We start from the raw sequence: 103,106 nt of genomic DNA, 5'->3' as shown, positions 1-103,106 counted from the left end.
GATATGTACAGCAAATATAGCATTTAGGGGTGTGTGTGTGTTAGCTGAAGGGTGCGGGGTGGAAATCATGACCTCTCTCCGGCCTTTAAAATCTTCTTGACTCCAAACAGGTAATCCCCATAGGTTCTGCGCCCCTATAGGGCCTTCATCGCTCCTGCACGATGTTGATACAATTCCACGATGGCGTGCTGAACAAAGTGTATTTATTTCTGTTGTACCTTTTTCTTTTTGTAAATTTGAATAAAAAAGGCAATGTTTCAAAGAGATGAGTCAGACCTGCTCTGTGCTCCCTTTTTGCAGAGAGTCTCTCAACTTTCAGCCTAATCAGACTTCTGCTTCATGCCTCCTGTTTGTGTGTGCGTGTGCGAGAGGGAGAAAGACACAAAGAGAGAGGGAGAGGGAGCAATTGAGAGAAGAGGTGTGCGTCGCATACAAATGGGTTGCGCACCTTGTGTGCATGTGTCTGGTTGTGTAAATGTGTGCGAGTCGGTGGGTGTGCCGTGTCAAATTGGCCCCTTGAAATCTCTGACAAAAACCACAGAGACGGCGTGTGTGTGTGTGAGAGAGACGGTGTGTATGTGTGTGTTTGTGTGCGCTCTGACTGCAGGATGCAGGAACACCTTGTCTGGTCTGATCCGGCCCCGACGGGGGGATGCGAGGTCAGTAATAGAGGACAGACGGAGAGTTCTGCAGAGCAATCACGTTTTTTAGACGGAGGGGGAGCGTCCTCTGTTTGTTCGCCTCCAAGAAATGGACATTTTGAACTCCAGAGCGGCAGCAAACAGAGCAGATCTGACAGCCGCGACCGAATAATAAGGGGCCTTTCACTGAGCCTCGCAGCGCTCCCATGTTCCGCAGGGTTCACCCCGGCTGCATGATGGATCGGGGAGATGTGCGCCATTTCTGTGCGATTGAATAGCTGGTTAAAAAGATTTATTACAATAATCAAATACGAAGGAGGGGATTATTTCTACATGATGGTTTAGAGAATGATCGCGTTAGCCGGGTCTCCGCTTGATTACAATGATAATACCCGCCTCAAGTCAGAGGAGAGAGGAGGAGAGCGAGAACAATATTAGCAGTTAATATGCAAGTCTGTTGCATTACATAAAACTCTATTTGTGATTGTGTTATAGCTGATTCTGCAGAGTGCTGAAAAGAGAAGAAAAAAAACCCTCTGCCATCTCGGTGGCTAAGCAGTCCCATAATGATGAGATTTATGGCGTTAAAGTGCGTTCCAACAACCTGCCTGAACAACATAGCTCAGCTGAAGATGACGTGAAATCAGTTGCAGGCAAAGCAGAACTTTGACTTACACACACACTCCACCCTCCCAACACACACACACACGCTGATAAAACAAACTGAATTCGTATCAACTTGTAACAAACACAGCAGCACTATAGATTTATAGAGCGTCCCATATGTAAGTTTATCAGTCCGCCTCGAGCATCAACACTGCAATGCAGCACTCTAGGTGAGATACGCTGTCAGGACGCTGTCAATAATTACAGCATGCATAATTGATCATAGTATAATGGCAGAGCTGGAGATGAAATGGACTCTGTTAAGCAAAGCAGTACAGCTGGGATTGGGTAACTAACACCGTGCCATGGAGCTGCACACTACCGTGCTCCGTGTGCTGCAGGATTGCATCACAGAACACACTAGTTATGTGTGTGTTGTGCTGCGTGTGTGTGTGTGTGAAGGCAAGTACATGGAGATTCCTCATTCTGTTTGATCCTTACTGACACGCAGAATCCCTCCGGCTATACGGCACAGGGTGTGCATGTGTGTGTTTCTGGGTATGTGTGTGTGTGTGTGTGTGCGTGTGCATGCAGTCTGTATCTGCAGTGAGTTGATTACAGCCTCTGATGGTTGCTGTGTAAACAAATAAACATTTATGAAATGTGGTGGAATTTTCAGCGGCCGTGGAGCTGCGAGGCGAGTGGAACCCGCGGATGTGCCGGGCTTCCTGCCCCACAGTTAAACGTCTACCAAGCGTCTAAGTAGCTTTTAACTCCATCTGTCCCTGTGGTTTCCTAACACCCCCCCCCCCTCTTCCCCTCTCTCCCTCCACCCCTCCTCCATTTCTCTTCTTCTTCATCTCTTGTCTCGTTCCCCCTCTCTCTCTCGCTCTCGCGCGCTCCCCCGCTCGTGCGTGGCGCTCGGGATGCTCTCCGAGTTCACTGGCTCATTTGAAGTGGAAAATTAAATCTTCATTAACAATCTTAATTAGAGTTCGATCTCCCCATAGCCAGCCGACAGGGAAATCCATAGTGCAACAGGGGGAGACCTGGAGCGGGAGTTGGTTTCGGCGGGGTGGGGTAGGATTAGAGGGTAATTAGTGAATAGGAACTTCAGGGTAAATTACACAAGAGGTATTTACACTTCAGAGGCAGGGGGGAAAGCAGGATGGAGGAGGGCAGATCATGAAAGCGCGCCGGATAATGGCGGACACTGAAGTGAGCTTCCAGCATGTGTGAGATGGAGGGGGGGGGGGGGGGGAATTGTTTGCAACATGGGCTACCCTTTCCCCTCGCTCTGGAGGGAGAGCAAGGCATTATTACTCCGAAATCTTTATTGGAATTGCTTCTTGTCTTGCTTTTCGGTGACATGGTGTTAGCCGAGGCGACATAATCCCTTATCATGCTTCCATAAGCGTAGAGCATTTGCCTAATACCAGACAGTAATCATTCAAAGACACTGCTAAGCATGCAGCCCGATGCTCCCCTCTCATCCACATTTACATACGACTGCACTGTATTTAGCCAATGTGTGCGGGCTTTAGGCGCTTTAAATACAAGCAATTACGCCGTGACAGTAGGAACATATGCCTACTGTACTTAAAGTTGATCTGCATGCCTTGGAAGCAGGAAAGGGGGCAATGTCTTCCAACGCTGCAGTTCTATTGTAGCTAGCAATCCTATCAGAAACCATCAAAATCCCTCTGCAGGTCTCTTAGGTTTGTGGATGCGATGAGGAGTCCGAGAGATGTTTGCCTGAAAGCAAACTAGGGGGGTGAAACTAAAGCAAGGCCTAATCTTGCGATGGGAAGCCAGCGAAAGCGTGGCTTCCCGTGAGATAATATTTGTTACCGGAAAATATATAGATTATTTGTTTACCTGTGTCCGGCTGCTGTCACCGCTGAATGGGACATAAATAAATGTGGCTGTGGAATATTTCTAAATGGTGGGGGCGAGCCGATAGTGTCGGGGGCCTTCTTTTTATTTATCTGCTCGGCGCGGTTGCCTGGGAGCTGAGCTGGTCGGCTGCTCCGAGCAGGGTGATCATATCTGTGGTAATGTTGTTGTGCCGGGTGAAGACTCGGGATGGAAGTCTGTGTGTGTGTGTGTGAGAGAGAGAGAGTGAGATAGAGAGAGAGAGAGAGAGAGAAAGAGAGAGAGACAGAGAGACTATTTACACAGCTGATCATCAGAGGGAACAAAAAAAGGCAGAAAAAGACAACATAATAAGCAATTACTCGCACGCACACACACACACACACACACAGTGAGGGAAGTATCTTCATTAGGCCTCAGTGTCAGATTGGTTAATTGTCCAATGGAGTGAGTAGAATCATAAGTGGAGAGGCATATTGCGCCTCGGGTGAAATGTGCATGGGGTTTTATTCTCATCAGCTGGGTCCCTCATTGTCTTACATAGATCATGGAGAAGTGCTAATGGCTGAGGGCGGCGGAAGAAATATGTTTGGTCTAGTTTCATCGGAGCATCCATTCGCTGAAGGGCAGCAGCGGCTCAAACACCCCACACAGCCATAGAGCCATCCTTATAATCTGGCCAATTTTTTTATGTGCAGTACATCTGGGCTCTTGTCAAATAAACCTTATCTTTACTTCTTAACCATTTTAGTTTGACATATATATCGTTTTTGTCGACATTAAACGAATTCATAATCAATTCATGAGATTGGAGGCTCTTCCATAGCTGCCATGCATCACCAACTCGGCTCCTGAACTTCATTCACTCGCCAGTTACAAAGGTGAACCGGCTCTGACCTGCCATGCTCCAGGCAGCAGCCATAGCCGCATTGAATTTACGTCCAAACCACGTTGAAGCACACAGGCCCAGTCAACCGTATGCTTTGGTATTTGCTGCCACCTGCTGGGAAGATTGATTCTTTTATTTTGTACCTGCTTATTCGTATTCAAGAGGCTGCAGCAGACCCTCAGCATGCATTAGGGCAGGGGAGGCAGGGGCAATTTACAGTCTCTGATTCATCCCACTTGCATGTCTTTGAACTGTGGGAGGAAAACCCACACGGACTCGGCACAGAAAGGCCCCGGGGGGCGAGGAGTCGAACCCGGGTCGCTGTGAGGCAACGGCGGCAACAACCACTCCCTAACTCTGCAGATTCCTTTGCACATGTACATTAATTCTGTGCGTTTGAATAGCTGGTTAAAAAGATTTATTGCCATAATCAAATCAAATACGAAGGAGGGGATTATTTCTACATGATGGTTTAAGGAATGATCGCGTTAGCCGGGTCTCCGCTTGATTACAATGATAATACCCGCCTCAAGGCAGGAGAGAGAGAGGAGGAGAGAGAGAACAATATTAGCAGTTAATATGCATGTCTGATGTATTGCATAAAAATTATTTGCGAATGCGTTGCAGCTGATTCCGCACAACAATCTTTACCATCTCGGCGTCCGTGCGTCGCCGTAATAATGAGATTTATCGACTTAAAGCGCCCTCCACCTGAGCAGCGCAGTTCAGCTAAAGATGATGTGGAAGCTGTCATGGAAGCGGAGAGGTTGTCAGCCGCCTTTGGCAATGGGAAACTCACCAAAGGTATTTTATTTTTATGCATGATGCCTGTATGGCAGCTCTAATAAGATTATCCAAGTTTTATTGGCTTTCTGTGAAGTCTCCAAGGTACAGCTGGAGGGTTGATGAGCATCGTCTACCCAGAAAGGAAAAGCGTGAATAGAGCCATGTCACGGCTTATCAAAAAACCCAGTGTGAGTGTATGATAATTTGTTTTCTGCCGTGTAGCCTACGTGTTTCCTGATCTGCTCCATTTTGCCTTATGTATTCAGCATTACCTTTGCAAACTGGCCCCTTAAGTCAGAGAGGTCAGAGGTGTGTCAACTTCGCTCGAGTCCCAAGTCAGTCCCAAGTCTAAATGTAGAACAGCAAGTCAAGTTCAAGTCAAGTCCATGTCATTAATGTCAAGTCCCAAGTCTAAATGTAGAACACCAAGTCAAGTTCAAGTCAAGTCCATGTCATTAAGGTCAAGTCTCAAGTCTAAATGTAGAACAGCAAGTCAATTCAGAAGAGTCCAGTATCAATTAAATATCTTAAAGAAAACTAAATATCTAGGACTTTTCAATGCAATATGGTTTTAATAGGATAAAAACTTGGTAAGAGCATCATGAGTTTGATTTCTATAATCAGTTTCAACTTCAATACAGTCAATCGTTCCATACAAATTCAGAAAACAGAATTTAAATTCAGTCGTCTGCTGGAACAAATCTCATCACTTTCAATCTAAGTCATTTACACAAACACAAGATCTCAAGTCAAGACTTTAGAAACCTTTTCAAGTCATCAAAGTACAAGTCAGAGTCAAGTCCCAAGTCACCAGAACCCAAGTCAAGTCAAGTCTCAAGTCTTCTCTTCATGCATCAAGTCAAGACTCAGGCAACTAACATTGTGACTCGAGTCCAAGTCATGTGACTCGAGTCTCCACCTCTGGTCAATGGTGATGATGGCATTTCCCTTTCTGTCCCCTCATAGAAACATTGTCTGTTGTGGATCTGATCAAACGTAAACCAGAATCACTGGAAGTCACAGGTGTGTTTTGCCTAAAATCTTAAAGCTTTCAAGATCTAAGTGCTTCTGCTTCGCACCATAACTCACCTTCAATAAAGCTGCAGTGTAGTGAAGCAAGACCATGGACTGCTACAACATTAACTATATAGGGAGCTTTGGCAGAACTGAATAGCATTTTCGAACGTTCAGCTTTCATCTAGAAAATAAACATATTGACTAGGAAAAGCATTATCAAATGATCAAGCCAATGTATTTGTATGTTGTGTATGATATCCAATAATAATAAGAGATATGGACCCTGGTCAGAGTAATGGAATCACAGCATATTCTTGCTTACTTTTTCTTGCACAGTATAGTCTTTCTTACTTTTTCTCCGAAACCTCCCCACTGTTCATTCCCTTTCATCCCGTGTCCATCAATCTCCTCCAAATCTCTCCCTGCCTCCCTTTTTTTTTCCTTTTCTTTCGCCCCTGGCTTTAGCCATCCTCTCAAACAACTACCCTGATTCTACATTCAGTGCCAAATTTAAAATGTAACATGAACTGGGGCGAGCTGACAGACTAGCATGTTGCTAGACATTTTGGGTAAATTTCTGTGATGTTTCCTCAGGCGCTTTGCAACATGATACAGAAAAATCTCCTCGCACCACTGTCGGATTTCTGTTTCTATCTTTGCTGCTGAAGGTTACGACTAAAACTGGAAACTTTGTGTGCGCTGACATTTTTGCTGACACGCACTGCAGGTAGAAGTTCAGTTTAGTAGAAATTATCGACTGTATGAGGACAGAGTTTGTCTTTTATCTAATTTTATTTGCCCTGCTGAGATTTTTAAGGATGTTTTCCTACTGTACTTGAACTCTCTTTCCAGCAAAACGTTTTCCATTCTCCACACTGGGCTCCAATCCACATTGAGCAGCGACAAGAGGTCAAGAGAAACTCCTGTAAGCAGGATCTTTCTGCTCTTAAGCAGAAAGCTCAAGACAGAGAGAACATGCTGCATTTGCTCTCGGGATGACAATCGGATATATTTTTACTCCATTATACACTCAGTAGGATTTAGAAACCAGCTGCGTTGAATCCCTTTTTTCTGATTAACGCCATCAGTCCCCCGCTGATGCGGCGGCGGAAAATATGGACCACAGCTGCTTTTTTGATAGCTGCCGCAAAGGATGGGCAAACAGAGCTGTCAATAAAATTAAGGAGCGAGGAGGAGAAGGTTCTGAATGGGCCGCTGAGAGAGTAGCGGCCCAATCAGAACGAGGAGATGGGACACAGATAAAGAAAAGAGACGCGGAGCGCGGAGTGACTCGTTCATAATGAGGGCCATGATAAATCTTTTGATAAGGCTACATGAAAATGCACGCTTTCAAAGCGGGTTGTTCTCAAAGTGGCGGAGAGGGAATACTTAGGGACCCTTGGGAGGGTTCCAGATGGTCCCCCGAAAAAGGAAGAATCATTTAAATGTGCTTTATTTTAATTCCCTAATTAGCTGAATGAGAGAATTGGTATATTGATGAACTCATGCGACCATTATTTAACCATTTATAGACAGAATATTACCATTCTGTCTTAATTATATGCTTGATAGCGCTATTAATAAGAGATAAGACTATTTTTGAGTTATGATGGGATAAGAAATTTGCCGAAAGCTTATTTTTTGTCTGCAAGTGCTGCTCTTCAGGAATGTGTGTACTGTAAATGCATAATTAATATGTGAAAATGTCCTGGGTTAGTTAGTGCTTCAGATCCTAGCTGCTCATTTAAAACCTCATTTAAAGGTGTTACATCTTACATTTTTAAACATCAATATGTCAGTGTCAAATAAATTGTTATGCCTTTGTTATAATGTAAACAAATGAGACCATGGTGGAGACGATTCTGTTTCTCTTCCTGTTTTGTGCCATAAAGCAACTTGTTTGTTAACGGTAAATATCTCCAAATGAATGTGGTAATGATTTACTGAGGTTGCAAAGCTGCACGTAACGCCTTTAAATGACTGTGCTTGGCTGACAGCCTGTTTCCTTGAGGATTCTTTTCTTTCCGCCCACTCACCAGCATCACCTTTGCTGAAGAGTTGACTCCTTTCTCATTTTTCATTGAAAAGATAAGGAGTTAACCAAGAATCAGCACTTCTCACTACTAGCTATGGGTGACAAATGATCATTCAGTTCAAGAAAACAAGCTGCTAATTCTAGACGATCATGTGGCCTTACTACCTATCATTAATACATGACATTAATAATCTCAGTTATGCATGAATGTATCTTTCATGCAGAGTCAGGCTTAATTTAGAGGATGTATTTTTGTTCATTATGGCTGCCAGTGGGGCGATCTTGTTTACTCTTGCTATTGTAATACAGCGATGACACATTTTGCATGCTATGTATTCCTCACCAGAGGACACCAACATGAATTGCCTGACTTGGCAGACATCCACAATGACTATTAATTAATACACTACCCTGTCTAATGATTACTAGAATTAAGTAGCCGATTCCTGCCAGAATGAGGGATTGGGCCTACACAGACACGCACGCACGTATACACACACACACACACACACACACACACACACACACACACACCAGTGGGAGATAATTAGTCTATTTCTATATTTTCATAGATGTTTCAAGGATAAAACTAATTAACCCGAATCTTTAAATAAAATATAAAAAATGTTTTGGATGACTGCTGGAAGAAGTTGCTGAATTAGTATCAGAAGCAGAAGTGAGACCTTGAGAAAGGTAAACTTTGGTTTGTTCTGAAAAAGGTTTTATTTAAGAGTTGTCAGGTTTTGTCTTTTATTCGCATAGTAAAGACATGAATTATATTTCTCACGTCTGCGTTGTTGTTTTTCTCCCTGCAAATGTCAAGGACTTGGAATAAAGGGAGGGCAAAGAATATTTGTTGCTTCTGCCAAGCATGAGAGAACATTTTCTTCTCTGTTGTTTTCGCTGAGTGTTGATTTGGTTTCAAGCATACGATTGATTGGTGACTTCATGTACAACCTGCGCTCTCATTGCTACATATCTAAGCTTTAATTATTTTTAAATAAGCTCCATCTCATCTCTCTCTGTTTGTTGTGTTGCTGTGTAGACTAGTGAAGGAGTGATATATCCTGTACCAACTACATACCTTGCTCTAACATTCTTACTTTCATCCTCAGATGCTAGCCACTTGACCTTTGACCCCACACTGCTCACCTCAAAGTCTAAGTGGCAGAGGCTGCACTGCAAAAAATATCTCTCTCAATAAATCATTTCATCCTGTATTTAGTCTTAACAGGTGACAAAACTGCTAGTGAGGTGAGAAAATATCACTTTGTAGTGCATCTCACCTTATTTCAAGAATTTTCTTGACCCAAGCAAAACGATCTTGAATAAGGCGGATCGCTCCATTTGGTTCAAGCTAATGTGATTTCAAGACAATTCTGGAATGAAGTTGAGCTCCACTAGACACCAATGGAATTTGTCTCACCCCACCGGCAGATTTTTACACTCATTTTAAGCAAACGAAGAGATTAAGACTGAATATGAGATTAATTGACCTGCTGAGATGGATATACTTTGCAGAATGACCGCTCTGCTAATGCTCTCCAGCTCTCTCCCTTTCAACCAGACTGTTTTGATTACCAGCCTCGAGTGCTGTGTGTCAAGAAATCCGCCGCGGACTCTGCTACTTCTGGGAAATGGAACTGCCCGAAGGCCCGAGCGTGGCAGGTCTGCATCGCCGGTATCCCCGGGAAGGAAAACAGCGTCTTTGATCATTTTCACTATAACAAAACTCTCGCAGTTTTGATTTCCCACCTGGGGATTTCTATCATCCCCTCTGCAATCCATCATATCAAATCAAGTTGCCAATATCGCCTTGTCATCATGGTAATCCACATGTATCAGACCTGACAGGACAATCGGCGTATTCATGCCTGATACAGTACTTTATTGATCCCTGTAGCCAAATCCCCTTTCTACACCCCCCCACCCCCCACCCCCCCACCCCACCCCCACCCCCTCTTGTGGACTAACCTATTGGCGCTGCCACTTTCTTTCTATTTCATCCTGTCTCAAACGGCCGCACGTGGACACATACACACTCTGCGGCCCTCCCAGGCTTTGTAATGGTCAGCAGCCGCTGCATCCATCTTGGTTGTCTCATATCTTCAAAGCCTCGCTGCAAGGCGCGGGGCCTTGGATTGCAGCTGCGTGTGAATTATTAACACAGCAGAAGCAAATCCAGAATTTAATTTGAGATCAAGCCCGGATCCAAGTTTGGCTCGGGATCACTTGCAAGAATAAGTGCATATTTCTGCTGGTGCTATGCCTGTTCTTTACACTGATCCAGTCAATAGTAACCATACTGTCAATATAACCTAGAATCTCTATGAACCAAAAACTTTGTAACAGTGAATGATAGGCCTAGGCAATTGGATTATAATAAGATGAGTGGGATAGTACTGTAATTATGAGGGATTGTAATTGTCCACATCTTTTTGCCTGTAGTTTCTAATTGAACATACAAATCTTCCACACACCTGAAAGTTAGTCTTGACAGGTTCGCAGGATTAATGAGAAGCAAAAAACGGTGCCACATAATTTATTTAATATGTAAGTGTAGACGGTGTTTCAGAGGTTTTTTAATTCTCATATCATTTCTAATTAATGTGCCCATGTCCCAAAAATCTGTCTCCGTGAAGCGTTCATTGTAGTCCCACAGCATCTGCGAGCGTTTGCCTTCATTATTCAGCGTTACAGGTTCATTACAATGAAGGTCAGCGGCAGAGCTTTTGACAGAGCGGAAACGATTTAATACCTCAGACCTCTATTTGTCTGGCATCGTTTTCCAATACCGAGGTTCTTGTTACCATTTTGTGCTGATCATCACTCCCATTGACTCACTCTACTGTACACACACTTGCAAATATAAAGCAACCTCAAACACCTCTGAATCCTTTTAAAATGATCACATTCCATTTATGCAGCTTTGGAGGAACGGCCGGCTCTCGGGTTTTCAGATACAAAGTGATGCCACTGAGGTAAAAAACAGTGATAGTTCCTTAAAGCAGAATTCATAAAGCTATAAAATCTTCCATTGGTAAATGATAAAAAGTTGTGAGCAGGAACACTTCCGTGATAGACTGCAGAAATTAAGACTCGTATCAAAAGACACACTCTGGAGCTGCTCTATTGAGTGAAATAAAATAGATGGTTTTGTTTTGGCGTTTACACACACAAGTTGAATTTGGAATTCAGAATGCATGAGCCTATCCATGAACAATCACACCGTACTATGTTCTATTCATTTTCAATTAAGTGGGGTAATGTGTTACCAGAGGACATACAAGCTGTGGTTCTGTTCACATATACAAAACCAGACTCCTTTTCCCCAGATTATAGGAAAAACATGTAGACCTGTCCGGGGTGTCTTGATGCCTTCCACCCAATGCATGCTGGGATAGGCTCCGGTCCCCTGTGACCCTGAGAAGGAATAAACGGGCAAAGAATAGAAATGAATAAATGAATGAATTATTCAGACCTACGCCTGAACAAGTTGTTACTACATGGTGTTTTGCTGCTACCTAGAGGAAATTAACTGAATCTCGACATATAATAACCATTTGTTTGCAATAATGGGGGACAAGGACAGGTTGGAACACAATGCCCATGCAGTTGTATATCTCCCTGCAAACATAAAACAAACCTCTATACATACCGATTTGTCATAATCCGGCACAGAATGCGCATATAATTGACCACAGTGTTCAGCTCCTTTAAATGGGCTGAATCAAACCTGTGTGTTCTCTGCAAGACAGATGCAAGATGCAGTTATATTGTCAGGAGGTTCACTGCAACTTACAGTTTACTAAGTGAGCTGCGTACTTCATAAATAACTTCACTGATTTTGAAAATTGACAAACAAGTACTAGATGTAGGCCAACACTTTTGGACACTGCATGCTTTGTATTAACTTAAGATGGGACAATATGTTCATCTGACGATATGAGTTAATATGTGATATGAGGTTCATGATTTGATACAACTACGATATGATGTAATATATAAAAGTTCAATGGCAACAAAGTCTGACTGTGCAAAATTAGGTTTATTTCTGAGCTATAAATGCAATGGCATTGACTTGCTAGAATGCAAACAAGTGTAAATAATATAATTTAGATGGAGCTAATATCACCATTCATTTTTTTGCCCCACGATACATATTGTCACATTTTTGTATTGCGATATATTGAATTTCGATATACTGTATATTGTCCCATCCCTAGTATTAACCCACTGTAAGCTGGATGTAAAGGGTGGCGTTCATGCTAATGAGGACTGCTGCTACCACAGGTCACAAACCCCATGTGTACTGCTCTTACCAGCATAACAAATGCCCACACTTCCAACTGAGCGAACTGAAAACCATGCTGTTTAATTAAACGGAGATCTTCAGCTCGTGCCCTCAGCAACTGTAAGCTAACTCCTCTGTCAGTGTTGCGATTTCCCCTCCCTTGTAAAAACACAACGCTTGGATACATCTATTGACTTACCGATTTGTTTTAAGCCATTATAATCACTGTGTATCTTGCTCTATTCATTTCTCATCATGCAGTTGCCAAGGACATGGATTGTGTGCCAAAGACCAGGAAATAATGAATCATTCTTGCGCTGTAACTTAAAGCTGAGTGCAAAGTAAACTTATAGTGTTTTTTTCATGTGTTTTTTTGAAATTAAACAAAATCATGGTTGGTTACAAAATGGGTTACTTGTAGGCCTTTTTCGAAATGATACCTGAAAATTACAATGCCCTAATACCCTTATGAGGCCATGAAAACAGTAATGCAGTCAATGCATTATCTCTCTCTCTCTTTCTCTCTCTCTCTCTCTCTCTATCTCTCTCTCTCTCTCACTCTCTCTCTCTCTCTCTCTCTCTCACCTTTGACTCAATCATGGCCTAAGCCGAACTGGAAATGAAACAGTTAACCCAAGAGTCCATCATCCCAAGACTGGACTTTGCACTGGGAGGAGGGCGGCTAACACTTAACATGGGTATCCCCAAAAATATCTTCACTTGGTACTTTCAGCTCAAAGTGTCATATTTTCAAGACTTCTACCACAATGAGGACATGGTAGAGAAATGGACGCTCGGTATCCAGGGTAACACCGGGGTCAGGGGGTTTGCAGACTATCCCATTAGCCTGCTCTCCTCCTGCGTTCTCCAGGGTCCTGACTGGACTGATTTGAAAACATTCCAAAAGTGAAAACCGGTATATCAATATGCCTACAATATAGAATAACGCATCCATTATGCTGCTTAAAAGGATCTTTTTCTCAGAGACATTTAGAGGTGATTTAATTTCAGTGTCGCAGTCAGGCAGTTGACCAAGTAGTGGAAAGTTGGAGGCTCTGCTCTTTTATGTTTTGTATATTTGCCTAAAGCTTCTTAGCGCTAAAAGAAATAAAAGATTTGTCGCTGCTTTTCACTCATTTTACTGCGGTTTATACTGTGGTGCAGCCGTAGGACAATATCCCAAACTTAATCTGCCGCCGGTGTGTATTTCAGCTCAATTCAAGAAACTGTAGTTGCAGACAAACTTCAGGCCTGGCTAATCTCAAAATAGACAACGCGGTCAATGGCGATACTTAATCCATACGGGAGACCGGTTTTATAAAAAGCTATTTTAGGTTAAGTGTTTTCCAAATGATTCTTGTGTTTGGTTTTGTGTGTTTAGTGTGGGGTTTCGTTCCCTCGCCTATTCTGGCATCGTTTCAATTCTCAGTTTTAAGACCCTACAGACCTACAAGACTCCATAGATGTCTTGGAAAGGAGAGTAAAAGCCTTTACCTAGCATTTGTGCCCCGATCAATACTCTTTTCACTTTTTTTTGGGGGGGGGGGGGGGCTCTGTGACGTCAACAGATCAATGGGGCTCAGGTACCTTGATTTAGCAGTCTGGTGAAAAGTCCACCTGTGAAATACAAAGTTAGAGAGTTCACGCTGTCTCACTCTCAAACGTGACCTTTTCTCTCTCTTCCGCGCTCCTCGCCTTAGTTCAGCGACTTATCTATCTCGCAGACTCTTTCCTCGAGGTGTCAAAACAAGCCGAGGAAAACGGATCTCAGACAAATGAGCCTTGTAACAGTGGGGACCCTTGCAAAGCGTAGCGTGTCGCCTCTGGTGGAGTGCAGCGCACGCAGGCAGTCAAGCTGTCTAAATCTGGGCAGCTGTTTCCAACGCGCTCTTCATCTGCATGCAGGCTCATTTAGCAACTGGCTGCTGCGGGCTCTCTTTTCTGAGGCGGAATCATCGCTGTGAAGGTCACCCACTTTTGGGCCCGTGGGCGAGCCCGTCAAGAGTTGTTGGGGGTTCGGCTATGGTGTGCATTTGTTAAAACCCTGGGGTGATGGTATAGTTTTGGAAACCCCATTTACCTATGCCAGAGTTATCACTGCTATCCGGCTTGATATGTGCAAAAATACAGCAACAGTATTTCTTCTGCTGATGTGAGAACACAAGCCACTGCTCTGGGGATAGATGTTTGCTGTGATCCGCCAGGTGAGGGCAGTGTATCATCAGCTCTGCTGCTCCGCGATGACGCCCGACCACTGTGTGTGTGTGTGTGTGTGACTCTAGCACATTCTGTGGAGCGAGGAAAAAACCAAGGCCAGGCGAGGGCGAATAAAGGGGAACAGAATGAAAGCATCCTTTGAAGAAAACATTTTGACTTCTTACTGACGTCAGGATGAGCAGCAGCAAGACGGCGCGTGATAACACTGTGTTATCCGCTGGCTGTTATGGAATGGATGCGGTTGCCAGTGAATCATACTGTGTTATTCTTCCTCTCTCTCTCTCTCTCTCTCTCTCTCTCTCTCTCTCTCTGAGGACCAAGTGTTTCTGTGATATGTGGTTGTCTCACTCCTCTATGCACAGATGTTATGTTGGCTTGTGTAACGCGGTCTGCCAAATGGCTACAATTTGTGAAAAGGCGAGCACAAACACAGATTGGCCATTTCCTTTTAAAAAAAACATGCAAATGAGTTTTGTCTGCTCTGCCGGTGGAGCACTTTGGAGGAGCAATGCCTTTTTAAAACCTTTTATCCCTGTTGTCTTATGTAAGCATATTCATGCACATACCTAGACAGACAAGTAATTGAGGGCGTATTGAGTATCCCTACTCCTGTCTATGAGATGCTGCATTGATGAATAAGTAATGGATCATCCTTTCAAGTGCATCTTTGAACGGTGCCGAGGTTTTTAACCCCATGAAACCTGGAGACAATAGCCGGTTATTGTCCTGCACACTCTAAACCACTCTAATCACTCCTCCTTTCTCCTTCACACACACACACACACACACACACACACACGCACACTCTCACTCCCCCCACTGGGTTCTCTTTCACCAGTGTGAAGTATCAGTGAGACCCAGACACAAAGGTCTCTCACACACATGCGCAAACACACACAGAAGCATGTACGCATATGGCAGACACCCCACTTTTATGATGTGGCTATGGGGGCCCCTCAAGGGCCAATGTTTGGAGATGACACCAGAGACAGCTGCGCCCTGCACACATGTATATGAGCACACCCACACACACACAAAACCCGCCCCTTCATATGAATCTATGTGCGCACATCTGCTTTATTATTAATCGGAGGATGGGGCTAAAAGGGTTAAACAATTCAGATGAATTTATAAATCTAATTTGGGCTGCAGCTTTGGAAAAGCATTGAATTGGGTTGCATAAGAGATGACATTGACAAGTAGCAGCCATTCAGATAGGTGGGCGAATCATACATCATTGTTACTTACAGCTCCAGCTTGAACCTGGCCTCCCAGTCCTCCATCCCAAATCCTATCACAGCCGTGAGTGGTGCTCCCGCAGCATGGAGAAGAAGTGCTGTGAATGAAACTGCTTGATATATTGTTCCATCACCCTCAATGTCCTCACATCATTACAGAAATATTGCTGTGAAAAGCCGTTTTTCATCTGGCAAATCAACTTTGTAATCTGACACAACAAAGCCATTCTCTTTATTGTGTGCACATATTTTAATCTTTCTCCAAACATGAGACGCAATGAGTCTATCATGAAAGTCCTCCTAATTATAAAATCCCAGACCTCTTTGATAATACTGAAGATTCCCTCTGGAAGAAGGCTTGTGATGTAGTGCTAAATAAAAAGGTGGGTAAACCATGAGCTCCAGTCGGTGATCACTGCAAGCTAAACAAATATGAACAAAAATCAATTTCAGAAAAGCATTCATTTATGCTTTTTCTCCCCTTAAAAGACCCTATGCAGTTAGTCTACAAAAGTGGATAAACTCTTTTCCACAAATAAAGTTGAGTTTAGGTGGGAACAAATCACTAGCACACTGATTTTTACTTATTTAATGATTTTTTTATTTGATTTTGTGACTTCTATGGGTCTATTAACTGGTCCTGTCTGACTGATTATTGCATTCATTGCTGTACATGCATTCATTATGTACCAGATATCCTGTTTGGTTTCCATGCTGATCCAGGTGCACCAAAGGAATCCTATTGGGGATTGAAACAAACTCCAAGCAAACCTCGGTGGATATAGCAAGACACGACTGAGCCTTGAACAGCATAATGAAAATGCATTAAAATGTCATCCTGTTCTATGTGGGCTAATGTGTGGCATCACTTGCGTCTGTATGACTTGCAACACTGGCACTTGCGCAACCTCTAACCCCCTCCTCCTCCCTTACAATCCACCCACCTATCTCTCTCTCTCTCTCTCTCTCTCTCTCTCTCTCTCTCTCTCTCTCTCTCTCTCTCTCTCTCTCTCTCTCTCTCTCTCTCCCCTCTCTCTCTCTCCAATGTGCGTATGAGCGCTGAAGTCGCAGGCGCTCCTCGGGTTGCCAGTGCGCACCACGCATCGCATAGCATCGCGTTTCATTGCATTGGCCGCTGCTGCTGCTGCTGCGCCCGGATCACCAGCGGGCGCGGAGGAAAGGAAAGGAGAGGAGGCGAAAGAGTGCGCAGCGAGGATCTGAGGGACAACTGAGAGGAGAGGGAAGAAGGAGGAGGAAAAGGAGGAAAAGAAAGGAGGAGAAGGGGCCGACGGGAGGAGCGCACCATGGCCTCGAAGGAGAGCACGGCGGCGGGGTTCGTCAGCGTCAGCAGGGAAATCACAGGTAAACTCAAACCCGAGTTTCTTGGGGGGGGGGGGGGGGGTGTTTAGGATATTTCTGTTACCTGACATTCACGCCACCTGCGAAGGGAGCCGGGAAAGGACAGGATAGGAGAGCTGGACGCGTGGAAACATGGCAGGTTATTGGGTTAGTTTGTGTGTTTTTTGTTTTTTTTACTCAGTTACTCTTTAAATCTATGCGTGTGCCTTTGATTTGAGAGGAGTTCTCGCCGCAGGCAAGCGCAGGAGAGATGTCTCCCAAGGCAAGAAAAAAAAAAAAGATGTGTAACGGCTGAGGAAGCCCTCGCTAGTGAAGATGTTAATCTCATCGATCCCGAAGCGGAGTGTTCACTTCTTCGATTGATTTGGCATAAAGCCTTGAAATTGCCCCGAAATTTATCGCGCACGCGGGTGCTGTGGTTTCTACAGTGCTGCCCGCGTGCCGGAGAGTTATTTTTATGTGTTTACTGTGTTAAAAGCGTGACTGTGCGGAGTGATATGATGCGCGCGCGCGAATGTGTGTATGTGCGCGCGTGCGTTCTGGCTTTGATGTGGATCCTACGACTTTCCCCCCCTCTCTCGATCTCGCTCTTTCTCTGTGTGTGTGTGTGTGTGTGTGTGTGTGTGTGTGTGCGTGGGAGTTATTGTGCGTATGTGAGTGCTGCTTTGCGTGCAGCAGGCGTGGGCTTAACGACACACACACACGCACACAGACTGACCCCTCTCTGCTGGAGGGATTGGACACCGCTGCTCAGTCCACACACACACACACATGCTGGACAACACCCATCAAGGTGTTAACGAAGGGGTGCCTCTCACTGCTAATTATGTTGACGCGGGTGAATAAATCCCCATGCTGTTTATCAGGGTGAGCAGCTCCACCTGGCCAAGCCCCGTCTGTCTGTCTGGCCCGGTGATAAGAGCCAGCATTAGGCCATCACACCTGCCTCGGAGGGGTGTGTGGGGGGTGGTGTGTGTGAGTGAACAGATCCATCAAACAGTCAGGGGATAGGGGAGGGAATTGAGGGGGGAGCTGACCCATCCTCTCCCTCTCCCTCTCCTCCTTCCTCCCTCGCTCGACCCCTTAGGGAGCAGATGCCGAGGTCAGAGCAGCAGGGACCGAAGGGGCCCTCTCTGCAGAGTGTGTTAAAGGGTTTAAGCGATTGGGTCTTACCCGAGCTTAACGGCGATAACTCTCTGTTTGTCTTTGGCTGATCCCTCCTTCGATCTGTGTGTCTCCCTCCCCTCCCTCGTTCCCCTCGCGTCTGCCGGCCGCTCGCTCAGGTGCGAGAGCCGAGTTCACGGTTGATGCCGGATGTGGAAAGTGAGAAATTATGAAAGAAATGCATGCATGGGTGACCCCGTGTTGGGACGTGGGCTCGCTTACATGCGTGTTTGTGCGATACAGGTTAATGTTATGTCAATGTGGAAGACGGCAGGCTCTGGACCCTGTGGTCGCCTCCATTGAGATGAGCCAGGCTACTTCTTCCTTTTCTCTGAAGCTAAAAATAGCACCGTTATGATTCCTCCTCAGCTGGTGGTTGTGTGTGTGTAGCTGTGTGTCTGTGTATCTTTGTGTATTTGTAGCTGTCTGTCTCTGTCTGTCTAGATGCCCCCGAGTGTCTGCCTGTGGCGGTTTTTCATCCTGTGTGTGTGTGTGTCTGGATGACTTCCTATTTTACCCCTTTTTCTCCTCTGCGTTTCTCCCCCCAGAGAGCATCAGAAAGGTGATGGACAAGCAGGCCATCAAGTTTGTGCGAGCCGTCAAACAGGACGCCAGGAGCGGCAAATCGGACGACAGGATTCTGGTGAGAGACATCCCCCCCCTCCCTCCATCCCACCCCACCCCCCATCACGCGCCCCTAAGACGTACAGCTGCGGCACCGGGTTACTAGAAAGAGATATTCGCCGTTTCGAGGGAGTTGTGTACCACATGGAATGGAACTGATCCCGTGGAGATAAACTGGAAATCGATGGAACTTAATTGTGACAAATTGAAAGGGGCGATCAGATGTCCGGTTGTCCTGAAACGCACCACACACACACACACACACACACACACACACACACACACACACACACACTGAAAAACAGGCTTAAGACAGATGCTGCCTATAAGCAGAGCAAAGTGGACACCGTGCCATGGCCTACTGAGTCCATCCTCAGACTTTATTAGATGTGGCAGGATGGCCTTAATGCCCCAGGCAAGGGCTTGGTGTGTGTGTATGTGTGTGTGTGTGTGTGTGTGTGTGTGTGTGTGCCTGGCCTGGTGTATGTGCAGGGGCATCTACATTTATGATTTTTGAGTAAGCTTGAGTGTGTGTGTGTGTGCCAGAGGGTGTGTAGGCAGCCTGTGAGGTGTCCCAGCAGCTTGCGTGAGCCAAGGCCACTGCTGTTATTGAGACATTGTCAATTAGTCAGCCACATTACTGACTAATCACTCACACACACACACACACACACACACACACACACAGGCACTATATGCGAGCATGACCTCATTTTCTCTCTTGTTTATTGTATATTTTGACCGCCGTCGAAGAAGAAGAAAAAAAAAAAGCTGACGAGCGAATCAAACTGTTTTATCAGTACGACTCTCGCCGTTTTTTCGCCTCTCTCGGATTATCGCTCTCGCGTCTCGTCGTCTCTTCCCCTTCTTTGCCCTCCACCTCCCCCCTTCCTATCTCCATCATTACCACACTCCCCCTCCCTCCCTCCCTCTCTCTATTTTTGTCGTCTCCTCTCTTTGTTTCCTTCCTCCCTCCCTCCTTATCTGTCCATCTCGATTATTCTCCTCCCCATCATCACCCTTCCCCCCCGCCGCCGTCTCTCTCTCTCTCTCTCTCTCCCCCTCTCTCTCTCTCCCTCTCTCTCTCTCCTCTCATCATCCTGCCCTTCCCTCCTCCCGTCTTTACTCGAACCTGTAAAAGGGTATTGAGCTCCACTTTCCATCAGATGCAATTCAATTAGGTCTCTCCCTTACGAGAGTTTTTTTTTTACTATCCAAATGGGCCTTGGCTGCCGCCGCCGCTCCAAATTCTTTCAGGGGCGAGATGGATATGAGCATTCATTCTAGCTCGTTGTCAAGGTCTCCCTTCTAAAAGGCAATCTTTTCACTCTAATGGATAAATTCATTTGGACGGATAAAGGGTGAATAGATGAGGAAGTTTGTAAATAGATTGGGATGTTCTGAGCTCGCGGGTACGGTACATACACAAACAACACGCACACACACTCATGAATCACAATGGCACGCATGGTTGTGTAGTAAAGTAGTACATTTCGGGACCACCTTTCTAATACTAAGTTGACATTCAGTCCTTTACAAAAAGAAACTATTTTTAAGCTTGAGAGGGCTTAAAAAAATCCTCCTTTACCCTTTCTCCTCCCTTTCATCTGTATCTCCCCTTCATATGTTTGGAGTGGATTTAGCAGGTGAAATCGTTGCTTTCATCTGGATTCAATTGGTCCGTCTGGTTCGGAGAGGGAGAGAGAGAGAGCGAGAGAGAGAGAGAGGGAAGGCGTTCCTGATATTTTATACATCAAGTGTATAGCGGCTGTTATGTTTACGCAGTCTATCGAGTCTTTGTTTTCCCCGTCTCCTACTCTCTCTCTGCCCCCTTTCCCCCTCTGGAGACTGCTGGTATCCAGCTGTCTGTGTGTGTTGACTGTACCAGCCATCATGCTGTGACACACACACACACACACGCACACACACACGTTATTGACCCCACCCCTCTGTCTCCGACAGACACGGGGAGCGCTCAGCATGACATCCGAACGGCACCTAAGGCGATGTGTTGAGGAGCATCAACTTGCATGCTTCCATCATAGCACACACACACACACACACTCAAACTGGAAAGTACACACTTTGACATGGACAGGGGGCATGCACGCAAACACGCAAGCTCGAATGCACCAAGATTCACATGCACGCACATACACACACACACACGCACACCCATTATTAGATCAGCCTATTTGAAGATTAGAGGCAACTCCAAAACAAAAGCATCTTCAAAGAGAGATGGAGGGAGGAGAGGGAGGAGAGGCAGGCTGGGGGGGAGGAGTGGGTGGGTGCCTCACCAGAGGAAAAGAGGAGAACTGGGAGACCCAACAGCGGAGGAAGGGCCGAGGGTGAAGGGAGGAAGGGAGGAGGAGGAGGAAGAAAACCTTGGATGTGTTGTGATGCCCCAATTGGCGCTCTGGCTCTTCCGCCACTTATTTACCCCGATCGGTCGCTCCATTTCATCCTCCGCTGCTTCCGTGGGTTCCCTCGCTCCTATCTAATAATGGGCCCATTACTGGCTGAGATTGCCGCTGGTTGACAGTGCTAAGCACACTCGGACGGGTCGAGACGCACCGCCGCTTACTTCCACTTACATTCCGCCGATTCCACGGAGCAGCGCCCCACTCATGAGATTAGGGCTGGGCTTTGAGGTTGCGGTTGCGTGACCCTGCGGTGTGTGTGTGTGTGTGTGTCTTGGTTTAGGGGATGTTTACAACTGGGTTTGTCGTTGTTGTTAATTGGTGGAGTTATGGATAATGATTTTCAGCAGTCACTGTTAAGTTGCTTCAGGCAAAAGGCACAAAAGGCATGGGCCAGTCAGTTATTCTGCATTCCACAAATCACCTGTAGAAGTACAATCAACTGTGTTCAATACAAATGCACTGCAAAGACTGTTAGGGCATTTTCTATTAACCTTTTTTTATTATAATGTCTCAATAAACAATACTTGAAATTTGTCAAATGTTGCCGTGATTATAGGTGACAAATGAAATATAAATGAATTAAAGTCATGTCGAGCTTGCTTTGGTTCCAAAAGCTGCTTCATGTTTGCGTCTCATCAGCATCACTCTCATGCTGATCTCTTTCCTTACCTTTACCCTTTGTTATCCACTTTAGTTGTCTCTGCTTGTTATGTCTTAATTATGTTGCTTGTGTTTCATTTTTTCTTTCCATTGTTTGTTTTGAGGTGAGATGTTTTCGTAAGCCCCTTGGGTTTTTTTTTAAATTTCACCTGCACAAATTAGCAATTTGCATCTCTTCTGCCTACGCATTTTTAATCACTGTATTTCACTTCACCTCACTGTGTTTCTAACTTCTCTATCACTATGCAGAAAAATGAAAGTAGAACATTATACCTCACGTATAGAATTGCTTCTTTTCTACAGTACTCTATAGTCCAATGTCGACTGTTTGGTTGACTTTATGCTTGACTGACTTGTCCAGACCCTGAGTTTATTCAGTGGCTGCAAATCCCAGCCTTCTGATTCAGAATACTCAAGCTACAAAGGCTCTTTTTAATGTTAGCATTGAAACTCTGTGCCTCTGTACTGTAAGCTGGAATCCATCCTTGAGCTCAAATCCCATTGAATTGCATTGCTTGTAGACTGTCAGTTTACTTCAAAGGAAGGTACAGAGAGTGATGACGGGTCACCGACTTGAATCAGTTTGCAGCTGCTTCCTGGTTGGCTCTGTGTCCATAGTTGCTATACATTCTTGGAGACGTATTTCATTTACACTTTGTTGTTAAGGGAGAAAATCCACGCACATACACTGTTATATATCACCGATCTGTGATGTTCAATGCATTCCAGCAGTCGTGTGGTGATGAAGTGTTGTGATTTACTTTTATGGTGTACCCACTTTTCCCTCATCATTCTTAGTCTACTTCTACTTCAGTTAGTGATTTCCTACATTTCCCAGAATGCCCTTTGACAGTCCCCAGAGAACATGCCTGAACTAGCTATAGTGATAGCATAGTAAGAGCAGAGAGCAAGTTTTTCCAGTTGAGAAAAAGTGAGAGTCATGCATGCCCCTTACTCAAAACACAACATGTCTTGTCGCTGCATTGCATTCTGGGCTATAAGGCTAGTGTCAGTGGAGAAATTGGTCTCTCTCCTCTTCTACGATGGATTTCTCCCTGTGTGATTGCTGAACGTGGTGCAAAATGGCGGCTCTAGAAAGAAGCCCTTCCTCTTTGATTCTAAAGGAACTGAAACCAAGACCTAGCATTTACTGTTGAAGTTTTAGATAGCTGAAACATTTTCTGCTCTTGTAGCTGTGCTAGAAAAATCGAAACTTGACGTCACGCCATCTACATTTGGCAAAATACTCCTCCAAAGAACAAAATGGGCCCAGAAATGCTAGGTACGTTGCCAATAGCTGTGTGTTTTTTAAGAATTCTTTTGGCATTTATGCCTTTTATTGGACAGTACACAGTGGAGACAGACAGAAAAGATTTTTTTTTTTTTTTAACAGTGTTTAAGTGTTTTAGGGTGGATTTATCCATAATGTGGCCGCATGTGTCTCTGACCACCTTCGGACTTTGTTTGGCTGAACGAATCTTCAGTGTCTTGGGTGAATTTCACACCTGTTTTTTTTTAGCGTTTTTGCTCTTTAGCAAAAACTCTTTAGCTAAGTTTGGCTAAAGTTTAGCCAAGTTTAGCTAGCTTGCGAACTACTCATTTTGGATTGACAGCGGTAAACAAAGCCCAAAGTGTGAGACATTATACTACTGAATTATATAATAAAATTGTGCATTCTAAATGGGGAAACCGGGCCTTGCTTTTTCAGCTCAGATGACACTTTATCACACGGGAGAGAATCCAGCAGAGCGCTGGACTGTGAAAGGAAAGCTGAGGACAAAGCAGGACAGCGGAGAGAGTCCATGCTAGGGGCAGGAGTGGAGTCGGCCTGTCGGGAACCGTATTTTTTTGTCACAACCCCCCGCCCCCCCCCCCCCCCGCCATAGTATTCTTTGTGTAATATGGTTGGTTATTGGTGAACATTACCTCTGCGCCATGCGCCATTTCTTTTCACGGCTTTCCCTGCGAGGTAACCGTGCGGCGCGGGTTCATTTTTCTCGGCAAGGATTCCGGATTTACCGTCTGATTGTGCGAGGCGGCAAGGCGAGAGATCTGCGCTGGAATTAGGATCACAGGCTTATGATTATCATAACAAGTGTAGGCCCCATGCTAGTAGCCCATGGCAGAGAGAGAGAGAGAGAGTGTAAGAAGTGTGACTGCTGACCTTCTCGCTTCCCCCATGGGTGAGAGAGAGAGAGAGAAAGAAAGAGAGAGAGAGAGATAAAAAGTGTGTGTGTGTGTGTTGGCAGGGCTGGAAGGCTACTCAAAGTATCTCTGCTTCCATCTCTTCATCCTATTCATTTCCTTTCTCTCCTTTGCTCTCATTGTCTTGATCCCCCCGTCTCTCACTCTCCCTCTCTCTCTCTCTATCTCTCTCCCTCCATCCCTTTCGCCCTCTCTCTCTCTCCCTCACTCACTCAGTGCCTTCTCCTCCATCCTACTTTTCTCAGTCTCACTTTCTTTATTTTCTCTCCCGCTTCTCGCCCCATCCCTCTCTCCCTTTCACTATCCAATCCCGTAATTTCTCCTCCCTTGTAGTCTCTCTATCTCTGTCTCTTGCTCCATCTACACCCCTGCAACCCTTGCTCTCTCTCTCTCTCTCTCTCTCTCTCTCTCTCTCTCTCTCCTCCCCCTCTCTCTGTCTCGCTCTCTTTTTAAGAGGTATTTCAGGTTCTATGGCACACGCCTGCCATCTCTTTGATTTAGAAGTGCTGGGCTCTCTTTTTACGAGGGGATCTGGAACAAGATGTGATTTTGAGCTTTGCATTTCTTTCCTCTCATTTGGCTTCTCCTCTCGTATGCCTCTCTCTCTCTCTCTCCCCCCCGCCCACCCCCACTCTAAAGTCTACTTATAAAGCAGGACCTGGGGCATCAGTGCTTTCAAACCCCCTGTCTCTCTTACACACATACACACACATAATGTCAGATTGACTGATGGCATGGTTGTGTTCTTATGACTCCGAGTTCACTTGAGTGACGGTAGTCAACTGTGTGTGCATGTATATGAGAGAGAGAGAGAGGGAGAGAAAGATGAGGGGGTTGTGTGTGTGTGTGTGTGTGTGTGTGTGTGTGTGTGTGTACTCCAAAGCCAGCTTAGTAAGCCATTGTGCATCATTATATGTGTATGTGTGTGTTTTGAGAGAAAAAGGAGTGTGGGTTGGGTACGTACTGTACTATAGTGTGCTGGACTTATGCACTTATGCAAATGTGTTTATCTGCGTGTATCGGAATGTTTCTGGTTTTTGAGCTATGTGTGTACAGTGTGTGTGTGTGTGTGTGTGTGTGTGTTTTAAAATGCCCTTGTGGCAGAGCCAGAGATGCCACGGGCGGCCAAGTCTGGCACTGATCCTTGGCTTGTTCCCTCAGAGGCATCGCTGCAACACACACACATGCACACACACACACACACACACACACGACCCAGAGACACGCTTTGATTTGCGCCATCTCGTTTGAAGTGCAAGACCCAGAGCCTGACAGCTTATGATTAATATAAGCCCCCGCCTTCTGCCCTCTCTGCTTGCGCGCGCACACAAACACACACTACTTTCATCGGGGAGAGGGATACATTCGCGCGGGTTGTTTTCGGGTGCACGCGCTCGCACACACACACACACACACACTCTCCCCGTATGACACACACTCCCACCCTGCCCTCGCAGTCTGGTTTGGGCAGGCTGGCTCTTTGAACTAGTGCTTCTGCCGCTGTGCCATCACAGCAAGGGCACCTCTGTACCCCCCCATCCCGTCATCCTCCCCTCCCCGTCTCTTAAGACTTCCCTCAAGTCTCTTCCTCTCTTTCTATCTCTCTCTACATCCTCCTCATCTCTTCGGAGATTGTCACCTGCCTCGTCCTTGGCCGGGGCCGGGTCAAAATGTCGCCCATCTCATCTCGCCGGATCATCTTCGCCCGCCCCTCCCGGGCTCGGCGATCCGGCCGGAATCGGCGGAAGTCGTCTCCTTATTTCCCGGGCGGGAAATGGAATCTTTAACGCGCGGCTTTTCAGGATTTCCGATTGATCCTGGGAAGAGAGGGGCGCGAGACGGAAGGGAATGTCTTGGGAGGTGCGAGGGAAAGGGATGGATGATGGATTACGGTTGGTTGGGATTTGAAATTGGAGCCTTCTGATTGGCTGGTGGACCGTTTTCAGGGTGGGTTGCCCTTAGCTTTGCCCGGATGTAGGCTGAAATCGAGCCTAATAAATGAAATTGTTGAATAATTTACCTTGCATAAAGGGCACCGGTTGAGAGATTTGTCTCTAACTTGCCGCATCAGAAACAGCCTCTGTTGTTACTTCCCAGCAAAAAATCCTAGATGTCTCGCTTCCAGACAGCTCAATTATCCGGTATCTTTCTTATATTGTATCAAATATCCCTCAGTTTTTTTTTTCTTATCTTCACTGCTGCACGTACCCCCATCCAAGTCGAGGCAAAAAATAACTGTCTGGAGTATTGATTGTCTCTAATGATATCTCAGTAGGCTGTAAATGATATATAAAGAGAGGAGAAGCCCCACGTCAGACGGCCTGCATTATTGATGCCTGTGTTTACATGATGATTCCCTCTGTCAGATCGCCGGGCTTTTTGAAGGGAGAAGATGCCTCTGTCTTTCATTTTCTCCCTCTCTCTCTCTGTATCTCTGCCTCAAGGTCCCATCACGCTTTCCCCCCCTCCCCGCTCTTCTCGGATTTTTATATAACAGAGTTTTCAAACTTGTCAAGGGACTGCGATGGGACTAACAATCTTCTCCGACACAAAGGCCTTTGCGAAAGGCCCCCTTCCACAGGGCAGAGTGCTGGGGAGTGGGGTGGGGTGGGGGGCGTTATGTATCTGTCCGCCTCCTCCTTTCTTGTCCCTCGTTCTCATTCCTCTCCCTCCCGTCTCTCGTCTCCTCGCAGTGGGAGTCTGTTGTGGACGTCTCTTTAGTTTAGATGCGGGCCTGATCCGCGAAAGGCCGGCCTTGGCTGGACTCGGCGTAGGACGGCAGGAGAGGGGAATCTGAGGACTTTATTAACAGGGGGGGGAAATCGGGTGTCTCCGTCCGCCCTGCCGCCTCCTCTGTCTCCTTCTCTGTGTCTCTCTCTCTCTCTCGCTCTCTGTATGTTTCTTTTTCTTTCTTCCTCCCTCCACCACTCAGCGGGGCGCCATTAGCCATTCAGCACAGAGAGGCCTTGAGGAATTGAAAGCGACAGAGCAGAAAAAGAATAGAAAAACTGCGAGAGGGGGGAAAGAAGAAAGACAGGGGAGTTGTGAGAGAGGTGGTGGAAGAGGGGGAGGAGGAGCGGGAGGGATGGAGGGAGGTGTTAAGGCTGGGAGGGGAGGGGAGGGGATGAGGGGGACAGCCAGACAGGGCACTGTGGCACACACAGGGAGGTGGCAATGAGATGGAGGGATTAAGGGAGAAGATGGAAAAAACGAGCAGATTTCCATGGCGATGGAGAGAGAAATCGGCGGAATGACAGGAGGCAAGAGAGGGGAATTTGTGGACAAGAGAGGAATGGGATTTTGAAAAAAAAAGAGGAAAGTGTAGCTAAGACTTAGCGGGAGGGAGAGGTGGAGGCGCGGAGGTGGAGAGAGGGAGGGAAAGAGATGCAGAGTGCGTGGACAGGGTATGCTAATTAAGGATTTTTGAATTATGAATGAGATTAATTACATGGGCCGACGCAAATATATTCACGTTTTTTCTCTCTCTCTCTCCTGCTCTACCCGGGCCACTTTTAAATGGTAATCCTTTTTCTTTTGGCAAAAGTACACCTTTTTCTCACTCTTCTTCTTCCTCCTCTCCTTCCTTCCTCCTCCTCCAGCTCCTTATCTTACCATTAATTTCCCCCCCTGACACAATGAGGAATCCGTTGAATAAGTGCTACTTAGTGATGAACCGCAAGTTCCATCAACACAACTTAGCGCAATAAATTGTACTGTCATATGACTTGCCATCTCACCGTTAAATTTATTTCTCGCACACACGCGCGCGCGCTCGCACACTCACACACCCGCATACCCCCCATCGTCATTAGCTTGCTAATGTCTAGAGTGCTTAGCATGAGTTACGAGGCATTTGAATGAACTGCAGCGATGATTTGCTCTCTTTATGGGGGTGTTTGTGCTGTGCTATTTTTCGCCGCGATTTGCATTTTGCATTTCCTGCTCTGTGACAGAAAAATGAATGTGTTCTCCCCCCCAGGTCCTGGCAACATGGAGACTGTATCTCTTCGCTGTCAAAGTGCCCACCAAGGTAAATGTCTCTCTCTCTCTCTCTCTCTCTCTCTCTCTCTCTCTCTCTCTCTCTCTCTCTCTCTCTCTCTCTCTCTCTCTCTCTCTCTCTCTCTCTCTCTCTCTCTCTCTCTCTCTCTCTCTCTCTCTCTCTCTCTCTCTCTCTCTCTCTCTCTCTCTCTCTCTCTCTCTCTCTCTCTCTCAGCGGATTTTTTTCAACGGCTTTCACTTGCCAGCTCTGATCTCATGGTAATTCGAAAGAAATCTGAAAAAAGTAGCGGCGCTTTGCAGAGCAGGAGGAGAATGATGGTAATGATGATGGTTATGGTGATGATGATGTTTATAATGAAAACGATGATTGTAACGAAGTCAATGAGGTGGCGGGGGAGATCTTTAGACTGGATTTGCGGTTGAGATGATGATGATGTAAGAGAAGAAGAGTCGTCAGAGCGGAGAGTCGACCACGGTGACGTTTGTCCACTCTGTTTTCAGGTGGAGGTCACTTTCAACTTCCTGGAGATCCGAGCGATGAACACCTATCCAGAACACCAGGTAGGACACTGGAGACTGACCTTTGCTTGCTGTTTGGACCTGCTTTTAGTTCAATGTGTTTTCCAAATCTCTTTCAGTTTACATATCAGTATAAAACATTACTAATGAGCATAGCTGGTTCACTCTATAGGTTGAATAGGCAAATGCCTAGGGACTCACGCATCCTTTAATGTATTTTTTCTACCAATCAAAAGCACTGATTCTGGGAAGGCCCCACCCCCAGCAAGAGATGGGTCTTATTGGCTGAGGCCCCCTTGAAAGTCTTCATTTCACCTTTGTATCTGTTTCATTTTTTTTTATATTCATGTGCTGTATCTTATAACAGGTAACAAACATACAGCGCTTTAAATACTACATTTTTACTCAGCCTTTATTGCTTGATGGTGGGTAGTCTCAAAAGGGGGGGCCTCCACAGAAAATTTTGCCCAGGGCCTCCAGCAGTGTAGATCCGGCCCTGCAAATGAGAGACAGCGCAAGGAAAATTAATCTTGTGTGGAAACCATGTCATGCCCATGTGCCGCAGGTTGTCATCGACACAGACAAGACCACCTACTCCCTGAGACTGCAGACCCAGGACCAGCTGGATCACATGGTCAGCCACATCAACTACGCCCTCTCCCGCGTCTTCAACAACTCCATATATGCGTAAGCGAGCGTCCGCGCCTCGAGCGGCGAAACTCGTGTGTTTGTGTGTTGTGTTGCATGAGCCGAGGAGCCAAGACGAGTTGGCCGACGTTAACAGCACTCGACAGTGCGTTGGCACGTCGGCAGCCTCACTTTCTCCTCAGCGGCCAATTACATCCCTGCGTTGCGGCGTGCTACCATCCCACCCATGTCTGTGTCACCGCAGACTTAACACCTAGCAATCATTAGGATTAAGTCGGCCCACCGACAGCGAGTGGGCCGCGCGCTTGCCGTTACCCCGAAGGCATGGCCTCGGCTCGCTTTTATTTTTAAAGCAGTTTTTTTATAACGGCGAGAGCGACGTCTGGCAGCACACGCCGTCACTGGCGGAGCTGAGCCGTCGACTCGGGCTGCCAGTCAAAAAGCCATTCTTACAAATCCTAGAGTGGGAAGTGCAGAGGACGCACAGCGAGGTAAAGCCTAGATGGGGCCCGAGTTAAAGCCCCGGAAACGTTTTGTTCATTTAGAAAGCGAATGCACAGGTGAGCAAGGGAGAGTGTATTCCCCCCCCCTCTCCCCTCTTTCTCCCTCTCCCTCTCTCGGGTCCTATCTACAATGGCTAAGAGCAGCGGGATCGACTGCGCCCCGGCTATTGACCTGAGCGAGGCTATCTGCACACTCTATCATCTTTCAGAATGGCTCTTTTCCATTAGGGCCACGGCAGATGATTGCTTCTAGTGAGAACATTAAAGAGAATAAAGAGGGAGAGAGGGGATGAGAGGGAGGGAGCGGCATGGGTCTGATTGTGCGGCCTTGTAACCGATTGGTGCCAGTGTAGCGAGGCACGTACTTGCAGATAGTATCATGATAACACACACACACACACATATATACACACACACACGCGCGCTCCGGGGACGGATGATGAGTGTTGAGATGAGGTGCGGATTAAGGTCGCGGATGTGGTTAGGTGTTGTGTGTGATTTGTTGGCAAATGGGATTAAGGATACTGTGTGTTGAATGCAATACTAGTGGTGTAATCTCATCAAAAGTAAAGCAGGTATAGCCCAGTGGTTCTGTATGTATTTGCTTTATGATTCCAGTCTCTCCTCTTTTCTCCTCACTGCTACTTTTTTTGTCAAACAGAATACTAACAAAAAAATGGAAGCAAAGATAACAAACAGTAAGTCAAGGAATATATGCTTGTTTGTATGTAAATGGAGTAGGAGGGTATGTGGCTTCAAACGGCAATCCCAGGGATCCAATTTTACACTTGAATTTTACGCGTTTATTTATGCAATAACAAAGCTATGTCAGAGGCATTTTTGACATTGCAGGTTTTCAATTTTCCTCCTTAATACTGCACGGAGAGGCTTTAATATATGCAGTGGGAAACATTTCTGCTACAAATTAGCATCTTGCCGCTGCAAATGAGGCAGCGTTATCCTTTTAAAAAATATTGTGCAACCATGTTTCATTTATTAGACCCAGGCTATATGAGTTTTGGCCCAGAATTTCAGCATCTGTATAGCTTTTTACACCTTTTCTAAAGCCTTATTTAACTCTCTCTCTCTCTCTCTCTCTCTCTCTCTCTCTCTCTCTCTCTCTCCCCCTCTCTCTCAGTCCTCCTATCTGTCGAGCGGAGGGAGAGCTGTCCGATGGAAGTCAGAAGTTTTCGCCCAACTCTGAGTCTTCTTCGCTAGAGACCCAGAAAACCTGCGGTGAGTCAGCTTCCTTTTTGTTGTACGTGTACACACACACACACACACACACACACACACACACACATGAACACACACACACACCTCTGAGTCCATCCGCTTGCTGGACTCACTGACTCACACCGAATTATTTTGGAGGCTCATCCTTAAGTAGGTCAGAAGACCAAAGTTGTTGGATGCGCCCCCTTTTCTCCTCGTAATCCCATTAATCTACAAGGAGAGCTTTCATGGTGCAATACTTTCATCTCACCTCAATATTCACAGCTAATCTCTCTCTCTCTCTCTCCTCTCTGTCTCTCTTTCTCTCTCTCTCTGTCTCTCTTCCTGACTTCCTCTTTCATCTTCGGCCCCGCTCCCTTTCTCCTCTCCTTTTCCTTCATCCTCGACCCTGCTTTATTCTATTCGTACCTTTTCTGATCTGTTCTGGTCCGGTTTGGTCGTGTCTGTTCTCTTTTCTCTTCTCTCCTCTCAGGTGGTTTTTCGGAGACCTATGCGGCTCTGTGCGACTACAATGGGATCGGCTGCAAAGAAGAAGTGCAGTGGGTGAGAAAAGAGTGCACATGCCGTACAATATCACCTACCTTTATGTGCAATATGCTCCATTTACTGCAGGAAACCAAGTTTGCCATGCCTTTATTAGACTTTAACTCGCCCTCCTCCCTCGCACCGTTGTAAAAAATGACATCTCTTTCTCCGTTACTGTCCTTTATCACTCTCTGCCTGTCTGTTCCTGTTTGTTGCTTTTCCCCCCTCTCATCTCTTCTCTCTGGCTTTCTCTCTCTCTCTCTCTCCGTCTCTCTCTTCCAGGATGTTGACACTATCTACCACTCTCAGGACAACAGGGAGTTCAACCTATTGGATTTCAGCCATCTTGACAGCAGGTGACACACTTTACTGCCATTTTAACTACGCCGGCGCTCGTTAGCAGCGTGTCCCGGCAACACAATTAAACTTCTGCTCGACTCGCGCTGCTACGCCGGTATCGTTTTTCGGGAAGACTTTTCCCTCTTCCCGTCCCACGTCGAGATGTTTTGCGCGTCCCAGACGGCGCGTCCCGTCCGCTGTCAGTCCTCGTCTAATCCGACATTAAGGGAGTCTGTCTCTCCAACAGGACAAATCATGTGTGTATCTCTCTCTCTCTGTTTTCTGTCCGTGTTCAGCTCATTTCAAGTTTGGGAAGGAAGATGAAGGGGGATGATATGCTTGTCGGAGGCAGAATGCAGAGCGCGGAAGCAGCTGCGCCGTCCCACATGACTCCTCCTCTGCCTTCCCTGCTGGCGTCTTTAAGTCGACTTCCCCTCTTCCCGTCTGCTTCCCCGCACATATCGGGGAAGGCTGGCGATCATAAAGAGATTTGACACCCGACACGGGAACGGGGAAGTCGTCCTCGCTTACTTTTCTCGAGTTTGAGGAATGTTTTGTCCTGAGAAAACCCAAAGCGCGTTGGATCCTTTCTACTTTCTCTGAGACAGCGACGACGCCCCGAGCGGAGTGGATAAGCTCCCAGTTAAAAATGGATGGCCCCATCATAGCTGGCTTACATAGACTTGAAGCCTGGCTGTGCCGGTGAATCATATATTCATGCGCTCAAGCATGATGTTTTAGTCTCGCAGCGTTTGTAAGAGCCTGGTGGAAATGTCTTTTACCTCATAAATAGATGAATGTTTTTGATACTGAGAGAATGGCCGAATCACCTTGCCACTATGTTTATTGTATCAGTCTCCTCTCTATTGTTTCTCCCACACTTCATTATTTACTATGAGATAAATGGACAGGATTTGGATGCCGTTTTAAAAAACTCTCTCTTCAACTCCTTGCATACTTTCCTCAGTCCTTTGAGACTCTGCCTCTTCTCTTCTAATAAGATTTTGTGAAACAGGTGTGGAGAGCGGAAGCAAGGGATTGAGGAAAATATGGAAGGATCAACAGAACAAAGGCGAACAAAGGAAAGGATACAAGGGATTGAGCGAAGAATGCGCTGAGGAGAAGGTGCGAATCGGCGAGGAGAGGATCTAAAAGCGGGCCTTCCCATGACGGCGTGCCAGAAGCCGTTCGCGTCGCATCGCTCTCCCCCTCCTTGTTCTTGTTGTCTTTGCACATTTCCATCCCCTCCGTCTCCGTGCGGGTCGGAGGGCCCCGTCGTCTACCGTTACCGCGAGCGACAGGGCCCCGCTTTTTCTGCTGACTGCCGTCCGTCCGAGCGCCGCACCATTCATTCCTCCCGACTGAAAGCGGACACCTCTCCGTTTCTCTCCCTCTCTCGTTCTCCTCTTCTCCGGTTCCTGTATTCTCTCTCTCTCCTTTTTTTCCCCCTATTTCCTCTCGTTCTGTCTCTCGGTTTCTGTGAATCAGCTCGAACCCCCCCCCCCCCCCGCACACACACACACACACACACACACACGCACAGTCTGTCTCTGTTCCTCCTCTCTGCCTTGAAGAAATAGCCACAGCAGAGGGAATTTTGTGTGTGTATGAGTGAGACAGAGAGTGAGTGAGTCAGACTGTTTGGTCATGCACGTGTGTATGTATGTGTGTGTGTGTGTGTGTGTGTGTGTGTGAATGAAATTCAAGAGATTTTGTGCCTGCATATATTTGTGTTTGTTAGCAAGCGGGAGAGAAACCGTTATGCTTTAGTGCCCCAAAGAAGCCAGCAGACAGCTACTGTGGCAGACAGTCACTCCGCTACACACACACACACACACACACACACTAACAACACTATAGTCAGGATGCAATGCCCAACTTTCCTCCAACTTCCTATCTGTTGTCTGGTAAAGCAGCAGTGCAGCTCCACAGCTCACTGCTACCATCTGCCTTACCTGTCACTGTTACAGGACCTGAGTCATGTTCCGAAACAAGTTAGTCTCACGTTGATTTATTACAATACACTGGTGTCCTTTCCAAAAACACATTTCAGATCATTAAAGAGGTTTGTGTGTTTTGCTGTGCATGACGGCTTGCATGGTCAGTCAGTTGTACCAGTTGCACCACCCTTACAATACAAAAGGGAGTCAATTTGGAAAGGATGATTAGTGTGTGCACTGTACTATGCATCCTTAGTTAGCATCACACACACACAAACACATGCTTTTCTTACTGTACTTTTCTTACTATACATTGACTTCATTCATTCTTAACCCCTAACCCTAACTTTACCCCTCTATACCACATGACTAACCTTAACCCTTACACTAATTTAACCTAATCTTAATTCTAACATCCTAATCTTAAACCAACCTTAACTTTAAAGCGGTGGCCACAGAAAACAGACAGTTATTGTCGGATAGATTTCTGTCAACATGGTGGGCAGGGCAGAAGTGCAGGAAGGCTTTGCTCATAACGGAGCTATTTCATAAAAAAAAGAAGAAACAGAGACTCTACAGTATAAATTAAGTAAGAAACTGACCTGGAAAACCTCCAGTCATCCCAATGTTATACCAGGCTTTCTCCATTTTATCCGTGTTCTGGAGTGTCATCAGTCCTAACCTAATCCTATCATATTTGTATTCCCTGTATAGTGACACTATTTATTCATATTCGTATTTGGTACTTGGTCAAACACTAAATTCAGCTTACTACTGAGCCTTTGTAAAAAGCCCCACTTGTACTGGATATACTGTATTTCAGGAATCTCTTCTTCTTTACTTCTTATATTTAAATTCTTATATTTAAATTCAATTTGTAACGCTTGATTGCTGCTTGTCTACTAGTCAAATTCCTAGTATGTGAAAATGTACCTGGCGAAAATAAATCTGATTCTGATCCTGATTTTAACCTTAACCCTAAACCCAAGTCCTAACCCTAAACTAAACTAACTTAAAGAAGTGAGAAGCAGCCCAAAATGTCCTCCCTCTGAGGGTCTAACGACTCGAACTGCTTCTCACAAGAATAGAAGTACAAGAACACACACATGCACACACACACACTCGCACACACTGGATGACTGCATCAGCCAACATAGAGGTCAATTACATGTCCTGCTGTCAAAACATGAATCAACAGTGCTGATGATGCATCTTGACATGTGCATCCACACAGGCATGCACGTATGCACTCACACACACACACACACACACACACACACACACACACACACACACTTAGTCAGATGCCTTAGTCAGAATGGAGTGGTCTGATGGCTGGCATGGTAGTATAGTGGAAAAGGAACACAGCCTGTAGCCATTCTACTCCACTGAGATATACTGTAATGTCCTGGCTACTGCAGTCACTGGCAACAGGAGCTCTCTCTCTCTCTCTCTCTTTCTCTCGCTGTGTGTTTTTCTCTGTCTCTCTATTCCCCGTTTCTTTCTTTCTCTCTCTCTCCCTCTCTTTCCCTCCCCGTGTCTCTTATTCTCTTTCTCATTCTCTCTGCCTGCCCGCTCGCCGTGTTGCAGCTTGTTTGTCAGATGATGTATAGCAGGTAGAGCCGCACCGTGGCTTTAGTTGGACCTCGGAGGATTCTAAAACTCTCCTCCTCTCTTTCTCTCTCTTCCTCTCTCACACACAAACACACACACACACACACACACACACAGGATCGTCGGTGGGTCCTGTATCTGTGTGTGTAGCAGTGTTTGAGGGCTGTAGCTGGGATCAAACTGTGGCTTTATTGAATAATCCACTGACCCGGCCATCGATCCTCTCTCCTGTCTTTCTCTCTCTCTCTCTTTCTCCCTCCCTCGCTCCCCTCCCCACACACACACACACGCCCCTCTCTCCGGCAGGGGCCAGGCTACAGTATCAGTCATCTTTTTTGAAGGCAGGGCCCTGCCCATAGTGTTCTCTCTGTCACAATGATGAACTGCTTTTGCCGAAACAGGGGAAGGAGAGGGAGAAAAAAAAAAAAAGTTTTGTCGACCATAATGTGAATTTATGGATCAATGACATCGAATGGTTTTGGAGCAGATGGAGTTTGCTAATTCAAGGAGTTGACTTTTATCTCTCTTGTGTGTGTGTGTGTGTGTGTGTGTGTGTGTGTGGGTGTGTGTGTTGCAGGGACTTGGCGGTGATCGTGGCGTCCATGGCGTACAACACATGGTTCACCAAGCTGTACTGCAAAGACATGCGCATAGTAACTATCCCTCTCTCTCTTCTTCTTCTTTCCTTTTAACCAAACCTGACTTAAGAAGCTATTGGGCTTATCAGGGCAGCACTCACTTACATAAGCCTACCTGCCACTCTCTCAGTTCTCTCTGACCCACTTTTAGTTTCTTTCCCCCCCTCTTTCTTTCCGTCTCTGCCGTTACCTGAATGCATCATTTTTTTATTTTATTGGCTCGGGGATTTGTTTATCCGCTCCTTTTGGCGTGCTCGAGTCCAATATTTTCACAAAAAAATGGTGATTCTGGGATTGGTTAGCGCTTTTCTGGGTCAAGCGGAATTGATTTGCAATTGATTTGGAGCAGTGCGGCATGTACATGGAGCATATCAGCCTCCTGGAATGTCATTTAATCGCTGCTGCCCGTCCTGCAATGAACACCCAGGCGTCGAGTTCTTATTAGTTCTGATAACGCCGGGTGTGTGACGGAGGCTAAACTCGCCCAAACCCATTTTATTCACATTTCATCTGCAACGTACACTACCAGTCAAAAGTTTGGACGCACCTGACTGAATGCAATGTTTTTCATTCTCTTAAAGCCATTTTGATCTAAAGGCTTATGCTTAAATGCTTGAAATTAGTTTTTTTTTAGACAAATATAAATAGTGAAGTTGATGCCTATGTATGAATTTCTTTCCAAAGCCTTTGCCTTTCCATCAAGGCAAAGGGCGGCTACTTTAAAGAATCTAAAATATCAGATAGTTTTGATTTGTTTAAGTTTTTTGGTCGCTGCATAATTCCATTTGCGTTATTTCATAGTTTTGATGTCTTTACTGTTATTCTAAAATGTGAAAAACTAGTAAAATGATGAAGAAAAATGTGTGTCCAAACTTTTGACTGGTAGTGTAGTTTTTATATATTTGTCTATGTAAGACGATGGCAATCTTTATTATATAAATTTATAATAAGGTCTTTTCAAGAAAATAAAACAGATTAATATGATTCGAAAGATATTAAGGTCATTATTTTACTTTTATTTTAAATAATTCATTCCAGTAACTTATGAAGTAATACATTGTTTTGGGTATATTGGTTGACGATTGCCCTTGAATTCATATAGTGAATCCCATCAGGCTGCCATGCTTTATGCACATGAGGGCTGATTCATAAAACGCAGCAGTCATAAAAGTGCATTCATCGTGCAAAAAATCTGCAGGCCATTAATCAGAAGTGATTCAGAAATTTACCATAGCAGCGATTACTCTGAGTCATATTACTATTGCCCTATTGTGAGAGGTGGCACAGATCCACGGCAGCTGGGAGTTAGGAGCCTTTGCTTTTTCCCAGCCAGTGTGGGATTTGAACCTAGCGTCTGTGTCCCTGTGTCGTCCCCCAGGGTTCGGAGGTGGTGGACCAGGTTCTGCACACCGTCAGCAAGTCCAACAGTCTGGAGGAGCTCACTCTGGAGAACGCCGGACTCAAATCGTAGGTTTTCTCGCCCCTGTCTCGTCGCCATCGTCGGCCTCTCTGCCTGTCGCCTCTCTCTGTTTGATCTCATCTCCTCCTGTCTGGTCTCTGCATGTCCTCACCTCTCCACCTCTCCACCGCTCTCCCTCGTCTCCTCTTGTCGTTTCCGCTCCTCCTCTCCTCTCCTCTCCTCTCCTCTCCTCTCCTCCCACCGCCCCTCTCTCTTTTCCCCTCCTCTGCTCTTTTGACCTTTTCCTCCTCTGGCTCTCCTCCCCCCTCCACTCTTTCATCTCCTGCCACCCCCCCTCCTCCCATCTGCCTGCGGCAAGCTTACTTTTTTTTTCCCCCATTGAGACATTAATGAAAGTTTGGATTTCTCCTCGCAAGACTTTTCACCTTTATATGCATGGCTAGTATCATTACGCAGAGCAGTTTCCTTATTTAGTATTAATTGATATGAATTCCCTGCCTGGGGGCATAATGGTTTACTGTAGCAAAATGACCCAGGATGGGAGGAATGAATTACCTTTATTCTTCTTATGTAACTGAGTAACTTTTTGTGTACTTGTACTTTTTTGAGTGTTTTTCTTTAGTGTGTTTTATACCTTCCCTGCATTTTATTATGGAGTACAATTTTTGCACGTTCTCCATAAGCATTGCATCACAAACTGGCCGGTCATAATCATGGTGAATGAACCGTGTCGTTTCATGCTTCGCTTCGTTAATGCACTTTATTTTGTTGACGGTTGTTTTCCAATTAAAAAATCAAAATCTAGTTTTAACTCTCTGTCCTTTTTGCATTGCCTGGGAAAGATATATTCATATTCTCCTAACAATATTCTCCTATGTGAAAAAGAGAACATTTTGAATCAACTACCTTTTTAATTTTATTCAAATAGATTTTGCTGAGAGAGAAAGGAAATGGAAAAACTCCAGTACATTCTAGGAGGGAAAAAAAGGAGTGTGCCACTACTGCAGCCAAATATGTCTTAGCCTGCCATAGTCTGACTGGAGAACCAATGACAATGTAAAAATAGACAAAAAAACTGTGTGACCAACACACGTTTGAGGATGCAAAATATGTGTATTTAGCTAAATTGGCTGATAATTAATTATTTATTAATTTTATTTACTAATTTTGTGACTTCAATTGCATTTTATGTATTATTCATTGTCATGTGGTCAAGTTTGATTACTGTCATGAGAATTTAAATTGTATTGCTTATTGTTGCAAAAGTACTTTGAATATACCTTGAATTCAGTTGAAATGAATTGAATTCAATTGAAAGGCGCAACACTCTCGTCGTCAAAAAATAGAAATCCATTTAGGTATAAAAACATGACATTTTGCTCCCTCGACCTTCATCAGAAAAGCAGATTTGTACAGCTCTAATCTTACCTCTAATAAACTAAAATATCTGCAGAGTAACTTCTACTGAGTGGGATATTTGGATTCTCTCTCCACTCCTGGAAGTTACGTGAGGGCGTCGCGGCGCTGCGATACATACAGAACACTCCCTCCTTCATCTGCTTTTGGAGTCTGTGAGAGTTGGTTTGAATGTTTCTTTTTCTTTGAACTCTTGTTATTTGCTTCTTCTTCTTCTTCTTCTTCTTTTTTTTCTTGTTGTTGCTCGTCTCCAGGGACTTTCCCCAGAAGATGGCGTCGGCCCTGTCGGAGAACCCGGCCTCTGTGATTCACTCTCTCAACCTGGCGCACAACACGCTCGACAACCAAGGTACAAGCCGGACTCCGCGAACTCCTCCCTCTCCCTCCCTCTGTTCTCTCTCTCTCTCTCTCTCTCTCTCTCTCCTTGTTCTCTCTCGTCTTTACTGTGTCAACGCTTTTTTGTTGACTCTCAAAGAATTCCGAATCAATCTCCCTCCACGCAGAACTTCTTATTTTCTGTTTCTCTGTGGTTCATTCTCTCATCTATCTTTGATGCCGCATGTCTGTCGATGAGTGTTATCTACTGCTCTTTCTCTGTAGCGGTGCTTTAGCTTCATATACGTCTCTTTTTTTGTCTGTCTTTTTCTGGAGCCCGCACCTCCCCGCACAAATACTAGCTCTCTCAGTCTCTCGCACAAACACACACACACACACACACACACACATAGAGCAACACACATTCACTCTTTCTGTTTCTCCCCTCCTGTCACCATCAAGTTTTTGCAACCCTTACCTGTCTCTGCATCAGTCACCGTTTTGCATTGCAATCACTGTATACATTTCTGTGAGGTGTGTGTGTGTGTGTGTGTGCGTGTGTGTGTGTGTGTGTGTACAAGCCAGGGTCACGGTTTGCATGCATGCCACTATCGCTCATTAGCTGGTTTCTGTCCTCCTGTCTGACACGTGTCACTTCCACTCGCATCAACAAATACTTTTTGGTCACACAGGCCACACTGTGTGTGTGTGTGTGTGTGTGTGTGTGTGTGTGTGCACGCATATGTGTACAATGTGTGGGTGTAAGAGCGTGTGTCTTAAAACAGCAATTAAAAATGATAGGGCATTCTTTATTGTGATTACAGCCACAAAAGTGATGCAGCCTTAAGTACCATTGGCATCACCATAATGGCCATAATCACAATGAAAAATGCCCTTGAGCGTTATGCCTTTTAGAAAACAGCATGTGCATGTGTGTTTTTTTTAAGTTCCCTTCAAAGTTAAAGTTGTCTGCATACACAAGACTAAAAACACAGAATAAAGCCAGGAAGATGAATAACTAGCTCCCTGGTTACCACAAGAATTGGCATAACAATAAATTCCCTTTTTGAGTTTGTCGCATTACCAGCGTGGTTGGAATGTGATATCGGCCAATCAGATGGCTTAGCTGGAACTGCTCGTTATATAATTTGGCTTGGCATATGGTATTCATATGGGTATGTTGTTGCTCTGCGCATGTGGGGGAAGGTGAGAGTGTATATTGGCTTGGTATATGCTGTAGTATACTTGTGGGTATGAGTGTGTGTGTGTGTGTGTGTGGGAGGGGGTGTATTGAGAGATGGTGCATTTCAGCTTGATGTTAGTTATTTTTGTGGCTGTGTGTGGGCTGTTTGTTGTTCTCTGAATGCCCTGCTCATAAGTCTGCTTGAGTGGTTGGGTGCGTGTGTGTGTGTGTTCTTAATTAAATGAACTTCTTCTCTTCTCTTCTCTTCTCTTCTCTTCTCCCCTCACCTCCCCACCAGGAGTCTCCAACCTGATCCAGCAAGTGTGTCGTCTCAACAAGGGCCTGCGCCTCCTCAATCTCTCCAAGACCTCGCTCTCCTCCAAGGGTAAGAGTTACTCCCTTGAGACACAGCAACCCCTAGTGGTCGATGAGACACACACACACACACACACACACAAACAGAATAATTGCAAAAACGAATGTCCACATAAGTTTGCACTAATTCAGCTCCGTGCCTCTGGAGCTGGTAGGGATTTGGTGTCTTGCTCAAGGACACTTCAGCCAGCAGGACAGATGCTTGCTAATGAGTTTGAACCCAAGTCCTGCAGTTGAAGGACAGTCTTTCTAAACACTAGGCACTAGTAGTACACATTAGTGAAACACAATCCTTAGCACATATAGGCTACCGATAGATTCTTACACACGCACACACACACACACACACATACAGATAAACAGACCCAGGCATGCACAACACATCTACCAAATAGTATTCAGGTCAGAATTCTGAGTAGTTTATCTGTTTTTTTTTCTAAAATCCTATGCAGGCCAATGCCTGCATCCCAATTCTATTGCTTTTATCCCGGACAATGCAACTATCCAGCATTACAGCAGATTCAGAAGGATAATAGTGATGTGGGAGTAAATCCATACATCTATAATCTGATATTTTACAGTATTTTTTGGTGTTTTGTTCCGGTTGATTTTAGTTAGCTCTGAGTTGCGGAAGTGTATTGTGGGTAGACTGTGACCTAACCATACAATATACTGAAAGATGAGTATGGCTCTATATGCTGCAGAGAAAGTGCTGGACACCCCATCAGCGTATGTTATGAATGGAAAAGCACATCAGGTGTGATTTTTTTTTAATTTTTTATTTTTTATAAAGGCAATGGGTTGACATAGTGATTCAGGGGGAATGCAGTGGTGGTGCTGACCTTGGATGGTGGTTGCTGTTATGACTTTGCAGTGGCAGAGCGTTTTTTGTTGAATATTTATAGATCTCTCTCTCTCTCTGTCTCTCCTCCTGTCTCTCCTCCTGTCTCTCTCTCTCTCCTCTTGTCTCTCAAACACCTACACATATGCCGACACAAGCACATGTGCACATGCTTACACACACACACACACCAACACCTAGATTCGATCAGACATGCAAATATGCAAATGCACTCTCTCCGTCTCTCTCTTTCTCTGTCACACACACGCGCTCGCTCACATCCCTGCCCCGACACACACACTTGCTGCACACTTTGCCAATGTCAAACTTATACACACGCGCACACACGTGCACGCACAGGATGGCTTGTGAAAGTCATCAGGCAGCAGCGGCAGCGGCGGCAGCATCAAACAGCTCCGGTGCTGATAGATAGAAAGATGGAGGGGGATTAGACACCCTGTCCCCTCTACCCCTCATTTCCCTCCTAATCGCTACAAATTAGGGATGAGGAGCTTAGCGCCTCGCCGGTCTCAGAGCGGCACATCGCCGGCTACTTCCACACACACTTTCCTAGGGCAACAGCAGAAACTCACATCCCGTAAATGTTAGCGGTGCGGCTGATATATCGCAGGGCGAATGGCACGCGGGGTAACGATTGTCGCACACAGTAGTACAATTCTTTATCCGCGGCTCCGGCTGGATATTTCTCCCGTGTTGTTGGTGTGTCTATATTTAATCCGCGACACGCTGCGCTTTGCATCTGCGTTGCGGGGTGAAGATTTTAATGAGGAGTTCCATCGGGCCTGTGGGTGTAATTGTGCTGTGATCTGATTTGAGGCAATGGCTTTTTTGGCTTTCAGGGGTAGACTCCGAGATGCCGGGACGGAAAACAAAAAGGGGCGGCTGGCTTCCTCCGAAAGCTCTTTTTCTGCAGCCACATAAGCTCACAAATCCCCCTTTTCAGTTATTTATTTATTTTTTTGCTCACCTGCTTTCTGTCATGTTTTGTATTCAGTGGCTGCTAATGATAAGTCTCGTACACTGCATTAAAATGGCTAAGCCCGTCGAAGTGATTGAGTTATAGGATGATTAAATGACTCAGAACTTGTTTACTGTCTCGTTCTCTCTCCTCCACCTCTTTCTCCAACCCCCCCCCACCTTCCATTTGTCTCTTCCCCTTCATCCATTATGTCCTCCATCCCTCCATCCGTCCTTCCCTCTCCCCTCTAGGTGTGGTTTCTCTGTCCCAGGCGTTGTGTTCGAGCGACGACTACTCCAACTCCCTGCTCCATCTGGACCTCAGTAAGAACCCCGGGGTTCTGTCTGGAGAGGACGCTACGGTCAGGACACACACACACACACACGCTTTCTGAGATATACACTCGTGTATGAACCTGCCGCACACACATTTTCTGAGAGGCACAGACAAACCGTAACATGCTCAGACACCCAAGCGGTGCAATTTACCTCCTCTCTTTCTTATTTACTCCCTCCTTCACTCTTGATTTGTTTTTCCTCCGCAGAACCTGTACCTGTTCCTCGCCCAGCCCAACTGCCTGGTGCATTTGGACCTGTCTGGGACAGACTGCACCGTGGACTCGGTGTGTACTCGCTGTCTACGCTTCTCTGTCTCTGTCAGCATCCACCCACTGCTGTCTGATCTGATCTGTAGGATGGGATTGAGTCCAAGTAACAAAAAGTACCAGCGTCCTGAATGCCGAACAAAAATGCTCAATGTGAAAACACACGTGAATCCAGAGCACATGTGCTTTTTGGACACATGTTGGTTTTTCTTATTGTACATTATATTCACATTGTATTCTGACATCACATGTGGCGATTCTTACCTCAGACGTGAACATTTAAATTCATAGGTGAAGTGTTTTTTTCCCCACTTTTTTCACATGACAGTATTTGTTTCACATGTGTAAACCTGATTTCACATGCAAAGAGATAGGTGAAAATGTCATTTTCACAAGGGAAATGGGAAATTTCACACGTTCAGTTACGAAAATTAATATGTCCAAAAAACACATGTTCTTTAAATTCACATTCAATTTCACATGTGACTTTTTAGTAAGGGGCTCTCACCATACTGAACCAAGAAGTACATATGTGACATTACCCCAAGTGACTAACAGTCTTTCTTCTTACTTATGTGCACAATTTCATGAACTATGGTAAAAGCTCTTAGAAGGCACAGGGCAACACAACAATATAAATATATCCTATAATGTAAATTATCTAAATGAGACAGTGTAGAGTGAATGGCACACAGGAGTGTTTGCTGCATGCAGTTGCACACATATTTGTGCATCGCTCCGGGTAAATCTTTTCCTGTGTTCCTGTGTCTATATTTAGCGTGTCCGCCAGTGTGACAAAAGAGCGTCTTGTCACGTTAGCAGATGTGCAAACCGTTGAAAGGATGCGGCTCCCTCTCTGACAATGTCTGACGACGAGACTCGGATGTGTCTGCCCCTGCTGGCCGCTGCTGAGATGGCAGCTGCCAGGGTTTCACTGTGAATATGCAAGAGACACATTAAACATGGAATTACCTGGGAAGAATGGGCACAAATAATGAAAGTAACAGTGCTGAGAGTTAAATTGCCTAATGATTACACTGCACAGACAAACCTCAGTGTAGCTTCTATTGTGATACATTTGTTTTTTTTGCCTTGATGACCCTAAAATGTCTTGCATGGGATATAGGAGTTTGAAAAGAGTGCATCTCTTAGATAATTTTCAAGCCATTTTGTTTATTTGGTTAGAATATATTTAGGGAATTGAGCGGTGGACGCATTCAATATTTTTGGAGGCTATTTGTCACTGTTGTATTGCCGTATTACCGCACAGTAGGAACACAGCAGACTCAATAGAACAGACACAAATGATCTGTTTTCACAGCATGATAATAATAAAGCGCTACTTTGTTGATCCCCTTGGGGAAAGTCTCTTTTTACTCGTCCAGCAGCCAATATTCGCTGCTCCAGAGCGCTTACAGCAACATTTTAAGTACCCGATTCAGTGACACTGGCGATACGGCGCTCTGCTCCTGCTTAACCACAGCGCAGAGCTGCGATGGGGTTTTGCTAATGCCTCCCCTCGCCGGGTAACTGCTCTCTCCGGCACATTTCACTCCGGTCGAGCAGTTTGAAACACCTAGGAGCTTATTAGGGAGCTTGTAAAGCAGTCGGCCCGCACGCCGCTCCACCGTAAATCTGTTTCAGGGAGGAACAGTCCGCCCTGTAAAACTAAAAGCACCTCCGCACCCCCCCCCCCCCCCCTCCACCCTCCACTCCTCGCTAACGTCTGCCATGAATATTGCATTGAATTTTAGTGCACGAACGGAGGCCATCGCGTCTATTCTTCTTTATTTGCGACTTCTCCGACTTTCTCTCGGAAACCCCTTCGAGATGAAAAGAGTACAGTCTTTTGATGGCTGGCTCATGTCCTGTTTTGCCAGTTGTAATGTATCCTTCGGAGAGCAACTATCTCGGGGAGAATCTATCTTTTTTTTTTTTGTTAGATTGAATTATTAATAAATTCCTGTTTTAATCTGCACCAACGTACTAACGATGGTGAATATTGATTAGTCAATTTGCATGATGGATCACGCTGCCAGTGAAAAATGGATTTGTCCGGTAGTTTCACCTCTTGCAAGAGATGAGATGGTACTTAAAGTCTGGCAAGAAATTAGGTTGTGATGGCAGTCATATTGGCCCAGAGCTTATTCGTTCTTCCTACAAACACACACTTTTAACCTTTATTTTGAGGAGAATTGTTTCAGAGGATTCTTTGCATTATTTTTTGTACTTTTTATATCCAGAGACCCTTCGTTTGAAAGGGAGCGATCACTTCACAAGAGGAAAGTTTGATGCACTATGCACTTTGATGCTTGATAGCTGTATGGCTGGATTGAAATGCTGCATGATTATATTGATAATACAGGCAGGGAAGTTGTGGGTGACACAGCACACTTCGTCTTCCGCACAGTTTCCGAGTGGCCGATATTTCACTTTTTTTGAGTATGAAACTTGACATTTGATGAATATTCATTATAATAAACTGCTGAAGAACTCTAAGTAATTACATTTTTTTCCCTGCGTTGGCTTCAGCTTGACTTTGATTCAGTGCAGTACAATTACAGTTCTTATTGCCCATTTGGTCCTGCCATCAGGAATTAGTAGACTCCGCTGACAGATGATTTTCCATACATACATCTTTTACTGAATGAATAAAGGATTGGTAGCGGCACGGAAGCTCGGAAGCTGCTGGAGCCGGGGGGCATCGGGTGCCTTGCTCAAGTGCACACAGCAGTAATGCAGAAAAATTGTTAGTGTTTGTTTTAACCTGCAGAGAGCACCATATGGGAGAGCTACTTTCAAAGACTTGGCTGTGGTTGTCTAAACTTAATAGCAGCCATTGTATCGCCCTATGCAGATCCCCACCATATGGCACCAAAGCAGTAAAACAAATCCTAAAGAAACAATAAAACAAATTGCAAAAACTGTTTTGCCCAGCAATCAGTTCACATGCTGGACATCCCTGGAATTGAACCTGCAACCTTCTATCTACTATCTTCCTAGTCCATTCTTCTATTCTATTCTAGTCTATTGCCGCCCCTCTGTGCCAGACACTGCTAGAGCTTCTAAGGAATTTCTGTCCCGCCATACATAACGCTAATCCCCTTACGGGCATGATATATTAAGGGACATTTTTATTTAAGAAGCTTCGGCCAAGAAAGAAATGGCGTCATTTTTTAGGCTGTTCAAAATTGCATTTGTGTCAGCTGCGCTCCGCGCTATAACCATTTATGCAACGTTCAAGAGCCAAAATAACTGTTACACAACACGATCGCGCGCGGCGTCGTGAACATAACACTAACCCATTTGTCTCTCCCTCTGTCTCCCCGCCAGTTGTTCGGGGCCTTGCTGCGAGGCTGCTGCGCCGACCTCTCCTACCTGAACCTGTCCAAGAACTCCTTCTCTCACAGGTGGGCCGTAAATCCCCCTTGTAAAGGCTGTTTTTATAAAAGCGCACCGACACATTTGTTTTCCTCTTCTGACTCAGCCAAACGGCTCTGGAGGAATTCCAGTCAGGAGGCGAGGCGTGGAGCAGAGCGGAGCATCATCATTTATTTTCTCCCATAGATTAGTGTTTAGCCCCGGACCTCACTGACGGAATTAGCGTGCGCGCCCGACTCGCCCCCTCATTTGTTCTGGCTCGCCGTGTGTGTGTGTGTGAGAGAGAGAGTGTGTGTTTGTGTCTTTGCATGTGCAGATGTCTGTGTTTGCTAACAGGTTTCATGTCTGTCAAGCGCTCGCGTGCGTGCCCACAAGTCTTTTCATGCACCTGTTTGTTTGTGTACTATTGAGTGTGTGTGCATGTGCAGAAGTGCGTGTGTGTGTGCACTGGAGTGTGTGTGTGTGTGTGTTTACCTAGCTCGCAGGCAGAAGCAGCTCCCGCTCTCATCATGCCACATCCCCTAGGAGCCCAGGAGCTTCCCTGCTCAGCACATTACATTACAGCATTACGGAGGAAAAAAAGTTGGTGAAAAATGAGACTAATTTTAGAAGGGAATTATTGTTCCAATCCCCAGGCTCCCGCGCCAGCATTTTCTCTCTCTCTCTCTCGCTCTCTCGCTCTCTCTCTCGCTCTCTCTCTGTCTCTGTCTCTGTACCTCTCTCCTTGTATCCATCTCTCTCACACCATCTATCCTTATTCATTCTGTATCTCTCTGGCTTCACCTCTCTCTCTCTCTTGCACGCTCTCTCTCTCTCTCGCGCGTGTGTGCGTGCGCGCTCTCTCTTGCTCTCTCTTGCTCTCTCTTGCTCTCTCTTGCTCTCTCTCTCTCTCGGTCTCTGTACCTCTCTCCTTGTAACCATCTCTCTCTCACGCTGCTCTATCCTTTTTCTTTCTCTATCTCTCTGGCTTCACCTCTCTCTCTCTCTCTCTCTCTCTCTCTTTCGCCCACCACCCTCCTCCTTTCCCGACGCTTTCACACTAAGATGTGAATCTCACTATTGTTGTAGCTCTTGGACGCACAGCTCCCATTGATTTCTAATGGGAGGATAGAGTTTCCCCGTGCTCTCTTCCTCCTGTTATTGTGTTCCTGATGACGTCCGTTCTCTCTCTCTCTCTCTCTCTCTCTCTCGTTCCCATCCATCCCTGGCTGTTTTACCCTTTTCTTCCTCTCGCTCTTGATCTCTCCTTTTGCTCCTCACTCCCTCCTTCCCTTTCCTCCCTCCCTCCCTCTTCCCCCTCCTCTCTCCTCATTACTCATTTTTTTCAATTTCAACTTGCTTTATTGGCATGACATGCAAATACATTTGTTTTGTCAAAGTATATAGAGGAGAAAATAATAGATGCAGAAAGAGAATGGTAATAACAATAACATCTGGTAATCACAATAAAAGAAAAGTATTAAAAGTGAACATAAAAAAGAGAAAAAGGAAAAAAAGAAACCCACTCAAATGATTAAATACACAAATGCATTATATACCCTATGTTTATATGATGTAGTGTGATTGTATAAGTACATTCATGAATGTTATAATATTTGATCTTAATACACTTAAACAATACTCATATAGTATATCACATTAAGACAGCTAAATGCAGGTGAAGGACTGTTTTTATGTATTTTGTCTTGTATTATGGCAGGAGGAGACAAACTCAGCATGTAGCACTTTCATCTTCCCCCAACAGACATTTTCAATATGTGGCAGGGTCAGGAAACTCTTCCTCCCTTTTCTCCCTCTCCTCCTTCCCTCCCTCATTCCTCGTCCATCATCTCCCTTCCCTCCCTCCCTCCCTCCGTCTGTTCATACTTCATCCTACCACGGCTCCTCTGCTATTAAATGAGCGCTGGCTCAGTGCGTGGTGTTGTGGTGACAACACAGCGCCACAAAGCTGAACCGTGCTGATAAGACCCGCCTGGCCGCCACTCATGAATATGGAACGGGACCCCCTCCGACCCAATCTGTCTCACACACACACACACACACACACACACACACACACAGACACACAATCTTGAGAAACAATGCATAGATGTTGCAATGTATGTAGATACAGTTGCGTGCAGGGAGCAGTTGCTGATACAGCACTCCAGAGAATAGTCTGTGTGTGTGTGTGTGTGTGTGACACAGTGACACCGTATCTGCTTATGCGACAGGAGCCATTCTGTATCCGTGGAGTCCTGACAGGCGGTATGCTAATCGTTACAAAATGGGTCAAAGAAGCGCTGGTGTTCTGGACGCCGGGAGGTTATCAGAATAGAGCGCAGTGACATGAGCTTGTAAAGCAGCCGCCTCGCTTTTTTCCCCCCCTCCGTCGACTGTCTCCATATCTTCATCTCTCTGTCTTTTTTTTTTATTATTTTCCCTCCTCCCCTCCCTCAGTTATGACCTTTTCCATCCCCCCCCCCCACACACACACACACACTTCATTTCCTCACACTTGTCCCTCTGCCGCGCTCTCTTTTTCTCTCCTCGTCATCTCACATTTCCCTTTCTCACCACTCGCTGCCTTGTGTGTCTTTTTTTTTTTTTTTTTTTTTTTCTCCTTCCAACCCTCAAGGCAGATTCACGCTTCCCAGTCTTGAGTTGGAAGTCATTGGTCGGGGAGGAAAGAAGAAGAAGAAAAAAAGACAGTTTCTTCGTGTCAACTGCTCATGCCTTTATTATCTTTGCAGAGGGGGGGACCGCATCTTTCCTTCTCTCTCTCTCTTTCCCTCCCTTGCCTCTCATCACTTTCTCATGCTTGGGCTGGCTCTCTCTCTCTCTCTCTCTCTCTCTCTCTCTCTCTCTCTCCACCCCCCCCATCCTCCCCTGTGATGAGTTATTTGTGCAGCGGGGGCTGAAACGGCAGATTGGCTGCTTTCGACAAGTTCTAAACACAGTTCCGAACCGATGTATTACAACTATCCCGCCAATGCTCCGATAGCTCCCTCATGTATTATGACTCAGAGGGGTTTTTGTACACACACACGGACATATGCACACACACTCTCTGTCTTTCCCCGATGACAGGCTAATGTAGTGTATATGCGAAGCAGATGGTTGGATAATTGGTCAGGGTTACCTTTTAACTGGTGGCAGTAATTAATGCCAGCCTCACCTTTTCACGGTGTCTGGTTGATATAATACTGACCTAAATGTCACAGCGAGCATCTGTCTGCTTTGGCTTTCTATCTATCTCTCTCTCTCTCTCTGTCACTACTGTTTCTCTCTCTCTCTCCCTGTCGCTTCTCCGCCCGTCTGCCACAAACTCTCTGTCACTCTCCATCAGCGTATCACTTCCCTCTGTCACCCTCTTCCTCGTCTCGCTCAATCTCTTTATCTGTTCTCGTCTTCGTCGGCGTTCTCTCGCTTCCCCTTTCGTTTTCGGTCTTTCTTAACTGCCCGGATTCTGTCCCCCCCCCCGTCTTTGATGCTCGCCCTCACTCACCGCTCTCCGCCACCCCCCATGTTTCTCAATCTTTCTTTCTTTCCTCTTCCCTGTCCTCTCCCAGGAAAGCGAGGGACTCTCTGCCGACCTTCCGCCAGTTCTTCAGCTCGGCGTTCAGCCTGACCCACGTCAGCCTGGCCTCCATGAAGGTCCCTCCCGATTCTCTGAGGTGAGCCGGCAGTCGCGAGCGAGGATTAAAGAGACCTCAGAAGCCATTTGAACATCTTTGAACAAGCCTTAGATTCAATTTGCTGGTTTAAGAAGGAAGACTGTGATTACAGTAACAGCTGAAAAAGGCCTAGCTGTGCATCCTGGCCTTCACTTCATTCAATTTGGACAATGATGACCCCCTTTACATGTGGCATTAATATGCATCCTGGGTGATCCGATTGTAATTGGATAGAAAATGTGTGAAAGATGTATTGAAGATCTGATCCCCCATATCAATAGGGCCTTTAAACACAAGTACAGCAATTTGACAATTTAAAACCATGTCGAATGTTATTTTTCTCCTTGTTTTTTTCACCAAGATTGACCGTTTTCCTACACATGCTCACTAGACACTCCAATAGTGATAATTTGACTAAACAACATAATTTCTCTGTGGAGAGAATCTAAAATGCAAAACACCTGTACTGAAGATCTGGTCAGAGATGCATTTGGCCACATTCCCAACAAAATGTAAATGCATCCCCTCCTCAATCCACATATACAGTAGCAAATACCAAAAAGGAAAAAAAACCTGTTGAAATGGATTGTCAGCATACTTGCGGATGGGGAAAAAAGCGAGACAAAGTGTTTCCTGACACTTTTAAAGGATGTAAATTTAACTCGAGGAAGTGATGCGCACAGCAATCTGCGTTTTCACGAGGGAAAAGCAAATCAATTTCAATGCCGGGTTTAATTGTAATCAATCCGGATACAAGATGCATGTTAATTACAAAAGTCAAGGAAAGTAAGGAAAGTATTCTCCTGCACACTGAAAGGCTCCAGACCTGTTTCGCATTTAAACATATTTAACCTAATGTAACTGTACAGTAGCGACAGATTCTATTGGAGGGAACAGTGTGTTTTGTCATCATGATTCAGCAGGTTTATGCTCATCTCTGACCGGCTGAGATATATATGAGCCATCAATTATTTAATGAAATTTAATGAATCACTTGTTAGATGCTAAATATGTATACACTTGTGCTTTATATAAAAGCATCCACTAAATGGCACATATGCAAGGTCACTGCTGAAGGCTTTTTAAGTTTGGGTCTGTACAGTATCAAACCTAGGCAGACAGCTTAAGAGGAGAGCTTCACAATTTAAGAATTCATGTGCATTATCCCACGTATCCCCATAAGAACCGCACTGCTCTCTGGCCAGTACTCCAGTTCTAATGCATAGCTGATGCCTACTGGCCTTGAGAGGAAATTGGTAATCCACCATCAGACCAATGGGAACATTTCACCATCCAAAGGTGATATTTTTCTCTTTTTGATGTCTCTGGTTTGAATACTAAAATAATATATACTGTGTGGCTTGTATCCAAAGTGAAATTTTATTATCAGGGGTCCCAGAAGGCATCAAACCCTTCTTCTCAACAGTAGAGTCATGTTCTGCTGTATTAGTTTTATCACACCGTCCTTCAACCTGAGGACCCAGATTCAAGCCCCCAGTTTCGGCCAGCATCCCCCCTGCTGAAGTGTCCTTGAGCAAAGACACTGAACTCCCTACCAGCTCCACAGCTGCTGCTCTGTAGCTGAACCCGTGCTCAGTCAGGTGGGCGAGTGGGAAGAGGACTTCCTTGTGGGAATAAATAAAGTATGACAGTATTACAGTGTGTTTGTCAGGTGTGCGGCCTGCTGTTATCTTCACACAGCCAAAAAGCACAATCAATAGCGGAATAAACAAAAGGAAACTGGCAACAATCGAGGTGGCTGTGTACTGCATGATGGATCTCAGCCAAAATGGATTGACTGGACTCCCCACATGGCGCGCCTCTTCATTACTTCCTCGCAGCGCATGAATTCTTAAACGTGTTTTCATTGTATAAAAACAACCTCCAACAGAGACTTGTTGTCAAGTGCAATTTTCCTTCCAAGTGCAAGTAGGTCCGCGCGCGTGTGTGTGTGTGTGTGTGTGTGTGTGTGTGTGTGTGTGTGTGTGTGTGTGTGTGTGTGTGTGTGTGTGTGTGTGTGTGTGTGTGTGTGTGCGTGCGTGCGCATCCGCAACAATTGGCCACTTTTCCCGAATAAATATTGAAAGTCTTTAGGTGATTTTCAGCGGAGACTTAGTGAGCCATGCATCATCTTTTTAAGCTACTTTCCCTCTAAAGCCGTTAAGATGGCTCTAAAACTTTTAGGTGTGCAGGAGAGAACGCAGGGTGGGACGGGGCGGGGGGGAGGGGCGGGTTGATCCGTTCAGGTTGTTAGAGTGGAAAAAACACGGCAATTGGATTTATGCGGGACTGATCTCTTCTTTCTCTCTGTCGCTTCTATTTTTTTATTCCCTCATTTTCTCCCTTGCCTTTGTCTATCAATTGCCCTCTATTCCTCTCCCTCCATTAATCTTCCCCTTTTTTGCCTCTCTGTCTTTGCCTTGTCCTCATCCTCTCCTCTCCTCTCCTCTCCCCTCCTCTCCTCTCTATCTTTCTCTCCTCCATCCCACCCTTTTCCCTCAGAGCGCTGTTCCTAGGTCTGTCCAATAACCCTCATATCACTGATCTACACCTGGACATCAGCAGCTGTGAGGTACGGTCTGTCAGACTATGTCGCTATTGGTATATCTGTTATTCTCACTTCTTAATGCATTCCGTTTTCTTGTGGCTATTACATAATTTTCTGTCTCTCACCCTCAGTTGAGGGCAGCAGGTGCCGGGGTGATTCAGGAGCTGTTTCCTCGAGTTTCATGCGTGGGCACCCTGGACATCTCTGATAACGGTGAGACACACACCACTTCCCACCTACAATAGTCACAATGGCAGGTACACATAACAAAAGGTAACCCCACTACCCTTAAAGGGGCATTAAGTAATCTATGCCTTCTATAGGACCAGTAGGAATTGCATCTTGCCTCCTCCTACACAAGTCACTGGTACAGCCCCTGCCCCCCACCCCTTGTAATTGATACAAACAGTAAAGTCACATTTCACAATAGAGGCGAGTAAGCACGCTAATTAAAGCAGAGACTAGCTTTTTTTTGCTTTTGTTGGCTTGAGAAAGAGGCTTTTTAGCCTTTGTTGCTGAAGTGTCTTGCAGCGCAGAACGTTTGCTTGCAGCACCGTCCTCCATGCTTGAGCAGTTGAAAATGCGAGTAGATGTGTGTGTGTGTGTGTGTGTGTGTGTGGGCAGGGGGTGTGACGATGGTGTCTCTTTGAATATCAATGGGCGGGGAGTTTTTTTGTTCCAGACGAGAGTTCGGGCCAGAAAGTGAGTTTTGAAAGTCTCAGCAGCTAGGGAAGTAATCCTGAGTCACTGGTATTGATCAAAATCCCTACAAGATAAATTATGGTCATTTTGTGCTATGGGGCAGTAAAAATTGCACATATTTCCCCTTTGAATATGAGTTAATATTTTGTCTTGTCGCTTTGTATTCAGGACTTACTCTAACTCTTATCCGCACCAGTTTCATGCGCGCTCTGTTATTCGATCGAACACTTATATTAAGGATTTAATTCAATTTCACATGCAATCTGAATGCTGTGTGTGGTGTGTTGTGTGCAGGTTTGGATGCCGACTTGCTGGCTGTCATCCCGGCCTTCTCCAGACACCCCTCCCTCAAACACCTGATGCTGGGGAAGAACTTCAACATCAAGGGCAGGTGAGGACCGGGCGGGCCGCTGGCATACAGTAATACAGATGGTGCCGAAGATGAGGAGGATGATGATGCTGATGATAATGATGAATGTTTTCCTGTTCTCTCTGTCTCCTCAGGGTGCTGGATGAAACTCTGCAGAAACTAGTTCAGCTGGTGCAGGAGGAAGAGTGTGTGAGTTGGATTATGTAACACACACACACACACTCCACACACACAAATCCTTCATTGCATTATGCACAGAAGTACGCCTACACATGCCTGTACGCAAAAAGAGATTTGCAACCACATTCACACACACACACCCTTCACCCTTTAAATTCTTATATCCTCATTCATGTACGTACAACCTCAATCTTATCCCCACCCGCCGCGTACACACGATGCAAACATGCAAACAAAACACACACACGCATACAGTTGGAGTTATGTTCTCTGCAGGCCCAGTGAATGATTCATTTGGTCTCAGTTTATTCTCAAGGCTCCCGAGGCTCTCTCTCTGCTCTCTGCTCTGCAAATCCAGCATGACAAGCAGCTTACTCAATTATTTACCACTGTTGATGGTGATAGCTCACAACCATGCACTCGCACTGAGCATGGGCAGAGACATGTGCACAGGCAGACTCGCAGAGGCACAGACGGGGCATAAATGTGCGTTTTTGAGAGAGAGCGGCCTGTTTGTCAGCTTCGTAATTAGAACATAAACAGAAAATCATCCATGTGTTCCCGGGAGATCTTTCGGTCTGGTGCTCCATGCTAACGCTTTAGCATACACTATGTTGAGTGATGGTAGGCGACTAGCATTATCTCAAAAGTGAGAAAATGAGAACTTGTAGCTGTTCTAACGCTAAACGGTAAGGAAGCTTGAATGATATGCACTTAAGTCTGGCAGTTTTATGTAAGAGATTGGTAAAGTTTGAACATAAATAACAAAATATGATATCAACATAACTTAGGATTTTGACCTATACCAGGGACTACTTTACCTGTTTCCATAGAAAGTGCTGGTGGTGGGTGATAAGAGACTGTCTACAGCTAAAAATCACTGTTTAGCAGATGAATACGTGGTTGCTCACCTGAAATAGTTCTAAAAATAAATCTGGCTCCATCAGCTAAATTGAGTTAATGATGTTCAACTTTTATTTTGAAAAGAAAATGCTTCCGAGTCCCAGCTCACGGTGCTGAGCTGGGACTCGGAAGTGAACTGCTCCTCTTCGCTCCCGCAGTGTCAGGTCCTATTGTAATATTTCAACTTTTATAAGTTGTATTATATTATTATAATATTATGACTTTATTCTCGAAATGTTATGATTTTTTTCTCGTAATAGTATGACTTTATTCTCGAAATGTTACGACTTTTTTCTTGTAATAGTATGACTTTATTCTTGTAATATTTCGACTTTTTTCCTCAAAATATTCAGTCTTTTTCTTGTAATATTATATTTTTTCTCGAAATTCCGACTTTATTCCCATAATTTTCTAGAAATCTTAGTACACTTTGGATAATGCTAGTCGCCTACTATCACTCAACATAGGGCATGTTAAAGTGGGACACATGGATGATTTCGGTGTCTACGTTCTCTAGCTAAGTTGACTCACAAGCCAATCTCTCCCAAAAACCTGGTGTATTCCTTTAACACACAGACATGCACTCACACCCTTTTCACCCCTCTGGGCTCTTATTTTCCACATCCTCTCCCCCCTCCCTCCGTCTCCTTCCTCCTCCAGGCCCTGCAGTCTCTCTCCTTGGCCGACTCCAGGCTCCGCCAGCGGGGCACGGTGCTGGTCAACGCCCTGGGCTCCAACGCCTGCCTGCGGAGGGTGGACCTGAGCGGCAATGCCCTGGAGGACGCCGGGGCTAAGATGCTGAGCAAGGCCCTGCAGATCAACACCACGCTCAGGTGTGTGTGTGTGTGTGTGCGTGTGTGTCTCAAAATGAGCTCTCCTGTGGGAGTGAAGAGGCAAGAACGGAGGGATTTCCTGCAGATCAGAGCGCTCATGTACAGAGAGGAGGAGAGGGGGAAGATTGGGTGGTGGTGGGGGGAGGGGGGGAGGTTTTAGAGGACAGATGAAAGAATAGGGGCAGAGGGAAAATTAAGATGTTAGGTACGGTTCGAGCGGAGAGGATGTACTGAGGTTGCTGAGAGGCAGAATAGCGAGATCAATGCAGCGCTGAAGAGATGGGGGGGGGGGGGGGGGAACCAAAAACGTGAACCATGTTGAAGATAAGAAGGTAGAACGGTGAGAGGGGCGGAGCTGGAGGCGGATGCATGGTGAGGCAATGGATGAAGGGAACCAATGCCCTTCAGGCAGGCAATGTAATGTACCACCACCAACGCCCCCCCACCCCCCACACACACACCCCCCCAAGTAAGGGAAGAGAAGTGATGGGGAGGGTGGAAAAGAGAGAGGTAGCAACGCCCTCCGGGGGTAAGATACTCTCAGATGGGCAGGAAGGGCTGGGGAAAAGGAGGACAGAAAGAGAGATTGGGGGGGGGGGGGGTAAGGAAGGGAGTAGTAGGAAGGGAAACAGTTGGATATGGACTACAGAGAGAGATGGAGGGAGGGATGGAGGGGTTGTGAAGGAGCGAGCGAGAGAGACGGAGACCACCTAAGGAGTGCGATTTGGTTTTTTTTCACCGATTCAATTTCTAGGGCAGAGCGAGCGAGCGGGGGAGGGAGAGGAGGAGGAGGGATGAAGGGAAAGGGGGGCAGAAAATGAGTGATATGTGTGTGTGTGTGTATATATATATATATATATATATATATATATATAAAAAGTGTTCTACAACGTTGAGTGTAGGTGGAGAATCCGCTCGGTGAAATACAGAACGCTCATTAGTTGCATCGCGGCCGCTCGCGCAATGCAAATGTTTGTGATTCTGTGCATCCGTATTCTGCTGCAGAAGAAAGAAGTCCCCACAAATTTCTGCCTAATCTTTGTGTGATGTATTTGTGCAGCTGCATGGTCAGATAAGTACTGTAACTGTGATATTATACCCACTGCGTGTTTGTGTGCGTGTGTGCGGTAGTGTCTCTTGAAGTGATGTTTTTGGGGCTTTAGAAAATGACTGATCTTTCTGCTCTCTCTCTCTCTCTCTCTCTCTCCCTCTCCCTCTCCCCCTCCCTCCCTCTCTCTCTTTCCCCTCCCCGCCTGTCTTTTCCTATTTCCTTTCGGTTTGATCCCTCTCAGGAGTGTGACGTGGGATCGCAACAACACCACAGCGACAGGCTTCCAAGATGTGGCGAGAGCCTTGGAGCAGTAAGACACACACACACACACACACACACCCCAAAAATCCTTGAAGAGGAACACACACAAACAACAGATGCGTTTTTTGAACAGTGCCCCACACACAAACACACACACTCACCCCATCAAACAAACACAACTCCAGCACAGCATATGAAAGGCGGATAACTATCTCAGAACCTAGCTGTACAGTGTTTACTATTACACCACGTTTCATCACTCTGCTGACGCGTTTGCCAGTCATACACCTTCCTTGAGTGTGTGTGTGTGTGTGTGTGTGTGTGTATAGGGGCTGTGTGGCTGTGTTGGGGTATCAGGGAATCAGAGAGAGAGACAAATGTTCGGGGACCGATCCCTCGCTGCCCCTGGGCGTTTCCTGTTTGCTCTTGTTAAAGGCGCTGGGTAAATGCTAATTATTATTGCAGATGTGATTTTTATGCGTGTTTTCTTCCCTCCCTCCCTCCCACGCCTTGTTCTTTCTCTCTCTCTCTCTCTCTCTCTCTCCTCTCTTGTTAGTAACTTTACACTGCAGTACATGCCCCTCCCCCTCAGCGATGTCACTCAGGCGTACCGCAGCGCCCCGGAGAAGACGGACCAGGCCCTGACCAAGGTGAGAGGGCACTGAGAGGCAAGGATTTGCAGCGTCATATTATTATTATTATTATTATTATTATTATTATAAAGATGCAGGGGATGGACAAAATAACGGCAATACCTAACAGGGTGAGACTGATTTATCGCTGATATTGGCCTTTAATGAAATATCATATATCACCAAGTTATGTCGATATCTGATATTTGACATATTCGACATGTTCAATCATGTTTTTGTGAATTAATTATTAATTTAAAAGCCTAATCTATCTCAGAGTATCTCAGAGTTTCCTCCTCCATTGAATAGGTGTGATGGATCACTAGATGGGTCCTTAAGGAGCTGCTTGTATTGGAGAGTTTTAGTGTCCCATAATGGTCTAAATGCTGTTTCAGAGCCTTTTCCACTCTGCCAAGACTTAAATAGTGGAGAAAACACTGAGTACTTGTAATTTTGTTGGCATGAAAACAATTTAATTTAAAGATATCGAATAGCGGCACAAAATATCTGCATCAGTATTAGCCTTCTAAAACCCGTAGCATTGGAACCTAAAAAGGAGTAGGGCTATGCTTTGCCTTCAGAACAGCTTCGGTCCTCTTTGGAGTGATGTCATGCATACCAAGTCCTGAACAAGTGGTTTTCCTGCATTACATACCAGCTTTGTGAAGATCACAATGTACAGTTTTTGTTGAGACTGTGTCATAGAGGTGTTGATTCAATTCTGGGTTCATTTGTGCGGTCCTAGTTTTGTGGTGTTTAACAGCTATTCTGTTAAGTGTCTGTCTATCTTGGTCAGTGGGCTTCAACTTGAAACACTGTTCCTCTTTGCTGATGCAGTTTTTTCATGTTTGGCATATACTGTCATCATTTTCGAGGCTGTTCCCCCTTGCCACATTAAATAATTTTGTAGTTTTTGTGACTATTCAGGCACTGACTCATATTAGTTGCCTCGTGTTGCTTTGAAAACTCACATATAAAAGTGGCGATTAGCAGATCTTTTTAATTAAAGCTGACACATACTGCTTATTGGCATTCAACTTAATGTGACTTGCCTGTGTGGCTGCCTTTGCACTTGTGATTTAGTCCTTTTTTTATGTGGTATTTCCATCATTTTGTTTACAACTTGTATAGTAAGATAATATAGGAGCAATTGGTTTTTATTGTGTATGTAGGTTTCTCTTCAAGGGTTCTTTGGTTAGGATAGTGTTTTGACCTGACTTGTTAAAATAAGAAACTGTCAGATCAGAATAAATAACACAATTTTGTTCTTAAAAAGGTCCTTAAATACTGCTGGTTTGGAAAATCTCTTAAAAGAGGGCTTTATAACAAGCCTAATGAAGCATATACTGGTGCTACATATAACCCTTTTTCTTAAGAGTGTATATGCAGTGTATGAAGCTTTTATCCAGCTAAGGGTTTTTGTTTTCTATATGTAGTCTGTCAAGCTCATAAATCCTTGAAGGGGCCCTTCAAGATTCCATCTTTCTTTACATAAGATGATTAACCAAAGCAGAGGACGCTTCCACCTGCTGAGTCAAGGAAACTAAATCAAAGGCATCCCATTTATTTCAGGGGATCAAAATTTTTTCTCCAGTCTCCTTATTACCATGCAAATGGACTCGTCTCCTGTCTCCTGCTCACCGTGCTTTGTAAACACCTGTCATCTCGACTCTCCCTCCCTTGTTTGTTTTGTGCGTGCGTGTGTGTGTGTGTGTGTGAGACAGATCCAGCGGGCCCTGCTAAGGAACAATCAGACTCAGCGTTTCTCTCAGAAACAGGCTCTCCGGCTGCACCAAGGCCTGGTCACCAGCACCGCCGAACAGGTGTGTGTGTGTGTGTGTGTCTGTATGTACACACGACTATGAACTCAGAAGTCAAGATTTTTATTTTGATGTTTACAGCTTTGACTGACATGTTTTGTGTTTGCTTGCATGTGTCTGTGTGTGTGTGTATTTGTACTGTGTGTGTGTGTGTGTGTGTGTGTGTCTAGGTGATGGAGCGGCTGTGTGTGCGCGTACAGCAGCAGGTGTGTGTCCTGAGAGGCTGTGAGGAAGGAGAGGAAGTCCAGGCCGCCAGACAAATCCTCAAAGAGGCCAGGAACTCAAGAGCTGTGAGTGGAGTCCCAGCGTGTGTGTGTGTGTGTGTGTGTGTGTGTGTGTTCAGGTGACCTATGAACTGTAATTCATATTTTACCACTAAATATGTGGAAGACACCATTGCATTTTTGTGTCACTGAACATGATTCTTCTTCTTGATTCTTCTTTTGTTCATCATTAAGTATATTCACCCTGTCTCTTCCCTGTCTGGCTGCGTGTGTGTGTGTGTGTGTGTGTGTGTGTGTGTGTGTGTGTAGCTGTATCCCTCTCTGTGTGAGCTGGCCCATGTGCTGTCAGTGGACGGTCCCGTCAAACAGAGGCTGGACACACTGGCTGGAGAACTGGCCAAGGCTGCCGACAAAGAACTACAGGTAGGGACGAATGGATGGATGGATGGATGGAAGTGTGAACCAGGGTTATCATCACACATATAGAACCAATTCCTGATGTACTCATCCATGCCGAGGGAGACGTGCACCCACTTTTAAGCAGTCGAGGAGCTCTGGATGAGTTTAAATTGCCCGTGACGAGAGTGTGACTGTGCGTGGCGCAGGTTTGAAGACATAAAAAAGCACAAGGAAGGGGCATTTTCACATTATAAATTTGATTCCCGTCCCGATAGGAAGCAGTAGTGCAGGACAGTCAAATGGGACAAAACCAGCACACCCTGAGGAGGGTTCTGGGAAATGTTGTGAGTGTTTAGGCTGCCTTCTGCGCTGCCTCCAAATCAGTTTTAAATGAACTCCGGCATCATTTTCTATCCCTGCGTGTGCTTCTCCCCCGTTCGAGCGTCTTGCGCTAGGCTACATTTTAAATGAGCAAAGATCAAGCTCATTTAAATCGGTAAAAAAAAATCAGCGAGGGAATTTCCACCTTGATGTATTCACGCCCGGTCGCCCAACCCCAGTGTGAACCGGTGGGAGACTGATTGATGGATGGATGGATGGAGGTGTGAGCCGATCGCGTGCAAATGAATTTGCGGCTGATGGATGGATGAAGGGATTGCTGCATTGCAGATGAGTGGAAGATGAAAATGCGTAGAAGTGAACACGTGCATGAGGGGGACGGATTAAAAAAGCGAAGCATATAGATGAATACCCTATGGATGAATAATGGAAGGGTCAGCATGGAGAAGTGTGAATATATAGATGAACATGGAGCAACAGATTACAGGAGAGAACTTGATTCATTGAAGATGGACTGTGAATGTGAATGAATGTGTCATTAGTAGTGTGGAAGAAAAGTCAGGAGGAGAGAGTGGCAGTTTGACAGTTTATTCAAGCTGCAGGTTGGGAGCCAAGGAACTCAAAATCTGGATGATTACAGAGTTTTATAGTGTTGAATATTCATGATTATGTTAATATAGAGGGTTAGGGAAGAATAAAGCTATTGGTCCAAAAGTATAAGGTCATATGAACAAGACTGAACAACCAATGATAATCATATTTTGTCAAAGCCACTTGGTCAATGTTTTCTGTGAGATTTGGGCATTTGCACATTCCAGGCTCACAGTTCTGTGAGAAACACACCAGATGTTACTTTAGAGTTTAATCCTATAATGATGAAGCAGATTCAGTATTCTTGAGTTTTAGGCTCTTAAGGTGTAAACATGGGTCGGAGGTCACATATAGGAATGTGGCTTAGTATAGGTACTTCTCCATTTCTTCCTCAACAGTATAACACACGTTTGGGTGTCTTGGCCTCCAGGTGATAGTGGACTCCATGGTGTCTCTGTGCCGGGAGTTGTGTCCCATGTCCTGCTCGGCCGCCGAGAGACTCAACCCGCCGCTCTCCTCCATCTCCGAACAAGTTTCCATCCCTCGCTCCGCCATCCGCAACGCCCTGATGGAGAGGGCCGCTGAGGACATCAACAGAGCCCTCGAGTAAGAAGGAGGGATGCTGAAATGTTCACGGCTAGGAAAGCAGTTCAGCTTGAAATGTTAACTGTGTTTCTTCTGCTCTTATTATCCCCTTCTTCTTCTTCTTCTTGTTCCTTCTTGTTTATTCTTGTTCGTTCTTGTTCCTTCCTCTTCTTCCTCTTCTTCCGTCTTCTTCTTCTTCCTCCTTTTTCTGCTTCTTCCTTCTTCTTCTTCCTTCTTCCTCCTTCTTCTTCCACCTTCTTTTTCTGCTTCTTCTTTCTTCTTCTTTCTTCTTCCTCCTTCTTCTTCTTCTTCTTCTTCTTCTTTATTCTGCTTCTTCCTTCTTCTGCTTCTTCTTCTTCTTCTCCTTTGTTTTCTTCTTCTTCTTCTTCTTCTTCTTCTTCTTCTCCTCCTTTGTCTTCTTCTTCTTCTTCTTCTGCTTCTTCTTCTTCTTCTTCTCCTCCTTCTCCTCCTCCTGCTTCTTCTTCAGGGAGGTGAAGTTGTCCGTGGTCTCCTATCTGACCAACTCCATAGTGGATCAGATTCTACAAGAGCTGTACACCACTCATAAAACCCTGGTACTGGTAATAACCCTTTACTGCATGACTTCTTGTAGCATCGTAGAAAAATAATGTTGTTTTTCTTAATTTTCTGGTTAATTTTTTTGATATTTTTTAGGGTCAGTTGGTTTAATTTGAACTACAAAAACCATGCTTTACTCTATGTATTCAGCGATTTGAACAGTATATGTGTATAAGATATCATGATGTATTTTTATGAGTCAACATTTTGCTGTAAAGTAAAGGCTTCCAGTGTCTTCCAGGGGAAAAGTGTACATTCGGCATGGAGTTGGTTATCTAAACGCGCAAAAATCGAATATTTCCTGCACGTTGCCTTGCCGTCTTACTGTAAATACGGTTGCATTACATCAACATTAAAAAACATAATCTATAAAACCCATTGATCACAGCTGTATTTCTTAATCGTTGATAAATAAGGACAACACGGCCTGCGGCCAGATTAGTCCGTGGCAACGATTTTCAACCAGCGTGCCACGGAGTCAGCTCAGGTACGCCTCGGGATTGTGCTCAAATGTCAAGAAAGTCAATACGCAACAAATTTAATTCATTCACCTCATTAATATTCACTTTAGCGCGTTGATAATCAATCATTTTCCTCTAAATTGCTGCCGTTTGGGCCAAGTGCAGCAGCTCATTATTTTTCTTGGATCTCTTATGCGAGGCTTTCCGTGGCAAGGACCCGATAAAATTTGATATACACTCCCAAGTTTTTCACCCAAGTCTCCCTGGCCACCGACAAAGGCTGTGAACTACAAAATGAAGGAATCTGCTCGCGTTTGAAGGAGGCACCGGAGTTCATTTGCATGCCGTTGCCATATGGTGACGGATGACAGATTATCAGGGTCGACTACAAAGTCCTGCTACTCACCTACAAATGCATTAACAGACATGCGCCTCCCTACCTACAAGAACTGATCACCCCACAAACCTCCACCCGCACTCTCAGATCTACCAACAGCTTGCTCCTCCGGGCCCCCAGTACCAAGCTCCGCACCATGGGGGATCGGGCCTTCTGCTCAGCTGCACCGCGCTTGTGGAACAGCCTTCCTAACCATCTAAGGGCAGCGCAGACCCTGGACTCTTTTAAGACAGGCCTAAAAACCTTTTTATTCAGGAAGGCTTTTTCGTGTTAACTTTTGTTAGCGATCTCTTTTTTCTTTGTTTTCATTTTTTTATGTTTTTAACTCTGTAGCACTTTGAGATTCACTATGAATGAAAAGTGCTATACAAATAAAATGCATTATTATTTTATTATTATTATTATAACTAAGCACAGACTGAGTTTAAAGCTTTTTTGTTGTTGTTGTTGTAGTAGAATATTGTGCTGTTATCTTACTTTGAGGAACACACTGTATCCACCTCTGCAGAGGCGTGTGGGCAGAAGAAACAGACCCGGAGACGGCAAAAGAAATACATCTGAGTCGATCAAAGGGCGCGATTAGACGCCGCACGTCCTCCCCTCTGCAAAATTAAGTTGTTTAAAATTCAGGCACCGGAGGGGAGGCAAACACAGACGTTCGGCAATAACGGCGTCTGCTCCCACTCCTCCGCTTTGCATTCCCTGCACTGTTTTCCGCTGTTACATCACAATCTCTTTTCTCTGTTTTGCTGCAGTGACAGTTTGTCCTCTATCACGCTCTGCGCTTTAATAATCGAGAAAATGGATGTTATTCATATTCTCGCAAACAATGGAAAAAGTACCCTTTGCTTTGTCTGGGAGCTTTCTTGGGTACAAGGACAGACACGCTTCTCCTCGGAGAGCGTGTTGAGGGATAGAAAGATATTGTTTCAGGTGTCATCACTGTGTGTGTGTGTGTGTGTCTTTGTCTTTGTGTGCGCGACTGTGTGCGCGTGCATGTGTGTTTTGATGTGCGCGTTGCGTCAGCTGCGGCAGGTGTCTCAGGCGAAGCGGTGGGATGACGGCGGGACGGGCAGACGCACCGTCAGACAGTCCAGAATAGCAGAGTCTCTGGAATTCCCCGATGAGGATCTGGGCGTCAACCTGGGAATAGTAAGTGTGTGAGCCGCATGCTAATACTTATGTGTGTAAGTGAAAGAGTATGTTTCTTTTCATTTTAAAGGTGCTATGTGTGCTATTTTTGAACATCGATATGTTACTGTCAAATGAATTGTGATATCTTGGTATAATTATTGTAAACAAATGATGACCATGACATGATTTATTGATGTTAAAATGCTACACATAGCACCTTTAACCTTAGTGGTTGCTTTGTTTGTTGTTCTCAAAGTCTGTGCAAAAATGTATTGGGACACTTAAATGGATGTAAATTTCACTTTAAATTTGGCATCTTCTCTGTCAAAAGGACACCATGGCTATCAAGAAGCGGACCTCCAGGACTAGAAGAATCCGGCCCGTCTCCACCAGGCTGAGTGAGCTTTATGTCTTGCCTCGCGGCTAAGAGCCCTCAAGTGCTCATATAGCACATTACATTTACAATAATGGCAGGGTCAGGGTCAATTGACTTTGTATTTAATCAACTGAGAAAGTGGTTTTTCCTAAAAAAAACGACTTTGAAAAATGTTGGCCATAAAAAAGCTCTCATATTTGACTTTATAAAGAAATAATTGTGAGTAAGTGCTCTTTCATAAGTTAATGAATTGCAGCTTCAGTCTAGGTTTCGAATGCAGCTGAATGAAAGTGGATCGACCTTAAGCCTTGTTGATATGCAGTGTGTATAGCTTAAAAAGTGGTGAAAGCGGCACGGGAATAATTTCCACTTTTGCCGCAATGCTTTCTCCCGTCTCGCCGTCTCAGGTCTAGGCGACGACCCCTGCTCCTCCCCGACCCCCACCGCTCCGACCCACTCCGCCCCCCTGTCCCGCTCGGCATCGTGGGAGTGTCTGTCCACCCTTCCCACCAACGGTTCGCCCTTGCGTCACGTGACCCACGTCAGGCCGCGCCCTCCGCGGAGACACCGGACGGGACACCTCCCCTCAGAGTCTGTGAGTCGACGCCAAATGACCTGTGAATGAACTTTGACCGTGTTCTGAACTAGAGTGGACAGGGATCAGCTTCTCCGCCAGGCTTTCCAAATGGGGGAACTGCAATTCTGACCCTAGATCAGCACTTACAGGCAGCTTCCCCTCCATAAAGAAACACCGTATGTGGGTTTTTACATGATCTGTGATCCCATCCTAACTTTCAGAGTGGGCATAAAGTGAGATACACTTTATTTAGTTTTCCGGCCACAATTTTGTAAACAAGGCTAGCACTTTTGAAACTCTTTTCCTAGAACGTGGAGAAGGCCTGGAGCGCCTGTGGCAGTTTTTCTGAAGGAGTTGTTATTGTGCTAGTGGCACAGTTGCATATATTTTTCTGCCCCAGTTCTGAACCCGCGCTACAGCGTGAAGTTCAGTCCATTTGGTTCCACACAAAGAGCTGAGGAGGGTGAAGAGGTGAGAGAGCAGACTGAAGCCGACATTGTGCGTAGCTTGAGTTTATGTCTTATTTATCTCGCTTGTCTGTAATGTACTGCTTTGTACGAACTTTTGTTATTTATCTTGTTTTCCAGTGCCAGTGGCGCTTTCCAAAAATAACTTCCTTTTAAAGAAGGAAGCTGTCGCATGTGTCTCTGTGACTCAAATGTTAATCACGCACACACCCATCTCCGGGGGGCCGCGGGGCAGCCTCCAACTTAACGGCTTGTTTGTTTTCAGACTTTATAAAGGCTTTTTCTAAATCGGTACAAACTCACTTAGGGCAGCAGTGATGAGGAGTTGTTTTACAAATAGACTTCTCTATTGGCAGGAGATCCGGTTTTGCCAGCCGGCCATTTGAAATGATAATAGCCTTTGTCAGCCTTTCAGCTTTTGTTGACATGGTGGCATTGATCATTGTTATCCTGTTATGTTTCCCGTGTGTGTGTGTGTGTGTGTGTGTGTGTGTGTGTGTGTGTGTGTGTGTGCGCGTGTGTGTGTGTTTAGCATTGCTCAGAGAACGGAGGAGTCAGCGTGCTTGAGGATGGATTGCCTGATTTCTACAGCAAGAGAGTACTGCCTGACAGGTAGCATACAGAATGAGGTTTTATTTTATGCCATCATTTAAAGATGGAGGTAGATATCTCATTTTGGATTCGAACACTTCAATATTTTCACAGTATACATATATATTATATACTGTACTTGTATACATCTACAATTTACATTTCACCCAGACTTTCTACTAACAGCAGCACATCATGTAAAACATAATCAGTAAAATTTCAATTTTACACAGCTGACCTACCCATATGGAAATAAATCATAGGTTATATCCAAACATAGCTATTGTTATTGTGTGCTTGATGCCACCAGTAGCACATGAAAAAGGTTTTCATTGTGGCAGCATAGGCTATGCCTTCAGTCCAATACATGAAACTGTCTTTAATCATATTGGCTATGAAATTCATAATACAAATAGGAAATGAATATACGTGAGCTGTGTTGAAAATAGCCAGTAATCAAACATTCAAAATGCTCTGTTCAGAAAGGAGTAAAATGAAACGACCAAGTCTTTCTCCCTAGTACATCTGTACATACAAACAAATTACCTTAAGTTCTGATCCTGGTCTATGTGCCCCCCTCTCTCTCTCCCCCTATCTCGCTCCATCTCTTCCCCCACCTCCCTCTCTCATCTCTATCTCCCCCTATCTCTCTCCCCATCAGTCAGCTGTCATCCCTCCATCAGGGCCAGTCACTGCGGAGGAAGAAGAGACGCAGCGTGCTGTCCATTTTCTCCGGCTTCCGCAAGAACCGCAACTCCACCATCTCCAATCAGGACTCGGAGTAAGCGGGACGCGGAGGGGCGCCCCGGGAAGAGGCTGTTGTCAAATTAATCCGGCGCGGGGGCATTAACGTCACGGCATAGCTTCATAAATATTTTAATGGAAGAAAATCTTTTCCCTGTCACGAACTTGAATTTCTGGCACCACATACATTTAGGGTGCTCTTTCTTTCATAATAGCAACCATAGTCAAAAAGGAAGAGGGAAAGTACTCTACGTGGCAAACCGCATGAAAAAAAGGGAATTACGCAGATTAATAACTGATGGGGAGAGAATAGCACTCAGGGGGCACTCTTGGTTGCAAACTTCAACATAAAAAGGGGTTACACAGCTCCGAAATGGAGGAGAAAAAGGCACTTAGAGAGAGCTATGTGTTTCAACTGACAGAGGTGCTTACAAATCGAACTCGCAGGAAGCGGGAAGTCGGAAAAAAAGGGGGTGATGCAATCTCCTCTCCTGGTTAAAAAACCTCGCTGCGGCACGGCAGCTGCACACGGGAGAGGGATCTGTGACTTAGACAGAGGTCAAAATTTACAGCAGTTGGAACAGAGAAGAGATAAAAGAATGGATGAGTAAGCTCCGGGCTGGCTATGGAAGGACTTTTTAGCAGCAGTTTACCTTGTTTTGTGGTGTTTCACCTTCAGATGATGTTGCTAAACTTAACCCCAGAGATTTGGCTGCCCTCTACATACATATATCCCTTTTCTTTCTAGAAGGACAGGAGAACCGAGTGTGTACGAAGTGCAACAGTACCCAAGATGTGTCAATTGACAGCAGCATTTGCACATTGGTCGTATAGGCAGTACATGCTGTATACTGTACATTAGTAACCCAGCAAGAGAAGTCAATTTGAGGGCATCTTACTCACCTCCACCCAGGACTCTTGGGTCAAGCCTCAGGCACACCCAAGGACTAGGAGTCGCATGATGAATCACGCACCAACATTTCTGTCTGTCCGTTCCAGCAGTGCCTCGGAGAACGTCTACTCGATGATTCAGCACCCTAAGGATCCCGGGAGGGCAGAGGCCGCGGTTCCCGGAGCAAACGGGACCATGCCTTCGCCGCGGCCCGCACAGGGCTTACCGCTGCACGGGATGAGGGGCGCCAGCCCCCCCTGCCTCATCCAGAGACAGGTACGGCGTAATGGAGCAATCCTACGGGTCTGTGGGGTCTGTTGGAATTCCCAGGTTCAAGTCCCTGCTGAAGTGTCCTTGAACAAGACATTGAGTCCCTACCAGCTCCAGGCTGCTGCTCTGTAGCTGAACCCTGACCTTTGACCTCACTGTGAAGGGGGGGAAATGAAAAGAGAATTACCCTTTGCGGATCAAAAGAGTGCCACAAAAAAATTTTATCATAAAAAAGCTATTTCCAAGTAATTTTTGGAATCCGGTTGCAGCACCAGATCAACCACCGGAACACATTACATAGGAACTGACTTTCAAATAGTTGAAACTTTTTGGCAGTCATTGTATTATTCCTCTGTGGCGAAGTGTACCCATCTGGTACTCCAAACTGGTTAAAATAAACTCAAAAGTGTCGTTTATTAATACTGTTTGACCCGTCTGGTCCCAGTCCAACTCATAAATAAGGATCAAAATAGCAAGCGTCCTACTTCCACTCCCTGCAGTTCAACATGGTGCTACACGATGCATTGTTGCATGCTGTGGCCACCACCTGCTATTCCCCACCATTTTCCGGGCGGGGCGGGGTTTGTTTGTGCAGGTCGTCTGAGGTGTCGCAGAGAGTGGGAGATGATATGACCCATTTTAAATCTCTCTCCACACACACAAATTATCTCAATTTTAAATGATCGAATCTTGTGGTTCCCAAAGTAGGGTCCGAATGATCCTTGAGGGGATTCGAGGGCATCCCGAGCAAAATTAGGAATTGTTTAATGTCAGTATAGTTCAATTCACTAGAAATGATTTCCAGTTCTAATCAGAGGTGCCACTCTCACTACTGTTATCTCCCCACATACAGGGTAGACAGTTATATAATTCAATACTACATCAACAACAACAAAGAGCTTTCCCTATCAGATGGGGTTCCAAATGTCTTGAGGGATCCTTGACATTTGCGAACCCATGATCTAATGTATCTATCTCCCTCTTTCTCCTCCTCTCCTACTCCCTCTCTCTCTGGTCCCGGCCAGTCCACAGACCTGGTCAGCATGGTATACAGCTGCATCGGGGCTGAAATCGAGGACTCGGACGCCAGCAGTGGCTGTGACGGCAGAGGGACGGACCAAGACGCCGACAGGTTGCCCGCCGCCCCGGACGCCCCGGCGGACGCCCGCACCAACGGCCACGCGGCCTCCGCCGACCGGCAGGCGGAGGCAGGCAGACAGGAGAGGATCGTGCCCCTGACAGACTCGCGGACGGAGACGGAGGAGGATGACGACGCCGCCCCCTGCGGGCCGAGGCCAGAGCCGCCGCCACAGAGCAGCAAGCCCAGTCTGGCCGTCATGAGGCAGAGACACCTGCAGGAGAGCTTAGGTACTGCAACTGGGACAGCAACTGAATTTGTATTAAAGGTGCTGCATGGGTTAGGGTTAGGGTTGCATTTTTAGCATCAATATATTGTTGTCAGATGAATGTAATGTAAACAAATGAGACCATGTTGGAGAAGATTGGCCGATGGTCTCATTTGTTTGCGGTGATTATACCAATGTTTCAAAATATGGTAAATTGATGTTAAAATGCAGCTTCACCTTTGATGCTAATAACTGTTGGGGCCCTTAATTGATAGTAATTCATAATAGCAATAAGTATGAGTATGACATTAAGCATAAACTACTGCATAAAATGTCATGTTTTCTGCGGTGCATTATCATCAGTACCAGTAGAAATATTTTTAAAAGGCCAATATCAGCCGATAATATTGGTGCTCAGTATGTCTGTTGGGCCCTAATAACAATGATACACTTTATTTGTACCATTACAAAGTGCTTCACATTCAATAAAATGACACAGGCAAAACTAAACAAAAAAAAAAAAATCAAATTCCATTAACGCAGCAAAGAAGAAACCATATAAAGGAAGTATGAAGCCATTAAAATATATTACAAAGATCTTAAAAAAAACATTAGTTAAACGCAAGTCTGTCAAAGTGAGTTTTACGAGCGATTTAAAGGATAGCGATTCGGCGAGTCTATTCCCCACAGGTATGTTGTTCCAAACCGTAGGGGCCTCCACAGAGAAAGGGGCCATTATCTTCAGTTTTCAGTCTAGACCGTAACGAGCAAGAGCGCCTCACTCGCAGAACCACAGGCTGCAGTCGGGCTCAAAGGGAATTAAAGGATCAGTACAATAGCCAGAGGCCAGACCCAGCCATGCCATAAAATGGTTATAAAAATCTTCGAATCAATTTTAAAACATACGGGGAACCAGTGGTAGGAAGGCTTGGTAAAAAGGCTGATGCAAGAACTTCCCCGGGTTCAAAACGTTGCTGCAACATTTGGACTTTGCAAGAAAAGCTTTTTGATATTTTCTGCTTTGGTCTCTCTAATGATAGAGATGGCTGTGTCTTAAGTGGAGCCCCTCTTCCATGATTGAATATTTGGTCCCTTATGTATGAAAAACTCAACTGGCATTGTGTGCAGTACATGTTTGGCAGATTTCAGCCCTTATTTTCATCTAACCAAGGCTTATTTCTGCTCAAGAGCTTTTGCTTCTTCTTTTGTCAGATTTCAAACAGCTTACAGTGGAACATTGTTTTTCTTGTTTCTTGTTTTTCTTCTTTTTTGGTCTCAAGGAAGGTTTTTTTCTTGTCTTAACAGAAGATGCTGGGAGGCTGGAAGGAGAAAGGGAAGAGGACCAAAGTGAAAGAAAGTGTGAAGAGAAGCAGAGAGCAAGAGGCCCAGAGGGACAGCGTCCTCCCATTCCCAATAAGGTGCGTCTGTGTAATAAGATAAAGAAGAGTAGTCATTAAAAAAACACCTCATACATGAAATAACCAAACGCCACGTCCCTCCCCCAGCCCAGTCTAGACCTATCAAGAGACAAGACCTCTCCGGAAAAGGCCAAGAGCTCTCCCGAAGCCTCACCCGTCACTCCGGCCGAAGAGCCAGCCAATGACAAGAAGAGCCTGCCTCTGGCTCCGCCTGCTTTTGAATGTTCCACCGCTCCTGTCATTCAAAAGGAGGGGACCAACGAGAGGAAGAGCCCGCCCTCTGTGCCACCAGGGGTCGACTCAGGGGATCCAGCTGCCACTCAAGGTACTGTTAGACTGTCATATAGGCATGAGGATTGAGTTTCTGTGCCTGTTCAGCCATGATGGCTACATGGTGGCTATCGCTGCTCATGCTGACTACCCAGTTCTTCTTCTATTTCTTCCAAAAAAACATGCATCACTTCTTCTTTGGCATGTGAAAGCTTTCATGAACTGGATATAGGTTCAGTCACTATTGTGTTATAGCAATCTGTGATAGAAAGCAGCAAAACAGACATTTATTTATATTAAAATGTCACAGATTATCACTTTGATGATATGGAAAAGTGTGAAAATGCTAATGTTTAAGTTGATGGCAGTGTTATGATAATGATATTTTTGATCACTGTGATGGATGACAGTGACAACAAATAGGAGACAGTATGGATTGGATGATGTCAGTTGGGAAATAGGATACTGATGATGATGATGATGCTGACTGTTTCATCACTCAGATGAGGAAGGAGGAACCAATGGATTTCCAGCTACATCACATCGCAACAGGAAAGCCAACTCATTTGACATAGGTATGTATTCAATGTATTTGTCTCTCACTGTCTTTACTGCATGCCTTTGAGTCGATGCATACACATCATATGATATGCATTTTTACATTGTATCCAGCCGTACACATGGATGTCTGATGCATATCTTAGTCCGTTGTACCTCCCTCTTGCTGTTTTTGTTCATAATTCATAACAACGGCACGATGTCTTTGTTATATATTATCAAATGAAAACGCTGTGTGTCCATCAGTCAGTCTCTTTTTTTTATTTCACGCGCTCCCGAGCCCGTAGAGCTTTCCGGCAGCGCGCCACGTCACTGTTTGATTCCAGCCACCGCCCCCCCTTTTCTCTGAGCTTCTCACCCCCCCCCCCCCCCCCCCCCCCCGCTATATGTGTGTGTGTCTCATGCCATTTCCCCTCAGGCATGGAGCGGGACAGCCCCAGTGATCTGGAGAGGTCCTCAGATCGCAAATTCCCTGTGAAAAAGCCCTGCTTCCCCCAGTACAGAAACAGATCTCTGGACTGCCCTGCCGGGACCAGGTGTACGTATCTGTTCCTCTCTTCCCTTGACTGTGCAGATAATGAAACCCATGGAACGGCTCCATGGACGAGTGTTCATTCCGAAGGCCTTTTACCACTTCTGCTCATAATCGGAGCTGATTCCTTTTTGATACCACGTTCCATTATTGAGATAATTGGCAGCCCATGTTCGGCTGATTCATCGACGCTTTCTCCGCCGAGCCATTTGGCATTCAAGACGGAAACCCTGAGGCGGTGGAATTCGACGGGGCAGTGATGACATGGCAAAACCGCTGCCAATTATCTCTGTAATACGGAACTATATATCAAAAATCGGCTTCAGGGGGACTCAATTACCATCACTGTGAAAATGATAAAAGGGTCCGCGTGTCACAAAATGGTGGCATAAAAGCCAATTATATTAGACTGTGTGGAACCTAAGTGGCTGTCTGGGTCCTCTCTGGTTAAATTGTACAGAAGCTGGAATGTGACCAGAGGCTTCGCATTCGGGACGATTGGCAGATTGTCGTATTTGCGGTTCCAAAGCGTAATGTGATCTGAATGTCAGAGGTAGACAGGTTGTTTATGGTGATGATGAGGCCTTTCTGCCTTTAATTCCAGGCGGGACAAGCCTGAAAGTGACTCTGTGTTTGCTTTTTTAGGTCATGACAGTCCCCAGCTCGGCGGCAGAGACGCGTTATGACGTCACCAGCGGAGCAAGAGAAGTTTGCTGGGAAGAGAATACTGGAAGACGGAGGACTGGACGGAGACGAGCTTTTAAAACTGTGCGGAGTGGAGTGGTGTTTCCTCTTTTTTTTCTTTTGATACATGTAGACACCTGTTGCTGAACGTGCATGTATGCTTTACGTTTTGAATCGGTTGCACTTGCTATGTTCTTTTCTCAGGCGTTAAGGGGATGTTCTTACCTATATAATTACCTTTGCGGAGACGCACACACACACAGAGTAGTACAACGTCTCTCCAGTATGCTCATTAACTATTGTTTTATGCATTTCTTATTGTGTCATTTAATATTGAAAATGCCCCGTCTCTCTCATCCCCCTCTCCTGTCTTTTACTGACAATCTGTGACTCTGCAGCTGTGAGAGTGAGTTTGTATTTATTCGAACGGAATATTGTAAATACTGAATACAAATCCACTAAACTGCACTAACCATTGTGGTAACTCTACCGGTTAACAATCATGTTTTATTTGTGGTAATATATAATTCATTTGATAAGTGTGTCGTAAGTATGCTTTTGGTGTATGCTGACAGTGACAACTGAGAAATGTGTATCATGCACTTAGCATTCCCATCTCTGTAAGAGTATTGAGTTAAGCCAGTCAGCGGATCACTGAGTTTTAATCTGATTTTACAGGCCTGAAAATGAGTATATTTTCTAAAAATGCTTCTATGAATCAGAATAAATAAAAATTGACTTTACAAAAGGAACTGGATTGTTGCAAGGATTTATTATTTCTCAAGTCGTGTTTATAGCACATTTAGATGTATGTTACATCTGCAGAACATTTACATTCAAGCATTCAGATGAGACAATTCTACAACAGTAGAATAAGCTTCAATTCCTAAATCACCAACATTACAAGCAGCCAAGAGTATGGAGATCAAGGGACAAAGCTGTAATAAAATATCCCTGTTTCTCTGGAATTATCGTGTGTGAGAAGTGAAAGATAAAAAAGTTAGAACCAGGGAAAAAACTTTATTTAAACAAAGTAAAAGTCCTCTTTTACTTTGTTTAAATAAAGTTTTTTCCAAGTGTTTCTTGAGATGAGTTTTCAGATTCAGATGTAGATTGAAAGTGGGTTTAAAATGGAAGGGACAGAATAACATTTTCTCTTATTTTAGGTGACACTGATGTTGACTCACTGAAGAGCTGTCACTTTTTTTTTTTTTTAACACATTATTCCCTTGTTAGGATGATTTTGAAGTAGTTCTGTTTTCCAGCAGCAGGGGGCGGTAGAGACCGAGCGCTGCTCCAGTCTCAAACCGCCTGCTCACCTGTCACCGGCCGCCTCACGCACTGTCATTAATTAACATATAATGAATCTAAACAGCAATCAGTGTCACCGCATTAATGAAGGGGGGAATATGCATGATGACGCTGCTGTTGTGATTCTGATCCGGCAGATGAGATCATTTAAATACGGTCGCCTCAGGAGAACCGAGACAGACAGACCAAGATGGGACTTGCTAATGAGCGAGATCAGCGCTTAATTGACAGTATAAACATGCTCGTTAATTACGACCGACTCTCGCGTATAAACGGAGCGCGCGTGCACCGATTCTGACGTTCTCGCTCCGTATGCGCGCAGGTGAGCAGAGGTAAGCCCGGGGTCGAGCCTCAGCAAACAGTGATTGATGTTTGCTCTCTGACGTGCGAAGCTTTTAACTCGCTCCGCACAGTCATCATCATCTCCCGGGCTGTCGGGACGGAGCACAGTCAGGGGTGTTGAGCCGTCACATTCATTAGTCTGCGGCTTGGTTAACTCTCTCTCTCTCTCTCTCTCTCTCTCTCTCTCTCTCTCTCTCTCTCTCTCTCTCTCTCTCTCTCTCTCTCTCTCTCTCTCTCTCCCCCATGCACAGTCCTACACACCATATGCTCAGCTGAGTGTGTTCCATCCAACCATACATGGTTCACACATGCATAAACACAATCTTCTACTAAGAAAACTCTCTCTCCCTCTCTCTCTGTGAGTGTGTGTGTGTGTGTGCATGTAATGGAGCGCCGTTTATCTGGATGCGCGCCAGCCCATTCATCTTAATCCACATCAGATTGTAGGTTCGTGTGTGTGGCTTGCACTCGATTACATGTATCTGCATGTATGCAAGCTCATTCATCTATGTCTGTTTGTAGGGAAGTGTGTTTTCCTGTCTGTTTCTCTCTCCGAACACGTTCCTGTGTGTGTGTGTGTGTGTGTGTGTGTGTGTGTGTGTGTGTATGAGTCAGGCGTGTGCAGCACCAGCAGATGGGTCAGCAGCAAGCCACTTGACTTGCTGTGTCAACAGCGGAAGGCTGGTAATAAGTTTATTTGAGCCGGTGCGCTGTGCCATGTACCTACTGAGCAGCACGACAACAGGCGGACAAGCTCCACAAATGAGGCGTTTCATTCCAAGACACTATATATATTTTTTAATATATTTTTTGCTGTTGACTCATCTACAGCAACAGAGTGTCAGCTCTTGATTATGGGCCTATACACTTTCCCTGTATACACCCTTAACTTCCATTCGTCTTTCATTTCGGAGATGTTTAACGCCATATTGTGTTTATTTATCTTTTTATGTGGAGCATAGAATAGCAGGTGTCACCTTGGAAACAGTGATGTAGCGGTAAATAAAAAATGTGGGTAAACTGTGAGTCAGTGATCATAGGGCAAACAACCACATATATATAAAGAAAAATCAATTCTATTTTCAGAAAAGCATTCCCTTATGCTTTATTCCCTTAAAAGACCCTATCCTCCTATAACTCACATCAGTTTGATACTATTTACATCAAACAGATTTATGTCAGCCTAGACAAGGTGGGCAAACTCTATTCCACCAAAATGAAAGGTGATGAATAAATAAAACTGAGCTTAGGCGGGTTCATCTGCTGTGGGCTTCAACTGAAACCCATAAACTTTACTGCCTCCGTTTCCCTGGGACAGGTTAGGTAACAGCTTTGTTCCCTCCTGTAAAATAATCAGTGCGCTTGACGCCAACCATGCCGCCGCCGCCGCCCACTTGACGGATTCCTCCGGCTCCGTCCTGAACCCCCGACACGACTCGGACGCTTCCACCGACGCAGCTGTCACTGTGTTTTTCCTTTGCTTCTCAGGTTTAATATTCAAGGCTCTCCTGTTCCGTCCTGCATGATCCGAAGAGGCGTGTTTGACACCGCATATCTTTGCCCTCCCTCCCTCCTTCCCTCCCTCTTAAAATCACTCCATCTACCTTTCTCTTTCTCTTGCTCTATCACCCTATCTCCCCTTTCTGCTCCCTCTCCTCCATACCTGTTTGTTTTCTTAAAGGTTTCCCTAACAACAAGTAAATCTCATAATACCCTCTTGCCACCGGATTAGTGGGGATCAAAGGTGTGTGTGTGTGTGTGTGCGCGCGTCCACTTGTCTTGGTGTGTGTGTTCTTGTACTTCTATACTTACAGAAAGATGAGAAAAATCATCCGAAGTGAGGACATTTTGCCGGTGCTCACTTCTTTACAGGACTATTTTATGATTAGGGTTAAGATTAGAGTTAGGATTATGTTTAGGTTAGGGTGAGGCATGTAATCTTTTTTAGGCAAGAGTGCATTTAAAGGTTAGGGAGTGAATGGAGGTCCTCACAAGTGCAGTAATACAAATGTGTGTGTGCTTGCTTGTGTGTTTGTGTGTGCCTGTGTACATGCACTGAGCGCAGAAAGAGTGAAAGGGATAGTGATAGCGAGGTCAGCGTTGGAGATGACGAGGGAGCGCTGGATTTGAATTTGGAGTGAGATATTTTTCAGACCACAAAATGCCTAGGGGGGGTTGGGGGGGGACTGAGCTGAGGTAACCAGGCCAGAGAGAGAGGGAAAAACACTCCCAAGCTCTAAAATGAAGATAGATAGACAATGCTGAATTGCCTCACTGTCTCATTTATATAGTCAGTAGCTCACTCGGTCGGCACCTCGGCTCATTATCCTGCCACTTTGTGTTTGTGTAGAGAGAGACAGAGAGAGAGAGAGAGGGGAAAGAATAGTCAGTGTATGTGTGTGTGTGTGTGTGTCAAAGGACAGCGTGGGAAGTCAAGAGGGGGAGGATGTAGGCAGGGACGCAGGTGTGTGCCCTCTCTTTCCCCTCTTTATGCAGCACATCAGCCGACGGCGAGCGGATGGCTTTTCCCCGGAGCGGGTCACTGTTCATAGTAAGTGTGGCACATCCATTTAACAGCCTCCGTCCCTCCCTCTCTGTGGGACTGCCTGTCTGTCTCAGACCTCAGAGTTCTCTCTTTATGTTCAGTCCAGACTTGGGTCAAACAGTTGGTGCAGATAATAATTCTTGGCGTCTGTTTTAACCCACTTGGGTTTTAACGTGTTTTAGCATCTGGTTTAACCCTGATGGGGAAGTTTGCCACACAGCTTTTGTTAGGTAAGTGGTCAATCACAGAACAACAGACTAATTTGACTTTTCTAAATTTTATGCACTTGTATTGTCCTATGTCCCATTTGGCAGCTGAGTAGGGTACAAAACATAACATCTTTGTTAGTTAGGTAGGGCTCAACTTTACTTGAAGGGACACAAAAATGGTAACTAATGGTAAGGTAATGATCAAGTAATGATGCATTACTAGTAACAACTCAGTATGATGCACTACTTTACTTGAGGGGACACAAATAGTAATATGGAGGTAATAAGGAACTAATGATTTGTTATTGTTTACGTGCCATTTAGTACCTTATTCAGAGTTAATCAGGGACAATTCATTAAGTAAGTGGTCATTATATGGATTCACAGATATCCAGGAACTAATCATTAGATACTGGTTCATTAACATGGCATGTAACAGTTTATTCTTAAGTAACTTATCATTATCTACTATAGTACTTGATTCAGTTATTCAGGAACTACTCAGGATTTTGTGTACCTTACTGTAAAGTGTTACCTAAAAAAAAGTATTTGCAAATACTATTAGGCCCAGGTCTGGTTCAATGTATATCAAGTTATACTGCAGGTAAAATGTGGATGACAGGTAAAGTTTGATTTTAAACTCATATTTTGCTGTATATTAACTCAATGTGGTGGTTTTCCCTGTTCACACAGTTAAGAGAGGAGAAGATCTGTGCCACAAAGATTTTGTGCCTGTGTTAATCCAGCCTTTGATCCATTGCTGGATTTAATTTCTTGGTTTGTAAATATATGTGGGGTTTTTTTTTTTTTCTGCCAGGCTAAGAGGGAGTCCTTGATTCAGAAAACCACAGCCTGAATTGATTGATTTTGGTGCTACAAATGTATGTAAATCCATAATGTGACCAAGGAGTGAAAGTGATTGGACTGAAAATAGCCTGCAGTCAGTCACAAACTGTAGTAAATCAGTTCAGCTGGAGGTCAATGTGTCTAAAATTACACACAATTAGCTTAGCCGTCTGTTGCTCATTCCATGCGTCTGTACTTCCATCACTTCTCTGCTCACTGCTGTCTCTCCTCATCTGTCACGTTACATCTTTCCAATTCACTCCACATTTCCCCACTTCTGCTGCTGCGCCGATAAAACCAATGTGACGGGAAAATGTAAACACTGTGAGGCTTTGTCATCAGCGTCCAATGTTATTTAAGTAATATTTGGTAAGGCTGGAGGCTGCTAAATGATTACTTTCCATCAAACAGATCGTTTATCTCTAATCACTTTCATGTGTGAGGCCTGACTGTGTTTGGCTCCGCTTTCAACACATAGTTAATGACGACTTGACCTTTTTGCTTTATGTAAAGCTTTATGTAAATGTCATTTATTTTTCTCCTCAAAGTGATAAAGGGAGGGGGAGATACAGCGGGCGAGGGACAGATGGAAAAACAAATGACCAAACGTCGTCGTCCATCTGTCCCTCACACGCAATATCTCTGACATCGCTGACAACACTTGGATGCATCTCAGCACTACATTCCAGCATTTTCAAAATCACTCTAGCCCAAGGCGACAATTGTAGGTCAAATACCTTATCTAAGGGACTGGAGGGAAATACCAGTCAATTAGGTATTTAAAAATTATCGCATGACCTTGAGGAGAACAGTTGTAATCAACTCTCTCTCAAAAGTAGGAAATGAAGAACCAGTTCTAAGCCTCCTGTAAAAAATATCCTACTATAGTGATAGGGTACAACACCAATATTCACCCAATTTGAGGCTTAAAGGATTACACTGACTTTTGGGAGTTTGGCCCATTGGTCTGCTTACTTAATATCTGATGAGCGGATTGGCACCAAAATCACCTCTGTGAGACCAGTAGATAGCTCTGTCCAGTGTGCATGCTAACACTTTAGCATAAATAACTGTAGGTGACTAGCATTGTCCAAAGTAGGAAGATAGACCTTTTAGTAATCCAAAATTGGTATTGGTTTTGCATCCTATGGCCTGTAGCTTCATAACTTCTGAAAATAAAATCTAGAAGAAGTAGAAGTCCATTACAAATCAACAGCGCCAAAAACTAGCTATCTGGCTAACTTTGCTAACTTCCCCTAAACAAAACAAGCTGCAATCGAAGTCTCGTGGGAAAAGATATCTCTGCCAAAAGTGCATTCTTTTTTGTCGTATTTTATGTCTGTTTTAACAATTATCAATCAATCAATCAATCAATCATTAAAATTAAGTAACCATCCAGCCTTGGAACTGCTCATTTTTGCACTTTTTGGATAGCCTAATGCTAACCGCCTACGATTACTTATCATACTTAACTTACAGTTTGGCGCCCCATGCTGAACCTTTATTGCCCTACCACTGCCGTGGTTTACATAATCATGTATTAGGTTAAAGAGACCTTTTCCTAGATATGTTTTTTTTTCCAAACTCATGCTAGTATGTGGCAGCATGTGTGGAAGTAATGTGGGGTTTGTTTACATTTGTAAGGCTTGTAGATACTGGTGTGAGACACTTGTGGCTGCTTTTCTTTAGCTCTCCTCAGGGAAGTGTTTGGTTTGTTTTTTGGAAGCAATGTCCAAATACGATCCAGCTGTGAGTATTTACTGTAGCTGAACCGATCCATAAGAGCGATCCATAACGCCTCTGAAATTCTGCGGTATTCCTGTTTGAGGATTTTGGGGGTGGAGGGATCAAAACATGTTGTGTTTTTTTTCCAGGCAGCGCTTCTTGCTCAGACATTGATTTAAAATCAATTATTCAGCAGAGCAAATCTTCCCAAATGTCACCGCGTGGGCAGCCCAGTCATCTCTTTGACGGCAAATAAGGGGCTTGTTTACCTCTGTGGCTCGGCGGTGGTCAGCTGTCTGCTCTCCATCCAGGCTCTCTGTGGCTTTTATTTTGGCTCCGCACACTTTGCCGCCGTGACAACTAGTTGATGTTGTTGTTTATCCCCCCGGGAACGAATGCGCTGTCTTTCCTCGTCGGCGTGACGCCTCCGCCTGTGCCGCGCAGCCCGCCGAGGTGAGCCGTGTTATTCGTGCCGTGATGCAGTCGGACTGGCTGATGTCACTGAGTGTTTGTTGCTGAAATCTCCTGAGAGAGAAAAGGGGGCTAAACCCACCTGATCTGAATCATCGGGCTTGTCAGTCACAGAGGGAGGGCCCGGCGAGCTCCAAATCGCAGGTGATTCACCAGCCACGCCGAGAAAATGAGGCAACTGTTATTACATGAATAATACATGGGAGACAGTCGCATTAATTATTAAGCTCGTTTTCGAAAATCATCGTCGCTCTGCGTGTCTGTCAAAATGCGGGATTCCGTCTGGCTCGTTCTCCTCTCAGTTCTGTCGTTTTCTCGCTTCTAAATATCCGTTTCTCAATCACTCCTTCTCCTTGTTTCCTTGCATTTCTCATCCCTGTTTCTCAAATCACTCCTCACCTTTACCTTCCCTCCTCTCACCCTCCAGTGCATCCTTTCCCTATCCATCTACCATCATATTTCCTCGATTTCTTTCCCTTCATCTTTCCGAAATCCATCTATTTCCTCCACTTGCTCAGCGATCTTCCATCTCTCAGTCTCGTCTTTCACCTCTTCATCCCATCCTCACAGTGACGTCACCTCGTCCCCCTGCTAGAACCCGATACCTCCGCCATGCCCGCCATAGTCAACCTGCTCTTCAACACCGTCTCCACCAACACCACCATCTCCTTCTCCCTGGCGCTGCCGCTGGTCAGCGTGCTCTCCCTCCTTGTGGGGGTCGGGGGTCACCTCCTCCTGTGGCTGGTGCTGATGCGGAACCCCCGGCGCCGCTCCAAACCCAGCTCCGTCCTGCTCCTCAACCTCAGCCTGGCCGACGTGGGCGCCCTGCTCACCCTGCCCTGCGTCCTCCTGAGCGCCAGTTCCCAGAACTGGCAGCTGGGCGGCGGGATCTGCGTCCTCCTGGGGTTCATGACCTCGTTGACAGCGGGTGTGGATATATTCAGCCTGGCGGCGCTGTCGGTGCTGCGGTATCGTATCGTCGCCCCACCGGCGAGGCCGCCTGCGACGCCGACGCAAGTGTGAGTATCGCTTGCCAGCCAGCGGCGGCTTTGTTGAAAGCGTACATATGCTACAGGTAGGATTTTCTCTACTGTGAAAATAGTTGTGATGACACCTTGTGATGCTGGTGAAAAAAACAAAACAGAAACACATATCTCCAACAGTCGCCCCAGTAGCTGTATTTACATGGAGCCTTTTATTCCACTAATAATCAGAATAGCAGCCCAGTTAGAATGAAAAATGCCTCATGTAACCACCGCAATCAGAATAAACCTTTTATAATCTGTTCATGGATAAAATGTCTTTCTTTGGTTGGAATATCTCTACTCTTTCTGCCCACGCTCGCCCATGTGATGTAAATGACATCTATGACATTTACTTTTTTCCAGGAGAATGACACTTTTGGAGTCGCATGTTCTGATAAAACTGTTTTGCTTCCTCAGAAAGAACAGCAGTAAAGCAATAACGTTGCCAAGCGCCCAATGCAGATCCATCTTTTAGAAACATAAGCCCATGCGAGAGTGCTGGATTCTGTATTTTGCGCATGTCAGAAACTCTTATTCTGATACCGTGGAGCATGTAAATGCACACCATGCGATCCTTTTATTTAGCGCTCATGTACACACTTGTGGGGGAATCTTCAATCAGATTGATTTCCTTCAGAATGAAAAAATATGGCTCATGTAACTGCAGCTAATGGTCTCCTTTCATTTGGTGAAATATGGCAGTGCTTGTGGTATGGATTACTTGTGGAAAATCCCTTCACATGAAGAGTTGATTGGTCAATCGCCAATCAAAAGCAGTAGAGAGGAAAGATGATTGAAATATGGCAACAGAAAGCAACTCATACAAGCTGTGCATTTTGGCACATGGACTATGACCAAGTCGATCTATTACAAGTCGATGGAGAAATTCCAGGTGCTCCACTGTAGAAGTGCTGCCCAGTCTCATCAGACACCAAACTGTCACAATCCTTTACAGCAGACCCAGGTGTATGAAGTCAGATGGCTTATATAAGTGACCTATTTGTGCTGGCACAGAAGTGACCAACCTTGATGACAAATAACCCTGCACTCTCTCTCTCTCTCTCTCTCTCTCTCTCTCGCTCACAGGTTTTGCACTGTGGTGGCTATCTGGCTGGTCTCAGTAACCATGGCATTACCTAAGGTCACCTACATCCAATTTGATGGTGGCTGCACCTGGTCAGTAGGCCGGGACCAGTGGCTGGGCTTCCTGGTTCCTGCCTTCCTGGTTTATTACGTGGCCCCTCTCCTCTGTATCGCCGTCAACTGCGGCCTCATCATCTCCCACCTCCACCGCTGCAGGGGCACCCTGGCCGCCGACCGCCGCAACAAAAAAGCCACCGCCCTGCTAATCGGCTCCACGGTGGTTTTCGCGATCAGCTGGCTGCCTTATTACGCGCTGGAGTTCGTCAACGTTATATCGCCGTACGTTAGCACCGCAGCGTCTCCCGTTAGCAGACCGGTGTGCGGGCTACCTTCAGGCCTCGCTTCAACTACGTCTCCGTCGCCCGGGCGGGAGGAGGAGGTGACGGAGGTGTCCCTGCTGTGGGAGGTGGCGTCCCTGTCGGCCATTTTGCTGGTGTGCCTGGCGCCGTGCTGGAACCCGCCGCTCTACTTCCTCTTGTCGCGGCCGGCGGTTCGCCAGCTCTGCGCTCTCCTGCCTTCGTCCCTCCAGAGGCAGTGGGGAAGGAAACGTGCGCGGCGCTGGCGTATCGCTCCCGCTCCTCCCCCGCGCCTGCCGCATCCTCTGCCGACCGAGCGCTCACTTACTCATCACACTTTGACACATGGGCTGACTCAGTAAAATTTCCATTCAATGTACAACCATGGCGTACAGTTGGCATTTGCTGTCACAAGAAGCACAAGTACATACAAGCTTATGAGTCACAATATAACACGCTTTACATTCACATGCGCAGATTGCATTTAGGCTACTCACATGCTTATGTAGTTAAGGCCGCGTCCTCTTTGCTTCGGCGAGACTAAATGCATATAAAGGCTCCGGGCAACAGTGTGTGTGTGAGGCTCTCAGATAGAGGACAGTGTATCATAAACAGGATGCACCATGTGCCATAAAAACACAACCAGGCTCATTTTTCTGATCACGCTGCCAGAGTCACTAAGCAACTCAGACTCCTGGCACTGTGAAGCTTGCAGAGGAAGAGAACCGCACGTCTGGAATGACATGAGAGGAAATTCTACAGAAAAACAAAACCAATTTTGGGTCTCGTGGGTAAGGCCATTTCGAGATAATCCGACTGTGTAGATAGATACTTAACGGAAGACAAAATACCTTAGAATTTTGTGCGACTGCTCAGTGTGAATACGCAAGTTTATTTTTAGTACACAGCTGGCAGTATCAGGAAAGACACTTCATGCACTTTTTATAGCATCGTGGGCATCATCCTGTACCAATCCAGGTCACTGACCTTTCAGAGGTTGCTTTAGAGCGCTGCCCTCCTCGTGGGATCTGAACCTGCAACCTGGTCTTAACAGCCCCATTTTCAGGGACTGAGGGACTTCTGCTTGCCCCACATTGACAGACACGACCCATCCGAGCAAACATAAATCCAATTCCCCGTGGGGCTTTTATACAACCGAGCCGGAGCTGCAATAAAAAGAAGGGCTGATAAGGATGATGTATAGAATGCGCACAGTGTGAAAAGAGCACTCCATCTCTCCGGCAGCGTCCATAGGGCTTTATTACATCGCGTCTAGTGGATTACAACAAGCAATACAGCCTTGTAACCCCATTACTAGGCCATCTGACGCAGTCAAAACACAGGGGACACGGTGCACTATACTTCCCTCTCTAGCCTTTGGTTGGAACATGATCTAAATCCAACATCCACTCAGTAACCTTGGGAGAAAAAGGCTTCCTTGACTTAAGACAAGTGTTAATAGAAGCTGACTTGTTTTGTTCTGAGCGTGGTTGCACAGAAGTGCTTATTACACAGGGATTTGACAAAAGGAATACATCAGAGGATGACTGGGAAAATTACTTCTTAACAAGTGGAGCCCATCTGCATTCGGAGTGGTTTAATATTACAATATAAAGGCCATGCCATGTATTTACAGTGGTCAGGGGCTTTGTTTGACAAATTGGCTCTGGACAAGTAATTGGATTTTTGTTGTGCGGCTATTCATATTGAGAGACGGCAAAGCAGTGATTTAAATTCATTGGGAGGGTAGAATCACTTAAGCCCCCCTGGATGATTAGATAATGGGTTTGTTTTACAGCTAGGGTAAGTGGAGATGGAGATAGATGGAAGTTTGGTTTGAGACGCGCACAAACACACATTTAAACTGCAAGTTATCTAAATAAACACACAGACACGGAACGCCTCTGAAAATAAGTAATACTTGGCCAAAAGAACTATGAACATAACTGATTCTCACATCTTCATTGTATGTTGGCCTACTATCTTGCAAGCTCAAGCTACATATCATGGGCATGTTCTTTTGTCATTGCATCAACATACAATTTTGATCACACTGTATATTTCATTGAATAAATGCAATTTATGAATAAACGTACAACACTTGAGGTCACCTCTGCCTAATTTCCCATCATTCTCGCTGCTACATCATGGCGAAAAGAAAGAAGCACGATTCTTCACTAAAATTGTAAGACTAAGTGTCAGACAGTGTTCTCTTATGATGACTTGGCACAATCGTTGGTTTGGGGTACAGGGGGCATGCTGGTTTAGGGGGGCCCCATATCAATTCTTGCACCCGGGCCCCTTGTGAACCTCTTAACGCCCCTGGATGGAAGGTCAGTCAAGATCATATAAATACAGACTGTAATCCCTGACCTTTCTGCTATCATCTTATTGGCAGCAATAAATCCTGCCTGGTTACCTCTTGACCTCCTGACTTCTCCCAGACTGCACCGCTGCACATTCTAATGACAGACCGGCACGTTTCCATTAGCGGGGAACAAGCGGTTTTTCGTCGACACAGGCTTTGTGGCTAATGAGCGCACTTATCTCTGTCATCCGACTGCACTGTGATCCTCTCACACAGCGCCAGGCCCTAGCAAGCTCTGATGTCCTGACGAGACTTAATTAAGTCTGCAGATTAGTATAAGTCATGCTCGGCAAGCCCATTGAGAGGAGCCTTCCCATTGCCATTCACTCTGTTTACTGAAGTCACAACATGCTGCGTGGCGGCCTGCTGTACTCTATAAAAAGGCAGATGCATGGGAACTAGTAGCTAAGTGCAGGACTGGGCGGAATGGGCCACAAATTGAAGCTGGGAGGAGATTGATATCCAAGGGATGCACCGCTACCACCAACACTGGGGTTTGTCATGACATGGGGAGGTACATCCCTCCATCTAGATGGGCTTTTTGGAGAGGTATTTATTGTTTGAGACGGACTGCAAGAGAGAACACTTGACATTTAATAGCCTTTAAGAGGGTGTCAGGTATCTGCAGGCCATTCGCTGTCATTGTACGCAAACCATTTAAGCCCATGAGGGAGGATCTGCTTGGAGTTATAGACGTACCTGCTGATTCATGAATTAGCCTTTAATATAACTACACTATCGAGTTAATACAGCCAGTTGTCACTTATTTTCCTGTCACTAGCCATGTGTATAGCTGGAAACGGAGGTGGACACAAATGTTAAAATTCATGTTTTCTGTCTCTTCCTACTGCAGCTGGATTTGTCCTGTATTCTGATAATAAATACACCTTTGTCTTGTCCTCTGTCACATATTTTATTATTTTTGAGAAACATTTCCAGTACAAGTTTGATGGCAGAAAGAATTTCAACTGCCTAAAACATAAACGGTAAGTGTCACCAGCAGTACCCTCAACAGACCATAATGCAATACAGCCACAGCTTGCATCTTTGTAGGTCATCGGTAGCGTGTGAAATACAACCACTGTTGCCAGCTTGGATTTAGCAAGTGGCTACGTTTAGCAACTTTCAGACCCTCCTGGTGACTTTATCTCTCAAAAGCGACTACGAACAAATTGAGTAACTATATGACCATAGGGAACAATGACGAAAACGCTGATACATCAGTATAGCTGATACTACTTTCTTTATTAATCCAAAGAGGTCTGATGACAACAGCACTTTCTGTACATATAGTCCCCCTCCCTCTGCTAAGAGTGGGGGGCTGTAGCAAATCGATGTGCAAAATGGCATATGATGTCATCTGGCGACCAAAATACTTTCCATGGAAGAGAGTTGGCAAAAGTAAATACAACTCGGCTTTTCTGTAAATTGAACAATCGGGCATGACACACCTCGGCATTTGTTCTCTCTTTACAGAACCCTTTTTTATATGGGGGAATCATTCTGGGAAATGTAGGAAATCACTAACTGAAGTAGAGGTACTAGACGAGGCAGGCTGAGGGAAAGGGTACACCAAAAAAGTAAATTACAACACACAAAAAATAACTCCTGGAATGCACTGAACACCACAAATTGATGGTATCTTCCTTTAAAATCCACTTGTCTTGAACTACTAAAATGCTAACTGGCTAACAAAAGCTGGCTGGATATTGTGATGTAGCATATATTTTACCATGCTAGTTGTGGAGTTTTGTGTATTTGTAGACTTAGAGTAGAAAGGTGCACAGCAACTTTTAAACATTTTCAAAATGAACAGCATGAAAGAGGCTCACAGAAAGTGTTAGCTAGCTAGCTTGTGAGCTATCATTTTGTGTTTTTGAGGTACAACGTGACATAATTCCAGGCCTGTTTGCATTTCGAGACCCTGAATCAAGTCACTTTTTATGCAGTTATCTGACAATGGAAACACAAAGATAAATGACAACATTTATATTATGCTAAACGTTTCATTTGATATTACCATACTTGATGACAAAAAACTTTGAGAAACACTGATTTAATCTGCAAGAAGGGCGATCAAAGGTTGTAGCCTAGGCTACTTCTTAACTGAGGAAATGTGGACAGGGCATTTATGAAAGTGTTTTAGTCTTCCTTCACTGAATCTGTCTTAACTTCTTCTATAAACTCTGGAGTGTATTAAGCCGTGCCAAAAGATCAGTTATTTCTCCTCAGGATCTTTCTCATGTGTATTAAGTGAGAAACACAGGAAAGGCACAGGCTTTCTCACTGGACTCCCATCATCCTCCTTATGGTGAGTTCCAGTTGCTCCTATCTGACCACAGGTTCAGCTTCCCCAAGTGGGACCAATAGGAAATCTTTTGTCTAAGTAGCTATTGAGTTCTTAAATAAATGTGTATAAGAGGCCATACTAGCTGTCTTAGCCAGTGGAATCCATATAGTTCTGAGTCACCCTCATTAAGTGATGCTGTTGCTGTAAGTATTTCTTATGTGTTTATTGTTGTGTGTGTCTTCATTTATTCATTTGCTGGACTGCTGGCTGTGAAACAAATTGCCCCGCAGGGACATTAAATATTTAGGCTACTGCTCATTGACACTCATAAGTAATGGCAGCCTGAGTCTCAGAAATTGCCTTTTTAACTTTACTTCCCTGCCCATGACTTCTGGGTTGGAACTCCAATCTGTTTCTACCTGATGGGGGAAGAAGTTAAAGCGCTGCATTCATTTCATATGGGAAAGATGGTAAATTCAAGCTTCATACTTGAAAAATACCATTCATATCAGCTTTCAGGTGGGAAATACTACTGCAGCACTCAGATTTGACGATGGCGCCACATTCTTCGACATACTAAAATTTTCAACTAACCTGCATTCAACCAGGTAAGTCAATTAAGAGCAAGTTCCTATTTACATGGCACATAATAAAAATAGTAATGTTGAAAGAGACAGTAAATTACCACAGGCATAACCTAGATGGACACATAAGGATTCGGAGACAGCAAAAAGCATTAAAAAATAACACCATCAACAACAAGGACACCACTAAAAGCAATTAAAACTTAAGACCAAAACATAAGGCAGCACTAATAGAAAAGTTTGTGCAGTCATATTGCTACGAAACTGTTGCATTTGTGCCAGTAAATGTCTGTGACAGAGTCCTTGAAGGCAGAGAGAGATTAAATTGTCCAATTTCAGAGTCTTTTGCAACTCATTCCCATCACCGGGAGGAGCAAACTGGAATGAGGAGCGGCCAAGCGAAGTTTGAACTCTGGGGACGTTTAGCAGGATGTGACGGGCAGACCCAGCGTTACGGGAAGACAATGTTTTTTCTCACACATTTAGAGATAGAGAGCTACCAGTCCAAGGAGGGTGTTGTAAATAAAAGTGAGCCAATGGGGTTTTTCGGCAAGCGTAGAGGGCCAGTTAACTGACGTGTACAAATAATATAACATGGTCATTTGGAGCAGGGTGAGTTTGGCAGAGAGTGAATGAGGAATAGCTATGGTCCAAAATGCCAAGTCTTTTTTCTTTATTCTGCTGTCACTAACAAGGAATCTTAAGTGAAATGTAGAGAATGATTCATTATATTCATTTTATTCTTGATTACAGTGGCAGGACATTTTTCATTTTCATTTGTGGTTGACATTTTGAGAAAAACAACTTTGTTTCAGACGTGTACCAGATCGGTCTCTATGGTAACAGCTATACACTTTCGGCAGAATTGCCTTTTTGTGGTGTGAGGGTGACGGCCCACTTTAGCAATTCGGAAGTTGGGCCAGTTTTTCTTTAAAACTATCTCATGCTAGTGATTTATCTTCTGAAACATAGACAATCTTTCACTTTCATGAATCTAGATCAGGGGTATTCAACCGTGTGCCATGGAAGGCAGAGTGTATGCAGGTTTTCGTTGCAACTAAGACTACAGCAGATGATTTAACTGATTAGCACACGTTCAACCAGAAAGGAGGAACCAATCAGTGAAACCTGCTGTAGTCTTTGGAGTGAAAACCTGAAAACCTCAAGTACACTCCCAATATCAAGATGTTCTTAGTTGAAATTGTATCATTTAATGAATTGAAATTAAATCCTTGCGAAAACGAACAAACTCCTTTTATTAGAAAAAGAGTTTTAAAAACATGAACTGATCTCTATCATGATGAGCTGCTGTTGCTGTTTTTGTTCTCCTGCTCTTAAATGGAAAATATTGTTTAGTTTGGATTATTTGAGCGATAACTTAAACGCATTCCCCTGTACATAAATAGCACATTCTTCCAGGAGGCATGCCTCTGCCTCCCTCTAGCGGCTGCTTCACTTCACACAGCGACAAAACCAATTCCCGTCCTCCCCTGAATGAAATGCACCGGCAAAAGCCAGCGTTTTCAAAACGGAGGACAGGTAGATAAGCTGGAGGGTGTGGGGGATTTGGGCATTTGGGGAAACAGCCAGGCTTAGACTTCCATACCACCACCCCCCACCCCACCACCACCACCTCTCCATCCTGTGACAACCCAACGCGTCCTTACTCAAGGACGCGCGCCCCCAACGCACACTTTGTAGGAGAGAGAGAGAGAGAGAGAGAGAGAGAGAGAGAGAGAGAGAGAGAGCAGGTATTACTGGAGGAAGGGAGGAGGGGAGGGAAGCGCGCGGGGTTGCATGCTGCCTGCTGGGCGTCGGGACACCAGGAGGACAGGAGGGGATGTGTTGTTGTTGTGCCGATGCCGATGGCTCTTCTTTCTTCTTCTTTGCATCACCTTCCTGAGAAGTCGCCTGGTCTCCCTCACGGAGCTGCAGGTGTAGCCTCCGCCCAGCAGCAGCGGCGGCAGCAGCAGCAGCAGCAGCAGCAGCCTGTACCTATCCTATTTTTCCACGCACCGCACCTCACCTCAGACGCTCCTTTGAAGTCACCAGAAGGGGATTTTTACGCACCGGAGTAGGGGGGAGAATAGCATCATGTTAAATGATATTTGGCGCGTCTCTTTTGTGCGCCGTCTATTATTCCCGTTGTGAATGTTATGCCGGGTCTGCAGCCAGCACAGATGACTTGAAACGGGCGGAGGAGGCGGTTGCAAATAAAGCACTTGTTTTTTTTTTTGTTTTTTTTGTTTGTTTGTCATAAAGAGAAGAATTAACTGATAACCATGGCAGACCAGGTAAGGCGACAGATATTTTCCGCCTTTCCTTAACCCACCGCACGCGCTCTGCACCTACAGTATTAGCCTATATACTCTAGTAGGCTCACACACACCAGGTACACACCCTCTTATGTGTAGAGAATAGTAGCGCCTATCACTTTGCTTTTGTGCACACACTTTGTTTCTTCCCGTCACATTCATAATGTGTGTCTAATCATTGTGTGTGTGGGAATTCAGTTTATTATCTGGTGCATTTTTTTCCCCTCTCACGAAAAATCGTTAGAATATTCCTGTAATATTCTTATAGTGACTTGTTTTATCTCCTATGGTATTACTATAGGATTTTTCTGTGGTAACCTGTAGTTTTTGACCTATAGGCTAGTAGCTGCAGTTTAAAGTTTTGTTGTGATATTTGTATAGTAGGCCTATCTTTCTAAAATCTAAGATTACTGTAGCCTAGTTTTTTTTTTCTCAAGAGGTTATCTCTCTCTCTCTCTCTCTCTCTCTCTCTCTCTCTCTCTCTCTCTCTCTCTCTCTCTCTCTCAGTGGATCATTAGAATTCTCATCATTTTAGTTCCTCAAAATTTTGAATTATAATGAGGTCTACAGTCAAACATCTTTTGGAAGATAAAAAACATGTACTAGACATAACCAGGCTACAGCTTGCAGTGAAGCAGCAGTGGGTATAACTGGGTTGTAACGACGGAGGAATAAAACAGCATTGCCTGTAGTATTAATTTTGTATTGTGCCGTGTTGTTTGCCCTAGTTTCTGGACGGCCTGCGAGAGAGTGAGATTAACCCCTGACACACTGCCTCAGCCCCCCGTCAGAGCGTCCCGCCCCTCCCCGTATATAGCTCCCCTTTGCGCTGCTGACAATAAAGGCCATGGTTAATTGATTAGATTCTTTCAATTAGCTTAATTGGTGCTGGTGAATGAATGAGTGTGTGTGTGTGTGTGTGTGTGTGTGTGTGTGTGTGAGCGCCTACATATAGCTTTGCCACAGGCAGCCACACCTGCATTCCCTTGTGAAAAAAGAACTAGGCTATAGTAATCCTGTAATAACATTTTAAAGGACATTATGAAACACAGCAAAACTATAAAATGTATATACCATACTATAGGAATATTATAGGAATACTATAGAGATACCATAGGAGATAGATAGACAATACCATAAAGTATGATAAGGTTACTATAAACTCACTATTGAGTACCATAGACACACTATACAGTAAGTCCCTATAAGAATATTATAGGAATATTATAGTGATACCATAGGACAACAAACCCCATTAGGTACAAGATCATTAGTATAAACCCACTATTGAGCACCACAGGCACACTGTAAGCCCCTATAGGAATATTATAGGATTATTCTAGTGATTTTGCATAAAGCTACTTGACTGAGTGAATGAGTGTGTATGTGTGTGAGGGCCTACTGACTGTAGCAGTGCCACAGGCAGAGGCTAGGCCACAGATGCCCAGGGGCGCTGCTGTCGCTAGATTAATTGCTGTATTAATATTGACGAGGGTCGTCTCTGGTTGACCTGCTGGTGCACAGACACTTATGCACACACACACACTCACACACGCACACACACACCTCCCTCAGCCAAGCTATTGTTCTGGGGAAAACAGCTGACAGCCTCCTTTAAACTCTTCCCTTCTTTTTGGTGACAGGGGATGGATATCAGGTTTTTGACCTACTTTCCTGCTAATGCATTCTGCAGTCACTATGTACACACTGTACAGTAACGCCACCTGACCACACTTATGCCCTTATTACACAAGGCTGCAGGCTCTCCTCCTCTGTCCCTTCTCTCCCTTCTCTGTCTTTCTCTCTCTCTCTCCTCCTCGCTCTCTCTCTACCTCTCTCTCCCACTTTGCTCGCTAACATTTCCCTTTGTCAACCCGTCGCCTCCTTTTCGCATCCTCTTATCTTCTGCATGCCATCCTTTCAGCATCTCCTTCCCCGGCCCTGTTTCTCCCTCCTCCCTCCCTCTCTCTTTCTCTCTTTCTCTCTCTCTCCTTTACTCCCTGTATGTCTTCATCAGCATCCCTCTCTGCCTGGCACTTTATCTGTCTCACCTCCATTGTTATCACCCCCCTTCCTCCACACACACACACACACACACACACACACACACAGATGCACACCCAAACACACAGTCCCGCACGCCCTTCCCCCCATCCCACAGTGATAACATTCACAAGAACAGACAGTATTACAGGTATAGATTTACGGCCTGTTTCGATCTGTTCCTTCCCTCCAAAGCCTGGCCAGCACTCTAGGCAGACAGCGCCATATGTGCCATGCCCAATGGGCCGTGTGTAGACTCAACACCTATGCCTTTCTTCTTCCCCTTCTGTCTCAATCTGCTTCTAGTACAGTATGTTTCTCACCACGGCGCCCCCGCTGCGCCGAGGGAGCACGCCCCTGCCCGTCAAACACCAGCTGCGGCGGGAGGAGGCCGTGTCCGACGACTGCGACTGGATCCCGGGCCTGGAGGAGCCCGCCACGCTGCCCATCAGCGACACGGCGGTGCCCCGGGACGAGTCCTTCGGCCAGTCGGCGGCCGCCCCGTCGGGCTACCACGGCGGGGCGCTGAGGATAGTGCTGCTGGGACAGAACGGCGTGGGCAAGTCGTCGCTGGCCTTGTCGCTGGCCGGCCAGTCGGACCGGTCGCTGTCTATAGACTCTGAGACGCAAGCCTGCGGTAATGGCTCGGAGAGGGGGTGGATGAGTGTGCGTTTGAGTGTGTGTGCATGCGTTACGTCAAAGGAGTTTGGACCATTTATTATAAGCACAAATGGTTATACAGTTGTAAGGTTCTGCTCCCAAAATGAATCCAAGCAGCATGCAAGAGATTCTGCGGGGAGCGCAATAAACCTCCCAAGGCATAGTAGACATATCATTAATAATATGAAAACCAACATAAAACCAGACATAATTCGGAGATAGCTTGCACAACAATCCTGTGTACAGATAACAGCAGGAGGAGGTCAGTGTTCTGCCTGAACTAACGTGATGCTCCATATCTGTGCGTTAGGGTCGGGAGGCCTTCTTGACAATAATCCAATTCATGGTTTAACTTGAGAACGCCTCCATTCTGACGCTGACAACAGTCTCAGTTCTCGGAGGATCTAAGCTCATAAATGGATCTTTTCCTCAGCCCCTCACCTCCCCACTGCAGCTTCAGAGGGAAAATCCACCCCCAAACCAAGGATTCACTGGTTCTTCTGATCTTGGACGGTTCAAGCAGTTTGTCCTCGAACGTAAACACATTTCCGAGTTCTCCTTTCGGGTGGATTTTCCCTTTAAAAGCACAACCTTGAGCTCTTCTCTCCACTCTGCTCTGGCCTGGCTCAATCAGTGTGTCTGTCTGTCACAGCAGGGATAATCAGTGCTTGTCCTCGACCGTCCGACCAGCCAATCAATCAATCAATGTCGCTGAGGGACCGCCATTCTGCACTCCCCATATAAGAGCCGACTGACTCACTCCATACAGTATTCATCACCGCTCGTGTAGCTACACTCGGATTCATGCATCATAAATGGACAGAGTGAGATATTTCTAAAAGCCATTCCCTTCCAAGGAGCTTGTAGACATTTTCATGACGGGGCTCATCCTGTATGGGAACTGTACCAGCCCACGTTCAGCCAGCTGAGCTTTGCACAGTGTTGAGCAGCTCCTCTGCTGATGAAACAATGTAGCTGCTAGATTATTCTATAAGCTGCACAGCATAATCGTCAGTGTCAGTGTTATACTCTGAGAGTGTAAAAAGCAAACATTATCCCAGTGTTTCTATCACTCCACACCCAATTTAAGACTTTTAGATAGTTTTGAACAGCCGCTCCAGAGCCATATCAGCTCTATAAGTGGACAAACAACACTCCATGTAATTGTAACTGAAAAACACAACACTTATCAACACTGGAAAATTTGCCTTATGATACACGTTAAGGACTTTCAACATTCCAGCCACTTTCAGGCTGCTTCTGGTGAAGGTGTATCTCCACATTCATATGCTGCCACATAATCGTAGATAGCAAACGTATTGGAAGTGTCATATGTGCTGAGGTTTTCATGCTGCAGCCAGTGTGTGTGTGTGTGTGACATGGGTATTTGTCTGCAGGTGAAGGCTACGAGCGCACGGTGACAGTTGACGATGAAGACAGCAAAGTCGTCATTTACGACAACTGGAAACAGGTGAGTCGCCGGCAGCTTCGGCTTCACGCTCCGTCTCCACCACAGTCGTCTCTCAGTTGTCCGTCTTCTTGTGCTCTGCTGACCTCTCCCTCTCTAAAACCCCTTTCACTTTGCCTGGCGCGACATTGATTCAATCTCTCGCTCGTACTGCCTGTACTTAAGCGATGGAAAAAGCCATTTATTCGATTTCTCTCAAAATGACAGGTGTGGACTGCGAGCAGACTGTGTGTGTGTGTGTATGTGAGTGTAAGAGAGAGAGTGCAAGATGGAGCGAAGGGCTCAGGAAGGAGTCTGCATCTATTTGTGTGTTTACATTTATGCTTTTATGTGTGTGTGTGTGTGTGTGTGTGTGTGTGTGTGTAGCCTATACAGCAACAGCTGGGCCTATATTAGCTTTTTGAAGTCCTCTCACTTGGAAAAGTGGAAATTACTCTCATTTTAAACTTATTTGCTTCAATTCATATCCATGGTGAGCAGGAATTTAGGCGCGGGCTGAAATTGCTGCTACGCATCATCAACCTTTTTGGGATGAATAGTCTGAATGGGCGAATATACGACCCTTCGGTGGTGATTTTGAAAGGGGAAAAACTGAGAGGGAGAACAGCTTGTCAAAAACGCTTCTCTGCACCTCGTGACGCTGAGGACATTATGCAAAAATCAAAAAGCATACAGTCATAATCGCCTATTAATGCTGTGATGGAATAGCGGAGCGCTCTCATTAGTGTGCTCTTTGAAAGGTGCATCAGGGACACTTGTTCCCCCACTCCAGATGTCCACTTGGCCTTAAGGGGCTCTTCCCCTAAGGTTGAATTATTCACACACAGCTACATTCAACTGTGGGGAACTCCACTGAAGGCTAGCTTTGATGGCGTCCGTTCTTCGCTCTCTCACTTCTTTCTCCCTTTTTGTAAGCCTTCCCCTCCCTCTCTCATTTGTTGGCCTTCCTTCCTGCAACTGTCATCTCCAAATCCATCTCTTTCTCTCTCTCTCTCTCTCCCTCCCTGTCATCTCTCGCTTGTTTTTGGAGCTCGCTCGCCTCCCGCCCCCAAGCGCTGGCCCTTTTCTGCCGCGGTTAAATCTCTCGGAGAGTTAATTACATTTGTTATTCTGTGCGTGTTAATACAAGGCAGGGCATTATGGGCTGTAGAGCAACAGAAGCAGGGCCGGCGGGAGGCTTGGATCCACTCCAGCAGCGGGGAGAGACAGAGGCGACTGGACAACATCCCGCATCCTCCACCGACACACACACACATATTTTGCAGGCTTTGCGTTAATGCTCTTAGACGGGTAACATATATACAAACATGTACAATCTCATACACACACACATATCTATGCCTGTCCGGCTGCCAATCACATGGCACAGCCTTGGACCACCGCTGCATTAGCTCTTGTCACAGCAGTCACAGTCTCCAGAGGCAGGGTTTCTGGCCTTGCAGCGAGCTGCCAATGTTCTCTGTGGGGCACCCCAACCTACACCCAAGTTACCATGGCAACGCACACACACACACACACACACTTAATCACTCACTCAAGCATCAGATCATGTTAGAACAGTCAACATCCAAAGCTGCTACCGGCTGTGTGGGGCTTAGGCCATTCTACTCCAGCTAGCCCCATCTTCGCCTCATCACTCCCTCGCAATAAAAAGATGGAAAGCCGTTACATCTACACATGGTCATTTTTCCCTCGAGTGTCTCTCCGCTCGATTGACACCTGCAGGTAAACACAGCTAACCGAGGATTCACCCTCCCTAGGTCGCCCTTACAGTAGTGCGCATACTACTTTTGTACAGTATATGCACACAAGCGAATAGACAGTAATGTGTAGACGAAGGCACGTGCTCCCAGACGCACATGTACATGTGCACACAGCATCGGCAAACATGTGTAATGCACACACACACACACCCGCACGTGCACACACACACTGGTGCACAGAAGGTTCGGAGTGTCTCCTCTCCTTAGCCAGACGCTGTGAGTGTTGTTGACGTCAGGGAGAAGGGTTTAAATAAGTCATCCCGCGTTCCTAAAATAGACACTACTGGCACGGTCGGCCTTGACCTAGCTGGCCCACACTGTCCTCTGCCTTTAGATTGACATTGGTTTGTTTGATGTACGGCCTACATCACTTAACCAGCCAACTGTCTTCTGTATTTAAAGGGCCAGCAGAGGAGATTGAGGTCACTGAAGGCCAGAGGGGGGTTCTCTCTCGCCCTTTCCTCTAATGTGTGTAACCTTCAAGCCAGTCACACCTGTGTGCGCTGTGGGCACACAGGAGTGTGTGTGTGTGTGAGGATGTGTGTCTGTGTCAGTGCCTGTGTGTGTCTCCATTCATTCCTGTCTCTGGCTCTAGCCAGTCTACATATTGGATAACCATTATTATTTGATAGCTCCAAATTAAAATATTTATAGTAGAGAACCTAAGGTGCAGCCCGAGGCTTGGAGAAATATAGGCCAGTACAGTACGGGCATTTTCAGTGTGTGTGTGTGTGTGTGTGTGTGTGTATGTGGCAGGGGGTGATGGTATGCTTTTGCCAAGAGCATTTTTTTTGGTGGTAAAAAAACACTGCATTTGTCAGACAAATAGAGACTGTTTCTGCCCAGGAGGACTGGAGGTTTATTATGTTGTAGAAAATTAGAAAAAGGTCCAGGATGTCATTTGGGGGAAGATAATTGCGCCTTCCTTGACCACATTCTTCTGCTAGATTACAGGAAGGGAAAGAACAAACATTGTTCTGCCACCCAGCACTTGGAACAGAAAAAAAAGACATCTTTCTAAGAGTCCTGTGTTCCCTCCCTGGACATTTTTCTTTTTCCTGTTTTGCTCTTCATTACTACAGCCTTATGATAAACGTTCTTGGCTGTTTACAGTTTCCTATTCCCTGCCCCAAACCACACAAGACACTGTACCTTTAAAGTTCTGTTAACCATGTTTGTTTTGGTCTCCGCTGGGTAAAGGCAATGATGAGTCAATAGCCATTTTATTTGCGGAGGATAGTCTGTGTACCTGAATAGATAGCCCATGGTCAATGTGAAATCTCAAATATTGCACTGTATTTAAAGGGACACCTCACATTATAATACAACATAATATGCGTCTAGGAATGATACGATACTTTGTTGTGTGCTGAAGGGAAATTCTCTTTCTTTGAACCTGGGTTCTCCAGTTGAAGGATGGTTTCTTTACTTCCTACACTATCCTTCTGTGTGTGTCTGTGTGTGTGTGTGTGTGTGTATGTGTGTGTGGGGGGGATTAGTCAGCATGGTGTATGTCTGTGCTGCGAGGTCAGTTGTATTTGGCAGTGATGTGGTCATTTGCGGTAAGGGTCAGCTTACTGTGTGCGTGGGTGTGTGTGTGTGTGTGTGTGTGTGTGTGTGGCCTGGCCAGCGCAGACCAGATGGCCTCAGTAATATGTTTCCTTAGGGAAGTGTTGTCTTTGTGCGGCTGAGAGCAAGAGAGAGAGAAAAGAGAGCAAACCCACCGACTCAGCATTCCATCTGCACTAAGCCTCATCATCCTATCATCAGATTTTGACTCTCCGCTCCACCCTCACCCACCACCACCTCCTTCCTTCCCTTTTTTTCTCCCCTTCTTTCAGTCCCTTCATTTATCACCCTTACATCTTTATTGATCTGCCCGCTCTTTCATTTTGTTCTGAAAGTGCTGCAGGTCTGTCCTAAAGTCCCCCCCCCCCCCATAATCCTAAAACAAGGTTTGGCTTCAAGGGAAAGGAGTGTGTGTGTGTGTGTGTGTGTGTGTGTGTCTGTGTGTGTGTAAAATAGATTGAGAGAGAGAGACAGACAGACAGACAGATAGAAAGCAGATAGAATCCAGGGAGATAGAGTCCAGGGAAGGGAGGCAGAGAGTGTGTGTGTATGTGTTTGCTTTTGATAAAGCAAAATGGTAGCTGGAGTATGTACGTATGAATGTGTGCCTGTATGTTTTGTGCGCACCCTGTGGATGTTTGTGCGAGCAGGTGGGGACGGGTTTGACCTTTTGTTTCCATGTAAAGGCCGTGAGCTGCTCTGCCCTGACCTCGTGTATCTTCCCCTTCAAAACAAATGACTTTGGAGCCAGTGGATTTCAATAGTTCTGGGTCCGTCCGAGCATGTCGTGTAATAAGGGACGCACACACACTCACACACACAAAATAGGGCCAAATGCTGTGTGTTTTCTTTTTGCCGAACTGGAAAGAACATTAGTTTGAGTCCTCTCAGAGCCAGAGCCTGTTATAGAAATAATGCCTGATAAGCGATTCATTGTCACATTTAACGTTAATGGTTGCTGATTCAGTACCTGGCTCTCACAAGTTTATGTATGCATGTGTGTGTGTGTGTGTGTGAGTGCTTGTGAATATGCACAGTATGTATTTGTGTGATTCAGTGTGATACAGTGACATAAAGCCATGACTGTGAATTCCGTGACTGCATTGTAAATTTGTGGTCTTATGTGCATAGAAAAAGCATAGAAAAAGTATGAGAATTCAATTATACAAATCAGGTATCTTTGCTAAAATTGCATGTGTATGCTAACAAATGCTATAGACGAATAATGTGGCTAGCGGTATGTAACCATCCGACCAGAATGAGGAGCTCCGCCTCAATATTTACAAATATGAATCTGCAGTTCATAAAGATAAGGCTGAACCATTGCACCATCTCTTGAGACTCGTTAGTAGCAACGTGAGATTACAGAGAGATGTCAATCAAGCATGACCTGACCACGCCCCCAAATTCTTGAGAAAACAGCCTGATCAGCCAGATGAGTTGTGTTTTATAATCGTTAACGTTTTTATATTCGTATTTTGCCGCATGATTAATATGACGCTCAAGTGTGATATATTTACTCTTTGAAGCCACCTTTCCAGAGGCTGTAATGAATGTGAGATTGGTATAAATGTTTGATGTGTGTGTGTGTATGATTAGAGGTGTACTGTATGTGGGCATGGCTTGTGTGTGTTTGTGTGTGTGTCCTTTTGCATGTGTGTACTGTATGCGTGAGGGAGGAGTAGGTATTGACAGATGGCCTGTGCTCGGTGAACAGAGGGGAGCTGCTTAAAGAGAGAGAGAGAGAGAAAGAGAGAGAGAGAGAGATAGAGAGAGAGAGAGAGAGAGAGAGAGAGAGAGAGAGAGAGAGAATGGGCACTGTCCTGAGTTACTCTGCCTCCGTTTGATAGAGAGGCGTATTTACTTGGTCACAGTTTTCCTCCTGGAGCGCTCCATCACGCTCCCAATCGATGTCCACACAGTGTTCCTACTCCTCTGCTTACAAAGATTAGTGTCTCTCTCTCTCTCCCTCTCTCTCTCCCACTCTCTCTCTCTCTTGTTGTTTCCATCCCGCCTCCCCCATCCCTCGATCAGACAGTGACAGGTGGCCGGGCTGCCTTCCACGCCAGTAGCTCCCTCCCCTCCTCTCATCTCTTTTTCTTTTCTTTTCCTGTGCTCCGTCAAACAGAAAGAGTGCCAAGGCGCTCGCCGTGAATTTCCTGCTCCCGGGGTCTGATCCAATACTAGTTTGGCCGCTTGGGAGGATGTGAATTTTTCAGGCGTCTTGCACTCTCCCGAGGGCAGGAATTCACCTTCAGGGCGGTGGATGTAGGGCAAGGGCGCACGCACGCACACACACACACACACAGACATAGATACAGTCGAAAGCCAGCAGGCAGACTTGGGTTAATCTGGTGGGCCTTATGTGGGTTACATGTTCCCATATTGATTCAGTCACCAGTGTTAATGGCTTGGGAAGAGTCTGATTTTCAGCTGAAATACAAATAGACTTTGTACGTAATTCTATAGGTTGAAATCCTCCTGTTTTTATGAAGACCATATCAGGTTTTGCACATATGATTAAAGCTTAAACCCACCCTAAAATTCCCAGATTCTCAGATACATAAAAGCTGAAGCTGAAGACTGTAATATAAACTTCACTTTCTGGAACTGCTTCATAAGCAATAATCAGATCTACTTTGTGGATACAATGACAATGCTAGGATTACTTTTGAAGAATACAGTCCTGTATTCCCACAGTCTTGTTCAGGACTGTGATCACTGTAAGAAAACCCACCTGGATGTAAAACAATTCCCCTGTCCTCCTATTCTATAGTTAGCCTCGTATTCATTGCCATGTAGCTTAGAGAATGTGACTTTTGATGGCATTACACACTGTAGTCTTCTCTCAGGTTTCTGGCCTTGGGGCGAAAATCAATCGTGTTTAGTATTGATTGCGCTGTCCAATGCTGGATACCATGTCAAGGCTTTAAGGTGGATATTCTGATCACTTCAGAGTAGGATGTTCGTACCAAAAGAATGGTCTGACACGTGAAGAGCCGCATCGCCATGTGAGTGTGACACTTCAGGCTTCTGACTTTAATCCAAAAATTGGATTGCCATTTACATTGCACTCCAGCACCGTCACTTTGCTAAACCCCAACACTTATGGCAAAGTCCCTGCATCTAATATCATTTGCCACCAAAATTTCCAAACCTGCTTACATAAGTGGGCTAAATTACTCGGGGACAAGTGGAGCGAATGAAGACTGACAAGATATTATTATTTGGTGAATGTGTATATAGGTCATAGGACTGTGTGTTAGACCTCGGTCACCAAACTAGCAGCATAGAGGGAACACTGGTCCTGAACGCTGCCTAGATGTGACTTTTTAGATGGCTTTTTGCTTGATCTTTGCTCTCTATTATAATGATAAAAACTACAAGATCAAATTTGGGCTCACTTAGGCTTAGGTATGGCCGCACCTTGCCGTGACCCATTTTACAGGGACGCACCACCATCGCTCCAATGTGAATATGGTTCACTGAATCAGAGAGAGAGAGAGAGCCCCAGTTCTTTGCTAGAGCCACGCCGGCTAATTGAGCCCCTGTGACAGGACGGGATGTTGGGGGGCCACTGTTAAAAGGGTCAGGAGATTCAAAGTGAAGCGTGATGTTCGCGGGGGTCAAGTTGGGTGAAGCCTCGTCTGAGTCCTCCCATGGGACAGAGATAAGAATTGGGAGCGCCGGGCCGGCTTTGGCCGCGCAGTCCCACCATTGGCTTATAGCTCTGGCACAAAAAAAGAGACTTTCTGAGAATGTTACACAAAGAGATTGCCACTCTGTTGACGCTGTGTGTGGTTGTGAGGTATTTCGCTCTCCCCCGAGTGCAATATGGCGCAGTTGTGTGACATTCTACTCCATTCTATTCAGTCATTGGATCTCTCCTTTTCTGCTCTATTCAATGCTAATCTACTCAGCTAGGGTCTTGTTTTATTAATGCATGTGTGCATGTGTGTGTGTGTGTCCAGGACCTGTCCGCGCTGCAGTGCGACGTGTGTATCCTGGTCTTCTCAGTGACTGACAGGCGGAGTTTCCACCGCACCGCCCAGCTCCGCCTCCTCCTCAGGGAGTCACAGCCTCACACGCCAATCATCTTGGTGGGCAACAAGAGCGACCTCGTCCGCTCCCGGGAAATCAGCACAGAGGGTAGGTAGTGTAAACCGGTCATCCACGCACGCACGCAAGGCACAGGACCCGCTCAAATGCCCACACACAAGCACTTATCTAAATGGGAAATGGCAGTTTCTTGTAATTACAGTGATCTAGGAGTTGAAGCTTACTCTGCCACTAAGTCATTATGGAGAAGAGCGTCAGAGTGTCTAAATGCCTAAAATGTGAATGTCAGTTTCATATACACACCCAAAAGCACACACACACGCTTTCCCTAGAGAACACCTGTAGTGTGCCTTAAAACGCTGTCTGCATTTACCCATCTATCCCTCCTATTTGCCCTCTTTCTTTTCTTTGTTTATCTTGGCTTATCTGTTGCTGCCTTTGTATTTTACCATTCATCTCCCTCCGAGCTTACAGCGGTTCCATTAGAAAGACTCTCAAGGGTCTATCTTTGATCAGCAGAATCAATTTCTTTCTTCTGTGTGCACAATAACCAAGGATAAATGCTCTTGTGGCAATCTCCTTATGGGACGGAAAATCTATCATCTGTTATTATTGCAACGGGACGAAAACATAAGCGCTGTTTTGGTGCAATGAGTCACCGCAAAACGAATAAATCCTGTGGATCTGAGAGCGCGCTGTCTCCTGGTCAATGTCATTATTGTGGAGCAGCAGAGTTTTAAGGTCCTTTTTTGCCCACGAGCCACTTTGGCATGCTGTAGCAACACTGAAGCAAGGCCTTGGCAAAAACTCACTGAAGAAGAAAAGTGCTGTACATAATTTATGTGTATTTATGAGTGAGGACTTAAAAATCTCAAAAAATTCAACAGAGATCAGGCTGTAGGTGTAATTTTGCTACACTTTATGACTGCAATTCTTAAGGAGATCTGGTTTGTGTTTCATTAATGTTTCGGATAGGAAAAGGGATGCAGAATGGTTATAGTTTAGATTGGATAGAACGGTCCCTCCACTGTTTGTCATGGTAATTTGGCTACTACAGGATAAAATGCCGACTATGGAATTTTAAGGGTTAGTTGCTATGGTGACAATGCAAGTCTGGGCATTAAGGCAGTAAAGTCCATCACACTTGCTTGAGAACAGATGTGTCTGTTATCA

General features: G+C 45.4%; 3 protein-coding genes across 3 annotated transcripts in view; all 3 read left to right on the top strand.

The window, feature by feature from the left end:
- The first annotated feature begins 16,902 nt into the window (after positions 1-16,902).
- carmil3 (capping protein regulator and myosin 1 linker 3) lies at positions 16,903-73,404 on the top strand. The gene is made up of 40 exons (XM_078287782.1): positions 16,903-16,960; positions 18,670-18,764; positions 28,016-28,066; positions 28,537-28,596; positions 29,120-29,241; positions 30,844-30,941; positions 31,414-31,484; positions 31,749-31,822; positions 35,937-36,012; positions 37,376-37,464; positions 39,088-39,182; positions 40,630-40,716; positions 42,778-42,887; positions 43,071-43,148; positions 46,464-46,540; positions 50,063-50,167; positions 52,670-52,739; positions 52,847-52,928; positions 53,712-53,808; positions 53,922-53,976; positions 55,531-55,703; positions 56,996-57,064; positions 57,572-57,665; positions 59,372-59,470; positions 59,638-59,757; positions 60,001-60,114; positions 61,451-61,626; positions 62,093-62,180; positions 64,069-64,194; positions 64,508-64,574; positions 64,960-65,147; positions 66,129-66,208; positions 66,849-66,968; positions 67,934-68,099; positions 69,119-69,461; positions 70,745-70,857; positions 70,972-71,182; positions 71,631-71,702; positions 72,104-72,223; positions 72,863-73,404. The coding sequence occupies exons 1-40, from the start codon at positions 16,903-16,905 to the stop codon at positions 72,901-72,903; spliced, it is 4,230 nt and encodes a 1,409-aa protein (XP_078143908.1). The 3' UTR covers positions 72,904-73,404.
- A 7,558-nt stretch (positions 73,405-80,962) lies between these two features.
- Positions 80,963-83,176, top strand: LOC139917349 (somatostatin receptor type 5). Its single transcript, XM_071906456.2, has 2 exons — positions 80,963-81,369; positions 82,462-83,176. Exons 1-2 carry the CDS (start codon positions 80,963-80,965, stop codon positions 83,174-83,176), a joined length of 1,122 nt encoding a protein of 373 aa, XP_071762557.1.
- A 6,729-nt stretch (positions 83,177-89,905) lies between these two features.
- Positions 89,906-103,106, top strand: part of rem2 (RAS (RAD and GEM)-like GTP binding 2) — a 19,352-nt gene continuing 6,151 nt past the window's right edge. The window contains exons 1-4 of the mRNA XM_071906463.2: positions 89,906-90,350; positions 92,721-93,051; positions 94,472-94,545; positions 101,846-102,023. Coding sequence (XP_071762564.1) covers positions 90,339-90,350; positions 92,721-93,051; positions 94,472-94,545; positions 101,846-102,023 — 595 coding nt within the window. The 5' untranslated portion in view covers positions 89,906-90,338. The remainder of the gene's footprint in view (positions 90,351-92,720; positions 93,052-94,471; positions 94,546-101,845; positions 102,024-103,106) is intronic.

This window comes from Centroberyx gerrardi, chromosome 13 (genome assembly GCF_048128805.1).
Source record: "Centroberyx gerrardi isolate f3 chromosome 13, fCenGer3.hap1.cur.20231027, whole genome shotgun sequence".
In the NCBI taxonomy this organism is placed as follows: Eukaryota; Metazoa; Chordata; class Actinopteri; order Beryciformes; family Berycidae; genus Centroberyx; species Centroberyx gerrardi.
Note: the sequence above shows the minus strand (reverse complement) of the source record. Positions and strands in the feature narration are given on the sequence as shown.

Bases quoted from the DNA above. Each gene is read 5' to 3' on its own strand.
- LOC139917349 (XM_071906456.2), top strand. From the start codon at position 80,963: ATGCCCGCCATAGTCAACCTGCTCTTCAACACCGTCTCCACCAACACC. The intron at 81,370-82,461 runs GTGAGTATCGCT...TCTCGCTCACAG, and splicing joins CCTGCGACGCCGACGCAAGT to GTTTTGCACTGTGGTGGCTA.
- carmil3 (XM_078287782.1), top strand. From the start codon at position 16,903: ATGGCCTCGAAGGAGAGCACGGCGGCGGGGTTCGTCAGCGTCAGCAGG. The intron at 28,597-29,119 runs GTAGGACACTGG...CATGTGCCGCAG, and splicing joins ACACCTATCCAGAACACCAG to GTTGTCATCGACACAGACAA. The intron at 36,013-37,375 runs GTAACTATCCCT...GTCGTCCCCCAG, and splicing joins ACTGCAAAGACATGCGCATA to GGTTCGGAGGTGGTGGACCA.